The 130,109-nt window shown below is 38.4% G+C and overlaps 5 protein-coding genes across 7 annotated transcripts; 3 read left to right on the forward strand and 2 right to left on the reverse strand.

Annotated features, from left to right (window-relative positions):
• The first annotated feature begins 27,947 nt into the window (after positions 1-27,947).
• On the forward strand, positions 27,948-44,551 carry LOC118813431 (transmembrane protein 198-like). The gene is made up of 5 exons (XM_036578761.1): positions 27,948-28,213; positions 37,081-37,435; positions 40,160-40,738; positions 42,618-42,751; positions 43,808-44,551. The coding sequence occupies exons 2-5, from the start codon at positions 37,282-37,284 to the stop codon at positions 43,958-43,960; spliced, it is 1,020 nt and encodes a 339-aa protein (XP_036434654.1). The 5' UTR covers positions 27,948-28,213; positions 37,081-37,281; the 3' UTR covers positions 43,961-44,551.
• Positions 44,552-46,049: 1,498 nt separating this feature from the next.
• On the reverse strand, positions 46,050-54,181 carry LOC118813430 (matrix metalloproteinase-19-like). The gene is made up of 9 exons (XM_036578760.1): positions 53,855-54,181; positions 53,565-53,656; positions 52,548-52,678; positions 50,942-51,154; positions 50,317-50,562; positions 49,525-49,632; positions 48,815-48,979; positions 48,214-48,338; positions 46,050-46,289 (listed from the first exon to the last, which is right to left on the reverse strand). The coding sequence occupies exons 1-9, from the start codon at positions 53,933-53,935 to the stop codon at positions 46,050-46,052; spliced, it is 1,401 nt and encodes a 466-aa protein (XP_036434653.1). The 5' UTR covers positions 53,936-54,181.
• Positions 54,182-60,485: 6,304 nt separating this feature from the next.
• On the reverse strand, positions 60,486-66,779 carry pym1 (PYM homolog 1, exon junction complex associated factor). Its single transcript, XM_036578762.1, has 3 exons — positions 66,718-66,779; positions 64,985-65,078; positions 60,486-62,142 (listed from the first exon to the last, which is right to left on the reverse strand). Exons 1-3 carry the CDS (start codon positions 66,746-66,748, stop codon positions 61,629-61,631), a joined length of 639 nt encoding a protein of 212 aa, XP_036434655.1. The 5' UTR covers positions 66,749-66,779; the 3' UTR covers positions 60,486-61,628.
• Positions 66,780-69,222: 2,443 nt separating this feature from the next.
• On the forward strand, positions 69,223-97,514 carry spats2 (spermatogenesis associated serine rich 2). The gene is given in 14 exon segments (XM_036578763.1): positions 69,223-69,316; positions 75,280-75,359; positions 83,515-83,594; positions 84,522-84,630; positions 86,399-86,448; positions 87,038-87,275; positions 88,412-88,482; positions 88,484-88,622; positions 90,691-90,826; positions 92,738-92,796; positions 94,799-94,908; positions 96,185-96,287; positions 96,373-96,539; positions 96,649-97,514. Coding segments are annotated over 13 exon segments (1,560 nt in total). The 5' UTR covers positions 69,223-69,316; positions 75,280-75,334; the 3' UTR covers positions 96,922-97,514.
• Positions 97,515-105,613: 8,099 nt separating this feature from the next.
• On the forward strand, positions 105,614-121,398 carry zgc:136971 (S9 family peptidase). 3 transcript variants are annotated; one of them, XM_036578765.1, is made up of 22 exons: positions 105,614-106,003; positions 106,849-106,987; positions 107,588-107,714; positions 109,234-109,321; positions 109,603-109,678; positions 109,805-109,944; positions 110,994-111,128; positions 111,214-111,305; positions 111,386-111,423; positions 112,586-112,707; positions 112,915-112,975; positions 113,233-113,327; positions 114,385-114,454; positions 116,328-116,416; positions 117,546-117,675; positions 117,771-117,854; positions 118,004-118,084; positions 118,360-118,448; positions 119,012-119,205; positions 120,156-120,258; positions 120,367-120,473; positions 120,598-121,398. In XM_036578765.1, the coding sequence occupies exons 2-22, from the start codon at positions 106,855-106,857 to the stop codon at positions 120,704-120,706; spliced, it is 2,163 nt and encodes a 720-aa protein (XP_036434658.1). In that variant the 5' UTR covers positions 105,614-106,003; positions 106,849-106,854; the 3' UTR covers positions 120,707-121,398. The 3 variants fall into 3 exon arrangements, with proteins under 3 accessions (XP_036434658.1, XP_036434657.1, XP_036434659.1); XM_036578764.1 differs by having other exon boundaries at positions 105,614-105,940; XM_036578766.1 differs by lacking the exons at positions 105,614-106,003; positions 106,849-106,987 and having other exon boundaries at positions 107,595-107,714; positions 109,214-109,321.
• Positions 121,399-130,109: the final 8,711 nt, after the last annotated feature.

A 130,109-nucleotide genomic window follows, 5' to 3' on the forward strand; every position in this document is an offset into this window, starting at 1 on the left:
ACAGTCTGTGGCGGCACATAACAAAAACACTACTGGATGAGCGAGAAATCCGACCGGCTCCCTCTGCATTAAAAGCCAGGTTAGGTCAGGAGTAGAAGAGACATTTTGTCTTCTCAACAAAAATCAAACCACCTTGGCAGCCACAACATTTATGTCCAGTATGTGTCAGTATGTGCGAATGTCCTAGTATAAGTTAGGTTAAAAATATAAACGAAAACGCAGATTTATTTTGCTCTGCTTTAAGCTTTAGCTATAGCCGCTTTTCACCCATCTCTGCCAGAAAACTTTTCCTCAAAAGTAGATCAGTTTTTTGTAAAATGTCTCTCAGTGTTCGACTGTTTTACGAGGCTGAAGTTGCTTCTCATTCTCCAGCTTCTTGTTTGAATTTTCCGGTTCCACCTTAATTTCTGACTGAGGCGCCGAATATAAATGCGGCACCATTTAAGGTGGAACGGGAAAATTAGAAAGAGAAGCGACTTCATCTTCACAACTTCTTAGTGTTTGACAGTCTCTCATTGCCGATTTAACTTGCCAGGAAACCAACTGGGCTGCTTATGAATGCGAATAACGCATCGTTGCTATGTGACCTGCAGTCTACCAGTTCTCAGTCATTGAGAACCAGGGCTTTCTCGCTATGTTGCACACGTCCCATCTTGAAGATATTTCACTGACACAGCGATCCCACCCCCCTCTCTACCACGAGACCAAAACCGAAGTTATAAGATCGCTAAAGAAAACGGGTAGGATGGCTATAATCTGCTGCGTGGACATTCATTACCACTGGATCTTATTTCATCATAACTGCACATTTTATCGCAGATGAGTGGCAGCAGCGTCTCATGTGCTCCAAACAATAGCAGTGAATGAGAGTTGTCCAGTTCACTTGCCACATCACTTCCATTTGATTTATTAATAAAATTTATTGGAAGTAAATTCATTATAGATCATTACAAATACTTTGCTTTAAAAGTACCAAGTCCTCACACAGTGAGAAAATAGAAACCATCATCAAGATGCATCGATGATCGTTTTATAATCGCAGCCCTCTGAATCGTAATCGAATCGAATCGTGAGATGCCTAGAGACTCCCACCCCTAATAAACGTACTTCTTTTCAAGCAAAAATTGACCACTCCAGAATAACAGTCAACATGGCTTCTATGTATGTATATCTATGCTGTAAAGGGTTTATTGTTGAGATTGGGCATGTGAGTAAAACATGAATTTTGATTGGTTATCCCACATTCATCAGCTGCATTGATTGGCTGATGCAGATAAAACACCAACTTAGAATGCCATTTTTAAGAGAGAACCTTTTACGTTTTTTAAATGCAGACACCACAATGCTTGTTGTAAAAAATCACCACAGTAACAATAAACAGCACTAAAAATGCACAAAACATAATTTTGACAAAAATGTCAGATGGGACCTTATCATTTCAGATAGTACCTGCTTGAAGCTGACGAACCAGGACCGGTTAAAAACTCAAATATATAGTAAAGAACCATCATGCCAATTTGGCTAAGTAGTGGATTAATCTGTGTTATGTGCCACATTGTTTTTGAATGTCCTTGTGTAACCTTTAGATTTCACTGAAATTAAGTTGCATGCAACTTACAACTTGCAACTAGTTTCATTAAAGGATAACACTTTACTGCAGGGTGCTATTCATAAGGCTACATGACACCTATATAAGCTTGTCATAAGAAGTGGCATAACCCGACATAAATGTTCATAAATGTTTATTCCAATAGGTGTCATTCGCTACTAAGGTTACATCTGCCAATTTTGATCAAAGTTATCTAAAGTAGCCTTTATGACAAATGATGACTATTGGAATAATCAACTATAAACATTTATGTAGGGTTATGTCAGTTGTCATGACAAGCTTATTTAGGTGTCATGTAGCCTTACGAACAGTAGTCTTACAGTAAAGTGTTATTCATTCAGTCAGTCTCACCATGTAAAGCCAGCCTAAAGGCCACTACACACCAAACGCATGCAGCATACAAACATTCAAAACCAAAATTTAATAAAAGTCTAAACATTGGCTTTCAATGTTGATGTTCAGAAGCAGGCAGTGATTCCAAGGATGGTTCCATTTTGTCAAAGCCATATTAAAACCACAGAAAGCATATATACCTTGAAATTTACACAGAGAAAGGCAGTCTTTTAGATGAACAGACAAATGCTAATGGCATCTCAGCTAACGGTAGTCAATTTTTCACCTTGTATCTTTAAGCTCAAAACAGTAAGTTGTGTAGAGGTAGTAAACTGATGCTAAAAGTGGCAAATTATGTTGAAAGACACATTTCTTTAAATTTGTAGACTGTAAAAATGTGATGCTACACAGCATGCTATGTGATGCTATGTGATACTACAAGGTGTGGCTTAATGAACTTTATACCTGCTAAATGATGCTACTTGGCACAACTCAGTACACTTTGTACCTGCTAAGTGATGCTACTTGGCATGGCTCAGTGCACTTTTTATCTGCAATGTGATGCAGTGGAGTGTGGTTTAATGTGTCCAATGTGAGGCCTTAAGAGGACATTTAAATTTTATTCTTTTTACAAAGCAGCCACACTAGCTAGTTTTCTTCCTAAACATGAATATCACTCTGATTTCTTATTGTTTTGTCCTCCAACTGTAATGATATGAGTGCTGTATCCCTGTCCAATCAGAGCTATTTGCCCTGCATTGCCAGAACTTCCATATTTTTATTCCAATTTTACTAAGGACCTTTTCTAAAAGGCTTAGTGTCCACGGCATGTCCAGACAGCAAAATTATCTTTCATCTAGTACAGAAGGTTCTCATTCCTATTGATTGCAGCTGCTTGTAATGGCTGGATTATGTAGCTGATTTGATTATGATGAGCGATATTTTTCTCTGGCTTGATTGTGTTTAATTGACCCAAAAAGCCTATGTGTTCCAGAACTCACAGTAAAGCTGTTAGGTTAGAGAGCTGAAGCCCTGTTGTTTGTCTGCATGTAATGCATCTCTGGTTCTTCTGGTAAAATCTCATAGTATTTTGTATTTCTGTTTGATCCAGTAATACTAAACATATTCCCTTTGGTTACCAATACTTAACACTTCTAATATAATGCAGTTAGCCATAGATCATGTGTTTAATACTAATCCAAAAGCCTAATGGCTTTTCCTGTGGATAAAGCTGTCTCAGTATTTAAAATCAATCTGTTCTTTTTTATATTGTGTCAACATAGAATGATAAACTGACTAATGGGACCATAAATACGTATAATATGCTAATATCTTATTACATTACTATATGTTAAATGTTTAAAGGGCTTCTTATGTTTGCTCTTAAGCTACCATTTTAAAGATACAAGGGTTTGTTACAACAGTGACAAAATACATATAAACATTTGTAAGTTATCTTTCAGGCTCAGTTAGATAACACAGAATGTACAACTTTCTCAGATATTGCATGTCTTTTTTGGTTCATAGCTCTTTATTAACTTTTATTTTGGCAGCACTGTACTGAAATGGAATGAACTGAATAAAACTGAAATTGCAAAACTAATGCAGTGATTGACTGAGGTGGTTACCACTCTTGGGTTTTACTATTTTACCAATTTTCCCACTTAAACTTGTTATTCATCTGAACTTTGTGTTCCTTACTTACTAGCTGGTAAGTTCCTCAAGTATTTTTTTAGGATTTAAGAAAAACACAAAGTGTGCAAAGGTATCCACACACCCTGTTGGTGAATTCAGCTACTAGAAGGTGCAACTACTGCTGACACAAGCCTCTCATTTTAAACTCACAACTTTTATAATCTCTGTAGAAAAGCATTTCTAGTTGAATGGGACACTCAGGAGCAGCTGCACATGAGCCTAAAGTGGCCAATGCTAATTGTTGGCTAGAGGGAGATAAAGACCCCGAGCCCCATCAAATACCTTTGGGGTGAGTTGAAGTAGTGTTTGTGGTCCAGATCTAATCATCTAACATCAGTACCTGGGGCTGGTTGCACCAGCTGTGCACAAGTTCAAATGTAGGCTAATTATAATGTAAGCATTTACTAAGTTCAGGTTTATGCTTTGCTAAATCAAATCAAGCTGCACCACACAAACTAGTTTTTACACTGAAATTAGTATTGACTAAATATTTACACCCTATCTTAAAGCAAGTGTAAGTGCTGATGAAACCAACATGAATCACATAGATAGCACCCAAAAGACAAAAACATACTCAACTGGAAAGGGCTAATTGCTAGAGTCACTTTTGTGCCATGATAATGCAGTGTGCTGTGATTTTACGCTATGCTCTTTTTACTTCTAACATAACATTAGTTTAACTTTCAATTCCAAACATTAAACCATTATCCATAGCTCCAATTCAGGGAGACCAAAGTAATACCCAAAGCTCAATTTCAGTGAGACCATAGCCAATATTCAAAGCTTTAGTTCAGTGGGATCATAGCTAATATCCAAAGCTCCACTTCAGTGAGACCATAGTTAATACCCAAAGCTACAGTCCAGTGAGACCATACAGTTCAGTGAGACCATAGCTAATAACCAAGGCTCCACTTCAATGAGACCATAGCTAATATCCATAGCTCCAGTTCAATGAGACCATAGCTAACATCCATAGCTCCAGTTCAGTGAGATCTTAGCTAACATCCACAGCTCCAGTTCAGTGTGACCGTAGCTATTATTCAAAGCTCCAGTTTAGTGAGACCGTAGCTATTATCCAAAGCTCCAGTTTAGTGAGACCATAGTTAATATCCAAAGCTCCAGTTCAGTGAGACTATAGCTAATGTCAATAGCTCCACTTCAGTGAGACCATTGTTAACATCCAGAGCTCCACTTCAGTGAGACCATAGCTAACATCCATAGCTCCACTTCAGTGAGACCATAGTTAATATCCAAAGCTCCAGTTCAGTGAGACCATAGCTAATATCCAAAGCTCCAGTTCAGTGAGACCACAGCTATTATCCAAAGCTCCAGTTCAGTGAGACCATAGCTAACATCCGTAGCTCCAGTTCAGCAAGACCATAGCTAATATCCAAAGCTCCGCATCAGTGAGACCATAGCTAATTTTCATAGCTCCAGTTTTGTGAGACCATAGCTAATATCCAAAGCTCCACGTCAGTGAGACCATAGCTAATTTTCATAGCTCCAGTTCAGTGAGACCATAGCTAAGATCCATAGCTCCAGTTCAGTAAGACCATAGCTAACATCCATAGCTCCAGTTCAGTGAGACCGTAGTTAATATCCAAAGCTCCACTTCAGTGAGACCACAGCTAATATCTACAGCTCCAGTTCAGGAAGACTACAGCTATTATCCAAAGCTCCAATTCAGTGAGACCATAGCTAATATCCAAAGCTCCACTTCAGTGAAACCGTAGCTAATATCCATAATTCCAGTGCAGTGCAACCATAGCTAATATCTACAGCTCCAGTTCAGCAAGACCATAGCTAACATCCATAGCTCCACTTCAGTGAGACCATAGCTAATATCCAAAGCTCCAGCTCAGTGAGACCATAGTTAATATCCATAGCTCCAGTTCAGTGAGACCATAGCTAACATCCATAGCTCCACTTCAGTGAGACCATAGTCAATATCCATAGCTCCAGTTCAGTGAGACCATAGCTAATGTCCAAAGCTCCAATTCAGTGAGACCATAGTCAATATCCCTAGCTCCAGTTCAGTGAGACCATAGTTAATATCCATAGCTCCAGTTCAGTAAGACCACAGCTACTTCTAACTGGGTAGAAGCCAAAAAGTTTGATGCTGCCACTGTGTTAGGTCAACGTTTTTTTTTTTAAAGCTGCACTTTCAGATGTTATAAGGTGCTGTGAGGAAATAAAGAAATAAATAAACAAAACAAGGTATTCAGGTATATATAGGTATTTATTGATTGGTTCTGAACTTACAGATTGTTGGTGTAACAAACACTGATAAAAGTATAGTTTAAAATCACCTAGTGTTAACTAAGAAAGTGGTAAAGACTTTACACACAAACTTAGCACAGCCTGGTGCTACCGAGCTCCAGCCTCACTAATGTGTGAACAAACAGAAGAAATTGATTTTAGAAGAAACACTGGATGAGCAGCTGTCTAGAAACTTTTGGACATATAGTGTATCTTGGGTACCAAGGTTTTGGCTTTTACAGACCAGCTGACAATCTCTGAAATTTAATTATATGATGGCATTGCATATTTCAAGACTTACATTTAAGAAATACATTTGAAAGTAGATTCAAACCATAGGAAAATGATACAAAGGGAGAAAGAGATAAAAAAAAAAGATTTAACAACAAAGCAGTAAAAGCCACTACATCCAAACACATAGATACATCTGCCATTGTTCATGTTGATGGCCATATGAAGTTGAAGAAGAGTGATTCACCTTAGTGCTGTTGTCACTCCCTGTTAGCACTTAGATTGAGCTTGTTAGTGTTGTCATGCTGATGAGAGTGGAGTAGCTCAGAGGACCAATCACCTGTCTGAAAATGGACTGTGGGAGTCACATGATAAGAGCATAGCCCACAGAAAAGTGTGTATGTGTGTGCACAGATTAGCAGGGGAATAACATGAATGAATAGAGTTGGGGCACTCATGAATCTCAAATGCTTGCTCTTGAGGTAAAATCATGGCTAAGGTTATTACAGAGCCCATGTTACAGGAAATGACAAAAACACTATGAAACCATTAAGTATAGTACTATAAAGAACTTTTTTGTGATGCAGTCTTATCTGATATGTTATGTTATCACATTTGATTGGTTATGCTATTCTTATTACATACAGTGCCATTATTGTTTATATTTGTCACACCTGAGCAAACACAAAATATAGTTTTTAAACAATCATTTCATTTATTGAAAGAAAAAAGTTATCCAACACCAACTGACCCTGTGTGAGAAAGGACTTGCCACCTTAGTAATTCAATCAACCAATTAATTAAATTTCATTGATAACTGGGATCAAATCAAACTAGACACACCCAGGCTTGATTACTGCCAGCGCTGAATCTAAATATCACTTAAGTAGAACCTTCCCTGTGAAGTAAGCTAAAAGGTCTTGCTGCAATCAAAAGAAATTCTGAAAGAGATGAGACAGAAGGTTATTGAGATATATCACTCTGGAACGAGCTACAGAGTCATTTCTAAGTTTTGGGACTCCAGCAAACCACACTGAGAGCCATTATCTCCAAATAGAGAAAACTTGGAACAGTGTTGAATCTTCCCACCAGGTTCCTGGCATCGGCGGCATAGGCAAATGCCTTTGGTGGCAACTTGCCAGAGGCAGCACCAGCGCGCCAGAAATCATGTAGTGGGTCTGTGCGCCCACAGTCCTTATTCATTAAACTATGCTGCTCATTAGTTGCTACCTGCCAACGCAGCCCCAACACACTGCTGCTGACAACACACTGTGCAAGTGTAAGTCATTATCAAGTCTGAAAAACAGCATTACTTACTGACAATCACATGCCCCTAAATCTAGACAGCAGAGAACATTTCTGAGTAACCATAATCATGACATGTTCTTAGAATTGGTTGATATAGAAAAAAATATTGTGTTGTTTAAAATAATAATTGTATTTTTACCCAAACATACTGGCTGGATGGTGAATACCACACCAAGAAACATGGGACAATGGGACACGATGGGCTAATACCCAGGTTTTCGGCACTTTCTCTTTTGTGAAAAGGAAAGTTGGACTGGAATGTTGGTGAAGTACCTGGAATTTATTGCTGATAGTTCAAAATGAGAGTGCAAAGGACAAAAAGAAAAAAAGAGCATTTTGCATCGTGGCAGCATACAACAACATACATTCATGAAAGTACCCATAATGCAGTGCCCTCAAGCTCAAACCTGCACATGAACATAGTCACACACATAATATTGGAAACAAAAGGTTTTACTTCCCTACTATATTAAGATCTGTAGTCCTAATTCAATCAGTTTTGTTGATGCTTTATTTCTCCAGCTGAAATTTTGCTAGTCCTAAGTTTTGAGTCTGAGTCGAAACACAAGTCAGTCAAAATGTTACTGGAGTGCCAGTCTTTTCTGACCTGACATTTTTGTAGTTAATTCTGTAAGGTAGTAGTATAAAGGGTGTCCCAAAAAAATTGACATCATTTGAGATGTGAATATCTGAGTAACTGCATGTCCTATGCAAACGAAATTAAATAGGCTTGTTGAACAACACAAGATTTATTTATCAAAATTCGAACAAGAAATTCAAAGGCATGTAGATTTTATAACCGTTTTCACAAAGCTTCACAAATGTAATATCTTCCGATACTGGTGGTCATCCAGATCCCTTTGCCCTGCACAGACAGCCATCCTCTTTGAATTTTTTGTGCCATGTCCAAATCTGCTTTCCAGTTGGTGCATTTTTATTGAATTTTCTCGAAAATACACGTTGGACACTCTTGTTTGGCTGTTTTTGAGCATATTCTAACACACAAAATGCCTTTTGATTTGACTTTAAATGCAATGGTCACCCTGAGTGTTACAGGATACCTCTTAAATCCTAAGCTATATTTCTTGGTGTTCCAGTACTTTCTAACCTAGGGCCATATTTCCATGATCTCTGAGCAACAGTAACAATCAAAAGATTTGAAATGTAATGTAATTTTAGCAGTACATCATGCATGGCTGCTATAGAGTGTGGTTGTATTTCAAGCTGATGTATAAGACTTAAATTACTCATATGAAGAGTTTCAGAGTAAAATTGTTTTTCAAGCATCATTAGCATGCATAGTATGCAATATCAGAAAAGGGCATTTCAGGAGTGCGCTGCTATTTTGTCTGATGCTATGGGTACTTGCCTTTTCCCTTTCATTTTGAGCAATGCTCATCTGCTGCAGCTTTCTTCCTTATGCTGCAAAATAATAATTCTTGCTATTTTTATATATTAAAGCAAAGAAAAGAAGTGCTGACCACTTTAGAATATAAGAATCTCCAGTATACTGTGCCATTCATAAAAGATCCTCTTAAAGCATCAGAGAGTTTGCAGCAAAATCATCAGGTTGTGAACAAACACAACTTCAGATGATATTTTTTTTCAAAAGTCCACTAGTGGACAACTGTGGCCTCCCAAAAGCATCTTAGTATTATCTGAGTTTATCTTAACTGGCAGACAGATTGTTCAGTGTGATGCTTGTTCTACCATTTAAAACTCATTTTTGTGCCAAGATGTTTTTTGGAAGCCCCAAACACAATTTTCTAGCTACAGATTTTATCTAGTCCTGCTACAAAAGATTTTCAAAGGACAATATTTTAATAATGTAAATTGTTAAATTAAAAGGTTTATATAATCAGAAACCATATTTATTTCAAATAAAAGTTTGATCTAACTAATTTGTTTAATCTTAAATTAAAACCTTTTGGAGGTTAACAACGCTTATTATTCTAGGTTGTCACTTCACTTTTAATAAGAACCATCCAAAGTAAACCTTTTAATAAGAACCAGCCAAAGCAAATCTTAAATATTTTTACAACCCCATTTCCAAAAAAGTTGGGTGGCTGTGCAAAATGTAAATAAAAACAGAATGCATTGATATGCAAATCATTTAAACCCTACATTTAATTGAAAATAGTACAAAGACAACGTATCAAATGTTGAAACAGAGACATTGTATTGTTTTTTGAAAGGCAGCACATTTGAAAAAAAGTTGGGACTGGGCAACAAAAAAAAGTTGTGTAATGCGAATACACCTGGTTGAATATCTCACCACTATTTTAGGCTAATTAGCCACAGGTCAGTAGCATGATTGGAGTCTTTCAGAAGTAAAGATGTGGAGGGGTTCACTACTCTGTGAAAGACTGCGCAGCCAAACAATTATAACGTTTCTCAATGTAAAACAGCGAAGAACTTAGGGATTTCATAATCTTCCGTATATAATCATTAAAAGATTCAGAGAATATGGAGAATTCTCTGTATGCAAGGGACAAAGCCGAAAATCAGTATTGGCTGGCCATGATCTTCAGGCCCTCAGGCGGCACTGTATTAAAAAGACATTATTCTGTAGTGAAATCACTGCATGGGCTCAGAAACACTTCTGAAAACCATTGTTCGTGAACACAGTTCATTGCTGCATCCACAAATGCTTGTTAAAACTCTACCATGCAAAGAAGAAATCATATATAAACAGGATCCAGAAATGCTGCCACCTTTTCTGGGCCCGAGTTCATTTAAGATGGACTGAGGTGAAGTAGAAAAGTGTCCTGTGGTCCAACGAATTAAAATTTGAATTAAAATTTTTGGAAATCATGGACACTGTGTCCTCTAGACTAGAGGGAAGAGGGACTTGTTATAGCACACAGTTCAAAATCCAGAATCTGTGATGGTATGGGGGTGCATTAATGTACATGGCATGGGTGATTTGCACATCTGTGAAGGCACCATCAATGCTGAATGATATATACAGGTCTTGGAGTAATATATGCTGCTCTGTAGACAAAATCCTTTTCAGGAAAGGCCTTGTTTATTTCAGCAAGACAATGTCAAACCACATTTTGCACATATTACAACACCATTGCTCCGTAATAAAAGGGTTTGGGTGCTAAACTGGCCTGCTTGCAGTCCAGACCTGACACCCACTGAAAACTTTGGTTACATTATGAAATCAAAAATAGGACAAAGGAGACCATGAATTGTAACAGGAATGCGAAAACATTTCTCTTTCAAAATTGTAAACATGTAAACATGCCCCATCACAATTTTTTTAAATGTGTTGCTGGCATCAAATTCAAAATTAGCATATATTTTTCAAAAAACAAAGAAATTTCTTAGTTTCAACATTTGATATGTTGTTTTTGTACTATTTTCAGTTTAATATCGGGTTTAAATAATTTGCACATCATTGCATTCTGTTTTATTTACATTTTGCTAGCCTATATATATATACATATACAAGGCCATCTTCTTCTAAAGCAGTACTTATGAGAGAAATAGCAAAACTGGTCTCAGATCAGTGGCTCTTGGCCTACAGTGGTGATCCATCAGCTCAGTGACAGCACTGTTTGCTGATCTGAGGGAAAATCAGACAGGTAAAATATGGCCGCTCTATGTCATGGCTGGTGAGTAGGGAACTATTTTTTTCTTAGCCAGCAGGTTTGGAATCTGCTTTTGGATCAATCTTCATAGCGTCGATATTCGCCCTCCGTAGAGAATTTTCATTTCTCTCTTTGTTGCTGGTGAAGCCACTCATCGCTGTCCTGCCATGAGAGATATATCTCAGGCATAAATAACACCCTAGAGTGCTGCTTCCCTTTAACATCACCGTCTTATGGGACAGAAACCCACGGGCTAAAGACTGGGTTGCTCTTCACAGCAAAACAAGGCCAAGCAACACATGACATAGCAATCCAATCAGTGTGACAAAGACAATCAGAGCAGAAGTATCAAGTTCAGCAGAACCTTTTTCACACAGAACGTAGAATACAAATGGCGATTTACAATGCTGTTACAGATTGATCCATGTGAAAGTAGTATTGTAGGGATTTTCATATTCAACTTGTGATGGCCTATGCGGGGGATCAGCAACTCGAATGTTAAAAAGAGCCATTTTGTCCTTTCAACAAAAATCCTTGGGAGCCACAACATTTTATGCCCATTTTACCATCTTGGCTGTACATTTGTCTTAGTATGTGCTAATGTGCTAGTGTAGGCCCACAAAGCTTCTCATTCGCCAGCCTCTTGTTCGAATTTTCCTGTTTTACCTTAAATGGTGCCTGGGATGCCAGAATGTAACTGCACCATTTAAGGTGGAACGGGAAATTCAAATAAAAAAATGACTTCAGCTTTGCGACAGGGCTACAACAAATGCAAACCCATGGAAAACACATCAGCATGCAACAAACACAAGGATATTTCATGCAAAAGCTACTGGATACTTCAAAGTAAGCTCTTGTGTACTTTTTAAATGAACCTCACAAACCTTAAAGGTCTCTGGTAGACTTCAAGTCTTGGCCTTGACCTTGGTCTCACCTCTAAGGCTGACTTTACACAGCAAAACTTTCATGCATGTTATATGGCAACTTCATTTCCATGCAAGTTGACAGATACACAAAGCAACTGTAAAACAATCAAGGTTGCACACAATACATGCAGTTACTCCACTAGTAAGACATATTAGCAGCTTTTGATACACCATATGTTTCTCACTATAAGGTCATCCGAGTGGTGGTGTTTACATATGTGCAGGATTTTGATCATTTTTGTATTTTTTTCCAGGTGTCATTGCCTTTCTTTTTTCTGTATCTATCTAGGGTTCTGCACTATATATTTGAGTTTTTTCGTCTGTCATGTATGTTAAGCATTCAAAAAATTTATGTTTAAGGAGCCATTATGGTTACAACCTAATTGATGTCTCGCTTATTCTGGCCTAGAAGCACAGCAGATTCATAGAGGAAACTACATAATTTGTTGTGATAATATGATGTGTTTTTACAGTTTCAATTGTTTCATAAAACTTATTCCACAAAGTTGAGGCATTTGCAACAGTTGTAGCTGAATTTCAAGTGAGCTGCAGGACACTTTATTTTATGCAACTTAAGGGCAATTTAGTTTCATGTAGGTTTCAAGCAACTAAAAACTGAATGATTCACCATGAAAAACCACCCTAATAGTCTCAACTATAGCACTGAATTTAATGAGGCTATTGTTATAGTTACAGTCTTTCTGTAGAAACAAAACAAACACCCTTTTTGCCATGTGTTTATCATTGATTAACATATTCATTAACATCAAAACGAATAGAAAAAAAGTCAGAAATGCATACTTGAACATGTTTTATTGATACTGAATGCAAGCTGAATGTAAATGTGATTCTTTATGTAATTAATAATGTGATTGTGAAGTAATAATGTTATAGAAATAATATAGCCAAACCACCTCTAGACTTCTAATACTTCTAAAAACCTTGTTGAAGTATATGACCATGTTCATAAGGAGGGGAGACAGAGGAGTAGTTTATATTGGAGGATTCTACAGCACAGTATGTCTAGTTCCACTCAGTAGTTACTGAGAGAGAGAGAGAGAGAGAGAGAGACAGACCTATCATTACGGGGGGCAGCCACTGTGCAGACTTCATGCTCCATGACAGGTCGATTTGGACTCTGATTTGGAAGGCACTTTGGACAGGGATTTCTGAATTAGAGAAATACAGTGCAAGACTGCCATCCAGATTAGAAAGGCGTCCACTGTCACTAGCAATCTGCTCCTGTTCACTGACCTCTGTCATGTTAGACCCATCATTTAACCCCTAATCAACCTGCCAAGCAGATGAGGAAACATCTGACGTGAGACTTTTGGTTTGAGACGGCTTTCATTTATCAGATTTTTTCTCCATTCAATTTTTTTTTAATTACATGCTTTCTGTCTTCCAAACAGATGCTGGTGTGAGGTTCTACTAATTTAGCTTCATTTTTCTTTATTTTATGTATCTCATCTTTCCTGTCAAACCCAAATTTAGTGTTTCATCCTGCAGCTTGCATCCTGTCCCCTCAGGGTTTGGAAAAAGACAAGCTGCAATTACACGAGGACAAGTTTCCACATTTTTATTCTTATAGTTATTAGATATATAATATAACATAATATAATATAATATAATATAACATAATATTTTCACAGGCAACATTGGGCTATGAGAAATGTTAAACTGCTGGACTATTCACTCTCACAGTTTTAAACAACTGAGCCTTTAGTAAATGCTCCTTTTAAACCCAGTCGTGATAGAAACACCTGTTACCTATTCACCTGTTTACCTGTGGAAATTTCCAAAACAGTTTTTTTATTATTATTATTTCACAAACTTCCCCTTCTTACACTGCCTGCCCTAACATTTCCTTTTGGAATGTGTTGCAGGCATCAATTTGGAATTAGCATATATTTACAAAAATCAATAAAGTTTATAAGGTAAAATGTCTTCTTTGTGCTTTTTGCTGCTTTCTGTTTTTCCTGTTAGATTTTTTTTGGAACTGAGTATTACCTAATACCTATTAGAGCATGGATTTTGGATTCACCATATGCTGAATGCTATAAATATTGCACTCGCTTATCACTGATGCATATATACCTTGTTTAAAAGAGTGCAACAGTATCCAGAAATCCAGAAAGATTAAATGAAGTGTAAATGTGAAGATGTTTTGATGTACCCTCTACATCATTAGGGTATACATACAACAGTCTTGGGAACCATTGGCCTGCATTCTTCTTATTCATAATGCATCTCATCCAAGGTGACTGTTTTCAAATGGATGCCTAAAAACTGTAAAATTATATATATTTATTACACATAACTCTAAAACCTGATAATATCAAAATACCATTCAAACAATATAGAAAATATGCATTTCATTTTATTTATTCGTTAAAGGATTTTTTTATGTATTTATTTATTTTTACAGTGGGGCCCAGGTAATCCTAGTTGCCCTACCGGAATCAGTCATCAGGATATATACTTGGTAACGGCATTAGGGTTGAAATTCTACTATCAAAGCAACCCCATTTGGATGTGTCACTCTGAGGAGATTGAGGCTGTTTCCTCCTCGCTTCACCCCAGCACCATGCACCACCAGTTTCTGGAGGAAACTCATTTCAAAAAGGAAATTTGTTTTTTTTTACGTCTAATGAATCATATAACTACCAGTGGCGTATTTCAGACTATGATGGATGGACAATGATGGATGTCAGTCAGGTGTTTTCCATCTGTGTATGGTGCTTAATCAGATTCCACAGTGTGTCCAGAGCAACACAGACATTTGTGGTGTGATTCTGCTACTCCTGAAGGGGATGTTGGCACTTTATTTAGCCAGCATGAACCTCTAGTGAGGGGATTGAGAGATACAGCACAGGTGCCCTGAGTTACATACTTCCACAAAAAAATGCACAGATTAACTGCTTCGAACTCTGAATACACTGTTAAAAATAAAAGGGAATAAAATGGTATTTTGAAATGATGCCAAAGAAGAACTACTGTTGGTTCCCTAAAGAAACATTCAATGCATTGTTCTTTTATAGGGCTCATATCCAGTCAGTTTAAGATACTGTGTTGCCCTTGGACATTAGAACTATAGTGCCTTATTCCCACAAACTCAACTATAATAACCTAAGACTGTTTGCTGAAAAGGTCCTGATTTTCCTGAAGACTGAACTGAATTAATTCCTCAGCTAAGACCTTGAAGAGTCTTATACTGCATTAGGAATCAGCCTCTATTACAGAAACAGTTCACTATATAGTGTGTCAGCCATTTTGTAGTGTTGTTTGAGATCTCAGTTGCAAACTTCAGTCTGTATATAGTTCACCTTGGAATATCCATAATGTATCGCAAATTTTAGTGTACAGTTGTACGCTACAAATTCAATGTATACCATAATGCAGTGGTAGCTTAATAAAGTAGGAGAAGGAGCGGTAAGAGTTTGGAGTGAGACAGGTATTTTCAGAGCGGGAACACACACAGACAGCAGAGGGCGCAACACAGTAATTTTATCTACAAATTAAAGTCAATATTATTTTTACTAACAAAAATAATGATGCAGTTTTCAAAGGAAAATGCTTGTCTGTTGTATTTTCTTAGTTTTAGAAGAATAAAACATCTCGGACGCCCAATTTCTGAGTTATTTCTGAGTTAAACACTCATCAAGAAATAAGCATTTTAAGAAGTTCTGGAGATAAATGAACAAATGAAAAATCTCCTTCTGCACTGGTAGATACGGAAATATCTCTGAGATGTTGAAGAGAGCTATACAGATCTGGCCATATGATGGAAAAGTGAACTTTCCACATTTTTTAAAAATAAACTACATATATAGCAACTGTGTTGCAAAGCCAGCCTGTTTTAAATGTATTGTTTTTGCGATGTCACAAAAACCAAGACTTTGCATACTATTTGTCTGCTTATTCAGTCTATAGTAGTTTAGCCCCACCCATTCATGCTGAAATTATAAAGACCCAGTCACACTAGCACTTGCTAGTGAAATTTTCACAGACTTCCAAAATGAAAAAAAATTTACATGCGAAACTGAACTTTGACACACAAATTTGTGTTCTCGAACAAAAGCACTACTCCTTTGGCTGTATTGGGATACAGCAGCACTGAAGATCCAAAATGGAGGAAATGCTAATTTAAACAGCATCTAAGCACATCCCTTTTACATTTCTTCTCCACTGGCTGTAAATAAACACACAAAAGAAAGAGTGTATGATACACAGTCAGTCAGGAGACTCTATTATTATCTTATGTGATTTTACTGTTTGTGGTAGATGACTTTGCCAGCTTGCTAACTGCAATGTTAGCTCTTTGGCTAATCACGACGCTCACTCCACTGCCGCCAACCATGCCAGCTATCTGTGCTTTTTTGATACAAATCAGAAAATGTTCAAAGGTTTTAATTATGGTAGGCAAGTTAGTCAGCTTGCTAACTACTATGTTAGCATTTTGAATGACCACAGTGTAGGAAAGGTGCTATACAAATAAACTTGCCTGGCCTTGCCTTGCCTATGTTAGCTCCATGGCTAACCACAGCTGCACACAAGTCACTCCACTGCTACCAACCACGCCAGTTATCTACACTGTTTTGCTACAGAGAATAGCATAGTGTGCAGCACTATACTCTCGCGAGTACATAATCTCTAATTGTGTTCACTTTTGTGTTTTTACTGTTTATGGTTAACAAGTAAGCTAGTCTACTAAATAGTGGAACATAAGGCAGCCAATAAGAACAGAGATCATTCACATACAATTGCCTGTAAAAATGGACGTCCCTGGTCAAACTACATGTTGGTTTTCTAACAGAGAACATACTCCTGCACATTTTAATGCATATTTTACATTTATTTACTGAATTTAACATGTTAGCAGAAGAATAAAGCATAAAATTTGGCCTGTACAAAAGTTACAGCACGTTTTACATTTTATGTTTTTTTCAAATCTGTAAAAATCATCAAATAAATAGAAATTGTGCTCTACAATTTGCAGAAAAATTCCACATTTAAGGGTGTTCTCTGTAGAGGATATTATTAATTATTATTATTAATTGTTAACTTATTTTCACTCAGAAAATCAACGTTTCAAACCGTTGCATAGGACTGTAGATCAGCCTTAAAAGCACAGGCTGTTAAATTCTAAGTGATAAAGAGAGTTTGGAGAATGGTCACGTAAAAATTAATTACGAACATTTTTGATACATATGAGTGAACTTCAAAGAGAAACAATAAAATACAAGGAAATATCGAATGTGGCCCCTGTAAAGGACCACTTTTATAAGGTATTGGATCTATATCAAAAAATCTTTTAGAACTATACATCTAAGCCTTCATCTTTAAGAGTGTAATAGTAGTTGTAGTCATGGCAGAGTTAATAGTAGTAGCTGGAAAAATACCTAAAAATGTTATTCAAAGCACCGGCTCCCTCTCGGTTCTTGGGCGAACTGATCACTGCAAGCTCCAATTAACTTTATTATCACTGTATCTCTCAATATCTACCCAATTATCCATCAGGAATATTAAAAAAAGCAGCTATTATAATAAAAGGATGATAAGGTTTCATTGTATTTCATGTCTTCTACATTAGAGATCACAGAGAAAAGCTTTCTTACAACACAAAACAGCCTCTGTGGCACTGGCATTAGCCTTCATATCTTTCACAGAGAGAGAGAGAGATAGCGAGAACGAGAGACAGAGAGAGAGAGAGAGAGAGTGAATAGATCTTAATGGTTTTGCTTTGACATAGTAGTATCCCTGTCCTCGCATCGTCCATTATGCTTGTGTAACCTTTAGTCTGAAATGAAGACTAATTTGATCTCTTTGGTCGGTTCTAGACGGCATGGTTTACGCTGGCTGGACTATCGTGTGTTACAGGCTCTTGCATTACAGACTGCTGACAAAGCTTCAGAGCCTTCACGGCCATCACAGCCAAACCCAGCCTTTTAAAACTGCACTCCACTTTGCTTTCCTCTGATATGATGCCAGAGTGTTCTGCTCTTGGATTAAAAGCATTAAGGCGGCTCTATCTCTCTGTTTGGATTCATTTTCTGTTCTTCTTCTTTGTTCCTGTTTGTGTGAATTAGAACTAAAAGAGAACATCGAGGAAATTGTATTTCCTTGCAAACTCCACTTGTCTTCTTGCTGGGGATCTTGTAGAGATAGAAAAATGGTTCATTAATATTTGATCATGTAAATGTACCACTGAGATTTGAATTTCATGTTTAATCAGGTCCCTTGTGGAATAATTTTTTCCAGCGCTTCATTTTGTCTGCAGGCTATTTCTAACGAAAATGAGAGTGCAGGAAAAAAGATATATATTAAATATTTCTCTCTCTCTGTATTTCTCTGTCTCTCTCTCCCCCTGTTTTCTTTAATTGTCTCTCTCTTTCTCTAATTGTCTCTCACTTTTTGTTCCCCCCTTTCTCAGTTTCTTTCTCTCTCTCTCTCTCTCTCTCTCTCTCTCTCTTTCTCTTTTTCACTCTTTTCTCTTTCTTTTCTTCCCTTCTCCTGCTCAGTTTTCCCCCTCCCTCTTCCCCCTCTCGCTTCTCTCACTTTCCATCTCCCTCTTCTCTTTTTCTTAATCTCTCTCATCATATTTCTATTCTCTCACTCTTTTCTTTTTTCTTTCTTTTTCTCTGATTTCTCCCTTCTCGGTTCTTCTCTCTTTTCTTGTCTTTTCCGTCTCTTTCCCTTCCCCTCACCCTTCCTCTCTCTTTCTCTCTCTCTCTCCTTCTCTTTCTCATTCTTTTCTCTTCCCTTCTCTTGTTCAGGTTCTCCCCCTCCTTCTTCCCCCTCTCGCTTCTCTCTCTCATCATATTTCTCTTCTCTCACTCTTTTCTTTTTTCTTTCTATTTCTCTCATTCCTCCCTTCCAACTTCGTCTCTCTTTTCTGGTCTTTTCTGTCTCTTTTGCTTCCTTCACCCTCCCCCCTCTCTCTCCTGCTCTTTCTCACTCTTTTCTCTTTCCTTCTCTTGTTCAGTTTTTCGACCTCCCTCTTTCCCCTCTTGCTTCTCTCATCTCCCTCTTCTCTTTTTGTTCGTCTCTCTCATCATATTTCCCTTACTCTTTTCTTTTTCTTCTTTCGCTCTCCTCTCTTCTCTCTTCTCTCTTTTTCTCTCATTTCTCCCTTTACTGCAGAGGGCACATTCCCATTTGGACCAGAACAACACCATAGTGAGAATTACTTTCTTTGACTTCTCAAGTGCATTTAATACCATCCAACCTCTCACGATGGGGGAGAAGATGGAGAAAATGCAGGTGGACAAGTACATGATTGCATGGGTCTTGGACTACTTGTCTGGAAGACCCCAGTATATGCGGTTGGGAACCTGCCTGTCAGACCATCTGGTCAGCAGCATTGGAGCACCTCAGGAAACTGTGCTCTCCCCCTTTCTCTTCACCCTGTACACGACGGACTTCCAATACAGGTCGGGCCTCTGACACCTTCAGAAATTTTCTGATGACTCTGTGGTGGTTGGGTGCATTAGGGATGGGCAGGAAGGAGAGTATAGGAACCTTGTGGAAAGCTTTGTTGAATGGTGTATGAGGAACCACCTGATCCTCAATGTGACTAAGACCAAGGAAATGGTGGTGGATTTTAGGAGGAGGAGGACCACGATCAGTCCTGTTACCATCATGGGTCAGACTGTTGAGCTGGTAGACCCCTACAAATATCTGGGTGTCCTGCTTGACAACAAACTGGACTGGAGGGCCAACACAGAGGCTGTGTACACCAAGATGTTGGCGATCTTCTACCAGTCTGTTGTTGCAGGTGCTGTCTTTTTTGCAGCTGTCTGCTGGGGAGGCAGCATCAGAGGAGGAGATGCAAATAACCTCAACAAACTGATCAAGAAGGCTGGCTCTGTCTTGAGATGCTCACAGGATGGTTTTGAGGTGGTGGTTGAAAGGAGGTCACTCAATAAACTCACTGCTATCCTGAACAATACATCACACCCCCTCCTTGACCTACTGGTCAGACAGCGGAGCACCTTCAGCACAGACTCAACTGTACAACTCCTCGTCACTGTGCCAGGACATTACTGTATACTGACAGGACAGGCTCACTGGGCACTAACTGGACATTACTACGTCTCTCCACTCATATTACTATGCACTGCCACTTTGATTATACATTTAAACATATTCCATATTGCACTGCCACTTTGTTTATTTGTCCACAAATATTGCACATTGCACTGCCACTTTGTTTATGCATCTATAAATGTCATATTGTGCAACTGTTAACATTGGTTATCGTTTACAATACATAGTCACTTGTCATTCACTGGATGGGACATGCAACACTGCATTGTTAACCGTATAGTATTTATGCAATTTACTTCTTATTTCTGTACTGCACATTATTTATACTGTTTTTAGTATATTTTTAATACTGTAAAGAGTAAATACTGTAAGACAATACTTTGCTTTTGTTCATTTTGCTTTTGTTATGCTCTTTACTGTGCTTTGTACTGCTGCAATAGAAGAATTTCCCTCTGGGATTAATAAAGCCATCTATCTATCTATCTATCTATCTATCTATCTATCTATCTATCTATCTAATCTCTTAAACTCTCTTTTCTGTGTCTTTTCTCTGTATCTCTTTCCCTTCCTCTTTCTCTCTCTCTTTCTGTCTCTCTCTCTCTCTCTCTCTCTCTCTCTCTCTCTCTCTCTCTCTCTCTCTCTCTCTCTCTCTCTCTCTCTCTCCTTTTCCCCATTTCATTCATGTCTCCTGTGTTAAAAACTTATGCTGGTTGTACCAAGTAGTGATATAATTGCATTCTGCAGTCAGGAAGTTCATTATTTTAAGTTTGTGCTCAAAGACCTCACACCCAAACACATTCTCTCAGTGACACACAGCACATCTCTACAACACGTCAGATTAATAAACTTCAAACTATTAGGGCTGCAAACTGCTTATAATAGGCCCAAATCACTCAATACTGCCATGACTAATACCAATATAAAGGACCTGACTATTAACTAAGAGGTTTTGGGTTTGATCTAATCATGCACAGGCACAGTCTGTCCTGTATTCATAAGCTGAATGTTGTTGAATATGACTGACTACCCCTCATATCATCTTACCTTCATCAACACCAGCCAGCTACAGCCAGGTTTTTAAAGATGAAAGATCAAGTGTGTCTTCTTTGAAATAAAAGCACAGTATGGCAGTTACCTTTCGAATTATATTTAAGAAGTAGTAACTAGTGAATTGCAAACAGGACCTACAGGCATAAAGTATAGTATGTAGCATTATACTTTTGCATGTGTTGTTACAATTGTCTCTTTAATTATGTTCACTTTTTTACTGTTTATGGTTAGTGAGTAAGCTTGCTTAGTAACTAGTGAGACATAATGCAGCCAATCAGAACAGAGATCATTTGCATACAGTTGCCTGTAAAAATGGACACCCCTGTTCAAACTACATGATGATCTTCCAACAGATGTATATTTGAACAGATGCAGATACTTGAAACACAACATGTTCAAATTCCTTTTGCTGTCTGGTTTCCAGTAGTTTCTTTGGTGTCTGGTGTCTAATGGTATGCATGACCTGTACCTGCAGCTTGTGTAGAAATGTAGGGACACCTGGTGGTGATATTTGGTACTGCAGTTCAGTCATTCCAAGAAAAGTAAAGTCACAGCCGTTATGATCTGTTAAAATCACTATCAGAACCCATTGATTGCAAATGTGCTTGTGGCTTGAAGTCCCCTGCTGGTGCAGAATGGAGAAGTAGCTTAGCTTTAAAACAACATCCTAAACAAAAACATCCTAACAACAGGACTTTTGAGGAAAACACTTCAGTCTACACACACACACACACACACACACACATCATCTACACCGCTTATCCTTCTGGGTCGCGGTGAGGTGCTGGAGCCTATCCCAGCTGTCATTGGGCGGAAGGCAGGATACACCCTGGACAGGTCGCCAGTCCATCACAGGGCCACTTCAGTCTATTACATGTAAATTCTGTAACATTTTGGGTTATTGCTTTGTGCTCATTGTCTAACGTACATGTCAGCAGGCTCTAACTTCATAGCCCTCTTAATTTTTTATTGATGTTAAAAGGGAAATCCACCAAATTCTACATAATAAAAATATTAAGAAGTAAACAAAGTCATTCAGAGTGATGTGAAATGCTCAGTTCTGTTGAAACTTCCTGGGTCACAATTATTCACAGTAGTCATAGGAACCAGACGTTTGGGGTAGCTGATGCCTCTAACAGCTATCTTATCGAAGGGTAATACATGAAATGGCTATGAATACATTGCATTATGCCTGAGACACTGTTTTATTACAGTTTTGACATAAGGATTTGGACCAAAATGTATTTTTTGGTATAATCTATAATCTTCATAGTGGAGAGGTATATCACTGTTGTCGGAAGAAGCTCTTATCTCCAAAATAGTAACTTTACAGGAGAAGGAAAAAAGCTACTTTACTTTTAATGTAAGTCAATGGACCCAGAATTTTTTCCATGTAATTTTGGGCCATGAAATTTATACACAATGTAAAGAGCAACAGGCATTTTCAAATTAAGCCAAAAACTGAAAAACGACAAAAATGGAGATACAAGGTTTTCTTCGGAAAACAGCAATATGATACATATATATGTATATTATACACACACACACACACACACACACACACATATATATATATATATATATATATATATATATATATATATATATATATGTACAAATTGTTCTGCTGCACAAATCAGGGAATGGCTAATGACAAGAAAACAGCTAAACAGTTTAAAATGCCAATTTTCACAGTCAGGACAATGATTCAAAAGTTTAAAGCAGGATATGTGTCTACACTGACCCCCACGCATGGAGGATCTTTTAAGTGACCAAAGAATCTCCAAGCAGAATATCTCCCAGACGACAATAAGACACCACATACATAACCACAAATTGTTTGGGAGGATAACCAGGTGAAGGCCTCTGCTGTTCTACGGAAGAAACTTACATATGACACTTTTATTTATTTGCTAAATTTAACAGTTTTGGGGGAAAAAAATAATAAAACATACGGTATACAATGTGCCGTAACTTTTTTACAGGCCATGTTTTATGTTGTATTTTTTCCCAATATGTCAAATTCAGCAAATAAACAGTAACTGTGCATTACAATATGCAGACGTGTGTTCTCTCTAGAAGATGTGTACATATTTTTAACTTAGAAAATCAACAAAATGTAATTTGACCAGGGCTGTCAAAACTTTAGAATAATTCTTTGACCAACCAGGTGCCCCCAAACTTTGAATAACTCTAGACTCCTAAGATTTGCACTAATTTCAAATTCAAACATGAACATTTAGGCAGAATCTATTCTACAGGACATCAATATGATATGAGGTTGTGCAGTAGAACATTTATAGAAAAATAACTTATTAAATGATGGAAGCTTATGCCCATACTTCTTCTCCCTCTTAATGCTCTTTTCTGTTGCCTTCTGGTGCTTCTTTTTGACTTATTGGCCCAGCTGATCACACTCCTCCTCTTGCTCTTGAGTTCTGCCTGTTTCTCAGCTCCATTGTCATCAAGCCTGTTCCATTGCTTTATTGAAAGCCTCTCCTTCTGATTCTGGCTTAGTGAAGCCTTCAGGCTTTAGGACAGCTTCCTCCATGACAGTGCTTTCCTGCTTTATGCGAAGATCAGTGGCGGGGTCAGACTAGGAGGGCTCAGACTGATGTGTCTCCTCTGGGCTTGGGTTGCAGAGCTTAAACAATATGAACACTGGTTCTCCATCTGGAGAGACCAGCCAGCTAGATGCCTGAGGTATGTCTTCTTTTTGAAGCTTGGCCTGCTCCTCTTCATTGCTGAAGGACTTCTTTAAGTTCCTCCTTTTTCTACCAAAACGTCTGCACTGAGCCTCCTCTTTTAGCCTCAGTATGGTCTTTCCTGGAGAAAATAGCTTTCTTAGCAGCTCTTTCTTCCATTTCCTTTTTCTCTCTATGTGCTGCCATCTCACTCTCTCTCTTTTCTTTTTGATGTCCTAATTTTTTTTCCTCCCTTCAAAGCGTTTTGCGTTCTCCACTTCAATAAGAGTGAATCCGTCATAACTGTTCAGTGTGATTTTTGTTGACAGCGAACCTCCAACAGAGCGTTCGTTGTTGGTTCCACAACACTGGATGATCTCCAAAATCGCACAGAAAGTGGCGTGAGTACAGTGACACCCAACATCCCATGCATTGAGTATGGGATGAATTTGACTATGGCATTGATGTTGTCCGTACAGTTGGAGCAGGTTCATATTGAGCACAATATGCTCATTTAAACCATTTACAGTTTACTGCATTGTTCTGTAATGATTTACAAGTGAAATAAATCATTTTGAAATCAGATGAATCTTTTTGAATCACCCTGTATTTCTTTTTCTTCCCTCAACTTTCTTTCCATCTCTTTCAGTAGATTTCTACTTCCATCTGCCATTCCTCTTTCTCTCTCTTTCTCCTTCTGTCTCTCTTTCCATCTCTGTTCCTCTCAATTGCTCATGTGAGTCCTTTTGCATCCCTTTCTAGGTCTTTTTTAAATTCTCCTTCTTTTTCTTCTCCATTTCTTTCAGTACGCTAAAACCTTCAAACTCCTTCTCCTCTGTGCGTCTCTCCATGCAAGCTATTCTTTCTTTGATCTTCTCATTCTCCCTTTTCAGAGTCTCCTCCCTCTCTTTCCGTCTGAAATCTCTCTCCCTCTCTTTCTTTCTGCGGTCTTTCTCCCTTAGATTCCAGGTTATTCCTCTTGTTTTCTACCATTTTCTCTTTCATTTTCTCCACCTCTCTTTGTATTTTGTTCCCTCTCTCTGCATCTCAGATCTCCATCTCTTGCTCTCTCAGTATCTCTTAAAGTCCTCTGATTTGCTGAAAATCAGCACTACAAAGTATACAGAGAGATTTTTTAAATCACTGTAATTTTAAAGATTTTTACCATCGTTGAGAAAGAAAACATATTTTTACTGTTAATTAACAGGTTTTGTCTGGCACCCCTCTGCCTGACTTTTTACTGTTTTATAACAGATTTTTTGGTTTTCTACAGTCTGTCTATCTTGTCTCGTACATTTTATTGAGTAAGAGCTATCAAACCAATTAGAAAGTTCTATTTTTTTTGGAAAGTTTTATTTTATTTGGGCAACTTGCTCAGCAGTAGCCAATGCTATTGAAGCAATTTCCCTTAATGTCAGTTAAAATAGGATTCAAACGAGTGTGTTTAAACAAGTTTATTTTGTTCGTAGGCTTTGCTCAGACAGGTAGCTCAAATCACATTTTTTGGCATATCCTTTTTGTACAGAATAGATTTTTTTCAGTTTGAATGGCAAAAAGTTGCACATTTAAAAACAATAGTTCTTCAAGGCTTCTTTAGTAAAGATAATGGTTCTATATAGAACCATGAACATGCAAAGAAACCTTTGCATTATTAAAATTGATGGAGAATGTGCTCTAGATGGTTCTACATAGAACCTTTATGAAAATGGTTCTGTATTGCACCAAAAAGCGTTCTTCTACTGGTACAACTTTGACATTATAACAATTTTCTTTTGGTTGAAGATGGTTGAAGAACCTACTTTTTTAAGACTGTACAGGAAATTCAGCTTTTTCCAATCACATTCAAGCCAAATCTGATTTAAATTTCGCAAACTAATGCTAACACTAACTCTCCCTCCTGAGCTACAGGAAAAGGAATATTAATTTTAATAATTTTGTACCATAATAATGGTATCAGGTATCAATGACAACACACATTTTACTATAATTCATAGAAATGGTGCATTGTAAATGTCAGATTCATACATCTTTACTATCCAAAATGATAGTAAAGTCACACATGAGTTTTTCTATGTTGCTGATAGTAAAATAGTGGTATATTAGAAAAGAATATGTTTTCTGGGAATATTAATTAGTGTTACAATGTCCTGTATGTACTTCTACAGCATGACTGGATTTTAAAATCTCAAAACTATTGTAAAACAATGTCTCAGGCATCATATCAGCTTTCTGTGAGGAAGCATTTAGAGACATTAAACTCTTCAGACATCTGGTTCCTATCACCATCACTGTGAACAGTTTTGACTGTAAGTTTCTCTAGAATGCAGAATTTCATATCAAACCACTTTGAATGACTTTGTTTACATCTTAACCATTTAATTATGCAGAAATTTTGAAAAATCATTACAGTTCTCCTTAAAGGGCTTAACCGCCAATTCTGACTCAGAAACTTTCTCTACATTGCATCATTTCACATGAGACCACCCTGAGTGACTTCTATTTTAACAATTTAATCATACAGAAATTTCTGTGGTCTTTAAAATCATTGCATTTTGAGAAGAATTTCGCATGATCAGTGATCAACAACTTTGCATTCACACTCTTGTTGCAAATAAATTTAGAGATACAGGAAAAAGGTTTTTTTTTCTTAAGTAAACAAACAAATATTTACATAGCCATGGGATGCAGGGATGGTGGGGGGCTTCAGTGTTATCTGTCAGCCCAGGAAAACTGCATATAATACTTTGTTGACAACTGTAAACTTTATATGTAAAGATTTTCATCAAAATGCTTTATATTTATTTGTATCAAGGAGAGGTGTTAGGTCTTCTATATGTAAAGTCTACTTTCAACAGTGTACATCGTTAAAATAAAGAAAATTAATCAAAGTGGTGTTTATCTAAATATACAATATATACATGTATTGTATATTTATATTTTATACATGTATTATTTATTTTATCTCATTTAGTTGTCTCTGGTGACTAGGCAACATTGTATTTCAATTAACATCATATATTATCCATTAAGAGTGATCTCTTTATCAATCGACATTCTCTATCAGACTCTGGGCTTAAAGCAAGCGCTTGTTGAATAACACTGCACACATTGTGACCCCTGGTTACCATCACCACAACTCTAATCAGTACATTTCTCTGCAATAAGCAATTTTACATCAAACCGCTCTTTTTATTTTAATCTCAGTGATTAAATTATGCAGATTTTTTTTTAATTGGTAGAATCCTGCTTAAGGGTTTAAGCATCATTTTGGCTGAATTGCCATTTTCCTCACTATCCAACACCACCAGCAGGTCTACACGTCTTCTGAGTCTTTATACGTAATGTTGACAATAGTAAATATATGTAATGTGATGATGGGAAAATATTTGTAAATCTAGAAACAAGAAGTTTTATTGGGGACTACTTTGCCTTATTACACCCAACATGTATCTCTCCACCATTAATGGATTTTAAAAGTAGGCTACATTGCAGCCCAAAAGTTTATCTCAAAACTATGGGCATCAGGCAGTGTATTCATAACCATTTTCATGTAAAAAATTTTAAACCTTTCCAATTGGCTTATGGAGAAATTTAGAAAAAATCGGTGGAATTGCCCTTTGAGGAGAAGTTAATTGAGGATTCAAAATTAAACGAGTACGTTGCTAGGACAACGCACGGGACTCATATGGTGATTGGTGGAGCCTCTCCTAAATAACGCTTTTATAGGACTGTAACGGACTTGAGGTTGCCAAGACAGAAAAACTCCCTACAGCAGAGGTGACTACAGAAGCGTAAAGCTTTCTTGTGTAGAAATACTGCCGTTTCAATGAAACAAGGACTCAAGAAAAAGTAAAAGCAGCTAGTCTAATATCAGTCAGCTTGAGTAGGGTTGAAAAATCATAAAGCTCCTCAGTCTGCTCAGTTAAATACAGAACTACACTTATCTTGGTGGAAATTTAGCAGAAAGTTGAACTAGGAGCTCGTGTGTGCCTTAAGTGGAACGTAGATAAACACAGAAAAACGTGTAGACTAATATACTTGACACAGAAAATCTGTAATCGGTCCAGTCTTTAGTTTTCTTTAATTAGGCTTAGGTAACCGCTGCTGAAGAGTAGCTCGGAATCCAGTTTGCTCAGAACTTGGCAACCCTGCCTCGAGCGAGCGCGCGCGCCCGTGTTAACGCTCTAGCAGATGGCCACGCGATGATGTCAGTTGTCAGCTGGCCAGTGTTCAGGGAGACGCGGATTTGAGTCTGAAAGAGTGCGAAAGCTGCCGTCTGGGCCACTCTGACTGTTACACTCGCCAGCAGCAGCCCTTTCACATAATCCGAGAATGTTTTTGTAGTTTTCATAATCCCCGCGCGCTCGTGTTTGGCCTCGCGCTTTAAAGCGTTAAAGTTCAGATCGTAAACTGCTGTAACTGCCGTTAAACTCAGTGCCTTTCATGATGAGCAGCGTTTCCAGGTTCTAGGTAAGTGTTCTGTTTCTTTTTAACATAACTCTTTCATGTATTGTGTTATCGGATACGAATAAGATTGATTTAAATGCTCAAATCAATAGGATTCTTAAAATAATGGAATTTAAAGGGGGATTCCACCTATTTTTCAAAATTTCTGCATAGCTACGTCTTTGAGATGTAAACAAAGCCGTTCAAAGTGGCTTGATGTGAAACGCTGATTTGTTCACACTGCTGGTGATAGAAACCAGAGGAGTTTAATGCCTCTAAAAGTTACCTCACAGAAAGTTGTAACATGAAATGGTTACAAATGCACTGCTTGATTCCTGAGGCACTGTTTTATGATCGTTTTAAAACCTATTCATGGTGGAGAGATACATGCCCCCCCCCGCCTCCCCCCACATCACCACCGCTGTAAAGAAATTGTTGGCAAGTTTCTTTAGAATGCAGCATTTCACGTCAGACCACTCTGAATGACAGCTCAAAGATCAAATTATGCAGCAATTTTGAAAAAGTTGGTGGAATTCCCCTTAAACACAACTTTGAACTAAATAGGGCTGTTGCAATAACACAAAGTTGGGGAGTTTGTTTGCTTTGCTGATTCTCATGTAGGGGAAACGATTTCAGTAAGTCCTGCACTACTCTAAAGTAAAAACATTATAGGCTATAGCTTGTAAGATCCAGCCTGTAAGATCCCTGCTTTTCCATGAAGGACTTATTGCACTAATTACAGCAGTAGGAGCTGCTTTTTGCATTGTGGGAAAGTGTGTTGCCTTCTGTCTTTGCTGTAATCCTCCAGCAGCAGGCTGTATGTGAGCTACAGGGTCAGGGTAGCCTTCCTTAGCCCTCACTAATACTCTCGCTAAGTCCATTTGCTGAGCACACGTGGAGACACTTGGAAAGCCTATTAATTTGGAGGTGAAGTCTGCATGCAGGTTGCTGGGCAGCTGTGTGGATGATGAAGAGATAAACATTCAACACAGGAATGTCTTGTTGGCACCTTCGTTGGGTATCTGAGGTGCTGGATGTAGTTCTGAAGGTACAGTGCAGTAGTTTTGATGCTTTGGCTCTGTACTCAAGCACACTGGATTTCAAATAAAACAATACAGACTCTCAAGCTTCAGAAGGGTACACTCATTGAGTGAACTGTGAGGGAATTTGAGACACAGTCCTCCTTTTTGAGTGGACCAACAGTAATTGAACAATTGGCTGTTCCCTTATTTATTACTAAATGCACAAGAGACCTGCTGAAAGGTCTAGAGGTAATTCTAGATTTGGCATTTGCATCTGGAGACTGTGGCTGATGCCTATCAGGGATCCATATCAGGGACATGAGGACCCCTATCAGAGCGATGGAAAGAAGAAAGTGTGGAGAAAACACTTTTCATTGTATTGTCCTGCAACCTTCTGCACTTTCAGAAATACAGGTGACAGAAGGTGTTCCTTGGAGCAGTGCCATAGAAGAAGCACTTGGCTCCCTAAAAAAAAAAAACTTTCAATGGGTGATTCATTCAGGAACCATTTTTTGTTAACTGGATGTGACGTAAGGTACATAAAAGATTCTTTTCCATCATGCCCATATTAGAAACTCTGTCTAAGCTGGATCTCTCTGTGGCAAAAATGAATGAGATATTTGAAAGTCACTACTCTTATGCCCTGTGGTAAACAAAATCATTATAAACCCAATACATTTTGTTCTATCTACATGTCACTAGATCCTCTGATTTATGAGATTGTTATGGAGTCAAAATATGAACATTGCTACATCAGTGCTAAGACCCAGAGTTGCTAAGATGGGCATGATGCTGACTATGACAGACCAATTTTTTTAAGTCATATCATTGTTTGAGAATGTATGGCAGCAATACAGTGGTAGGATGAATTACCTTAAGAAGAAGCACCTTAACTGTGTGGACCCAAACAAATGGTGAAAAACTGATTTAGATGGTCATTCACTTCGCAGGAGGACAGTGGCCCAGAATATATTATACTACTAAAGCAACTTTTCAGGAACAAAAAGCAGAACTGAAATTTACTGCATGATAGACTGTGGGAGATTATCCAACATCTGGTGATATCTGTGTATTGGTCAATCAGAACAGAGCTCATTTACATGTATCAGTCATAAAATTCCAGTAACAAAAACAGCCTGTTAATCCTAAGGGTTAAAGAAGAGTTGGAAAATGGTCATATGAAATGAATTAGGCTTGTTTTGTGTTTTGGTAAACAAATCTACACATATGTTATAAGTAAACCTCAGGGGGAAAAAACTAAAATATATATATATATATATATGTGTGTATGTGTGTGTGTGTGTGTGTGTGTGTGTGTAGGATTTATCTAGTTATGTATAGTTAATTTATCTAGTTACGTATAGTTTGTTAAAATATAAAATAGTTATAATTCCTACATGCTTCATCATGCTCTTCTTGGTGAAAAAAACAAGCATTGAGCTTGATTTTAATAAAAACAATTGCATTTAAATCACTGATTGTGGCTTAGAAGATGGATGGATTGATGGATGGATGGATTCATTTAAATCACAATCACAATATTGGTAAGACAAATCACAATTAGAAATTTCCCCCAAATTGTTCAGCCCTGGGGTGGGTATTTAAGGGGGTTCCTCTTCCAAAGGGGATTCTTCAAAATTTCTGCATGAAATTAAATATCTAAGATGAAAACAAAATCATTCAGAGTGGTTTGATGTGAAATGCTCCATTCTAGAGAAACTAACCATATCAGAATTGTTTATAGTGGTGATAATAGGAACCAGACATCTGAAGAGTTTCCTTTAAAAGCTACCTCACTGAAATTATTACATGAAATGGTTATGAACACATTACCTGATGCCTGGCTTGTTTAGTGATAGTTTTGATAAAAGATTTTGGCCTAAAACATGTTTTTTTTTAAATACTAGTAATAAGGTATTTAATAATAGGGCATTATATGACAAAACAGTACCTGATGATAAAACTCAGAAGACATGTATAGGTTCACTGTATAGTAAATATGGCTATATATGGGTTGCAATCATTGTAACCCCTGGTTACTATCACCACCACTGTAAAGAAATCCAAATCAGTATGTTTCTCTACAATGAACCATTTCACACCAAACCACTCTGAATGACTTTGTTTACATTACAATGACCAAATAGTACAGATATTTTGAAAAATTGAAATTCCCCTTTAAAGTGAAGCCCTAAAGAGGGTCAGATCAGGTCAGAATCAAAGGTTCATACATCAAGATTGTATACTTACTACCACTGTCAAAATAAAATCTATCTTCAAAATAATATTAACTCAATAATAAGAAAGGGCAAAAAAAAAATGTTATGAGGATTTGTTACGAGAGACATAAGGAACAATTTAAGCCATATTGCATTCCTGACACTATGTTGTTGTAGTGACTCATGTATGATTATATGGTGCTGCCCTGCATGTGAAGTTCTCATGTGAAATTTTCTGTTTATATTGTTTCTGCCACTGAAGTGGAAGTATAGCGGAGCTGACCGTGGTTAGTTGAGGAATGTGACCTCATGAGATGCCCGTCATCATACTGCTGTCAATAGACCAGCTCACTTTGAAGCTACAGTTCAGTGAGCTTGACAGAAGGAGTCAGCCTTTATGTTCACTGTTTGTAGTTAATCAAGCATTCTGAAGCCCCCATATCTACTGATGTTGATCACTAATGAGCTTTAAAGAATGTCATTCAGGGACACTGACAGTATGCTGGAGTAAAGCAGTGAGCTGGATAGTTTCATCACTGAGAAGAGGATTGAGAAATTAGGCAACGTTTAATATGGGTGATGTCTTTGATGAATGGGGTCAAAAGAATCATGTTACATTTATATAGTTTGTTATATAGTCTATTTTAACGTGTTATAAGTATTTTTACAAATATTTAATCACAACACATTCCTTAGAAATTAAAGGCCATACAATTGTGAACAGGTCCAGTAAAAATACTTGAATTGGGCAGTGCATGTAGAAATAAGCAACACTGTTTACCACGTTAGACTTTTCCCTGTAGTGATGCACTGATCTTATGTACTGACCTTATGAAATGGACCGGATATTAGTCATATGTGACCGATCCATTTCAGTACTGTTTCTTAGTCTTTGGTCATTGTAATATTGCAACAGTGCATTTTTATAAACCTTTTAGAACAGTGGTTACCAGCCCTGGTCATGGACGTCTCCTTTCCTATGCAGTCTAGTTCCAAGCACAATCTGCCACACCTGCTTCAGCTAATTAACTTCCTCAGAAGTCCTTGATTGGCTGGATCAGGTGCATTAGCCTTAGGTAAAGAAGGGAGCAGAACATTAAAATGCTGGTTGGAGCTAAACTCTGCAGGAAAGTAGAGCTCCAGAAGGAGGGTTAGTGACCACTGTTCTAGAACAATATCATTTTGAAAAAATTCATAATCCTAAAAAGACTGTTGGTGTATGTCTTCCCAGCTAATGCTAAACAAGACCTTATTCAGGAGGCCATACTACAAAGCTGTGTTCATGTTTTGGTTGGCTGTTTTCAGTTCTGTTTCAGGCTTTGAGATGAACCCAAATGAACTTTGTTCAGCTACAGGCTCAAGACTAAACTAAGCTGAGCACAATGTTAGCTTACAAACCAAATCCAGTTTGTATTTAACATGTTAGACTGTAGGAATCTGTCAGCAGGTCTGCCTTTCAGTTCATCTCTCTCAGAAGTAAATAACTAAAATGTTAGTTTCATAGTACTTGCCAAATACTTCATAGTAGTTACTGGATAAGCTTAAAGTGAAACCTACTGACTGACTGATTTCGTTACAGTGGGGATGATAGGAACCAGGGATTGCAGTGTGTACAGTGCAAATGTAGTCATTTTATTTGCTATCCAAAACATCCAGTGAACCTGCATGTGTCTTCTGAGTTTTTATATGTCATGTTGATGATGCTAAAATAATGATTAATCTGAGAAAATTTGTTATCTTCGGGGACTATTTTGACTTACAACACCTTGCATGTACTTCTCTGTCAAGAATAGATTTTAACAAATAAATTTTAAAATCTTATCTTAAAGCTTTCGTAAACAACGTCAAGTGTCAGGCAACATATCGTCGCTGTCCAAAGAAAAACATGTATCTCCATTTTTGTTGATTTTTAGTTTTCTGCATTATTTGAACACAGTGGCTCTCCTTTACAGCAAAAATTTCATGATGAATGGATCAATAGAAATGCTCTAAAATGACTTGGAATGCAGTAACTTTACACTGACTTTCTTTAAAAGTAAAGACAATTTTGCCTTCTCCTGTAAGGTTACCATTTTGGAGATACTTGTTTTTTTCTTTGGACAGTGACGATATGCATAACAATTTCATGTTACAGCTTTCTGTGAGGGAGCTTTTAGAAGCATTAAAGGATTCAGATGTCTGGTTCCTATCACCACCACAATGAACAGTTTCGACTCTGTAAGTTTCTCTAGGATGTAGAATTTTAAACCAAACTACTTTGAAAGACTCTGTTTACATCTTAATGGTTTCATTCTGCGGAAATTTTCAAAAATCATTCTCCTTTAGGGGCTTAACCTCCTGGTTATGCAAACTTGATATATGTTGGCAGTGTAAATTCATGAAGGCGATCCCTCTGCATGTCTGTTTACCTAAAACAGTAGAAGCTACTGAAGTGCTGAAGTAGCTAGAAGCTACTTCATGTAATGAATTTAGGTATTGGGCAACATGATTTTCCAAATATTAACGGACTCAAGCCTAATGGTCACTGCTGGACCATGGCTGCGTGCCCAGTGGAGAGTGTGTGTGAGTTTTTAGGGGCTCTGATGGGAGAGAGGCATCAGCATGCACACACACATGCTTTGCTGGCCTCCTCTGCTTTTGTGGAGCTTCATCCCCAAACAAACCATTTCTCAAAGGAGTAGCCATGGTAGGGAATGCCTTGGCAACTGTGGGAAAAGTTTATGACATGCAGACTGGGGCCACTCGGAAAAATAGGCTTATCATAAAATGATTTTTATGCGATGTGTGCACTGTGATTAGGAAAATTGTGCTTGTGATCCTACACACATTAAACGGGATAGAGTTTCAAATGTATTTTGGGGTTTTCTAATGGCTTATTAGCTTGCTGTATAAGCCATGGTTCTCTGCCTAGTTGAGGCCACGAGCTTTTAATGGTAAGGGTGGATAAGGGTACCTATTTTATAGTACCACTGTGTGTGAAAGAATGGAGCATGCAAATGTAGTAGATTAGGGGGCATACATGTTCACTATACGGGATATTATTTTAACACGCTATTTTTATCCGCCAACCAAAGTAGAATTCCTGTCAGTGAAGTATTCCCAAAATACTCAAGAGAGGTTGGGCGTCTGACTCAACATTCTTGGACATACAGTACATTAAGTCTTGATTACACAAAGGAGAAGGATGTCTTCTGAAGGGGTCAGGAATATGCATAGAGCAACTTTTATTCCTGATCAGCCGTTAACCTCTTAAAAGGCCAAGGCCTGGCAGCAGGCCCAAGGTTTTATTATACACTTCTATAGCCTAAGAATAGCTCAACCTGTTTGCATTGGAGTCCCTGTCTTTACTGAATTATAAGCTTTAGTGTGTAATAAGTCTGGGATTTTAAGGGGTTAAAATCTTGAAGACAAGTGTGGGAAAATCATCTGTGATGTTACAATGAGAGACATCAAGATATTTAGAGTGTAGACAAATGTAATCATTAATTGTGGTTAATATATTTTTTTCTGAAATGTATTGTAATAAATCCATACATAGGCTTCAGCTTCACTAAAATATACGTAATTAATGATAGGCCTTTATATAAAAATGCCTTAAGCTTTTAACATTATGCAAAACAAACATTCACACATAACTGGTAATATACAAACATACAGTGCTGTGCCTGCCATTTATTTTTCAGCATCAGGAAAAAGGCAAGAAAACAATTTAACAGAAAATTGCAAAGAAGCTTTAGCAACTTAATATAATAACACAATTATTCTGTTTCTAGCATGTCCACTCTTTGCCTTTATTACAGATTCCATTTTTTTCGGGAGACTTGCTTTCAGTTTTTCTCCAAAGAAATCTCGAAAGGTCAGTCTTAGAAGTTGGTTGCATTCTAGACTATGGGGTGGTCAGTCCGTTGGTCTGGAAACACCCACAGCTTATTTGTTTGATTTGTAAAGTTTTCCTTTTCTCAGTAATGGTTTCTTGACAGCTACACATCCTTTCAGACTCATAGTGTTGTTGTCTTCTCACAGTGGAAGAATGAACAGAAATCTGTGGATTTTTCAGATCTGAAGCAAAAGTGAAGTTTGATTTTCTCCTGTGTTTCGAAGATCAAAGCTTTGAATGAAGTTTATCTGATGGTGACAGTTAATCAGATCAGACCAGGTCTTACATGGTTGTTAGGAGTCCCATTTTTTCTGCATCTTTTAATAATGTTTTGGAAACTCCTGTTTTTTCCACATATTGTCTACATTCTATGTACAAGTGGATTGTTTGAAATTCATTTCCTCTGAAATATCTCCTGAAAAATGAATAGCTTTTACTCAATAGCTGGGAATTAAATAAAGGACGGTCTTTGACTTTAGCACAGTAGTGCACATGACATGTGACTTAATGTAAAAACTTAGTGTGTCCAGTGTTCAAACAAAATAGGATTTTTATAAAGTTTGCGCTGTAGCATAGTGGGCTTGTCATGGAAGACTGTAAAAGAGAAGCAGTTTGCCATATGTGCAGAACAATGAGAGCAGACGAAACACATGGCAATCAAACAGACCTCGCTTCCTCAACCTGCATCCTGTGTTTGGGGGAAGACAAGGTAGTGAGTGGTGAGAGAGTGACTGAAGGGTTTGGGGGGCTGGAGGGGGAATCCAGCTTCCCTCAGTCCTGCCAGAAGGGAAGTTTTGGAGAAAGGGGAAGGGCTACAGGTGTTTCCAGTGCTCATAACTATCTGTTGTGGTACATTACATGTTGTAGTCTGACCATAAGAGAGATTTGAAGATTCCGTATCATACAGTTTTCTTGTATTTTTATATTTTTTTTCTCTGCAGTCCACATTCAGTTATCTGCAGTCCATATCCAGTCAAATTACATGTTTTGTTGCTTTGCTAAGTGAAAATAATGTATCCCATCCTCTACAGGGAACAAACTAAATATAAAGTTATTTATTTATTTATTTATTTGGTTATTGAACATTTTAGTGTCTAATTTTTATTTATTTGCTGAGTTTAACATATTTGGGACAAAATAGAAACATGAAGCGTTGAAAATGTGCCATGATTTCAGCAAGTCAACAAAATATGTCATTTGACCAGGAGTGCCCAAACTTTTGCGTACAACTGCATATGTAAATATGTTGTTTTTTATAACATCACTAAAACATTGAATTCAAAACAGATTTTGCAGCCTGGATTCCGCTTATGATGAGTGAAAGGTACACTGTTTTCCATACTAAAAAGTTAGGAAAGTTGGGTTTTCCATGATATGGCTCCTTTAAAAAATGTATTGGGGAAACGTCTGCTCTGAAGAATGGCTGAGAGAGGAAAGAATGGAAAAAAAGAGCGGAAGCTTTCCTTTTTAATACCAAGCTCTTTCAGCTTTTCTCAGTGCTGATAAAAAATGTAAGGATATGTACTTGGAGACACAAAACACCCATTCATGAAAAGCTCAGTGTTATAGCACAGCTGTGTTGAAACAGGAAACGCTTCTGCTCTTGATCATTATAGCTCTTCCCTTTTCCATTCATAGTTAAGCATGACTAAAATAATTTGTTTACCTCTCTGTAATTAAAAAACCTTGACAATAAGCATTTGTCATTAACTGGATGTACACATTAAGACCAGAGATATATTTGGAAAGTAACTTTCTCCTTCACTATTTCAGGTGATTCAGTCCTGCAGCTGTGCATCTGGCCTGAAAAGCAGTTGCTTAATTATCTGAAGAACTGAGGGGCTGTAATGGTTATCCAAATCAACCTCTGAATTTCTGTCAGGCTTTACTTCTTTGAACGATGTTCACGGGTGGCCTTAAGTTTCCAGTGAGAGGCTAACCCTCTGTTGTGTCAGACTGAACTCCGGAGCCGATATGGCAGATCCCTCTGTCTTCGTAACAGAGAGCGTGAGGCCCACCCTGGCAACGACAGACAGCTGTGTGCTGGAGGTCAGGAAGAATTATGAGGTCATCCCGTCAGTAGCCTGCTCCATGTGCTTCATACTGGGAGTTGTCTACTGCTTCTTTGGTGAGTCAGTAGTGATGATGGTCATCTGAGAAACCTCACCCCATAAACTCACACACCCACACTTATTTGCTGACCATGTGAAATTACAAATGCAGTTTAACCCTTCTGTTATGTTTGATTAATATGGCCATCCATGAGACAGTTAAAAGAACTAAAGTAGTGTAGATTTTGTTTTTTGTTATATTTTACAACAAAGTTACATACACTTTACTGCATCAAGATATTGTTTTTATGTTCATATTCCATAAAATATGATAATAATATCTACCTTCATCATTAAAGATAGCAGATTATGCATCAGAACCAAATGGCAGTGGCACAGCCTTGCGTTTTTTTTTTAATTCAGTTATTAACCACAAATGTGGTTTATACTGCAAATAATTGAGATAATGAATAGTTATATTAGCCATTTTAAAAATGTGTCATTCATAATTGTCCTGGTAAAGTCGATGGAATGAATGAATATAACCCATAAGCAGTACATTCATAGCTAAGTAGAGAACAGAACACAAGGGTTAAGTTGAGAATAAAGGGCCGAATATTAGGCAAACCTTCAATTCCCTGTTGACATTCAGCGATAAACATGTAATCCCTCTTTGAGTATGAATTAAGATTGGCATTACCTACCTAGTAACATGGGTGAAGAAGCCACCCAGGGTAAAAGACACTGGTCAAATGATGGGGGCAATTCTAATCTCAATACATTTACTGAATGGCTGTGGTCTAACTAATTCCATTCCCTCAGCAATTTTTAGGTCGGTTGATCTAATTTTATGTAATTGAAAGATAGTGATTTATGCATTTATTCTAACTTGTACCAGAAAATGGGTCAAATAAATGATTACATGGGGGTGCAGAGAACAAAGCATTTGGTTTTGAGCAGAAAAAAAGTTTTTGTTTCTTCAAATATGAAAATCAAACATTTTACTCTTTGAGTTAAAAGCCCCCCCATAGGACAAAGGCCCCTTAAGCATATTTCTCCAGAAATATTATTTACTTAGATTTTCATCATAAAGACACAGGGTTGTTCACTGGACTTTCACTGGCTAGCTTTCATTAGTGTTAGAGGCTGGCTGAAGTGATCATTAGCTAGAATAAGGCAACATTTTTAGCTGTCTTACTGCAGATCAGTTTGTGTGACTTTTGCTACTTGTTTTGCTAGTCACATCCACAGCTGATCTCTTCTGTCATGTCTTAATAATCATTTACACTTATGTTGAATGCAAAAAAAAATGTTTATGATAGTAAACATTACATTTTATACGAACAACAACAACAATAATAATAATAATAATAATAATAATAATAATGATAATAATACATTTCCATAATATAGTTATATATAAAATTGACATTTCAGATGTGTATATCTTTCTGGCATTTGTTTTCGTCATAACTTCACTCATTATGACATAAATTGATAGAGGCCTACATTTCATTACATTGCAAGTATGCTTTAAATGTTTTCCCTCACTGTGCACAGGTTTATGCATCATCATCCAGTAGTGTTCCTAAGGGGGCATTTTCCTTCATTTTCCTCAATACTTTTTTTTATTATATGATGTAATACACCTTCAGCGTTACAGTTATTTTCCTATATGGTCATTTTCATTAACAGTTAGGGGTAATAGAGGTTACATTGCTACGTGACCACTAAAACATGAGCTGATTTTATTTAATCTGCTAATTTTAGCTGAATTATAAACATCATGTTTGTCAGTAGGCCTACGCATAAACTCAGCAAGGATGTCCTCGGGTGGTGGTTCTTCCAAAAAAGTATTGAACTGAGAAACCCAGTTGGAAGCCATATTCTGTTTCCTTAAGCGGCCCATGCTGACTACCGCCCATTGTGGGCCTTGTCTTTTTTATAAACCGTACTTCCTGTTTTCTGGATTTCTGCTCAGGGGTTTTATACAGTAACTGAAGAAGGGGACACTGCAGCCCTCTCAGAGTAGTGGCCTTTTTACTCTCTCACTAAGCACCTTTATTCACTGACCACTCAAAACTCTTCACAGTCACAGACAGCACACCAACTCATTTAACCATGTTGCTTACTAGCAGGAGGGCTTTATAAATGATTAGACACTGTCTGATAAACCAGCCTCCTGGAGACGTACCTTCCTACAGAGTGGCAAAGGCCTTTTACCAGCTTGTTGAGATGTTGAGTGCAAAAGTGACACCCAGCAAAGTATATGCTAGAGCTTTTAAAGCAAGAAAAAGCTTTTTATCCTGTACATTATCCAAGGCCAGAAATGGAGAGGAGACACAAGACTAAATCTGTGTAAACTACGTTTTCAATTACTGTTACCCTAGTTGATATGCCTGTCAGCTTAGGTAATGTATAATTAACAAGGGCCAAGAATGGATCTTTATGGAACCCCCTTTTATAGTTTCAAAAATTTTAATGGAGACCATAGACACTAATTGATTTTCTTACAGGGTTAACTGTTAAAGCACCTATTTATTCAAAATATGCTGTTAACTGATACTAATATTTAAGTTATACAGTTATGAAAGTGAAGTTTCATCCACATATGGGACCTTGTAGGCATATTCTCCTGAAGCAAATTAAAATTATCTGCAGTTTTTGCTACACCCTGTGGCCATACCCAAATGTTATGGCTCCTTAGGTAGACCTTAGTCATGTCTCAAAGTCAAGGCTAAGCACTCAGCTCAAATTCTGAGACTTTTAGCATGAACTATATCCTGTTCCATTTTGTGCAGGGTACCGCTGCTTTAAGATGGTGATGTTCCTGTCAGGCCTGGCGTTCGGGACTGGTGTTGGTTACCTGCTGTGCCTTAGGGAGCAGTTGCTGGACTCGCCGCTGGACGCAGAGACGCGGGCAGGCATCTCTCTGGGCATTGGCTTGCTGGGTGGACTGGTGACTGTTTTGGTGCGCTGCGTGGGTCTCTTCCTCACCGGCCTCCAGCTGGGCCTCTTGCTCTCTGTCTCCACACTGGTGGCAACTGGACAGTACTACCCCATCTTCAATCCAGTGTGGGTTCCTGTGGGCTCAGTCCTGGGCACAAGCGTGTTCTTTGCTGTGCTAACACTGTGCTGGCAGAAAGCCATGACAATTGTTGCTACGGCGACACTGGGCGCCGCCATTATAACAGCATGTGTGGATTACTGCGTGGAGACGCCAATGGCAGTGTTGCGGGCATATGTGGGGCTGCGGACTGACCAGCAGGAAACAATGTGCTGGTATAGCTGGGCAATGGTGGGAGTGTGGCCTGCAGTAGCTGCTTTGGGGATACTAGTGCAGCGCAAATTCACAGCTAAAGGACTCTCGCACTCTGAGGGTAAGAGCAAGACAGAAATTATATGGTGAGAGAATCCTGAGAAAGCTGAGAATAATCATGTACTACTGTATTTCTTAATCCTGGTCTGTGAGTAACCCTAAACTGCACAATTTAGTGTTTACCCCATTGTACCACACTCATTTTAACCTTAATTATTGTTAATGGAATTCTCAATCAATCTTCTGCTCAGTTTTTTGCGGCACCTCTAACAAGTTGTTGATTATCATGGACAGTAATTTCCTTGTAATTAGAACACACTTCAGGACTTGCCCAAGGGCTTTTAAGCAGTTTTCAGTTCAGTGGGTTTTATGTTCTTTTACTGGGTACCTGGAAGCTCATTACATTTTTTTATTTCTAGTAATTGACTGTATGGAAGTAGACTCAGATTTTTTTTAAATTAATATAATAAAAAATGTTTTCCCTATATATATATATATATATATATAAGTTTACAACTGCCAAAATTAAAAATAGCATTTATACATAATAATTAAAAAAAAAGACATAATTGCTTTTCTACACTCTTAAAAAATATAGTTTTTCAAGGGTTCTTTAGTAAAGACAGTGGTTCTATGTAAAATTGTGTGCTTAAATGGCTCTTTGCACAGTGACAATGGTTCTATATAGCACCAAAAACGGTTCTTCTATTGTTACAAGCTTGACATAGTAACAATAGTCGAATGCTTTTTGGTGCTATATAGAACAATTTTCAAAAATGGTTGAGACTCTCTTAAGAATTCAGTAACAACAATGGAAGAAATCAGCAAATGCGATGAAGCTAATGTGTAGTAAATGTGGGCCTAAATATGGGTCTTAGGGGTTAAATTATTGAATGGCTTACTAAGTTTAATGACTAGTTAGGTGTTAGGTGTGTTACAGCAGGGAAACACTAAAATGTGCAGTTCTGGTGAAGTTGAGAAGCAGGATTATGAAATCTTGCAGTACAAAGTTCAGCACAGAGCGGCACTTTGTGGATAATTTACCTATTAAACTACAATTATGTGGTTATTGTGAAATCACTTGGGACAAGACAAGAAATCATAAGCAAACACATGATCTTTTAATGTCAAACACACATGAACACCTGTGGATCATCAGAGAGACTCATCAAGAGACTCATCAAAGAATCTAAGATGATTATTCAAATGTCTTACAGCACTCATTTGCTGATTGCACTGCTTGTAGCTAGGAATGCTTGATTCTGATGTAGTGGGTGTGCTCCTGAATGGAACACATTATATTATAATCATTTGTGATATTATGTGACATTTATATAATGGCTGTTATGCAAAATAATGTGCTGCCCTACTAAGGATCCTGCAGGTTCCTGTAGAGTGTATGAAAATGTATCCACAATGTTGCTGATGTGAAACCAACTGATCCCTGAGCTCTATATTTAATTCATTTCTAAATATTATTTCTTTGAAAAACAATCACAAATGATCATTGATACTCAGATATCTGCTCAAATATCTGCTCAAACACTTCTTGATAATGAGCTGATGAAAGAGTCAGGTGTTTTAGGGAGTAGGAAAGTCACAAAAATGTGCAGTGCAGGGGTACTTTAGGACCCCTTTAGTGGGAAAGACTAGCTTAAGCCAAAGCTTTAACATATCAGTTACAGGAAAAAACAAAAATGCTCAGGAAGAGCAGACCGAAGGAGTGAAGCTACATTAGCAGTGTTTAGAAAAACAAGATTGTTATCCAAGTACATTGTGTTGTGTTATAAATAATTTTTAGGGATTTGATCCACATTTTCCTAATGTTTCTCTTCCACCTCAGCAAATACAAGTGACTATAGAAACATTTACTGCCTACCTGATCAAGGTGTAACACTGGTCCGGCTCTCTCTCTCTCTCTGTCTCTCTCTCACTGACAGTGATTGTGAGTGGTAAACAGAAGCAGGTTCAGCTGATGAGGATCAGAGAGAAAGATGCCCATCGGCGACCAGAAGGAACATACCGCCGAAGACCCCCACCCCTCAAACGCTATGCAGGAGACGTGCTGGCCCCGGTAACCAATTCTTACTTTCTCACTGCAGTTTCAACATCACATTCAATGATTTGCTATCACAACAATTACTTTCATGAAATTGAATAACTCATCAGCAGAGCCATTATTTCTAGGTACTAAGTAAATATTTTAAGAATTTAGATGTTGTTTTGAGACATTAAGAAAATATTTTGAGAAAATAGGCTATGTCCGTATATGAAGTCAATATTTTAAGAAAAGAAGTCATTATTTTGAGATATTAAGTCAATATTTCAAGAAAATGTCATTATTTCAAAATACTAGGTCAATATTTTGACATACTGCTACCAGAAACAGAAGAAAAAAATCTACATACATACGTAAATACAGATTCAATTGCTGAACTCAGTTGAACTTGATTTAGTTACATGAATGGCATTATGCTGCCACATGGTGGCTGACTTATAAAACTGCACCCAGAATCTTCCCAGAATATATATATATATATATATATATAGTACCACTAGAGAAAATGCTTCTATTTTCCAGTCTTCTGTAATTTAATACATTTTTCACTACAAGTGAACAGTAGAATGTTTAAAATTTTAACATGAATTTTAGAATTTTTTAGTGTTTGTCCATTTGTACAAAGGCCTCAAAATGGTCAGTGTCTTGAAAGTGTTTAAATTTGAGTAGAAATATAAATTTCTTGACATTTCATGAATGTTTCTTCTTCCTTTCATTTGCCATAACTTTTCATAACTTAAAACCTTCTGTTGCAGGATTAAATAAAAACAATCCTAGATTTTCACTACCGTCTCAGACTTTTGAATGCCACTGTATACACACAAACACATATATATAATTGCATGATGTTATTGCCATATATACCACCCCTCCCCCCAATGAAGTACACAGATATCTGATTGTATAGGCTTTAATAATGCCTTCAAACCAGTTGTCTTTTTCTCTAATGACTGTTGCTCACAGCAAACAAAGCAACACTTTCAAAAAAAGGCAAATGACCAAACAGTGCAGAGTACAGTTTTTAAATGCTTTGTCTTATTTATCTCATTACTATCTCTGTCTTTTTGCCAGAGCTACCTGGCAAGCCTGCGCGAGCGGCAGATGAGCACAGGGTCGTCTATGAGCAGCCTGAGCACAGTCCACCACACCATGATCGACTTCGATTACGAGACTGGATCCATGGTGCCTCTGACAGCCTCGTCATCTGCAGTGCTCAGAGTGTGAACACACAGACAGATGCACACACATACAGGCCTCAGACCCAGGGACCTTTATTTTTATGCACTGTAGATTCTGGGGAAGATTCCCTAGAGCTAATTGCCAGCTGAGGTAAACAGACTGCAGGAGTGCTACAGAGACAATGTGTAGACCACAGGGACAAAAGAAGAGAGTCTGTGGAGTCTGCAGCGTCAGCTCAGCACTAAAAACAACACTGGATCTCCTCAGGACTGCATGCATTAATGGCAAAAAGCACAAATACTAACTTAAACCTCAAACACTAACCAATACTTCAAATCAAGAGCATTTAGGAATTAGTACTAGATGATGCTAACTTGTATTCAGATTCAAAAGTGCTGTCTAAGCTGATGAACTGGAAACTGTATTCTGTATTTCGACAGATATTCGGTTTCTAGCCATTATATCACCTTATATCTCTGACCTCAACTGTGAATAAGGTGCTTCATAACCACCTTTATTCGCTTTCTCTGGGGAACTGGTGAAATTTACACAGCTGTATCCCCTTGTGGCTGTATGAATATATTTACCCATCTAGAATGATTTATTTGACACAAAAATAAAACAGTGCTACTCATATATCAGTGTTCTTGAGTTTCATGACTTCCTGTAGGGTCAGCTTTACATGAACGTTCATAAGGAAACATCTAGAATTGCACATTTATGTATAAACACTGCTATTACTGTTATGTCCTAAAGCGCACCTAATCGAAACTTAGCATTACAGTGACAAAGCATAAACCATTAGCATAGCCTAGCTTCAGCCTTTTCTTGTAACAGTATCTAACTCATTTTTGTATGTTAGTGGTCCTGAGTGTACCAGAGGCCACTGAGATTGACTGTATCTTGCTGGGAGTGAAAACACTGGTAAACACTAAATACATAACAGGACACCCTGCATAAACAACCGTCCCTCCACTGTTTTAAAAAGAACAGTCTTTTCCACTTGACATTTCCAACATGGAAATCCTACAGATGCAATTGCATTTGAGTTAGTAAATGGAAGGATCTGGATTGATTACATATTTAGTAAATGGAAGGCTGTGTACAGAATACATTTTTAGGCTAGTTGAATAAAATCTAGATAATATTATTCTGGCAAAAGGCCAAGGCAGTTTTGACAGTCAAGACATAATGACAGTGTACAGTACTGGGCAAATGTCACAGATCATCTTTCATTTATTTTATTAAAAATGTGTGGTCAAAATGACCGTTAAGTACAAGCAATATTTCTGAGGAGATTACATATAAGACATTCCACTTGCATGAGGAAGGGGGAAGCTGAAGGAAAAGATATTGAGAAAAATTGGACAACCGTGCAAGACCTGGTCGACCACCAACACTGTCACCATTAGATAAACCTTTCTTAAAGCTTTCATCTTTGAGAGAGAGGAGAAAATCAAGCTCCACTCTTGCTTTAGATCTGAAAATATTCAAATGGTGCTTCTGTCCATTGTTCCACTGTGAGAAGACAATTCAAAGGGTCTGAAAGGATGTGTAGCTTTCAAAAAGCCCTTACTGAGAAAAGGAACCATAAAAATGAAGAAGAAATGCATTAGAACACCAAAATGGAAAATCTGAGATGTGGAACAAGGTTTTGTGGACTAATGAGTGTCATGATCTGACAAAAATGTAACCAACTTCTAAGACTAAACTTTTGGGTGGAAAAATATCCCGGCATGTTTCTTTAAAAGGCCGAAAACAAGTCTCCTGATCAGAAGGGAAGCTGTTAAAAAGGCAAGGGGTGGACACACTAAATATTGAACAAAATTATATTTCATTGTTGATGGTTCTGTGTAATTTTCTGTTAAATATGTTGTCTGCTTTTTTCCTGATGCCTAAAAATGAATAACCTGTACTTAATGGCCATTTTGACTGTAAATGAATGAAATGAACTGTGGTTTCTAACTTTTGCACAGTACTGTACATTCATAAAATGTAAAATAATACAAGGTCTACAATAAATCTGTGCTCAATTTTCTTAATAATGACTCAAATGTCTTATGAAGGCTAAGTATTAGATTTGTTTTTAATATATTTCTGACTATAGTAATATGCATTGCAGCCCTCTAGTGGGTTAATTCTCACACTGCATCCAGCGCTCTCTCTTGCTGAATGGGTAGCCCTTCTCTATGAAGCCCCTGGGGTTTATACGCCAGTACTGGTCTCCTTTAAACACGTAAGTGTAGCCATTAGTCCAGGTGAATGCTGCGTCTGGGCTGGACGGTAACCCAGTAACAAGATCTGAGAGACGTTTAGGATAGTGCTTGAGTTCATTGCTGGAGCTCAGTTCATCCCATTGCCAGTACACTGAACCCTGAGAGAAAGAGACGAAGAGAGAAAACAATAAATCAGCTGGTTTATGCTAGTCTAGTGCTGGTCTGGTGCTACTGTAGCTGGCCAACCAGCATCGTCATTAAATAAACTTAAAAAACTTACTAATATGTTTTCTGGCACTATATCATACACACACACACACACACACACACACACACACATGCACATATATATATATATATATATATATATATATATATATATATATATATATATATATATATATATATTACTGAATCGATTCACAAATGTCAAAAATCGATTTTCTAAATATTTGATCTATATCGTAATGTTGACGGAACGCAAAAGGCGGAACTTGGAAGTGGGTAAGTGCAGCGCCCGGACACTCTGTGGTGGCACATAACCAAAACACTACTGGATGAGTGAGAAATCCGACCGGCAACCTCTGCGTTAAAAGCCAGGTTAGGTCAGGAGTCACAGTACAAATGATAAGAAGAGCCATTTTGTCCTTTCAACAAAAATCAAACCACCTTGGGAGCCGCAACATTTAATGTACAGTGTGTGATAATGTCCTAGTATAGGCTAAACAATATAAACGAAAACGCTGACTTACTTTGCTCTGCTTCAAGCTTTAACTAGTTATAGCCGCTTTCCTCCCCTTTCCACCAGAGAACGTTTCCTTAAAAGTAGACCAGTTTCATGTAAAATGTCTCTCATCGTTCGACTGTTTTATGAGGCTGAAGTCGCTTCTCATTCTCCAGCTTCTTGTTTGAATTTTCCCGTTCCACCTTAAAGTCTGCCTGAGGTGCCGAATGTAATTGCGGCACCGTTTAAGGTGGACCGGGAAAATTCGAAAGAGAAGCGACTTCATCTTTGCGACTTTTAGTGTGTGACAGTCTCTCGTTGCAGAAGTCCATTCGTCTCCAAATGTTCGTCTTAAATCTGTGCCGTTCGCTACTAGCCAGGCGAGGCTTCGTTGCTAAGTGACCTGCAGTCTGCAGGCCAGTTCTCAGCGGTTGAGAACAAGGGCTTTCGCACTATGTTTCACACGTGCCGTCTCGAAGATATTTTACTGACACAGCGATCCCCCCGAACTCTCTACAACGAGACCAAAACCGAAGTTAGAAAATCACCAAAAAAACGAGTAGAATAGCTGTAATCTGCTGCATGGACATCCATTACCACGGGATCTTATTTCACCCTAACAGCGCATTTTATCACAGATAAGTGGCCGCAGCGTCTCATGTGCTCCAAACAGCAGTGAATGAGTGCCTTCAAGTTCACTTGCCACATCACTTCCATTTGATTTATTAATAAAAGATATTGGAAATAAATGCATTATGGATCATTACAAATACTTCGCTTTAAAACTACCAAGTCCTAACACAGTAGGAAAATAGAAATCCTGTATAGCAAAAAAAGATGCATCAAGATGCCTCGATGATCGTTTTTATAATCGCATCGCAGCCCTCTGAATCGTAATCGAATCGAATCGTGAGGTGCCTAAAGATTCCCACCCCTAATATATATATATATATATATATATATATATATATATATAAATGGGTAAAATGTTAAATATCTACATTGCAGCCACCTCTATTATTATAGATCACACACTGTCCGACACCACATAAGCAAGACTATTTCAGATTTTTTAACAATTCAACGCTGTCTGAGGCAAATGAGTGATGATGAGTTAGGCTAGCAGTTTGCACAGTGCTTGTTAGTAATGGAAGCATATATACTGTCCAGTGCAAAACTAAATGTGTAAATTTCATTTAATACCTAACAATCTGACAGCACACTTTACCATAATATTAACACTAGTTAAAACCTAGATCTCCATGAACATATTCCACATTTTAAGGATCTGTTGCTGTACAAAAGAATGAAAATGAACAGATGCGATCAGGGGCCGTCTGGTGTTTTGGGGGGTTTACCTTGATAAAAATGAGGTTTTTATTGCCATTGGCGTAAAAGGCTGAGTCAATGTTTGCAGGTATAATGAGCTGTTTTGGGAAGCCGTGGTCCAATTTAAAGCCAGAATACCTCCACAGTTTCTCACCTAAAAGGAAAGGCACTGTTAGAAGGTCAGCGAAATGTGGAACAAAGCAGTCCTGTTTAATTGAACTTAGCACAGCACAGTGTAATGTTGAATTAAAGTAACTGGATTCATAGTTTTTGATAGTATTTTTAAAATGTTGCACTACTTTGTCTGTCCTAACTTAGATGTCAGAAAAATAAATATATATAGACATTATGTGTCATGAAAAAACCTTGAAGTATCATGATTTTTCATTTTGCCATATCGCCCACCTCTACCTCTTGGTTTGTTTCAGGGTTGTTTCTTACTGTTTTAATTGGGACTCAATTCTGTCAGAGAGCTAAATCAGACAGCCTACTTCACTCATTTACAAATGTGACTGCTGAATACCTGAATTTGGATTTTCTGCCTGAGGACACGCATCTCCATTCAAATGGCACATTATGAAATGCAATCAAATGAATGTGTCATGCTGTAGGTGAAAGGTGACCGTCTACCCTTAAGGAAGTAGGATTTATTGGTCCTCTGGGAATGCACCGCAGCGTTTAAGTGACCGGGCAGTTCTTTCCAAAGGACGTTAATCCGTATGGGTGTGTTATAGCCGGCATCTGATATTGTCCAGACATAATCTCCACTGAATGCAAATGTCTTGTGGAGAGGCCCTGTGTGGGAAAAAACTTTGATCACTACATATATCATCTTGAAAAGCCATTCAATTCATAATTAATCAAATCATAAAGTCTTGAAGCTAAATTTTTGAAGGCTGTTCAGGTTTAATTTCATCACTGCCTTAGATTTGAATTACTATTATCTAATCATGTGTTGGCATACCGTGGTAATGTTTGGAGACAGTTTGAAGATATTAAAAAAAGCGGATACCACCAAACTCTACATTAAAGCTTAGCTTAGTTTGAATTCAGTCTGCTACAATTCTGCTGCTCTTTACCCTGTTAAAGTGCTAGTATGTGACCCACACTGCATAATATACATATTAGTTTATAGTACTCATTATAATAACTGAATAGCAAGCCTAGGGTTCAAGTATTTCATGATCAGAGCAGGAACATTTCTGTACATATTTCTGTTACCATGACCTCAATTCCACAGAAATGTCAGGGACAAGATGTCATATTCACATGTACAATGTACAGGGTGGTGGTTGGATATCTGGTAGACTACAATGTCTTAGACTAGCGCTTTTCTTTACCCAGCATTATAGCATCCAGCGACGCAGTGCATGGATCAGGAGCAGATGAGTCAGCTGCTGGCTTATATGGCACTGCAGGGGCCACTGAGGACTTTTCCACAGGTTTACCTGAACCCAAACAGAAAAGGAAAATAAAGACATGGTGAGTAAAACCTTTCTCTCAAGGTGACAGACTGGGGTTTGATTCCCTGCCCGGGCAAACCTGAGCAACTGCACAGCACTATACCAATAGAATGCCTTGGGCTAGAGTCTTTAACGGCACATTTGCCTACCTCTGTGGCATGATTAGCTTGTAAGATACTCTGAATAAGATCATCTGCCAAATGTATAAATGTAAATTGTGTAATACTATCTAATACTTTCAATTTTACTATGATTTATATTTATTAATGAATATAAAACTATAATATTTTAAATCATGATGAGTCATTTAAATAATATAACAGTTTGTGCTCTTGTATCATGGGTGTTTTCATGGAACATACACAAACTATACTACTAAGACACTGAAAAACAACAGTCATATTTCCACCTTCCATCTAAAGGCCACAAAACCCATTGAAAGCATGTTGTTTAGAAAGGCCAAAAGCTTTTTTTTTAAATACATTGAACTTGTCCTTGGAAATATGCCCGTTTAAACTAGTACCCGGAAACTGCATTTATAAGTTCATTAAGTGATTACTGTAAGGATTTCGGGATTATGGCTTATATAAGTGTGCAGAACAGAAGCACTGATCTGGAGATTCTGTAATGAATTCCAAGTGTGAGATTCAGTCCTGACCCCATTCTCACCATACAGTGCCTGAATACCGCGGATGTCGTCAGGGTGAAGTTTGAAGTTGTCACGGTAACCAGTGTACACAGGGCCCATAAGAGCGCTGCGGTACTGAGAGTGGCCCAAACCCAAGGCATGGCCAATCTCATGGGCCGCCACAATTCGAAGATTTGACCCAGACCTCTGCCCCTCAGTCCACCTTTCATCTGCATCGAAGTGCACATTGCCAGACTCCGGACTGTCAGCGTGAGCCAACACCTCACCTGCAGAAACACCACAGCAGCTCTGCATTACGCTGCACACTGTTTATGTGTCAATAGATCATTGAAATCAGTCAGTTCAGGTTTAGAATGCATTGCCAATATGTTATATAAATGCTGCCAATATGTTATATAAGTGCAACAGGCATTCCCATCTAAAGCCCTTGAAACCCCTTGAAAAAAATTGCTTTAGAAAAGGTTTTATAGGGAAATATGACCTTGAGTCACTTGAAATACTTCACGATTCTGCAGTGGGGACTAAAACAAAGCCTCTACTGCAGAAGGAATCAGTATGACAAGTATCTCTCCAGGAATCCAGTCTTTGCCATGAACATCAATTACAGTCGTCCAGGCTTTTTCTCAATCTTTCTTTCCCTCTCACCTGGTCCATCAAATGGTACGGGGCAGGATTTGTCCCTCCCGTGAAAGTAAATTTTGATGTCAGGGTATCCCTTGGTGATCTCATGGAAGCGAAGAGGCGAGACTTCACTCCAGTACTTGAATGCTGTCTGTATGGCTGCCCGTGTTTTAGCCATTCCCAGATTGGAAGCATGGTTATAGATACGGTAACTCAGTTTCTTCTTACGCCAGTGACCTACCAGGGTACAAATCAAATCAGTCGCTTGTATGTAAATAGCTGAGGGAATTTCACAAAGCACTGTTCAGTTAGCTAGCCAAACCCAAACTAAGCCCAAAGTAAGGACTGTCCAAAATAAGAGCAGCTAAAAGACATTCCTATAGGACTATCCTCACTTTTAGCCAAAAGCAATGGCTCGGCCAAAATAAAGTTTACACAGTTTTCTCCTTTTCCCATATGAGGTTGATCAGCCAAGACGCGTTTGGTGTCTGAAGTTTCTTTTTATAATTTTGCACTGAAGCTACAAAGCTAATGTTGCTAATGTTAAATAATGAAATATTTAGCCACCGGTATAGCATAATGCAAACGAAATGCCTGAACCACATCAAGTTGTTAACCTCAAATAGACTTGCTTATGTGGTTTCTGATACCTTATGATATAATCTATAAATTACAAAAGTATGGTGAAAATTAGTCGTTCAAGATGGCTGCTGTTTTTAGCTATGTGACATATTGTCCATGTTTATAGATATCAGTATGTCATACATTGTTAGAAACCTACGGAGCCCTGCCGCGTAACATCCCGTATAAATAAAAATAATGCGTAGCCGCACTGTATTAATGCATGGAAACGAGATCCTAATGCGTGGCCACGAGTTAGTGAGGTGTGGGAACAAGATAATTAAGTCATGGCCACAACAAAGTAAGGTGTGGGAACAAGATCATTCCTTATTAAGCTGTGGTAAAGTCTTAATCATCTCATTCCCATGCCTTACTAGGTCATGGTCATGCATTAGGATCTCGTCCCCGTGTCTTACTAAGTTGTGGCCATGACTTAATCATCTCGTTCCCACGCCTTACTAAGTCGTGGCCATGCGTTATTTATTTATACTGGATGTCACCAGCAGGGCTTCGTAGAAACCACATTAGCAAGTCTATTTGAGATTACTTAGCATAGTTTGGGCGAACTGAAAAGTATGTGATGATTTAAGCATGCAGTTTATACTGTGTTAAACTGGTGGCTATAAGTTTCCATTCCTTGTAAGCTACTTTAGCCTTGTACCTCCAGTGCAAAAATAAGGAGGCAAACATTGGATGCCACCCATGTCCTTGCTGATCAACTACATTTGGAGCAAAGAGGAAAACAGCACAAATACAATTTTGGCTTAACTATCGCTTTATCGTACTGATAAATTCTACTTTGTGAAACATGCCTCTACAAAAGAGCTCCTTTTAACTATAAACAGAGCAGTGAATTAAGCACCCTCAACAAATATGAATAGGGGACAGTTTGGTATCTTCATCATACATCCGACCAGTATGACCACTAAGAAACTCCAGTGTAATAGCAGCCACCAATAATAAAACCAAATCTGGTAACAGAAAATATAAGGCTATGTCAGGTTCTCACCCAGTATGCGGTATTTGAGGGTCTTTTTGTTGAAGGGGTCCTCAACACCACAGCGTGGCTGTTTCATCATGGTCAGCGTAGCATTATCCAGCCAGCCAGTGACTGGTAGGTCCATCACTTTCTGGAATATTCTAATAAAGGAAAAGAGTTCAGAGAAATTAAATCTCTGTGGTCGTGTCTGTTTGAGGTAAGAACATTAATCTAGATCCAGTCTGACCACGTTTCATGTTCTCTTCAAACAAAAAACAATGTTAGGTCATATTGCTCTTGTTAAGGTTTGATCTATGTGACTTGTAGATTCATTCAGAGGCACTAGATCCTTGAAAATAAAGGTTCTTCACTCTCAGGTTTCTGTATAGCACCAGCAAAAGGTTCTAAAACTTTTTTCTATAATCTTTTTAGTGCTAAAAATAGGGTGTTTGAAGAGCCATAAGCAACAGGTTTTCCATCATAGAGAGGGACCATTTAACCATACAAAGAAATAATCCATACGTTCACATAGTTCTTGGAGTGTTCACAGTCCTATAAAACCATTGCCTTTACTTAAGAACCTTTGAAGAACAATTTATTTAAGGGTGATGTACGGTTCTAAACCTTTAAGTGGAACCCTTACATTTTTGCATTTTTACATTTTTAACACTCAAACGTCTCATCTACAAAAAAAATCTTTAAAGAAACATCCTTCGACAGGTTCTGCACACTGTTAATGCACACTGAAATTTTCTCACAACTGGACTGAATCTGTGTGAGAGTGAGGCCAAGCCAAGTGCCTCCATGTTCTACCGTCTGTTAGAGTGCTAATGAACTCATTTACAGGAGTAGCTTGATTTTAAGAGAGTTTCTGAGTATGTTATTCCAATCTCATGCAGTCAAATGGGATCATCGTTGATGAGATTGAAGGCAGCTAAAACGTTCTTACAGAATCTTAATTCTGACTGAAGTGGACACTTACAACTTTGTGAAGCAAAGTGAGAGAAAGTGAAGAGAGTATGGAAAGAGGATGAGTGTGTGCATTACCTAAGTGCCTCGGTTAATTGCTCCATTTGGCCTTCTTGCTCTTTGGGATGAAGAAGTGATGTAGGTAGATATCCATATCGCTTCAGATAGGACTGAAAAGGGAAAGATTTGGAGGTAACCCTTTTTAGAGATAATTTAAGATCATTAAAAATGCGTCTAGTCCTCCAAAATGCACATTTACTTTAATATCAAACATCAAATTAAACAATTTCAGTCTCCAATCTATAACAGTTCACACTGTAGTGAATAGAAATGAGACAAGAATTAGAATTAAAAGATTCAGGTCTTACTGTGGCCTGCTTCAGTTCCTCTTTGTGCAGTGCAGCATACAGTGGCATCCAAATCAGCACCAGAAACAGCACACGGCCCATCTTCAGTGACTGACACTTCCAATTATCAGTGCAAAGCTTTCTCGGCTTTCACGAAATTCCAAAAGTCAAAGAATGCAAATGACCTCGAGGAAGGAGCCCGAAAACTTGCAAATCTAACTAATTTCCACAACCAGTTCCACTGAGCTGGATGAATGTTGAGCAGCCAGTCCTTGTTTGTGCACACAGATTTGTCTCTAAGGGCCCAAATCTGATGTTTGTGTTTGTCCTCCTTTTTGTTTTGCTCGTTCTCCGACTCTCTGGGGAGTGTATGTTTGTATTTATACCCTTTGACAGGAAAGGCGGTTAGTTTTTTTCCCGCTGTGTTCTCCATCAGCGAGGAATGCGACATGGGACGAGCCATCCTTCAGGAGGGCAGGTCCAGCACATTGACAAATTAAGAAGTCCTGCTGTAGCACTGTTAAAGGGCTCATATCACGGAAAACCCGTTTTTTTCTGTGTTTTACTATCAGTCTTAAAGGCATAGTAACAAAAATAGCCTGTTCTAAGGAATAAAGAGAGGTTGGAACGTGGTGATTCACTTTAAAATGTAATACTTTGTATATTTTTCTTGTAATTTTTGTACATATACATATATCTTTATATTTTTATTGTTTATTCTATTTTATATATTGTTTGTATATTTCCTGCTGCTCTGTCTTCTGTGCTGCTGTAACACCGCAAATTTCCCCGTTGTGGGATTAATAAAGGATTATCTTATCTTATCTTAAAATTTGTTTAACCCATGATCATGAAACATCTCCAAGTTCCAAACAAGCCCCAAAAAGATGGGCTACATTATAAGCCTTATATTATATCACTTTATTATTTTAAAAGACGGAATGAAGGGGACTCTCATTCCTTAATGAAAGTCTGGAAGACTGCCTGCTCTAAAAGTTGAAGTTGGTTGGCCTTCCCTTTTAGCACGTTTGTAGACAGATGGAAAATCGTTCAATAACTTCCCACACAGCTTACGCAATTTAGACAATAAAAAGTGTTACAATGAAAAATCCAAATTAAAGTATGGAATTCTACCCTTTTATGTCTCTATATAACAGTCTCTCAAGCTCCATAAACCACGCTAATATGTGGTCATTTGTATGGCTGCCGTTTTTGTCTCAATTATGCTGTTCTGTGGGATATTTTCTAAAGCAAGTTATGTACTACATAACATGCAAAATCTGAAATGCCAAAAAGTAACTGTTTCTCTTAGAAACTGTTTAAGGAAACCAATGACCACAAAAAGTATTATGTATTTACATATTTTGCTTTGGGGTGGATTTTGGAAAAATTCTGCAACATTGTTGTAAAGGTTCCGGTTATTTCTCCTTGTGTTTTAGTTGAATTTTGTTCAATATTAATGAGTCTATAACACAAACAGAAGCACATATACGGTACTTTATATACCTGGTCAAGTGGCACATGGTGTTTTTTTTTAAGTGAAAATAAGTATCATGTTCACCAAGTAAATAACACTATACAGAGAACATACTTCTGCACATTTTAATGCACGGTTAGTGTTTATTTGGCCTGTGCAAATGTATATTTATTTATTTATTTATTTTTTAATATATTATACTCAAATAAATAGAACTTTCTTTCACCCAAACAAAATCAACAAAACATGTCATTTGATCAGGGCTGTCCAAACTTTTGCATATTGCTGTATGTAAACAGTGAATCAATGTAATATTTTTAAATTGTGGTATTAATTTATATGCTACGAATGAAATGAAGACAACTGCAGAATACCAAGCAGTTTCATATATTCCCCACCCCAAAATGACTGCTCTGGATCTGGTGTGTTGGGTCAGAGAACATTGGAAGCTGTTTGAGGCAGGCGGCCTGCAGAACTGGATCAGAAGTAAAAGGGGTTGTTGGGTCAATAACGCTAAAAAGCAGTAAAAATTGATGCCCATGGTGGAATTTTTTGCAACACTCACAAAAAATACCTCAAATTTGAGTCTATTTGTCCTATATTGATTTGGTGTAACATGTTTATCTCCAAAAAACTTTTCATTCATTCATTGCTTGCTTGCTCCACAAAGCAATGTTGTTTAATTTTGGCACACTGCAATAATAATCATCCAGAAAATGACTTTTTTTCCACCACAAATGATGCCAAGATATAGTTTAGTGTGTGGACTGTTGGGATATGGTCTTAGTAACATTTAGTCACTAAAACAAAGTGCTTTCAATGCTGTAACAGAGGATCTCTGATGGTAAAGAAGGAGAACCAACAGCTATAATCATATCCAGTCAGGCAGGGTTTGTCCTATGCCATATATCTGCTGATGTCTCTCAAAATATCTTCCATGCCTCTCTGTCATATTTGTGTGTCACACATTACTATTTCCTTACATAATCATTATTTGTTAGGGAAATAAATTTGGTAACACTTAAATAATCCAAAGACTTTGCATTCACAGCTGACAAATAGGGTATACTGCTGTCAAACAGACACCACAACCATCATAACTCAAGTTTAACCATCAAAACACAATGATGAACAGCATCAACAAGCACATCTACTACGAAGGTTTTAGAATAAAGAGGGATATTTCTGAAAGACTGCGGTTGCATGGTCTTGCAGTCTGTATCTTCCCCCCATGTCTCAGTCTTCTCATCTTCTGTGACAGGATGTTTTTTTAATTGTTTATGTATAGCTCAGCCAGAAGAAAGTGCAGCGGTGGTCACAAATCACAGTACATGAGTCCTGTTCTTTAACAGAGGAAACTGTGAGGAATGGTGGGAGTTTTAGTGGATAGCTTTTTCCTGCCCCCCCGCACACAGACAGACAGGAAGTCCAGAATATGACATCATCCAGCAGGTTTATGGTAATCACTAGTTCATGTGTCAGCGCTTGGTTGTATAAGGTTAACCGTCCTTTAAAACCCACATCTTGAGTGGAAACAGGATGAATCATTCTAGAGGTACTGAGTTTATAGCAGTGTCAGCATGTTTGAAACCCACCTGCTTTCATAAAGCTGGGCTGTGGACCTGGCAACTGATTATTTTATGCAAGAGACAAAATATGATTCCGAATACCTACTAGTTACATTACTGTTCAAACCTGCCTTTCATTTACTTAATCTATGCTCAAAACAGCCATTAAGTACAAGGCATTCATTTTTCAGCATCAGGCAAAAGAGAAAATATATAATTTAACAAAAAAGAAAACACAGAAGCCTCAACTACTAAATATAATAGGATTTTTAGTTCAGTATTCAGTGTGTCCACTCTTTGCCTTTATTACAGCTTCCATTCTTTTCAAGAGACTTGCTTTTATTTTTCAAAGAAATCTGCAAGTATAATTTTTCACCCCTTTGAAAGACAAATTTAAGCGTACTTTCAAAAGTGTCTTTAATGTGAAAAGTGCACATTTTAATGTTTACATTTTAAACTGACTTTGTTAGTTACTACATGTATTATTTAGGAGCAACTTATGAAAGTATTTCAATTGTAATAAAGCATTGATTTAATATAAATTAATAATTAATGTAATATAATAGTATAGTATAATAGTATAGTATAATATAAATAGATTTAAGCATGTCATTTATATAAATGTCATTATAATTATGGATGTACTGAGACACTTCAGTGATAGTGACTTAATTATACTGCAACTAAAATGCACTTAAATGCATTTTAAATGACATTGCAATATCACTAAATAAATGTGGATATTTAACAAATGCATTTGGGCGTACTTTTATAAATCATAATCAAATATTCACTCAAATACATCAGTAGGAATAACTAGCCCTAATTTCCTTTAACTTAGAAACACATCTTTGATGCCTACAAGTGCTTTTCTATCCTAAAGTGAAACAACTTCTGTTGCAATTAAGTAAACTTGAAAAATTGTGAAGACAAATTCTACTACTATATTCTACTCTCTCTCTCTCTCTCACTCTCTCTCTCTCTCTCTCTATATATATATTTACATAAAATGCATGGAATAAAAATGTATTTTTAATATTCTCTATATACTTAAGTATGCTTCTTTTTCACAAGGGACACCACCAGTTCAGTCTTAGAAGTTGCATTTTTTCCCTCTCACAATCCAGATTACAAATTTAGACTCACCAGTCCATTAAACCTTAGTCCACATCTAGGTCTAGTTTTAATGTTCTAGTGCCACATTTCCATTTGTCAGTAGGGCTTCTTGACAGCTACACATCCTTTCAGACCCATAGTGTTGAGTTGTCTTCTCACAGTGGAAGGATAGACAGGAAGGATTTTTTCCAAAGATGAAAGTAAGTATTTGCGGTCTACCAGGCACAGTTTCACATATGTCTTCCTTATGCAAGTGGATTATTTTATATCTAATCTCCTTAGAAATATCCCTTTTAGCCATTTAGAAGAGAATGAAATCTGAGGGCAGGTAAGGTGTGTTTGAGTAGTTGCTTGTGTGAATGTGTCTCTGTGAAGGGGAACATAACATCCGCAAAACTTCTGGGAGATCTTTTTGTTTGGAGGATACAACTGTAACTTCCTGGTTTTAAGACTGGAAGGATGGAGGAGTTAAAATTCAGTAGGGTGAACTAATTAAATACTGATACTGATTTTATATTATACCCTGTTTTGAAGGCTTTGGTGTAACTTTGTTTCCTGCTTTTTCCTGACACTGAAAATTGAATATCTTTTACTTAATGGTTATTTTGACTGGAAATTAAATCTGTAATTTTTGCACAGTACTTCATGTTACACTTCCGACATTCTAAAATTTCACTTTAATTGAATAATACTGGTTTCATCTTTGACTACTCCATTGATCAGCCATTTGCTATGGCAGTGGTTCTCAAACCTGCACACAGCGACCCCCAGACGGTCCACATTTTGCAAGTTGGTTTGGAGAAAAATTATGGACCTTCAGGGATTCCTGAGAACCTGTATGAGAACCACTGTTGACTCACAATGGACAATGTTTCTCCACACTGACCACATGTGCATTTGATTTCTCCACTTCACTATCAGTCATGTTAAGCAGTGTGGGAGACATTCCAAACATCTGAGAGTTGCTAGCTTGCAGCAAGACATCAGAGGCCAAGACAACTGAGTGGTTAGATCATTCTGCTGTTTTCTTACATGATGCTCCTCCTGTAACTCACACAAATGTTCTCAATTCCCCTTTGCTTTCAGGACTCCAAAGAGCTCACAGTAACCCAGAAGTCAGCCAGTTACATATTGCATAAAACAGTTGCCAGTTTATTAGAAACACCTACCTTGTATCCACACTTACTGGTAATTTTAGTATGCATACACTATAGGTGCACTTTATTGGTTTACAGTTACTGACCACAGCCCATCTGTTGATGTACTCTTTACCCCATCTATCCATAGAAAAGGCCCACCATTGGACTACCACTGACCAGATATTATTTGTGGGGATGTATGATGATATCAGAATCATACAGGCTTGAGCATATAACTACTCATAAATATAAATGAACAGATTCTTAGATTTGGCCGAATATTTAAAATTCAAGATTTATTTATTGTACATCAGAAGAGCAGAATATTTAGGTGATACTGGACTACTGTGCCATATCTACCTTTTATTCATTTGCATACGTAACCCTCTACAAAAAATGTTATATTTCTCTGTAATGCTAATCCATGTAGATGTAGATCCAGTTTCTATATTTTATAAATGTTCATCTATCGGCATTGGTAGACATGTACATGAAAATTTTCAGATATATGCAGTTCCCATATTGGTGCAACCCTAATGGAAAGCCATTCTCAGCAGAGCAGTGACATTAGCCAGATTTCCACCCAGCTGTCGAATTAAATTCAAGCAAATAACTGAAAAGTCACAAGAAAATTATATGATTTAGGCTTTGAGTTTAGGCTTACAGTTTCTGTCAGCTCTGAATAAGACAAACTCTTGATGTCACGTCTGTAAAACTCTTCTGAGTTTGCAGAGAAAGTTTAAAGGTGCACTATTACTTTTTGTCAAAACAAAGAAGTAGCATTACTGAATCAGGAAAAAAATAGCTAAAATATGATGTGTGCGCTGCTGCAAAATGCCCTGAAAGGCTGAAATAATAATTTAAAAATTATGGCCATCAAGTCGGATTCCGTGGGAGTTTTTTGGACCACGTCACACATCTTTATGCATTAATGTCACACACAAAGGTTAAAAAGAAGGTCTGACTTCATGTTTAGACTTCAAATGGAAAATCAACATTACACTGATGAAAATATGATGACTACAGGAGATAATTCACATCCTCAGAACACATGGCCTTCAAGTTTTGACTGAGTTCTCTTTGAATACTCTTTCAATTTACTCGCGTCAGATTCATCCGCTCGAGGAAGGGGTCCGAAGCACAACCGTGGCTACACACTGAGAGAGAACATATTTACGTTCTTTTACTTTCTAACATGAAAGATAAAGGCATGCTGCAACTTCTGTGTCAGTTCATTGCTACCTTCTCCCTTCTGTAGTTCCTACAATCACCAAAAACAAACACCTTATCGGTTATATGACTTCTTTTTTGTTTGTTTTTGTTGTGTGCAAATTTTATGCAAAGTCTGCCGATTATATTTGAATTGGCCATTTCCACAAACTCTTTATTTGATATGCCAAAATACGTACAAAAATATGTTGATGGAAATATAACTATCTATATACATGGTAGTGGAATGTTAGTATTGAGCTGGTACAAGTAAATCAGGCGCAGCAGCTAATAAACTGGCAAGCGAGTATGTCAACCACATCCAATAGCTTATATGTTCAAACCACATTTGCCATTTTTCACAGCGCCACCAACATGCTCTGATGAGCCTTGCTCTGGAAAACTGATGGAGAGAAACACAGTTCTCTAAAACAGGGTGGATTTTTTGCCGCTTTAATGTAATAGAATACTACTGTTTAATATTCGACAATACTAAAGTTTAAAAAAAACAAAAAAACAAAAACACACACACAACACATACAATAAAAAGGACTCCCGAAAGCAAGAAAAAATGACCAGGCTGATGTGTTAAGTACTGTCTTTCTTGTTCAGGCCATAACTATATCTGTTCCATATTTGTTGTGCAAGTAACTTTGGACTCACAATATACTGTATCTTACTGAGATTGGTATGGAGGTCATACATTTTAAAACAAGAAGAGACCTTCTGAAGCTATCCAAGTCCTTGTGCTCCTCATAGAAATCGATCATCATTAGAGTGGTATTCTGTTCTTTCAGTCAGACATGATTATGAGGAAATGGTAGTGTGAGCTGCTTAACTGTACAATGTAACGGAGGGATCCCACTTTGACAAAGCCATTAATAGAAAAGAGACGGTGATCCAATTCCGACTGAGAAAAAGGTCTCAATCATCTTCCCCTATAGCCACTTTTCCCCTTTTGGAAAGGTCCAATTTGCAGGGATGCAGAACTGCACTTGAGCCACAGATCATGATTAGAACTGCTCTGGGGAAAAACAAGGTCAAGAGCAATAAGAGCACTATTATACTTATAAAAGACAATTGCTTATCCCTGCTTCATTGCTTGGCAGAGGAGAATGAACTCGGGGAAATGTGTAGAAGTATTACACCTGGAATCAGGCCAACTGGAACAAATGAAGGTCTATTCTAGATTCAAAAGTACAGTATATAGTGTCACAGCCTCCAAACAAAACAAAACAACAAAAAATACCCTCCCTGCTCCCCTCTCCTTTTATGGGCAGCCTGCTTCACAATTCCCCCTCCAGTTGCTTTATCTCAGCCCGTAGCGCCTGGGCCCGCCCCAGTTTGTCCAACTGATCCTTGGAGGGGTTCTGCAGCTCTCCTGAGTCCAGTTTCTGCTGCAGTTCCTCCACCTGCCGCAGCTTCTTCCGCAGGTTCTTGATCTTCTTGGCTTTCTCAGTGGCTGTGATGGTCGGGTCAGCTGGGGCAGCTGGGGCAGCCGTGTTGTTCTGCTCTTCAGACGCTACCACCACCTTCTCAAGCTCTTTCCCCAGTGTCTCCACCTCCTCTGATGACTCCTGCTGGCCTTGGGCCTGAGCCTGTTGCTGCTGTTTGCGTTTCTCTTTGCGCTTCATGTTGCGCTTAGCTGCTTTGGAGAGTCCGGCCGTCTCGCTCTCTTTGTCGCCTCCCTTAGCCGCCTGCTGCTGGTGCTGCTGCTTGGCCACCGCTGCATCCTCTGGATTCAAGCCAGGAGGGAGGTCAGGTTTACTCTTGAAAAACTTGACATATTTATTCTCGTAGCTGTTCAGAAGAAGGGAAAAAAAAAACAGTATGTGACAATTCAGAACTTCATATGAACATAAATTTATTCATAAGTAATATAAAGCTGAGATTCAAATCACGGATTCACATTCAAACTTTGCCAGTTACAGTAAAATCCCTACACCAACCGGCCACCTTATGAAATAGACCTCTTTATCTATATCTACACTCATTGTCCATTTTATCAGCTTCACATACCAAACAGGTGCACACTGTAGTTCTACAATTACAGACTCTAGTCCTGTTTCTCTGTGTACTTTGTTAACCCCCTTTCATCCTGTTCCTGGTCAGGACCCCCACAGGACCACCACAGAGCAGTTATTATTTTGGTGGTGATCCTTCTGGTCATTCTCAGCACTGCAGTGACACTGACGTGGTGGTGGTACATTAGTTTGTTGCGCTGGTATGGGTGGATCAGACACAGCAGTGCTGCTGGAGTGTTTAAACACTGTGTCCGTGTACTTTCCATTCTGTCAGACAAGCCTACCTTATTGGTGCAGCTTGTCAGAGACAATAGCTCATCTGTTGCTGCACAGTTTGTGTTGGTCATCCTCTGGTCCACATGTGTCAGGCTTCAGTCCTCACAGGGCAGAGCACTGCAGTTCAGCACACTGCCTCATTAAACCTATGTGCTTGTCATTTTTGACCAATTTTGATTGCCCTAGTCACAAGACAGTTGAGCAGTATGTGTCACATGAACAGTAGCTCAAACATGAGTGAGACATGTCAGCAGCGCTGTCATGATGTCAGCTGCATAGAGTTAGTAATGCAGCTTACTTAAGATCAGGTGTAATAGAGTTTCAGTTTTGAGTGTCTTAAAATGCCATGTGTACTGTACTGTGTTCCACTGTATGTTTTATACTGGATATGCAATTATTTTTATGTTAAGCTAGAAGTTATGGTCTACATTGTTGTTTTTTGCCATGTGATTGAGGTATAGGCTACACTGAGTGCTGGAACTTCTGCACAAAGTTGAAGTTTAAGTTTCATTTTGAATGTCTGAATTGTGCTGACCAACCAAAAACGCTGCTAAAAGTTGTGTGTCTGAAAATAGTTTAAATAAAAAAACAGCAATATTGCACAACTGAGTCATGCTGTGGGCTACGGCTTTCTTCCTTTAGGAGAGCAGAATATTTGTTTCACAGTTTGAGTACGATGTTATTTAGATGGCTAGGTAAAGCAAAGCATCCAGACAAATGTTCTATTAACATCTCAGTTGTTAAAGAGAGGGAAAAAGACGGTATCAGATTGGTATTGTTATCAACAGATACTCAAGGTTGTGATATCTATATTGGACATGAAAAGTGGTATAGAGTCACCTCTAGTATATGTCCCTATCCTAAAAGTGTTATAAAACACATGCTAATGTTTCTAATGCTGTGTTTTCACTGAGGTTCAGGAGGTGATGTACAAGAACTGGTTTGACTTCAAGTACGACCATTAAGTGCCTGTGTTTCCGAAAAAATCAATTTAGTTTATTCTACCTACGTAGTTGACAACAAAAGTTGGGAAAACCAACTTACTGCTGTGGTCAGTGCGATGTTGCTGCTGGCGATAGCATAATTTTCCATTGTTTCTCCATTAAAAGCAATGGAATATCCAGTTTGCAGTGGTCTGTCTGCGCCCCAACTTGTAAATGCAGCATTAGAGCTTAGAATTTCCCATAGAATAGACCAGCAGCTATTTAAACATAACACCTACATGCTGGAGGTAGACAGATAAATTTGCACTGGACACTCAGGCCACCAAGCCAATTGGTCTTGTGACCAAAATTAAGAATTTGAGACGAATTACAGAAACTTTTTTTTATAATATTATATGTATTATGTATGAACAAAACCTCATATCCCCAAAAAGATAACTTTACAGGACAAGGAAAAATGTTCTTAACTTTTAATGGAAGTAAATGGAGAAATTTTTTTTCCAAGTAATTCTGGGCAATTTCTATTGGTCAGTTCATCATAAAATTTTGACACAACACTAGTTTTTCAAACTAGGTCGAAAAATTAAAAATGACAAAAATAAAGTGGAGATACAAGGTTTTGTTCCGACAGAAGCAATATATGTGTATGCATGTATATATATATGTGTGTGTGTGCGTTGAAGGGCTGTGCTTTTGAATATTGTGCTTTATAAAAGAGCTACCACCAGTAAAGAATAAACTTGTGATGTCTGGTGTATGTGATGTTCTCAAGTATGTCATTTTTTTCCAAAGACACAAAATTGTCTTCCACTCTAACTGAATTCTTTAAATCTTTTTTTTAACATAATCACTGTTATCTAACTATTTCCTATTGTCATTACTGGCAATAAAACCATATTTTAATCACTCAGCCATGACGACAAGCTACAAAGAGTAGCTGTGCGTCTAGAAAGTTGTTGTTACTTGCCATCTTGTTAAAAATCGTGGAGGTAACTTTAATGTAACAGATAGCGAATCCTGACTGAATATGATTTGACACAACTTGTTCTATGTCTGACTAAACAGTCTCTGGATCTTGCATGGGAAGATGAAAAAGAGCGGTTTGGTTATCAATGGTGATATTTGTGAATGTGCAGAAATGCTGAATGGAAAAAATAATAATCATTCAAATAAATAAATTTTAAAGGCATGTGCCCACTTGGGCTACAGGCTCTTCATTTTTGGTGACGAAATGTGAAATGTTCTGGCCAGGGGCAGCAAGCAATAGACAGTGCTCGCCCCTGCATATGTAATGCCTCTGAAATGTCAAAGGAAACATACAACGATTTATAAAACTGCATTGTTGTTGAATACAGTTCTATATGTAATTATTTATATGAAACCATGCTTAAAACTTACACTGGCACTTCCTCCTGCGGTACGTATCCCTCCTTCACTCGCCGGGGTTTCCTCCATGTTCCATCTGGCCGCTGTGTAGCAGCAATGTACTTTCCTGTCAAAAAACACAAACAGTATATAAAAAGGAGATCTATAAGAATAGGCGGTATATTATGGTGGTATACACTGGACCAAGATATATATAAAAAACTATTTTTAATGAAGTAACACAAAGATCATGTCTGCCGACTATAGTTTAGTGAACACAAAAGCATTAGGACAAAAGTAGCGCCTCTGAAAAGAACGTAGGATAACATTTCTCGGCTTTATTCAAAGTATCCTTCTGATTAGAACATTTTACGATATCACAGTGGTCTAGAAAGTACAGCTTGAAATATTTGTCCAAATTTGATGGGACCCAACTGTTCAAACTGAGTACAGATGCCTTTGTGTCAGACTCAAGTCAAGTTTCAAGTCAGCTTTCAGGTTCAGGTTCTCACAGTCCACCCACCTGGAGGGACTCAATCATGTTACTGACAGAATTTACTGAGGCCCACAAGTCCCATAGTCATGAAAAAATTAATAATGGGGCAGAAATAAAACAGGAGACTTTTTTTTTAAAACATTGCAGCCAAAAGGACATTCAGTGTTGTGGCCAAAAGTTTTTTTTCATATGTTGAATACATTACATTTAACATTTATCAAATTTTACTTTACTTGCTATGTAACTGTTATTATTTTTGCAACGTAAATACTGTAATTTAACCATCGCCATCATTTGCAATATCAGGTTTTATTTGGCACTTTGAGTGATGATGTGCTGGTTTGGTCAGTTTTGGACAGTATTTTATTGGGCTCAGTTTTAGTTTTGGACTCCTTAGAAAGGCAGCTCATCTAGACTGCAGCAGGAACGGAAGTGTGGACACATCCATACTGATCCACCCACCTCTACTTGGCAAAGACAGAGAAAGTTGTGAGCCAAACATTAATCCTTCATACCTTCTCATTCTGAACACCTGCAACTTCTGTTTACTTGAGTTATACTTAATGATCAGAAACGTTTCTTATTAGTCATGTGCAGTAATTGTGATTTGAGGTTGAAGGATCAGACTGAGACTGTGATGCTGATTTGAAAAAGGAAAATCTAATAAAACTAAAACGAATAAACGTAAAACACAGTACAGCTGTATCCCACGATGTGCGATTTGTTTACAAACCTGAAAATCTGTATGTCTCTACATGCAGCTGCATGATACCAAGACTAACTTAAGCTAAATAACTATGCATACATGAACAAACAAGCGAAGAAAGAAGCTAGCTAGCTAGCTAATGTTAGCTAGCTAACTATTTAAGCGGGTTTTTTTTTAATCAACCCATTAGGGCTTGCTGCAGACCGTAAAGTTAGCCTGTTAGCTTAGCTAAACAAATCTCGAAAACGCTTGCTGCCATAGTTCACGTCCAACGTATTAATGTCCGTTAAAATGATAATAAAAGCTATATACTGTGTGCTATATTATCTATAGAGCAGTGCAGAGCAGCAGCGTTTGGAGGTTCATTCACACTGACAGGCTGCTAGACAGGCTGCTAAACACGCTGCTACAGCGATTCGCTTTGTGAAAGGAAACATGCGACACGAAGTCAAAGCGAATATACATTTAAGGCCTTTGCTACGCCAATAACTGAAATAAAATCAATACAAGTGTCACTTTATCGAAGACAGTAGAAATAACTGCTAGTAAAATCATTTAGCTCACCAGACTCATCCGTTACATAGGGAGTCGCCATCTTGCCAGATGCGGGGTTTCCGTTCACATGGCGGAAGACGGACCAGTGAGGAGTTTCAAAGAGCCGCTCATAGATTAAAAGAACTAGAAATCTCATATCCTCCCCATATTAAACAGTTTCCAAACACTATATGTGCACATGTTTTCCATGCACCGCGTTAAAGGAAAACAACTAAACAAACCATGTCTTTTTGCTGCTCACTGTTTCTGTAATTTTAAACCTACTAGTTTAGGGCACTGTTTCTCAGCCCTGGTCCTAGAGGCCCACGTTTTAGTGCTTTGCCTTCTTTAACAAAATAAAATAGGCTGTTAATGAACTCGGGTCAGTGAAAACACTAAAAAGTGCGTGAGCCTCCAGAACCAGGTCTGAAAAACAGGGAGTGTGGTTACATGCAATCCAATAACTGCAGAGAATCAGATTTTGTCAGTAATTTGTTCAGTGTGTTTACATGCACATGCACTTGGATATCAGATAATGTGGAAACTCTGGGTCTACATGAGTCAGGCAGTAATTGGATTTCTGCTTTGCAACCCGCCAGTGAACTCACAGAGGACATGACGTAAACATAACATAAAACTCAAATGTTGTGCTGTGGCTTTTTTTTTAAGCCATCAAGTCACTTTAGCAGAAGGTGTGAATATAAATCATCTAGAAGATGAAGAATATTTAAATCCTTAATTTTGTCAAGCATGTAGTTTGCTCCAGCATCACTCCAAAAGTGTTTGGTTGCCATCTCACTAGTGCTGTGTTAAACGTTGCATGCTATTACCGAGACAGCGGTCTCTTTTCGCACAAGTGCAGACTGGGAAAAACGAAAGAAATCAGAGTAAGGATACACATGCACTGAAAAACTCAATTACTGAGCTATCCACTCCTCCATATCAATAAATCTTAATCAGATGTTAGGCCTTAATCCAAGAATCTAAGAAATCAGAGTTCTCTGTTTATGTGAAAAATAAGAAATCCGATAATAAATGCATTATTAAGTGGATGTAAATGCTTTCACTGGTTTAGGGCACCTTACATGATACTGATACTGAGGTTGGGTGATGATACCACAGATTTTCTTTTTAATCTGATTTGGAGTAATATCAGCCCGGTGTACTGATACCAATACAACAGGGATAATAAAAGTATATTGTCCTGGGAATTCCACTGATTTTCAACATTTCTGTTTGATTCAGTCATTGAAAAAGTCATTCAGAGCTGTTTGACGTGAAATGGAGCACTGTAGACAGATTTACTGAGTCAGATTTCTTTACAGTGGTGATGATAGGAACCAAGGGTTGTGAGGTCTACAATGCAAATGTATCCATTTTATTTACTATCCAAAACGGCTAGTTAACCTGCATGTGTGGAGTTGTTATATGTAATGTTAATAACAAAGAAATATTGCTAAATGTGAAGAAATATGTTTTCACCCTCCATGTACCTTTACGCTGTGATTTAAAAAAGATACATTTTAGGCCAAAAGCTCATCTCAGTACTATTATAAAAGACTTTTAGAGACATGAAATGCTCTGGATTTTTGGTTCCTATCACCACCGCTGTGAACAATTCCTACTTTGTAAGTTTCTCTAAACTGGAGCATTTGACATCAAACCAATCTAATCGATTTTGTTTACATGTTAATGATTTAATTATACAGATTTTTTTTTTATTTTAATTTTCCATTTAATTGAAAGTGTATACAATCTCAAAATTCTACTTAGTTAAAAGTGGAAGTATAGAGCCAAAAATATACTAAAAGTACAAAAAAAGTACAAAAATATCAAAAGTATAAAAGTTTTCTTTATCTGTTATTCTGTTTCCTTGCTAAAAGACAGACAGCATAGCTGTGTGCTGTGGGCAGTTTCATTTCACATTCGTATGAATTTGGTTGAAAACGGCTGATAGGCCAGAGATAAATCTCTTTTGACAGGTAATTTGAATGTCTAAATGGAAAATGTTTTTTTTTTTTTGTTCTTGAAATGTGAGTAAAAGTACTCAAGCAAAGCACAAATCTTCCAAAATAAGACATAAATATAGCAATTAAGTATTTTCCTCCCCTGCAATACAGGTATGCACACTTTTAAAAAATAAAAGTGCATGTAAAATGTATAATTCTTTGGGACTTCTACAGCGAAGACTAGCTACACTGTACATTATATGTACAATATAACGAAGTATAAATTGTAATACAGTGTAGGCATAGTAATAAGATGAATTTCATTCCAGCATAGAACAAAGTTTGTTAGCTATTGGCTGACCGTGAATTATGAATAAGTGTAAAAGACATTCACTTTAGAAACATAACCAGCACTGCAGCTATCAGAACAGACCGGATTCAAGCTTTGTTTTATATTTGGTTGCTAGAAGGCCACTGCGACTGCTTTGTCAGGCCGAGATAAGAGGGCGATACATGAGGGCGATACATAAGGGGATGCCTAAAGTCCACTGCCTACAGGATCTTCGGAAGTGACGCGGCAAGCCGGCTGTAAGGGAGGTGTGAGGGAAAGCAAAGCTCGTACAGTCTACGATCGGACAGACGGCAGAGATTATTCTACAGGTTTCTTCAGAGACTTCCAGGTAGGCTGGCATTTTATTAGGACTGAAAAAATCAAACTAAACGTCCCTGATATTGGAATTTCAATCAAACAGGAATTAAAAGCAGCTACCTTGGATAAATGAATTGAGGATGATTCCTGCGCATAGCATAGTTCAGCAGAACAACCTGCAGCCTATGGGACAAAAAGATACCTTGCTAGCTATTTGATTCGCTCATTGTATGAAACGACTACAAAATCGCGAAAGCTATTCAGCTGTGTGTGTTCCAGCTCTACTTGCTTGCACTGTAGTTCACATCCTTGGAAATTCACGCAAAAGAGGTATCCATTTACCTCACTAGCAAGCTAGCGTTAACTTGTTAGCTAAATGAATAGCTAGCTAGCTGGCAGTTAGCAAATGCACACGACTAGCCAGCAGCAAACGCGTTGCTAAGATACTAACGGTACCGTGTAACTAGCCACCGAGCTGCGAGGGTGAGCTAGCTAGCCACGTAGCCAATTGTCTGTGGCTGTTAAGCTAACTGCTGGCTAAATAGCCATAGATAATGCAACGCAGTTTTGCTGTAATATGCGATATAAACAATTAGTACAGTCGGCCTATGAAATCCAGAATCTAGTTGGTGAGCGAACGTTAGCCACATTAACGGCACCTACGTATTGGTTATTGGTTATCTAACTGGGCAGCTAGCTAGCTAAGCTAGCGAGCCAACTCATACCACACAGGCTCAGAGGCTTAGTTACCACTTAGGTTAGCTAGTTTGCAAACTATCTACTTTTAATAAAAGGCTATAGAAATGTCCAACTGATTGTACTGATATGTAGCTACTGTAGCAAGATCATATAACCAAGGTAACGTTATTTTAGTCAGTTGCCTCCCGTTACGAGTTATGTCTCGTAGCTGTGCTATAAGCTGGACTTGATTTATTCTTGTTTCCATCGATAACATTGGCTGCTTTAGTCTGCGTGTATGTACAGCTCATTTATCTTAGAAAGTAAGCTTTTTCTTATGTGTTTATTATCAATGATGTGATTTCGGGTGCCATGTTCTGAATATTTGCGAGGAAGGGGTTGTCTGATAGCAGGCTGGCTAGCTTGGTTTGTAAGCGCCCCTGAGAACAGAGGAATCGTCTTGCAGTGTTTTGGCAGATATTAGTCTATCAGCCATTGCTCAGACAATCACGGTTTCTTCTGAAATCACTCTCAAATTACACGAAAACATCTTTTTATCTTTACTATGTTTAAACACTGGCTTGAACTAAATATCCACACTTACAGAAACGTGTGAAATGCATAACTTGTAAAATTAAATGACTAGCGTTTGTCGCTGTTGAGTTGGCTGTCTGAGTGCTGCAGCAGGCTTATCATGAGCAGCAGAGTTCATTCTAGAAATCTGTTCTAAAGCTGTCTTTTCCCGTAATGAGGAGTCATCAAAGTAGTATATTTTTGCAAGCTATTGTCTCTCTGCACAGTTTCTTTAGAAAGTGGCTCATAAAGCAGAAGCCATGGGAACTTTGGTCTGCCTTTAATAAAGAAGCCTGTGTGTTATGACATATTGGATATGATTGCAAGCTGAACACAGTGATCACATTCCTGCGTCGGGTATACAGTAACTAGTCTAAAGCTAACCTGAAACTAAATTAGCCTGAGCATATTGCAGTTTCAGTTGCAGAAGCTTTCAAAGCTGTTTTCTGTGCCAGGTTTAGTTTACACTCTTGAAAAAGAAGGTTCTTCAAGGGTTCTTTAGTGAAGGCAGTGGTTCTGTATAGAACCATGAACACCCAAAGAACCATTTGCATGCTTAATGTTCTTTAGGTTGTTGAAGAATGTGTTGTACCCTTTTTAAAAAGGGTTCTGTATTGAACCAAAAAGGGTTCTTCTGTTAGTGTAAAGCTAGTAACAGGTTTTGGTGCTATGTAGAACCCTTTTCAAAAATGTTTTGTATAGAGGCATATACAACACATTCTCCATTAATCTGTAGAACCATTTCCCCATGTGAAGAACCCTTTAAGCATGCACATGGTTCTTTGAGTGTTCATAGTTCTATATAGAACCATTGTCTTTAATAAAGAACCCTTGAAGAAGCATTTTTTTAAGAGTGTACCTTAACTTCATGTTTATGATAGTTGAAACTACAGTGTCAGGAAAATCTTAAATAAAGCTGCTTAAACATCCCATTGACAAAGCTTTCTTGAATTATGGTTGATTTAGTTTCCCAAGTCTTTGCACCGTCCTGTTGTCACATTGTGTGGATATGCTTGTTTTCCAGGCCTTATAGGGTGTCTGGTTACTGGCATATTTAGTTGTGGAACTGAATACAGTGCTTCCTATTGGTTATGATTGCACTCGTTTCTTGTTGTTCTACAAAAATCCCACTCAGACCTTCACACTCAGTCCCAGCAGTTATCTAAGCAGTTAGACATCCAACAAAAAGACATTTCCTAACAGCGATGGATATTGTGATGAATTTGAGCCTGTCTTTTCTAATTTATGTCAGATCCTTTTAATGGATCCCATAAGACTTTTTAACGCCTCTGTTTAGACTTGCTAATTTTCAAATGGCGCATGCTTGACATGTTTACCAGTAGGTTTTAGTAAACGCTCTGTCCATCAAGCCCGCACTGGGGTTGTGTTGTGACCAAATTGTTAGAATCATTTACCAATGATTTTACATTCTGTCCTCTTTGTCTGTGATTTATTAGTGGGGGGAAAAAAGAATGATTGATTGTTATGAGGGATGATTCCACAGCTGTGTGGATCCAGACAGTACTATATTGCCTTGAATTAAAAGCTACAAAACCATCGTATAGGACTGAATTAGATTGTTAAATAAGGGATTCTGCCTTGTTGAACTTTTGGACTTTTAGTCTAGACAGGTAGATCTAGATAGGTGCATCTGTCAATCAACCAGTCAGTCATTAGACTAAATCTGTGTCCAGAAAATGGCCCCTGTGCCTTAGATTAAAGAAACAACAATCAATTTCAAAGCCATATTATTAGACATGGACCGATTAGCGCATTGCAAAGCTGATACTGGTTGTCTTTTAGCACAGTCGGGTGATGCCGATTCCAGTCCTTAACTTCCCTGGCAAAAACCCATTGACCAACAAGGTTGATATTGGTTTAACAACAATAATATTGCAACAAAGTTGCATGTAAAAGAAACAGTCTTACAGCTTCTGGTAGTTATGTTTCCAGTTTATTTGTTTTCTTTGAATATTTCAGTGTGCATATTAGACGAGGAATACACTTGTCATCTACACATTTTGCCAGCCCACTGTCGATGTCGTGTTATCTGTCTTCACTAGTTGTGCTACCTTCTGATACTTGCTACAGTCGGTTGGATGATGTGCTCTAAAATGTCGCACGTGGTTATTGATGTTTAAAATGGTATTTACTTTGCTTCCCTTATGAGTCAAGTTAGTTTTTCAAACTTTGCAAACAATATTGGATTTGAGCCAGATGTTGTTTAAAAAAAAAAAGCACACGTAGTAAAATTTGGCTCACACATTTTGCATTATTGATCGGTCCTCACATAACTATGGTCCTGCTAGTGTGTATTTGCTTGTTTTCCAGACCTTTCAGCGCATGCAGTAAAATTTGGCTCACATGTTTTGCATCATTGATCAGTTCTCAATATTGGTCAGATTAAAGGAATGTCGGCAGATTACATATGTAGCCTAACATTGACTGATTTTTATCTATAGCTGGTCGATCTTTCCATCCCCACGTATCATGGTATATCGTAATTAAATCGCCACAGTATGCTTTTCAGTGTGTGGTGAGGCTATTGTAAGTACTTAAAGAACACATTAAAAAGAAATAACAGGGACATGTTTGTTTGTTTATTTGAACTCTGGCTGTTGTGTGTGTGTGGTTTTTTTTTTTCTTTTTCTTTTTTCCATTTGGGAGCTACTAAGTGTTGACAGCCAGGAAGCAAGACAGCTTGTCAGTCTATTTGGCCACTTTAGGCTTGTACTTTTAATAGATACATACAAGGATCAATAGCTATTTTAATCGTCAGTTGTTAATTCATAATTATTTATGTGCCATTTAATCATCAGCTAAAATTTCCGGATCGTGACTGACCTAGTTCTGTTTTTGCTCTGAAATGAAAACTGTGTGCAGTCCACATGCACATTCCATTTCTTCTTCACCAGGTGCTCACAGCTCTGCCACATCGCTCAGGCTAGACTGGCTTCTGTGTGTTCCTTCATGTGGCCTCTAGCAATGCGTTCTTTAAATCTACCACTCTTGCTTCAGGTTGCAGTGGCCCATTTTCAAACGGAAAGGAAGAATTTGCTCCCCCTCCCTTTTAGCCCCCTTCTCGCTTTTTTCATCTGGTTCATATTACCCACTATCTCAGCCTGTATCAGCTTTATCCGTGCAACCTACATATCAGGAGTTCAGCTCCCAGAGGGCTCTGATACAACGTGAATAGTAACATTTTATCTGGGTAGGTTTCTGCACCTGTAACTTGTCGTTAATTATGTTTGTTACGTAAAAGAAAGGTTTGATTAGGTGCGCTCCTCCTCTTTGTTAAACAGCCGGTTCATTTTCCTGTTGGTTTAAATATAGGCTCTGTGTCTGGCGTCACCTGTTCAAATGAGTGCAGGTGTGTGACGTGTGTACAGGTGTGGTGCTGTCTCTGTGCTGGTGGCATGCGGCACCACACACACTCTCGCACGCAGAGTTCAGACTCACGAAGGGCGTGTGTTGGCATAGTTTAAATTTCTCTTTCCAAGGCCGCTGCTGGAGAAATAGAAAGTTAAACTCAGTCTCGCTTGGCTCATAAAAGCTGTTGGTTCCTTGTCTCTGGTTGGGACTGGTTTGCTCTGGGAGTAGGTGACGTGGGAAAACACACACGCACACATACTCAGGAGAGTCACTGGCTTTAAGCATTGAGCAATTAAGCTAAAGGGAGAGTGAGTGCACTGTGCATTGTCAGTTTCAACTTGTTTGCGAGCTGATATGTAAAGCTCTGAATGGAAATAGCAGTATTGCAGTGATCCTCTTCGCTTGATGTAGTAAGGTATAGTAAGGCTCTGCTGACCTTGTCATTTATTGGTGCTGTGGAAATCAGATAACTTTGGTGACGGGTGATAATTATTTTTCCTTTTTCACTGTCTCTGTTTCAAATTCTGTTAATCTTTTTTCCCTTTTAAACTCTATTCGGTGAATTAGCATTTGCTTGCATGTCCAACCCAATGAAATTTGCCTAACGAAACCAATGGAGCTCATGAGTCAAAGAGTCTGAGCTGTGACTGTGAGCCAAGCTCAGAGTCAAAGCTCTCGCCAAGGACAATATTGAATGCAGATTGTGTGTATGTATGCCAGACAGACAGTAATTCAACCAAATCTGATTTTCATTATGGGCGTTCTGAGCAAAGGAAATGGGCTTTAAAGGGAAAGTGGATCTGCTTTACTGTGTCCTGCATGCACACACAGGACCACGGCTATGGGATATCTTTCTGACCCATACGACTCACATGGCTTTGCATCTGTTATCCAGATTGATGTGATTTTGATTGAGTTATAGCATTGAGGCTTAACAGGTTGCTTTTGTGTGCGACAGAAAGAAAATCCTCTGGAATAGTGAAAGAGGAGGAGGTGGACATTTGTTTTCCAGATTCTTCTCCTAGCGTTTTTGGAAGTTAAGGAGGGGGGGGGGAGGGAGTGAGTGTGAGCGTCAAGGAAATTACCATGTCCAAGTGTGGATGTGGAAGTTTGGCTTTGCTGTCCTTAGGTGACCCTATGCTGTCAGAGGCCTCGTTCTGACACGCAAGCATTTTGCAGAAAGGGAGAGGGAGAGGGAGAGAGAGGGAGAGAAAGGGAAGTCTGGGAAGAGCTTGGAGAGGGATTACAGAAGGCACCAGTAAAAGAGGGGGGACGTTCAGTAAATTGAGAAAGCAGCACTGCAGACGTTTTTCTATTTTGTGTGCTGAGTAATTTGCATTCAATAAGCTGACCTTTTTTTCTCTTTTGCAGAATAACTGACAAGTCTAAAGACTAAAGTCCACTTAAGGTCTTGTAGAAGTGGATTATGGCGAAGAGGAATAGCCACAAGGGTAAGTGATGTAACCAGTGTCATTTTGTGCTGTACATTTCTGCTTTGATTCTCCGATGACAGGGTTTTTTTTTGTTTTTTGTGTACCTTGTCCACAAAGTCTACATCCCTTTCCCAGCTGGTGCAGTCATTTCTTTTAAAGTGTCATATTTCTTCCAACCTTTCCTTTTCCTGTAGTACAGTGTGCAAGTACTGTGTCAGCCACTGGGCTAATAATAATCCTGGGGGGAAGTAAATGTGTGACTGCAATAAAACGGAGGCATGTTACTCTCTCCTCTTGCCCGTGGTGTACAAAGTTATTCACATTTCTCTCCGCACAAAAAGCTTTGCATTCCTTGTGTGACGTGTTGACTTTTTGACGTGTCAGTGCAACGCATTACCCTCATAAATAGGTACTCCTTTAGTCATCTCCACAAAAATAGCACCAGAACTTTTGTCTCTGACCCCAAGCTGATTCAATTCAGTCACGATTCTTCAAGGAACAATTCAGTTCTTCAAAATTATTTTTTTAAAGCACTGAATATACAGCTGTGACTTGAGGAATTATGTATACAGTAGTAGATTATAGGCATTTAAAACTATACAGTCGATTATAGTTGATTCCACCATTCATGTTGACTTATAACATATTACCACCATATAATCGCTAAACAAAACCTTGTATCTCCAAAATAGTAGCTAGCCGTTCAGGGAAGAAAATATTGACTTAACTTGTAATATAGATAAATCGTTTACCCAAGTAATTTTGTTGAATTTCTATCTAAATCTATTGGATCATTCATCATTAAATATTCACAAAATATAAAGGGCAGCTGGCATTTTCAAATGGTTTATGTTTGTGTGTGTGTGAAGGGAGAAGTGGGGTTCATAGGTGTGTTTTTACTACAGAAATGGTCCAGAATCATTTGGAAATAAATCTTTTTTTAACGTTTACTTTCAAGGAAGTTTTTTCCTTCTCTGGTAAAATTACTATTTTGGAGATTTGAAGTTCTGTTCTGACAGCAACTCACAGATGTGTATATATTTTCATTGTCTTCACAGAAACAAAGGGGTTCACTTCTGGCATTACTTTTATGGGTGGCTGTATTCCACTGATTATTCTGTTGTCTTTTGGCACCAAACTAGACTGAGCTGAATAAATTCTCTTAGGTTAGGATCAACCAACGTACAAGTTCAACCTGTTATCCGGATCATTAGCCCTTCCTTGGCTTACCTAAGCATTACTCCTCTGACTAAACAGTGCTTAAAGCGTAGTATTTAAAGTTAGCTTGAGTTCTGGTATCAGCTAAGCTTACAGTTCAAAGATAATCCAGGCTGAAAAAAATGCTGTTCAGTGTGAGAATGAACTCTGATTGGCTAGTGGAAGCTAAAGAGACTTAGCTTTATGGCATTGACTAAGCCTGTTAATGTTATGCATGTTGTTTAAGGAGTGATTTGCTCTGATACAGGTTAAGCATAGTGCTTAAAGGAAGCCCATGGGCCACAGTAGCAGGGTGGATAACCTGGAAATGCAGGAAGTAGCGACAGTAAAAGGTGATGCACGTAATGAAATGCTCATATGCACCGCAATCTGTACGCCCTCAGGGCGGCAATCCCTCTTTTATTGCGTTCTCCAGGATCTAAAGCCTTAGCTTTAGCTTCACATATTCAGCTGTGTACTTTCCTTTTCCTAGACACAGATCTCACCTCAGGCCAGGCCTGGCCAAGCCTCACCTCAGGCCAGGCCTGGCCAAGCCTCACCTCAGGCCAGGCTAACTGTAAAAGCAGGTGTATTTCGTCTCCTTAAGCAGGGTTGGGAAGGTTACATGCAAAAAGTATTTTGTTACAGATTACTGATTGAGTAGCCTTGATTTTTGGTCAACCGATAGTATCCCACAGGTCCTCTGGGCCAAACAAAATCTTCCCTTTCTGTGGAAGTGGAGCATTTATTCCACTGTCCACTGGCTTTCCTTAAGGCGATATGTTTTACCAAAATGTGAAGTCAGTGTATACTGTCATTTACGTGAGTGGGGGAATCAAAATGTGCTGTACAGTTTGATGTGACGGGCTGACCGAAGACTAAACTAAAAGCTTATAAAAGACCTGAGTTTCACTGTATTCCTGTGTAAGCTAACTGATAATGTTTAATTACTTTAGTGTTTAACAAGAGATACCACTGACATTCAATGTTTACAATGTAAAAGCTGTCAAAACAAATCATACTGATTGCCATGCTATGCGTACCGCTTATTCACCTAGTGTTAGCAAAGTAAGATAACACTGCCAAGTTTTTTTGCTTTTTTTTAATAGAAAATGTCACATTCTGTCCCTCTTAACGTGCTGCTTTTATGGATGTGTATTTAATACAGAAAAACATCTCTAAGTATTGCATTTATCTATTTAGCAGGCACTCTTCTCCAGAGCAATTTACACTGGTAGGCAAGTGTAGCATTAGTATACATGCCCAAGCGCTTTTACAGATATAGCAGTGGTGCTTCTGGATGGGGAAACGAACCCTAGCCTCCTGTGAGGCATGATGTCATTGTGCTTTCAGTGAATACAGGTGGACCAAAAAACAGTTATTTTTGTTCATTGAATCTACTGCTGTTTTTCAGAACTGACATTTGCTCTCTTTTAGTTCTCCAGCCTTGCTGTCCCATTGAGACCCACCTCACTGAAATGGACCAATTGCCAGCGTTACCTTGTTGAGTCATAAACTATTTTCACTATTTTTTCATAGTGGGTAATTTTAATGCTGATTTAATCTGGCCCTTGGTTTTCTGTTTGCATTTGTCATTTTCAACCACCCATGTAGATAGTCTGAGCATGCTAATTGGAAAAAGTGGGCCGGCGTTATGTCTGGTTACAAAACAAACAAAACAAAGAGAAAAGCTTGCAGGTTTCTGGAAAATTCTATAGACATTCCAGTGATGCGTGCTTTTCTGAACGCTAGGGTAAGATCTAGACATGGCACGGTACCACTTTCTTTTCCAATACCGGTAATACAACCTTCTGGCCTGTATTGATTCAATTTTTTTTTCTTTAAAACTACTAAGCTCTAAAATGAGCTATTTTTAATTGAAGTACTTGGTGGGCCTTTAAATAAAAACGTTTGAGAACTTGTGGGCTGTCACCACTTAACCATTCTACTACCCAACAGGAAGAAATACACAGCTAACATTATGACATCACACAATGTGAAAGTCCTATTTCAGGCTAGATTTGCATTTTTCCGTCCGATATCTGGACCACCACTTTTTGCCAATATCTGCCCAGTAGCAAAATCCATCGATACTAATATGCCATCTCTAGTAAGATCATAAATGATGGCTGCAAAATGTATTACACTTAATTTAGCTATTGTGGCTCAATTGACTGACCACCTCAGACGTTGCTGGTTTTGTTTGGCAAATGTTTGCATTTACATGCAGCCTGAAGGAGAAATTTGAGTGGTATCCATGACAAAGTCTTACAGTAATATATGTGTGTGTGTGTGTGTGTGGTGGTCAGAGGACTACAGACTGTACCCTCCCATATCTAATTCAGTTGCATGTTTCCTTTAAGCTGCAATGTGTTTGCAAATGGTCTTTGACCCACTGAGTGCTGACGTGCCTCATCATAACAGCCTGGCCAGTTTATAACTGTAACTGGGTGTGCATGTTCCCATATCATCTTATCACTCACTTTTTTAATACACTCAGCATCCTAAAAGAGAGATGTCTGTTCACCTTGACAATGTTTCAGGTTTGTCTTAGCAGACTGTAATTCAATTTATGTAGTTGTACAACTCCTTTTCGGGGCACTTATGGCCAAATTCTTTGCTAGGGCAGCATAATTGGTTTTGAGTACTGAAACATGTTTGTTTTGCCCTGATACGTTAAAGGGTTCTGCTGAAAGACGTCTCCTGTGAAAAGCCGATGTCTCTTTATGGCAGTTAAAATAGCACCAAAAACACTCTGGAAGCAAATACAGACATACATTTGAGCTGTGTCATTCCTAGACTTTGAAATGCAGGAGCAATACATATAAAACAAGCTTTTTATGCAAGTAATCTAGTCTGCACCAGAGGTTTTTGTGACCTTGTATCATTTCAGTTCAGTTCTGTTGGTTTCACATTGCAAAGGCAAAGAAAAATGTATGTATGTATGTATGTATGTATGTATGTATGTATGTATACTTAATGCTTAAGACTGTTTTAAAAGAACAGTAGAAAAATCATTAAAAAGTAAATAAATAGTAAATGATCCATTTGGACAAAAATATTGGGACACAATCACTGAATTCGGGTGTTTCATTCTGTCCCATTGCCACTGGTGTATAAAATGAAACACCTGGCCATGCAGTCTGCCTTTACAAACATTTGTGAAAGGATGGGTCGTTTTTAAGAGCTCTCTGAATTTGAGCATGGCACTGTAATATATGCCACCCTTGCAACAAGGCAGTTCGCAAAAAAAAAATTCTTCCCTCCTAGATATTCCACGATCGACTGTGAGTGGTATTATTGGAAAGTGGAAGTGTTTAGGAGCCACAACAACTCAGCCACGAAGTGTTAGACCATGTATAGTTACAGTTAATTGTCACCAAGTGCTGAGGCGTAAAAGTCACCAACACTCTGCTGATTCAGTAACTGCAAAGTTCCAGACCGCCTCTGGCTTTAAAATCAAGACAAAAGCCTTATGTCACCAAGCGCAATGCCAAACGTCAGATGGAGTGGTGTAAAGCACGCCACCACAGGACTTTGGAGCACTGGAAACATATTCTGTGGAGTGACTAATCGCCCTTCTCTGTCTGGCAGTCTGATGGACGAGTCTGGGTTTGGTGAATGCCAGGAGAACATTACCTGCCTGACTGCATTGTGCCAGCTGTAAAGTTTGGTGGAGGAGGGATAATGCTATGGGGCTGTTTTTCAGGGGTTGGATTTTCAGTGAAGGGAAATTTTAATTGTGGGAACAGTTTGGGCAAGGCCCTTTTCTGTTCCAGCATGACTGTGTCCCAGTGCACAAAGCAAGGTCCATAAAGGCATGGTTGGGTGAGTTTGCCTGCACAGAGCCCTGACCTCAACCCCATCAAAAACCTTTGGGCTAAACTAGAACAGAGATTGTGAGCCAGAACATCAGTTTCTGACCTCACAAATGCTCTTCTGGATAAATTGGCAGACACACTCCAAAATCTTGTAGAAAGCTTCCCAGAAGAGTGGAAGCTGTTATAGCTGCGAAGAGGAAACAAACTCCATATTAAGGCCTATGGATTTAGAATGGAATGTCATAAAAGCTCCTGTAGGTGTCCCAATACTTTTGTCCATATAGTGTACTTGGATACAGTGATACATTTGGAAAATATTGTATTTTTATTTTTAAATCAGTATTGTTCAGCATTAGCCTATCACAGTACAAAATCCAGATCTATCTCTCATATATATTCTTGATAATAAAGTGTATAATCTTCTAAATAGGACACATGAAGGTCGCTGTTGCCTGGCCTAGTCTATCAGAAATACAACCCATGGTCCATGTGACAAAATCAAATGCTTTGCTGTTATTTTATTGCTCATCTGTCTTTAACAACAGCTTGTGCTTCAAGGAGGAGATGAGTGTCTGTAAAAAGCCCAGATGTAAAATGTGCAGAACAGCGCTGATATGCTGTTAAAAGAAGAGAAAAACATGCTTTGATGTTGACTTCCCTTATTTGGGTCAGGCTAGGGCTGTCATGATCATGACATTTTAGCTGATGATTGTCATATAAATAATGTAATTGGCATTTAATTGTCTTTTCTTGTTCATGGTTTACAGTCATTAAGACACAAGCCTAAAGTGGCTAAATTAACTGATTTAGCTGACCTTACTTGCTAGCTAAATAAACACAGTAGCTAACACCGGTTGTACTGTCGAATCAACACTCACAAATGTCTACAGTTATACAGAATTATGTGTAGAGTTAAGCAAAGCTACATGTTCTTCACAAGAGTGAAAATATAAGGCCTTATTCTGCCAGCATACATGCTAAAAGGCGATTGTGTTATAATTGTGACCGGCCTAGTGTGGATCAGTAAAAATGTGTCCCCACCAGCAGCAAACTGAATCAAGGTTGACTTGTAAGTGGACCGAGATCAACAGTTTTTGGCAGAGCACTGTTCTGTTGTTTGGTGCGTACTCCAGTATGGGTGGAGTGTTCTCATCTGTCACAGTGGACTGAACTAAAGAAAAATAATTCACACCAAACAAGGAAGGTGTGAAAGCACCCTTAAAGAGCTTCATTCCATGCTTCTGTAATATTTCTTCAAACATTTTTATTTGGTCTTTCATTCTTTCGGCATTCCAGTAGTTTAATTAGTTAGATATGTGCAGTAAATACAGCTTTCGTTCAGATATCAATCCGTAACCAAAATGGAAATCTGTTGGTAGTAACACCTTCATTGTTTATATAAAACAGGGGAACATAGTCTACCTCTTCATTTAAGATGAGTTTAACATAGACTTTCAACTAATGTCAAATCTCTAGTGGAAAAAAGCGAGCCATGCATGTGGATATTGTGCTGTCTACTATTGGAGTTGTGGCCTGCACAACAAATCGCAAGTGACATAAGATATGAATACAGCAATGATACATCAGACATTCTTGAAATCTTAGCTGAAATATTGCGAGCAGAGCTTAATTTAAGACTAGTCCTTTTACATCTTGTTGTAGGAAATATTTTCAAGGATCTACCTATTATTGGTGCATTTTATAGGCATTGCGAATACCAAAGTCTGTCAGTATTAAGTTAAATTGACTTGTTTTAGTAATATATATCACACACATTTGCCTGTCTATGCATCAACTTGTTTAGTTACAGACGACTCTCAGCAAAATTTTGTAGCTGTCTAAACAACACACATTTGGCAAGACAGAACAATGAGTTTGCATGCATGCTGTTTTGGTGACCCTGTTGTTAGAACAACCTTTCTGCCATATGATGTGTGAGCCAGACCAAATAGCAGCCAGCGCAGAAAAGGTTGTAAGTGTCTGCAGTTATTCATGACTCCTTAAGTGCAGGCTGAATATCCATCTAGTAGCTATGTCTTCATTTCTGTAGCCTACAGTTGTTTGGATTTCAAGAAGAAGCATGTTTTAAATTCTGTATTTGAAAACTTTGTCTTCTTTTAAACTGTCAATTCCTAATCCTCCTGTTTGTTGTCATGCATTCTTAAAGAAATATTTCTATCTTTGAATGAAAGTTTGGCGCTCTTAGCTAAAATGGATCACAAAATCAGAAATATTTAGTACCTTTACAGTGAATGCTGGCATAGTAAAGTATCATGGCTGTTCTGGTGGGGGGTAAAATGCTCTGTATAGACCTGCAGAATATTTCTCACAGGCTTGGTATAAATGAAACTGTGTTACTATAAGATCACTTCATTAATAGTAACAGTCTCATTTTGATGTTTTCATTTACTTTCAAGTCATATAATGGTGTGGTATCCAGGTTTTACCCTTATGGACTTATAATGTCATGTATTTACAATTTTTCCACCCTTGTGAGGACTTTAATACAGCCCTAGCCTTGTGTGTGTGAATGAGAGAGACTGGGAGAGAGAGCAAGAGGGAGGTAGAAAGGGAGAGACAGGGGAGGAGGGAGAGAGGGGGCGGCAGGAGGTTTAGGCTGGGATGGAACTGAGTCTGCATTTTGTTGCAGAAGTTGTCTCAGAATGACTGTGGGTAAGTATAGACTGTGCATGGCTATCGTAACTTTTTTTTTTTTCTAAGTTCCTGTCTTTTTTTTCGAAAGAGTGATGAATTGTAGTGCTATATAAACTGGCCACATTTTGTATCACAGATGGAACCTGGTGTGGAATATCTGCTGTTAACAGGGCATTATTTACTGTTTTTACATTCCTTTTTGCAAGTATAGAAAGTTTGCGTAAAAGATTAAAGTTAATTATTTGTGCTAAGTAACTAACTGTAATCTTTAGATTGGTTTCTGATGGGAATTTATGTTCCTTCCCTCCCTTCTCTCCCTCTCTCCCTCTCTCCCTCTCTCTCCTTCTCTGGGCTGTTCTCTTGACCTACATATTTTGAGGGAAGTCCCCCCGCCCCCTCTACCAAGTCTTGCAGGACTGTCAGGCTCCAAACGGTACAGTTCCAACAGAACTGTTAACTTGATTTTTGTTTTTCCTCTTTTATTTCTTTTTTTTTTTTAGACACATCGGGAGTGGTGTTCGACACTCACTCTAAAATGGTGATGTCCCAAGGAGGAACGTTTGAGAGGATGAAAGAAAAGGTAATCATTTTTTTTTCTTCTCATCTTTTCTCTTTCCTCCCTTCCCCTTTCTCCTTTTTCTTTCTCTCTTCTCTGCTCTGCTGTTGGAATGTGGTAGAGCCAAAGAGATCAGTGGCGTTCTCGAAGCCCATAATCAGCACAAGTCATTGACTTTTTGAGTGTTCTTCGCTCTCTGTAATTGAGCTGCTGTGTTGTAGTCTCTCTGCTGTTTTTCTCCATGCGCCACTCTTTTTCAGGTCAGTGACTCCATTCTCTTGGCACTGGCCTTCTGAGCATGATAGCGCATAGAAAAACAACCTAAAGGAATGCAGGGTCAGCCCAAACATCAAACAAAGGCTGATTGGCATTATCAAATATTTACTTTGGATGCAAGTTTGGTTATTCAATAAACACCACCTTTTGTTACCGAAAGAGATGCATGCCATTGTGCTGAACATGTTTTATAGGTTTTTTTATAGTATTTTGTTGGCTTATATTCTATTTTAGAGGCTTGACTGAAACGTCAAGCCTCTAAAATAGAATACAAGGCATTGCTAAGGTCTGCTGTGTCATGATTATAGGGGTCAAATGGCTCAGAAATGGGATTGAGATTTTCTTGTAAATGAAACTGTTGCTATTTAAAAGCATCAAAATATTATTCCGTTTAATGAATATAAATGTATTGCTGTTTAGACGCTTGTTACAGTAGGACCTGAAGAAGGCTTGAAATAGCTGCTAAAACATATTTCTAATTTTATTAGTTTTGAGTAACCCTGACAACCTTCATACACCCACATGCACCCACACCCACACCCAACTTTTTGATGTGTCATTTCCTCCCAGCTGTGGTTCTGCATCTGGACTGCTGCCCTCCACTAACCCTACATGTACACATGCACACTGTCCTCTTTGTCTCTGTTTCTTACACGTCTCTGTCCTGCTCTCTAGATTAACGCAGTGAGAGCTGTGGTTCCCAACAAGAGCAATAATGAGATCGCTCTGGTTCTGCAACACTTTGAGAACTCAGTGGATCGGGCTGTGCAGGCTTTTGTGGAAGGTACGGTTAATTTCACAGCACTGCATTCATATGCATCTACTGTCTGAGTCAGTGTGCTGATCTTGGATCAGTGTCATCTGTTGTGAATCCAAGCATTGAGTGAATGACTTATCTGTAGATTTTTTTTTATTTTTTTTTTTGATTGGCATTAGTCTCTTTGCTTGAGTGCCTGCACATGACTGCATACGTGTGCAGTGTGTCTACTGTACCTGAGTGAGCACACCCGCATACAGGTATGGTGGAATGCAACTCAGGTGTCTTAGATGAAAGGAGTATTTATGGAAGAGAAAAGCTGGCTCAGCTTCTTAAATAGATTCTTTCCTTTTACTATGTGACACTGAACACTAATCAGTCACTTTAGCTGTGCCAGGTTTCATCAGTTAATGGCTAGCTTACTACAAAGTATTAGTTTTTCAGTTTAATGATTTAGTCAGATTTGTAGAGATACAGTATGAAATTCGGCCCTAGATATCAACTTATAAACCATGTTTGTATTTTGCGGAGCACGATTATATACTGAAGTCATGTATTTGAGGTTGGATAGGCTGTATAAAATTAACCCTATAGGGGTGTAACGATACACAGGTTTCTAGAGATATATCCCTCCCCTCCCCCAATACAGATATTGAAACCCTGGATAGTGGCTGATGCCAATCCAGTATTTCTTCTTTAAAGTGTCATTATGTATTGTTATATTTGAAAATAGTATTCTTGAGTAAGGAGGAAAAAACGTGCTGTTGTGAATGTAAAGCCTAAAATAGTCATTTAAGTTATAAATGTTGGTTCAGATTTCGCAGGAGTTCTTGGAATCACGTCATATGTTATCACCTATAGACATCACATGCAAGGGCTCAAAAATAAGGTCAGACTCAATGTTTAGATCTCAGAATTTAAAATCAACATATTACTGATAAAGATATGATGGCAGTAGTAGATATTGACCTACATTTTTGGAAGAACTGTCCTTCAAGTTTTGTCAGAGTTCTCTTGAATGCTCTTTCAATATGTTCACAATCATCAGATTCATCTGCACGGTGCATGAAATTACTCGGTGCCCATTAAAAACTTAGCTTAGCTTTAAAATGAATTGAAGTACTTCACTTAAGATGAGCATCTGAAAGTAGGCCATCATGCTCCAACTTCTCACACCCTGCTACCCCACAGGAAGAAATGCACAGCTAACATCACCATCAGACAATGGTAGCAAGAGCTGTTTCACAAAGGGAGCAAGAGCTAAGCTAGAGCTTAAAGCTTTCGACTTGGAGAGAGGAGAACATTAATTTGAAAAATCCACAGGTGTTTCTGTCCGTCCTTCCGCTGTGAGAAGACAACTCAACACTATGACTCTGAAAGGATGTAAGGCTGTCAAGAAGTTGTTTCTGAAAAAAGGAAATAGACAGGAAATAACAAATCAAATAGTTCTCAGTACATTTTTTGCACAGCACTGTATGTCATTATGTTTGTCACACTTTTATAAAATCTCTGCTCGATTCCCAGCGAATATCTCACAATTGAACAAAAAGAATATTAATGTGTGTATTGTAACACCCTTAGAACCTTATGTGTTTAATGACTTGAACTAATTTTATATAATGAGAGCTGCTGTTTATTCAGACCCAGTATTTCATATCATGTTCATAAACCATTACAGCGTACCAAGAACTATAATTTTTCACTGTACTTGGCATGTTCTGTTTTGATCACCAGTGACCTCAACTATGAGTGACATTTTTAAACTATTTCCGTTTCTTTCTTTTTCTACCCTCAGGCAGTGCAGTAGAGATCCTGAAGGAATGGAATGTTACCGGTAAAAAGAAGGTGTGTCCCAGCAGAATGACGCATTGAGAGCATGACAGTGGAGGACTGCGTCACAGCATGAATCTGTAGACGCTGTTAGCCTAAATTTAGTGTTAAAAGAATTTGGCTTCTTTTTTCTCTGTTAGTTAACAGCTTTATTTTTTGTTTCTTTTCAAAATGCACAGGTCTTATTATGATGTCTTGCCCTCCTCAATCAAACTTGTTTCCTACCAGATACTAAAGTTGCCTGTTTGTCTGTTTATCTGGCAGGTTTTACAAATAACCAAGTAACTACCTATATGAGATCATTAAACGGTTGGAACACGCAAACTGGTAGAATGATGAATCTGATTTTTGTATGAATGGGACTACTGTACCATGACTTAAAGTAGCCTAGTTGTGATGTTGGCAGACTGTGGAACACTTCAGTTAGAGGAGCACACAAGCGCATTATAAGTCGTTGGAATGCTAGATGGAAATGTTTCCAACTGTCTGGTCTCAGACTTGCAAATGCAGGGAACAGTATTGTTTTCTGTTCAGAACTTAAGTTAGTGTTTCTTGGCTTTTACTTTAAGAAAAGTTGAACATTTATCTTTTTGCTAATTGACAGCCCAAGAAGAAAAAGAAGCCTAAACCCCAGCCTGAAGCTCCAGTAGTCCCCGCCCCCTCTGAATCAGTTCCACCTCCAGAGGCGGAGTGTGCGGCTGCTGTGAACGGTTACCATGCCAATGGTTCTGCTGGTGCTGATGGGGAGTCGCTGGACTCCTTGAGTGAACAGCTAGACTCTGCCTCTTTGGATGCAGCTGAACTTGAATCGGAACCTGCTACGCCTGAGCTCTCCATCACAGGTAGTCATGGTGTTTATCACCGTAAATTGTGTTCTGAGGTGCTTGCTTTCTTTACATTTGCATTGTATGCATTTGCATACATCACTGTTGAATAATGGCAGTATTATTTTTTTCTATTTGAAAGTTGAGGACTACACCAGTGCTTTGTTTTAGCCCAGCATATTTTGTTTTTTCAGTTGTCAGTAGTAATTGGGTGCATATCATTAGTTACATACGTTGCCTAAGTTGCAAGGTCAGAGTGTTGAATTTCAAGAACAGCAGCACCCTGGTGAGAACATGATGCACCCTCCATACCGCCAGCTATCCTTGTTCTCTGCTTGAAGTTTGTACAGGATAGTTCAAGCTGTACTTTAAAGCAGTCATTACCTGTCCAAGATGTTTCTGCCATACAGTAATGAAAAAGAATGTCTCTCTATTAGACTGGAAAAGTTTATGTGGATGACTGGATAAATCAAGGCAGTCACATAATACAACGAAGAAATAATTTTGGACAAGATAATGCAGACTACCTTTGTGAAAGAAAACATACTTTTCAAAAGTGTATTTAATATGAAAGTTTGTATTTTTAATGTTACCACTTTAAACATACTTAAATAAGAACAAAAAAGTTATCATTTTAGAGATACAAGGTTTTGTTCCAACAGCAGCGATATTTAAGCTGTGTTTAGTTATTTCAAAATAAGATATTTAAAATGTATTTAAAATGTATACTTAATTATATATATATAATTATTGTCTTATAATGATATATGTCCTAAAAATAATACACTCAAGTTGATATAGATTAAATATTATTTATATAGATATTGTTTAAATATGCTTCAGTATATTAAGAAATATTTTATTCAAGTGTATTTACTTATGTAGCTAAAGTATAATTTAAAATGTGCTTCAATAAAAATATACTTTTCACAAATTTAATTAAAAGTATATTTTAAGTGTATATGTATTAAGTGCTTCTTTTTTGCAAGGGTAGTCTTTGACAATGTTACTTCAGTGGTTTTCTAGTGTCTTTTTAATATGATGTAAGGTATATGACAATCTCCATACGTGGCAGTATAATCACAATGTTATTATATGGTAGTCTACACTGTTTCTAACTTGAATTTACTCTTCGTTCATTTGTCTTTTCACAGGAGGAGAGGCGGAGTCTCAAAAAAGCTTAACCCCAACTGCAAGTCCAGCCCCGCAACAAGGCACCAATAATGGGAGCTCGACAAAATCACCACAATTCCCGTGGCGGCAAGTCCCGGCCCAGACCTTCTACTAGCTCCCAAAATGCCACTGTGGCCCCTTCCTTTCCCTCTGATGACAGTCAACAAGGTTCATCAGCAGGCAGAAAAATTGGTAAGAGTGCTGCCATAACAAGCATTACATTTGAAAGCCCTTTGAAGATACTGTTGTGTGTCTTTTGTGCTATTATGGAGAACAAATGCTTATTTTTGCAAATTATAAGTCATATTAAAGTCCTTCTTTATGTATAGAAACCTACCTGGTGTGAAGTCTAAGACTGAGAACAATTTTTTGGGCATGCATGTGTACTAGAAATTTAGAAAGTGACAATCTTCTTTTTAATGACCTCTGTCTAATTAACTGTCAGCAATGTAGTGCTAAATATGCTGTGATATTCCTCACAGATTTTTGAGTCTCTCTTTCCATCTTCCCTGTCTTTCAGTCAGCCATCCTATTCCAAGATTTAGATCAGAAAACTGGTATTTTTCACACACTCGCTCAGGCACACAAACCACCATTCTAAATTTAACCAGCCTGAAATACCCAGTGTGTAGCTGATTGAAGTTCACAGGCAATGTTGAAGAACTGCGAGGTTTGGGTGGTTCCAGTATTGTAGTAAAGGCCCTCTATATAGGAGGGACCATGAGAAAAGAAATGATTCAAGGCACCAGTTTCTGTTCCTCAAGAAGCTTCTGGTTACTGTAGTTTACTGAGCTAGAAGGCACAGCACACCCCTGTATGACTAGCTAAAGTCTTCTAGTTCTTTCTGTTCCTGTTTTTAGTCTGAAAGCCATGTTTAATTCCAAGTCTTGTCCTAGACTCTGCGGAGATCTCCTCATAGACATACACATACAGAGTTTGTAAACCTGCCTTGTTCTTATACTCAATGGTCGTTTAATCATGTATACCTTTTTAGGGGTGTATCGTACTCCCTTGATGTTTTGAACAAAATTTGACTGAAAAAAAATGATGACTATAAAGTTGTTGCACAATTTCCTAATGACACCAGAGCTGAGAGGCACAAGGAATGCTGGAATGACTTGTTATTGGTGCTGCTCTTTTGCAGACTTCGGTGTTCAAACAATGCAATTGCTTTGGATGGCATAATTCATAGAGTGTCCAATCTCCACGATGCATTGTCCCAATTTTGCTTTGCAGTATGCCACGATGCATTGTTACACCCCTAATACTTACCACATGGGCATATAAAGGTGCACTTTTTGAATACATAATTCCTGACTGTAGCTCGTCTTTTGCTGCACAGTTTATTGGCCTTAAGATAGGGGGAAATGCATGGTACAATCTGTTAAAAGTGGGAGGTGGTCTGTGAGAACCCAAATGTTAAATTTGAACCTGACCCGTGTCTGACATCTTCCTGATGCAAAAATTAACCGAGTTACATTTCAAGTGTCAAAGTTAGGTTACGTGAGGTGTACTGATTCGTAGCAGGCATTCAGTTAAAGGTTTCTGTGGTTCTATTATCCACCACACAACTCAGCCAAGAGACTCTTAAGATCTCACGGGTATCAGAGAGAGCTTCTCTATATACTCCCATAAGCCTCACAGTGGTGAAGCAAAAGAGCATGAGAGACAGAGGAAGGCATGGGCTATACCCACAGACTCACTGGCACATTGCACAAGGGAGCTGTGTGTCACAACAGGGACTTGAATATCTCTGGCTGTCATCCAACTCCTTTGTTGACCATCTGTGTGTAATACTGTATTCTTTGACTTTTGTGTGCTTTTGCATGTGGCTAATTGAGTCACTGCTTGGCGTAGTAGATAGACCTGACTTCCATCCGGCCCCTGGCATCCTTGTGGATCCATTGTGGATGCTGTGGGCTCATATTAAAATTTCAGTTTGTTTTATTCCTGTCTTTCTCTTTTTTTTGTTAATCCATACACCCCTGTCTTTTTCTCTCTCTTTTTTTTATTTTTATTAATCCATATATTATTATAATGGGTTGGTTTTGAAAGTCCCCCTATTGCTGAACTATATAGGTATTATTCAGCAGAAAAGTTATGTGAATGAATTGAACAGTCAGCTCCAGCAGTATCATTAAAACCTGTTGTGTGTATCTCTCTCTCTCTCTCTCTCTCTCTCTCTCTCTCTCTCTCTCTCTCTCTCTCTCTCTCTCTCTCTCTCTCTCTCTCTCTCTCTCTCTCTCTCTCTCTCTCTCAGCACCAAACATTGATCGCTCCGTGAAAGATCTACAGCGGTGTACAGCATCTCTGACGCGGTATAGAGTGGTGGTGAAGGACGAGATGGATTCTTCCATCAAGAGGATGAAACAGACCTTTGCTGAACTACAAAGCTGGTAATTCAGCCTGTCACCTTACTTATTTTCTGCACGTCAGTTGGTCCTCTGAACTGAGTGGTTTTGGGGGAAAACTGAAAAATCAAGTTGTCAGCTTGTTAATTAATTAATTAATTTTCAGCTTGTTAGTTAATTAATTAATTAATTAATTACATAATTATTTGTTTTTTCTTTTTAATTTTTTGGGTAGGGGTTTGGGGTGTGTGAAATGTATGCTTTTAGAGTACAAATACAGTGCAAATACCTTTGAAACGTTCCAAAGGTCATAGAAATGCATAGAGTCTTGTGTTTAAAATTATCTTGGACAACTGCAAACATAAAAACAGGCTCTTGTGTGAAAAACGAATGTGTATTTTACCTTTCACAAAGATTTTTTTTAAGCATAAAATAATTCACCTACTAGCTTGACAGCTATAGGGTCCCAAGTGAAGTGTAAGATTATAGATGTTCCGTTATTCAAGTCTTACTGCATTAGTGGGATACTATTTGCTAAAACTGAGGTGTGAAGTAATTTCACTGCATCCTTATAATCTTTGGGAAATTGAAAAATGAATTTAGCAGTCTGTGTGTTGCTGAAGCATTAACTTTGACTGTCCTACATATTGGAAGAAAATTGTCTGTTGACCCCAGTACATTTCCCCTCACCATGTATGTTTGTTTAAAAAAATAAATAAAAAATAAAAAAAATAATAATAATTCCCCCCATCCGACACACAATGCATCTGTTTGTAGGGCATGTCAAGTTAACCATTTGTAAATAAGAACATTAATAGCTACCTAACCAATAGAGACATTGGTGTACAGAGGAATAATATGTATTCTGGGCTTAGATGCAAGTAAATGGAAAGTGTCATTGATATCCATTAGAATGAATACTTGTCAGTATATACAGTCTGACAGCTCTGACTGTTGCTGTTAGGAAAATTAGTGAATTTAGTGAAATACTGTGGGATGCGGTGTTGTGACTGCTCTGACTGCTGCTGCATAGAAAGCTTAGAGCTGTAATAATACAGTAGTTTACACATTGTTGACCTACTGAATGCATAACCTTTGATGTAAGCTGCATAAAGCTTAAACCACTCATATTCTGTTTGTGATATGTTCATATCCACTCTAATTTTTGTGGCAATACACTCATCTCACTGTGCCTTACACTGCCACCATTCATATGACATCATAGCCACTACCATGTACAAAGAATATTTACTCATGACACAAACTAAGGAGATCAGCTTTGCTGTTCTGCCAAACAGGATGCTAATTATTAAAAGGCAAGATCATTCTAGGCAGTTTTTCTTTATTAACAATCTAGTTGATTATGCAGTATTTGTGGCTACTGTCAAATCCAGACTACCAAAGCAGTTAAAGTATTTTACAGTGTTTACATCTTTGAGGATTTTTATTTGGCAAGGAATGAAAGAAGATGACTCACTTGTATGTGGAACATGGCTTTCCCAAATGAGAGGCCGGAGTCCATTTTAGTGGCTACCTGTCCAGCTGATTGGGGTTGTGAAACAGTGGCTAGCTTCTCCTTCTGATATACAAATAGATCCTAGGTTACTGTGCATCATTGCTGTTCCTAATCTGTTTATTACCTTATCTCATACTTACTCTCAGAACCTTTGGTCTGATTGACCTATTGCTGCTTTTCCCTCTCTCTCATCACTGTAATGTACACACAGATGACATCATGCTGACTGGTAGAAGATTTAGATAGTGGGGTCTGTTTTAAAGTGATAGTTTAGCTGAAAAAAATTACAGTAACTGGAGTTATGTGTCTTGGCTGATTTGGCTATATTTGTGATAAGGGGACAAATTGTATTAATCTTAACACCTTTCTTAGTCTTTCCTTTGTGGATAATGGTGAAAAAATACAGTATACTTAGTTTCCTCTGTCTCTTTGTCTCTAAGTCTCATGGACCGGGAGGTGGCTCTTTTGGCTGAGATGGATAAAGTCAAAGCAGAAGCAAGTGAGTATACATATTTGTTTTTTGTTATTTCTCTCTTTTATCTCTCTCTTTGTCTCTTGCTTGCTTGCTTGCTCTGCATTAGTGTTGGGCGGTATAATGGTAATAAGGTTTCTGTTCTACGTCTATGTTGTAAACAGCCAAATAAACTTGTTTTACCCATTCCCATTTTAGTAGGAGGAGGGGGGGGGGCTTTACAAGATTTGCCTGAAAACAGGCATATACAGAGATGGAAGCACGTCCAACAAGCTTTCCTTTTTAAAAATTAATACCTAAGAAAATGTAAGTGGAACAGTGGCTTGGCAAAGGCTAACAGTGACACACACCACAGAACACGCTACCCACACCATTGTCACTTCAACACCAGTGACTTCACTTTGCACTCTCAGATATGAGTCCTTAATTCCTAAACGTGTAATTTGAACGTAAGTTAGTTGGAACTGAGCCTGAACTGTGGTGCGTGGCACTTTTAGCCTGCCACCTAATCTATCATTAGCTTAACGTTACCTGAACCACAGTACAAGTTTGACTTGGGCTTTCTTTTACTCCAACACCAGTCACTTGGCTCTCTCAGACATCGTCTATCTTCTGCACTTGTCATTTAGACAGAATCAAACATGTACTGTGGTATGTGGGACTGATTGGGACTGTATCCTGCTTGCTAAGCTAATGTTGGCTAGTAGGCTACTGATCCAAATTCTACTGAACAGGAAAATGAACACTGCCCAACCCCACTCTCCATGCTTCTCACTGTATAACTGAGGCAGAACCAGGCGCATCCAGGTGCTTTCTCACCATCGGTCTTGCATCATGGATGGTATCGTAAACCATAAAGAAAAAGATGGTAGCAGTGCTGTTTAAAATTGAGAGATTAATTTAAAAATTATATTCCTTCAAGGGCATAAAATTGCAGTTTATATGCCGTGTGTGTGTGTGTGTGTGTGTGTGTGTGTGTGTGTGTGTGTGTGTGTGTGTGTATGTATGTCTGTGGGGGGGGAGGGGGCTTGTGTTACCATTTAGGAATGCATACCTCACAAGGAGGCCATTCTCCTAGACTTTGCCCTAGGAAGCACTATCAGGTGTCAGGTCTCCCTCAATGGCCCTTTTGTGTTTGTGTTCAATTAGGAAATAGCAACCTACAGTAATCCTGCTTTCAGGTTCTACACTCCACTCTCTCTTTTCCTTTTCCTTGCTCTTTTGTCAGCCCTTTCCTTTTGAAAAGGGAAAGACAGTCCCTCTTGGCCTAAAAGAGATGGCTTCTGTTTTGTATGGTCATCCTACCTACTAGTTACATGTTTCTGTCTGTGTAATGCCTGCTGGAGTGCTTTCCGTACCACTACATGGACTCTTGCATTCAGACGCTCTCTTGAGCGCTGAGAGTTCAGTCAGACTCCAGCAATGCGTGTGCATTGTGTTTAGTACCACAGGCGACATCAGGCTTCTTAACACGTTACTGTTTGTCTTGCTCTAACCTTGGCCTGACTAGCTCTATGTTTTTGCAAAGTGGGCAGCTTTATTGTAAGATAGTAGTGCAAAGCATGAAGGGCTGTATTCAAGAGGATCCAACATCAATACAAAAGCCTAACACAACAGCTCAACCTACCAGCCACATAAAATGGAAGCTGGATTGGTTTGAAATAGAAGAGGGTGCTGATAAAATACTTTTGCATTTATTGTGGGCCTTTATGAGCTTTCTCTCACAGTTGAGGGAGACTGAATAGGGAGGGGTTTTTTGTGCAGAGCAGTAAAAACATTAAAACAAAGTTTGGCACCCACTTCTATTTCAAGTCAATCTTCCATACGGACTAAGCACAATGTCTTTGTATATTATTTTGCTGCTTTTTGTTATCGCAGAGATTAAACAAGTCACCTATTCACTATACTATGAAGTGCTATAAAGTACAATCTGATAGTAAAAGATCCTACTTACACCAATATAATAAATTACCTTACACTAGTGATGTTTTTGTGTTGTGATGTCAATTGCTTTTTGTGTCTGGTTTAGTGGCCATCTTGGACAAGCGGCAGAAGCGAGCTGAGGAGCTGAAGAGGCTCACTGACAAGTCTGCTTCCATGTCCGAAGAGCAGCTATCAGAACTACGCGCAGACATCAAGGTATGTGTATCTACCGCAGTATAGGAATGGAGTGGTGGCACTTCCTGCTCAAACTGTGCTGTAATCATGTCTCTCCTGCTCTGCTGCAGGTTTTGTATTTTCTGCTCCTCACTTGCTCACACAGTAGAAAACCTGCTCTGTTTTATTCATTCTCGTTACATTTTTATTTTATATATTTTAAATTTCTGGACACAGGGACAAGGGACATTCTGCGCCTTGCTCCAAGAAAAAACCAGGCAGAATTACATAATTTGTGACTGTTATTAAATGATAAACTAGTTGAACATTCCATGCTATACAGGAATTTTATCGTAGGTCTGTGAGTCACTGTTTCAAGCCTAATCACAAGCCAGAGAACTTCAGAGAAAGTGCTTCAAAGGAAGTGCATGTGCCTTTAGCATGATGTACTTTACTATTTGTGCAGCAAGATGAATGGCACGAGACTAATGCCATGTTCACATGGGCATATGTTTGTTTAGAAAAAAAAAATGAGAGTGAGAGAGAGAATGGTGCTTTGACAGACAGGAGACTCTTAACGCATGATAGTGTGTGAAAATTACTGTCAGTTTAAAAGGTTCACCAGAGTTTAACTCGGACATGTCTATTTTGTCAGCCAGTAGGATAGAGTCTGGGGCAGTGCTTCAGTCAGTTGATTTTGAACAAAATGGAAGAGAATCTAATTGATGCTGTCAACTCGTATTCAGAGCTGCACAATCCAGATGTAGTAGGACAGGGACTGATTTGATTAAAAACTGCACACATTCATTATGAAAATGAGAAGTAACTGCCAGCAGTTTTCACTTTCAGCAAGCAATTCTCGCTTTTTCATGTTTGAATGATTTTCACACTCAATCTCCACTCACAAACAAGCAACCAACGAAGCATCAACATGTATGCTTTTTTTTGATGGATATAAAAAAATATTTAATAAACACTGCCTAATTGTGTAATTGTCTGTAGAACTTACAGTTGCAAGCATTATTCCAAAATACCTTTTTGCAAACTCTGTATGAATTGCTGTTGTGTGTGAGCTGTAGCACGCAGAGCTAGTCTGCATGGGAGAATATCTGTACACTTGTGGGATGAAGCGGTATCGGAATGATATTGAATATTATGAGGGCACCATTGCGCTGACTTTCTAAAATGTCGCTCCTCGCTCCAGGCAAAATCACACAACTTTGCTCCATGCTCCACTCTCACGCTGCACTGCTCACATATGCATGCATGTGCATACCAGAATATATACTATGACACTTTTTTCCTCTTTTTCCTCCAGCACTTTGTAAGTGAGAGGAAGTATGATGAGGATCTGGGAAAAGCTGTTAAATTCACTTATGAACTGGATCCTCTCAAAGCCAGCGTCATGGCATTTGGATCAGGTAGGATGCTTGCATACATGTGCATGTGCGAATTTCCACTTGTTTGTTGGCTTTGTTAACTCTTTTTTCCTCTCTCCCTTTGTAGTGTACCACCCTCAGACAGGATACTCACATCGTTCTCGCTGTAGCTCCACTTCTTCTTCTGTCACTGGCTCTGCCCCTGTGGAAGCCCCGCCTCCTCCACAGGCTCAGGCTCAGCCTCAGCCTCAGGCCTCTGGTTACACAGGCCGCCCCAACGTCCCTCACAAACAGGTAAGACCCTTGTTGCTCAAATGAACATCCCTCACACGCATCAGGATGCAAAGGCTATCCTGGATTATATTCATCTATTTACCTCCCTCTCTCTTTCTGTTTGATTCAGGTGTTTCAGGGTAACAGGCGTATATTTCAGGGTTACCAAGGCGGTCAGCGCCATAACGGTGGTTCATACTACGACCGCAACCCCAACCAGACCAACTACCGCTACCACGGAGACCAGCGTCATCAGAGTGACCGTGCCCACGGCGATGGCCCCAACTCGCAGTTCTCCAATAGCACAAGAGGCCCCTCCCACCCTTCCGCGTCAGCCTATCGGCAGGATCGACCCGCCCACAACGGGCTGCCGCAGAGGCAACCTAGGACCAACTGCCCCTGACACCTTCGGAATGCTTCCCGCTCACCTCCGTTATGTCTCTGTGATCCCTGCGCTTTCCTTCCAGTCCCTACACAAACACCTTCCCCTCCCACCCTGCCATACACCATCCCCCCATTTTTCCCAAAACCCTGCCCCTGTGATCACACAGATATTCCATATGGATGAAGAATAGAACTAAAAGTTTACATCTCCTTTTTCCTCTCTTTGGTCAAACTGAGCTGTAGTGCCACCTCCCCCATCCCGCATCCATCTCCCATGTTAACTCATTCATTCCATGTCCTCTCCCCTTATTGCACGTTCCAATTATTATTATTATTTTTTTTTTTTGTTTGTTTTTTTGGACAAAGCTCTCCTGTTGTCATTCTCCTCCCTCTAACCCATTCCATCAGTTGTTGTGCAATGATTTTTGTTTAATTTTTTTGTTTGGGAGAGGCTTATACTTATTTCTGCTCAGTGGCTAAGAACTTCATTAAGTGGAAAAAAAAAATCGTTTTAGTCTTAATTTGTAAAATGTTTAGTGCACTATTCATGTTTCTTTCTTTAAGCTTTACTTCTGTATTATCCATTTTCATTTTGCAATCTTCTTTTATTTCTTTTTCCATGGCTTTTTTTTTTTAAATATATAAATAGTGCGCTACCAGTATTTCTTTCTTCAAGCTTTAATTTCATATTATCTTTTAAACGCCATTGTCTCATTCTGTCTTTTTTTCACCTTTCCTTTTTTTAAATTTGGAGATTGATGTTTAGCTGTTGGGCGTTAACTTTGAGATCATTTAAGATCATCGCTAGATTGCAGTGTTGAATGGTACATACAATAGTAAGAAGCGCTTGTTTTTCTTCGCAGACAATAAATGCAGAAAAGCCCACTGTTAGATTCTGTAGGACCTTAAAGAAGTGCTGCTGACTGAATATATGCTCAGACAGTCCTTTGTCTGATACATCTGAGCATGATTGGCCCGCGTTATGTTGCCTTATGGCCATGATGGTTTCTTTATATTTGTTACTAAGACAATTGACATTAATTACTTTGCGTTTGGCTCAGCTTTATTTTGCTGAGCAGAGGCTGGGCTTTGGTTGGTTCTCTCAGATGTGCAGTGGTGCAATTTCACTGTATGCTCATCCTTGAGCTCAGTTCTGACAACCTCGCTCGGCTTTCACCTAAGCAGGAAGGCCGTATTGGAGTCATAAAGGCTGTAGTGGAGATGGAGGCTAGGTCTGTGTGAGTGCGCTCTAAGTACTCTCCAGCAGTATGCATGCAGCGCATTCATTATACTTGCCTTTGATCACAGTGCAACCTCACTCTGGTCTTTCTTTTTCTTTTTTTAATGAAGTGGCTGTGTGTGCGTGTGAAATGTACTGCAAATGAAGCAGAAAAGTTCCTAGATCTTTCACAATCATATATACTGCATTACTATCACTTTACTGCTTCTTGACCTGTACCAAGTCAAGGAATATTCAGCAGAATTTTTTTTGTATATCATTTAAAGTTTGTTGAGTGCATGTCACGTCCCTCTGTCTGAAGGTGCTAAAGTGAAATGTAGGATTTTCTCTTTCTCCTTCCTCTCTCCTTTGTGTTTCCACAATGACTGAACAAAACAGAATCCAGTGATATACCTCATACCATACCGCTATGACTCTGATAGTCCATGCCGAGAACAGGGCCCTGCTTGCTTTAGCTGGATTTCTGAGACCTAGCTCTTTTAAATAAGCTGTTTAACCTCAGTGTCCTCGTAGCACGTCTCATTCCAGCTCTATCTCCATCCTCTTTTCTAATGGATGTGTAGGATTGCTTCTTCTCCACAATATTTCAGTCTGTTAGAGTTCACAAGAGGTTAAAACTTGGCTGCGTCTTTGTGGTTTTCACACATGGTCCCTGAATCGGTCACTTGGTACTGTCACTTGCTGCATGCCTGTTGTCAGCGCAACAGTAAAGTGTTTTTTTGCGTCTGGTTGTGCATTTGTCACTTGGTGGATGACAAAACGGCACCTCTTACATTCTTCTGTAGCTTTCTGCTGCCCCTGCCCTTTCAACAGCCAGTGAAGCCTCAAAGAACTTTGACATGTGGCCACTTTGTCATTTCTAGCGTAGAGGTTCATTCACACAAAATTCATATGTTTCTCTTGTTCTGCTGGAGTGTTTGACCTGGGCCACATCACCAAGGAGGATGTCTGGAACACTTTGTACACCGTTAACTATTAAAAAAAGACAAACAAAATGAAACAATTGCCATTTTCTGTTTTCATGTAAATTTATCACCAAAGAGACGCTTTGTCTTCTTGTTCAAGTTACTGCCTTCATGAATTCCACTGTTCTTATTTCTACTTTGCCATTTCCTAATGCGCGACTCCGAATGATGATTTCTATGACAGTTTATATATACCCATTCTTCTCTTCCTTCCTCAGCCCTATCTGTACATATGTATCTATATATTTGTTTTGGAGTCCTTGCCCAGGGCCATATGTATGTAGTTGTATCACTAGGCCTATGGCTTACCTCCGGTTGTAAAGAGAACCTAGTTTAGTCCAATTCTTCCCAATGTATAGAAAACTGTCTTTTTTTTTTTGTTTTGTTTTTTTTTGTTTTTTTTTGTTTGTTTTTTGTTTCCAAGTATGAGACAACTGTAAACTCAAGTGCCTTCTGTCGTTCTGCCCCTCCCCACACTGTCATTCCTCGTCCTACCATCTCCAAGTGTGGACCAAAGACATGTTCCAGCCCCTTCCAGACTGCCTCCACTCTACATGATCCCTCCCCTGTCTGGCTACAGTACACGCAGCACTTGGACCCTCCCCCATCTCACTGATTGGCACACTTCTCATTTACTATGAATAAAAAAAGAATTGTTAGCAATTGCAAAATGCTGTTTCCAGACCTTGTATTTTCTGTTCGAAGCGTGAATGGCCTGCAATAGTTTGTCAAAACGAAATCAATACATTTTTTCCCCAAATGTAGTCAATCAGCCAAAACATGTTTGACATGCAGACTTCTTAATTTAACACTGGAGCTACAAGGCTAATCTAGTTTACAACTTTTCTCACAAATTGGCGTTGTGTGAAGTGCATGCCTAAATAATCACACATCTATAAAAATGGACTGAAGTTAAACAAAAACTTGAAGCAATTTGAAGCATGTGATTTAGATGTGATTTAGTTTTGCGCATTGCTAATTGGCAGGATATATGCTTCTGTTATGAGCTAGAAGCCTCGTAGCCCCAGTGCAAACCTAAATAAGCAATCTTTAGGCGCTAAACATGGCTGATCAACTACATTTTTCCAAGAGCTGACAAGGAAGTGATTGTTTTTGACGCTACCTGTATTCCTTACTAGAAGGAAGTAAGAGTTTAATGTCTTAGTGGACCTTGCAGTGCTAGGTGAAACGCAAGATATGTGAATAACATGCTTTGATGGCAGTAATGGCAGTAACTTACTAGAAGAGGGGTGTAAAACCACCAACATAACACACACACGGCAACTAATGTATTACAGGACTGACAGCAAATGTGAAAAACTAAAGTGAGCTAAATCTACACTGCTATTTTAGAACAGACACCCAGGTGTATTTAAATATTTTGGAAGATGTTCCTTGGCTGAGGTGAATGTATGTGGGTCAGATCAATAGTGAGCAAGAGCTGGTTATAGAAGACGTATTCAGGGGGAAAAAAATTAACTGCGAAAAGGGCATTTTTAATGAAGTGTAAAGGTGCTGCACAAGAATCAGTTTTTACTTCCTTTTATATCTTGATGTAGCACATAATTCTGGAGCTGCAGCGGAAAGCTCAGTGCTTTGGCCTAAGAAAATATAGTTCAGTGTATTTGTAATCAGACTGGTAGCTGTGATGTATACAAGATGTTGGAGATCAAGACAGATAAGAAGTTTGGTGCAATACTTTAGAAGATCAGTAGGCTAAGTAGTGATAGAGTCCAGCTTGACAAAGGGACAAAACACATTCTTGGGTATATTTGGAGCACCCTGCATTTAACAAAAAGTACAGAGAATGCAGACAGAAACAAAAGTGGGGAGTTTTCCTGCATTAAAAGGATACTCTTACCATCCCATTGCATATAAAGACTCAAATGACATGGGTAGGTTGACTGTTCATTGTAGGATGCGCATAACATGTAGAGATCATGACCTCTTAAGACCACCACTCTAAAGTAATCCAGGTCAGTTTCTCAACAGTGCACCGTTTTACATCAAACCACTCTGGTTTTGTTTGCGTCCCTAGCATTGAATTATGCAGAAATTTTGAAACATTGATAGAATTTTAAGTTGATACTGAGATGAAGAAAAGAGCTGGCAAGAATTCTTGCTGACCATCGATGATGCACATGGAGACGCTCATCAGCTCTCGCCATCTGTCTTTAGCTCTTTTGTTTGTTGCCCAAGAGTGTGCATGCCTCTGTAGACCAGACTGAAGGCCTCAGTTGCTATAAAGATCACTCTACTGTTCATCAGGTTGTTGGTCCCCACGTACTCCGAGCTCACAAGAGAACTGACAAACCCTACAGGAATACACATCCATCCATGTAGAAAGATACATCCAGTACATGCTAATAACCAGTGTTCATGTTTGTTGGGTCTCTGTAAGTAGGCTTTCGGGGAATTTGCCTCAAGAGGATTTTGTATTTCCTTGTAGCCACATTTTTTAAGCTCCATGTTCCTTGTAATCTGGGGCAAATGTGAAAAAATTAGACTAGTTTCACGTTAACAAACTCTGTATTTGCCACGCTGATTAGCATTGTTGAAAAAGGCACACTGAATCTGGAAGTTAAACTAACCACACTATTTAGTTGGCTATTTACAGAAACCTGGCTAAAACAGGCTAGCACGTGTGAGTGAGTGAAAGTGCAGTCTTTTTTGTGTTAGTATGTGAGCGTTTAAGTAGAGGAGGAAGTCTGTTCTCTGTCTATGTGGAAGGAGATAAACACTGTAATGTAGCATGAAGCCCAGAGCTCCTGTCTCCTAGTGATGTGGCAGGAAACATTCTCAGGAGAGCCATGATGTGTCTTCTGTGTCAGTCCCTCAACAACATACCCAAAACCACACTCACTCTTTTCCATGGTCTTTTCTAAATATGGAACAATTCAATAGATTATGTTAACAGAGTCTGTGCTCGTGTGGCAGCACCTCTTAGAGTGTATTAAACCACATATGTTAATCTTGCGGGTACTTCCATTCCAAAAGTCCAAACAGCTCACAAGTATAGAGAGTTAATAGTAAGTGAACCACGATCTGGTTAAACCTTTCACAAATGTAGTTCATTGTACGGAGAGCTCCGTACTAAGATTGCTTTTATATATACATTTATATATATCAAATTGGACATTGGCAAAACATATGGATCATACCTAAATGTCTGACAGGTGGATGAACACATCTCATTCATTATAATTGTTGCTATTTTATCTGTTAGTCAAATATTAAATTATTTAAATGTGTCAGGGAACAGTATTTTCATTTTTCATGTTTTAATTATTTAATTGTATAGCTTACAATGTGCATATGTTTAGAGTTTAGCTATGCAGCTATAATACTAATTTTCACTTCATTATGAAGTATGTGGAAGAAATGAAGATGCTTAAAAATATATAACATGAAGCTAGCATATATGAGTAACATATGCCTCCTATATATTAATAATGTTTTCTATCATACATTGTTAAATATGTGTTAGAGAAAAACGGGTGTGTTTGGAAAACAGGGAGGTATTACTGACCGGGCCAGTGTACAGGGGCTTCTTACCTGCAGGGGACCCCAGACCACAAGGCCAGAGGAGGCTTAAAATCTGCTGCAGATATGAGCATGAGATGGACAAATAACTATTGAATATATATAAATGTGTAACGAAATGAAATAAAACAAGAAATATTATGTGTTCTCAGGACCCTCAGGTTTTATACCATCACTGCTGCCATTCAAATTTGGTGTTTTACTCTTCGATGTATGTAGGAATACATCTGTTTCTGCATTAAGACTCGGTTTGGCTTAAAGGAAAAAGGAAATACCAAACTTTCTACAGTCATAGAACCTATAGAATAGATCTGTATTTGTGCTTTTTTAACTGATCCAACATACTATTTTTCAGATAATGTTCATTCAAACCGTTTTTTTTTCCTATTAAATGAATGGTGTATCGTTCAACCTATTGAAACTGTATCATGGTCCTTAAGTAATATATGGACACTTCTTACATCTCTATCTTTTATTCCTCCACAGTCACAGTATACGTAGAGTAGCTAAAAGTTTTTGGACACTCTACATGTCACATCATACACCAAACACGCACACCACTCACAATACACACTCTAAACACCACACACATTGTACACACCACATATTCTACACACATCTCACACTCCACAGACACACACACATGCCTCCCTAGCAACCACCTGGAATAATATAGCAATGGCCTAGCCACACCTAAGCAACCACATGTAATACCATAGCAACTGAGTAGCAACACTTTAGCAATCATCTGGGATATCACAGCAACCAGCTGGGATACCATAGCAAATGCCTAGTAACACCTTCACGAACTTTCCCTTCCTAGTTTATTTAGTGCTATTCTTACAGGGGGCCTCCTAACATGCTGGTCCCTAGGGGCCTTGCGAGACCATGACCCGTCCCTGTGGAAACCACACAGGTTTACCACACAGACAAATCCAAAGTTTACATTTTTTAAAATGTTTTTTAAAAGTCACTCAGGCCCATCTCTTAAACAAAATATAGATGTAACGCAGTAAAGCGGCTAACAGTGGTTGCTAAGGAAAATGGGGCGGATCTTGAGATGGTTCTGATTGGTTCAGTCCCTGATTTTGGCAGTCTAGTTGAGCCCCTTCCTTGTATTATGGCACACAGCTTGTGTTGCATACTGGACACTGTACAGTGTACTACTATGAAGAGTGGCATACAGTATACAGTGTACACTACACAGTATTCTATTTCTAACACGGCCACTGAATCTAGGGCTGGAAGCCAATCACAAAAGAATCGATTCTCTGATTCCAGATGTTTGTGAATGGAGTGTCAACTCGAGTGGTTTGGACTGAGAGATGTTAAAGCCCCAGGAAACACAGAACAATACATTGAAAATGTTTGTATGATACTAAACATGTTGTGTTAAACAGCCAGCAAAGCTTGAATGAAAAATCTAAGATATAAATATGAAAAAACACGGCTTAAAAACCGCTGATCAGACCTATCAGGGAACTGTGTGGGCGTGGCTTGTTAGCAGCTTGATTGGCAGCTCTCTGTCCAGAAACTCCTAGCCTGTTTCGCCATTCTTACACAACTAAATCCTTATGCAGCGTTTATGTGATTGAAAAGAAAGTTTATGTGACGAAAAAAGTCACGGACGAACAGATGAGCAGATGGACGAAGCAACGCGTGGAACAGGACCGAACAATGTTTATGTATAAACAAATGAACGAACAGAGGACAGGCAGCTACAGACCGGTGTTTATGTTAGATTAGCTTTAGCTCGTTGAGTTTTTCTGACTCTGAAACCGTTTTGTGTGGGCGGGGCAAGAGACGTCAGCCGTGATTGGCCGTTAACGGAAGTGTTAGCCAAGATTAGGACTGTCCAGTTGACAGTGAGAGGAGATAAATATGGGGAAATATAGTAGCCCTTTATTAATCATTAGAACATTATTCAAAGGGTATACTTGTGTACTATTTGCCTGCAAGAAGAAGATTAAACACAGGTTTAGGTTCCCTAGGTCTTTAAGGCAAAGGTTTGTCGGCACTGCGCGCGCACACACAGTGAGATAATCTGCCGTTACTCTCTAGACAGCCTGTCTTAAGTGAAATAGAAAAAATAGACTGTGTTTTACCATGGACAAAACCGAGAACAGAGTAAAATGTACGGTCAGTAACAAAAGGCGTTTTAGCTACAGTTAACCTAATTAGACACGTGCTGAAATATCTGCCCACCCGAATCAAGTGAACTAGCCCTTTAGTCAGTTAAGTTCGTTTTGCTGTTAAGTCTCCAAATGTCAAATGTCCTTGCTAAGGTCAGCTATAATTAATATTGTACTCGTTATTGTTGCCAGGTGTCCTCCTCTATGTCTTGGTTTTTGGACTTATTTATTGTGCTTAATCGACTCCATCTGTTATTGTCACTCGGAATCGGAGACGGAGCTTCAAAATTACTGAAATCGAACAGCCCAAACTGAACAGAACTACAGCTGCTCCCCCTGCTGGCCAAAATAAAACTACAGCTGTGGAAGGTGAGTAATTTCACTGATTTGGCTTAATTATTACGTGGCACTTCATCATAGTTGGAATCTTTGAACGCTGGAATATAGCAGTACTACTACTTCTCATAATGATACTGCTACTACTACTACTACTACTAATAATAATAATTATTATAATGTCTTCTTTTTTAAAACCACGCCCCCCTAAGGGCACATGTCATAACCGCAGGAAAAAATAAATTCACGAAAAAATAGGATATGGGCCCTTTAAGTTTCTTTTAAATCTAAAGTATTTAATACTACATTTTATTAAATGTGCAATAAATAAATGTCTTGTTTGAATACATAGTTTATCCAATTATGGCATGTTTCGAGTAAGAGGGCAAAAAAGGTTCTTAAAATGATTTAATTTTTCGCTCTTTTCTAAGCTAAATGGAACATTCCGCTCCACCCCCCTCTGGTCACAGGAGTGGTATGGTCCGTGGCGGAAGCGCCGAGGTGCAGTGTAAACACAGCGCTGAGGAGAACCGGCAACTCTGACTGAGACTCATTTTAGTGTTTTAATTCACATTCAGTCGTCAGTCATTTAACTTAGTCTGTGCAAACATCCTCTACGTTTCTTAGCGGTTAATATAATCGGTATCTCAGAGTTGCGATTGCCTTTCAGCTAATTTAGCTCTGAGATCTGATAGCTACAAATGTGCAGGTGTAGGTGTAGATTACATCTTTCTGTCGTCTTTTGTCTGTTTTTGCGACCTTTTCAAAGAGGAGCATCGTCCCAAAAGGACTAGAGAGCTTGATCCGTCCAGTTCTTACACTGTATGTACAGAGCTACACAGAATAAATGTGAAGAGGAGTTAAGCTGTTACGTGAATTAGATGTGTATGTGAAACTTTAATATTGTTTTAGATTCGGGAAGAAAAAATGAACTGTGCACGAAAGGTCACTTAATGGCAAATTCCACCGACTTTTCGATATTCCTACATAATTCAGTTGTTGAGAGGTAAACAAAATCATTCAGAGAATACTGACTGATTTCTTTACAGTGGTGATGATAGGAACCAGGGGCTGCGACGTCTACAACGCAAATATATCCATTTTGTTTACTATCCAAAGCAATGAACTTACACATGTATTCTGAGTTTTTATATATAATGTTGAAAATGACAAAATGGTGGTAAATCTGGCAAAAAAATCTGTGGAATCTTTTTTCCTTTCCAATTCCCCTGAATGTCTGCCATGAATGACTTTTTCTTTCTTCAGTAAAAAAAAAAGTTTTCAGGCCATAACCACTTTGTAATAATGTTCAGTGGGGGAGCTTTTAGACGCATTAAACCTGTGGCCATCTGGTTCCTATCACCACCACTGTGAACAGTTCTGACTCAGTATGTTTCTCCAGAACAGAGCATTTAACATTAAACCACTATGAATGACTTTGTTTACAACTGTATAAACGGGTAATTTCATGGGCCAAGGACCACCCGAGTTGAGAAGTAAATTCACTTTTAATAAACTTTCTTCTGGAAATGACTTAATCTCTGTGCAGGAAATCAGCATGGTGTGGGAGAGATGCAGTTCTTGTTAAATGTCGAATGTGTATGTAGTGAGCATGCTTAACCTTGAACCCCAGTTTATAAACCTCAGCATGTTTTTGGGATGTCGCAATGATGTGATCATTTTCCAAAGCTGTTTTAGATTATACTCACCTCTTGATGTGTTTCCTATAGGTGGTGATGATCATGATGGAGGGGGTGATTGGAGATGTGTTCAGGAAGTTCAACAGCTATCCTGTGCCCCTTTCTGCGTGTGTCATTGCTGAGCAGAGCAGATTTGGCACTAATGCCCAAAACCTTACCATAATGACCGGTAAGCTTTAATGAAGTTTACTCTTAAAAGTAAAGGTGCCATAAATGGTTCTATATGTGATGCTATAGAAGAAAAAATGTCTGAATTTTTGTAAATGAGATGGTTTTAAAGAGGGGTCTTAAATGAATAAAGAACCACTGTATTATCTGAAAGTTCTTTAAACCTTTAAAAGGTGTTTCACACTTGCAAATCTCTTGTTCTTCAATGGCATCACTTGAAAAAGATTAGATTTGGATATTTTACGTTTACATATATGTTTAACATTTCTACAAAGCTCTCATTATGTACTACACAGATCAGTAAAGGTTCTCAGATAGATCCAAGTAGAACCACAAATCATAAATCAAAAAATAAGTCTTGCATGCAGAACATAAGCCTTTCCCCCTCCACGTCCACTTTACTCTGATCATTTGGGTGCATATTATTATATTTTAGTTATTGTTTCCACAAAGACAGCACATATTCTATCCTCATAGAGGACCAGAGGCAAATCTGCAGTATAGTTTTAAATTTCACACTATTGTGCATGTATATTTTCTTATATTCTCCCTCTCTCTCTCTCTCTCTCTCTCTCTCTCTCTCTCTCTCTCTCTCCTGCAGAGTGGAGTCAGTGTGAGATGAACAGAGGAGTGAGATTGCGCTACTGTCAGCAGTGGTCTCTGCAATGTAATCAAAGGCCCCTTGAAAACGCACTGCCTCTAGGACCATGCATAAACACACATGGAGAGTAAGACACTTGCACGCGTACACACACATACACACAGCTCTATTCATACCTGGTATTAATATCCACCTCAAATTATCTAATTATAAATGGACAGCGAGACATATAGCCATTTACGCCTGGTGTTTCCTTGTGTCTCAGATGCATTTTTGTTGAGCACTTGTGATTCAGCTTCGTGCTGCATTTGTTATCAGACAGAAATGTGTCACGAGTCCTTGTTCAAGCTGTTACAAACATTTAGAATCAGATTCATACATACATACATACATACATACATCATCTAAACCGCTTATCCTTCTGGGTCACGGTGGGGTGCTGGAGCCTATCCCAGCTGTCATTGGGCGGAAGGCAGGATACACCCTGGACAGGTCGCCAGTCCATCGCAGGGCAGACAGACAGACATACACCTTCACACACTCACTCACACCTAGGGGCAATTTAGCACGTCCAATTGGCCTGACTGCATGTTTTTGGACTGTGGGAGGAAACCGGAGTACCCGGAGGAAACCCACGCAGACACGGGGAGAACAGGCAAACTCCAGAATCAGATTCAGAATCACTTTATTTCATTATTATGTTACACATACAAGGAATTTGTCTTGGAGAGTGCACACATGTATGGCATGTAACATACTAAACAGACCAGAGAAGCAAACAGATGGTTAACAAGTGTTTAATTCAGGGAAAAGTAAGTAAAAATGCAATAAATTGATTAAAGAATAAAGAATACTAAAACCATGTAAAGGAGCTAAAGAGATGTGTGAGTATCTGTACAAATGCAGATAAGAATCTATACGTATGCAGGTCTGAGCAGACATATACTATAATAAACTATTATATACAGAATGATATATTAATATTTGCAAAATTTAACAGTTGTGCAAATAAGCATTATGTTACAAAGGAGTTACTCTAATACAGTAAGTTACTGTAATACAGTTTGTTAGGTTCAATTTAAGTTTAAAGTGCAAGAACCCAGGATCTTAGTCAAAGACAGATGCTTTCAAGGTGAGCCGCAAGTTGACCATGTGTAATGCTTATGAAACTTATGAACAAACAAGGCGTCGAAGACAGAAGCTACACAGTGTGATGACCAGTTGATTAGGCTGTTTGGCTGGGCCTTGGGATGCTTTTGTGTTATGTGGTCATGTATGTCCCTGGCCACTTCCAAAGGTGGTTTGAGTGTTCAGATCACAGTGTGTCTCCCAAGAGCATTGGACTCCATTCACATCTGTACTTAATGCTGTGCACATGCCGGGTCTAAACGGGCCCACAGACATTAAAAGAGACACATTTACTAAGACATGCACACCCAGCATGTCTACGACAGATCATACCAATCTCATAACAATAGAAAGGGTGAGCAGACTGTTCAATAAGCACACTGCAGCATAGAGTCTTATAAACAGGCACACAAATCCAAATACATGGAGGTCATTAAAATAACCTTAGCAATGAAAATAGAGTGATCATAATCTGTACATATTAATGACTCTGCATAGTCTCTCTCTCTCGTCTTCAGGTTGCTCAGTAGTCACTCCCCTTCCGGAGCGCACAGGGTGGTAATCCGGGAGGCCAACACTCATGGTGTGGGACATCAGTACCTTGAGGTAATTCTGACTTTCCAATCCTTGACCGTCAATCAGTTACAGAGTGACAGGCTTTCCTGCATTCCTGCATCTTTCTTGTTTTTTTATTTTTCCCTGAAGTTCACTTATAACATTTGTGTAGGATTATGTACTAAAACGGTTATAACTGTTGTTGACTTTTTTTTTTTCATCTTTTGTTTGTTCCTTAGAATTGAACAAGCTGTTTCTGTGCCTCTTCGACTAGTGGTTAAAGACTTATGTTCTGATTGGCTTAAATGTTCTAATCAAGTGTTACTGCTCAGGTGTGGGGCTGCAATGGACTAGAGAAAAGCTTAGACCTCACGGCCCTCAATAAACATGGAAAAGTCTATGACGATGGTAGGAACGTCTTTTATTGCACACTCTTTCCAGCTTAATTCTGTTTTTTGCTTGTTTGTTTTGTTGTTTTTTGGTCATCACTTGATCACATGATGCACATTTAATTGTATGTGCTTGTGTGTGTAGCGCAGTTTGCATGTCTGGCTTGGTCACCATGTGAGGACAAATTGCTGTATGTGGCAGAGAAGAAGAGGGTGGGCCCTTTGGCACAAGCATCATTCTCATCAGCCAATGAGAGCAGAGGTTTGGTGGTGCTTGAGGAAGAGGTAAAACATACTTTTTACTTCTGCATTAAGGAATTTTAACTAAAAGTCAACAATATATTGTTTTGTGTAGCCATTAATTATAAATCTGTGACAGGCTGTGTTAGATATTTGTATTAGTTTAATACAGCTTTGATTGAGGTTAATTAGGGAAGGCTATTCATCATATATATTGTATAAATTGTATATCATTGCTGTGAGACCAAAATTTGTAACTTTTTTTTCTTTATTTAGAAAAAAAGTAAAAAATAAGCTTCTATTTAAAAAACAGAAGCTGTGAGAACATTTCATGAATGCCTCAATACAACTGGTCCAAAATTTTTGGTACATCACAATTTTGCCGCCAAAAAATTCTGGTCAAACAAATTGAATGAAAAAAGGCAGAAAATATTGCCTAAAAAAGCAAAAGATTAAATAGGTGTACAATTAACAAATAATTTCAATGGCAATGGAAAAACGTGAGAAAAAGTGATTCAGAACACTGTTTGTTTTCTTTGCTCTTCTGGTCAGCACAGATGTTGTTTAATCAGAATCACATAAATGATATTGAGTAACTCAGCATCTTTTCACTTGTTCTGAATTTGTTACTGCAAACATGTGCGTTCATTAAGTCCTGCTTAGGTTGGTGGCTGTTTCTTTTCTAAATGAGACACTAAAGTGACCTGTGTGCTAATAGCGCCCCCTGTTGGAGAAACTTCAGACTACTAAACAGGAGATCCAAAGCCACGTCCATGCGCTTTACACAGTAAAGAATGAAATGTTTTCCATCGTTACTACAGAAATGCTCAAATTCAACTTTAAAAAGACTTTTGGGAAACCACGAAGTTTTATGTTTTGCAACTTTTAGTAGTTCGTATTATTTAGTAAGCTGTTTACATTAAATTAGTCTTTTAGATCTGTCCCAACATGGCGATAACCACATTCATAGCATCACCAGCATTATTACCTTAATTCAGAAGCACAAATGAAATGGCAAAATATGTATGAAAAAACACTTTCTTTGCTTGCTTGTTTTGGCAGCAATTATATGCTTGTGTTTGTGTTTATTTCAGGACAAGAATGTGTATGTGGAAGACTGGGGGGAGGGTCTGGCTGGTAAAAGTGCTCCAGTGCTGTGTGTGGCTGACCTGTCTAAAGGAGAGGTGACTATGTGCACTGGAGTCCCACCTCACGTATCACCTGGACAGGTGAGCCTCTACTGCTGATTACTCTAATTATCCAGATAATTCAGTTATGTCACTTTATAGCTCACCTGTAACTGCTCTCCGTTAGGCCTTGTGGGCAGGGGATGGCAACGGTCTGATCTTCGTGGGTTGGTGGCATGAGCCTTTCAGATTAGGCCTGAAGTTCTGCTCTAATCGGAGGTGAGGGGAGAGATTAATGGTCATCACAGCTTGATGATTTTTGCATATTAGGAATATTAATTAAATTTCTTTTGTTTCAGATCAGCTCTCTTCTATATTGACTTGAAGGGAAACTGTGGTAAGAAGTGTGAGTGACTGTGTGTTGTGGATATACTGAATGCACTAGATCTAGGTAATTTAAAACAGATACTTGCAGTGCCAATTTTTTTTTGTCAGTTTGAAACTGCCAGTTTTTTTGTTTCTTGTAAAGTTTATTCAGGGTTTTAGGACCATGATAATATGTGGGAGAGCAGGGCACAAACGTAACACAGGGTAAAATGCACCATGGACTTTTTATGTGGTAAAACAGCTTTAGTGTTCTCATATTCCCATAGCAAAATTTAGTTGCAATGCCTTGTTACAACTAGGCCTCGTAAAACAATGAGAGAAGTCTGTACCCCCATATAAATTCAAAAAACTTAGTAGTAAACAGTTTTGGAAGGTTTTATACATAGATTCAACAAAAACATACCATAAAAGTCTTTTAAATGAAGTATGTTTAAATGTTATTGTTATGATATTAGTTCTTCCACTTTGTGATTAAAAATAAATTTGCCACAATTGTCAGTCTATTTTCACTATTCACGTATATATTTTTATGCACATATTTTTGATGCATTTAAGTTGAAAAGCCTTATCTGATTTAAACAAAATCAGATTAAAAAAAAAAAAACATATAACTAAATTAAATTAATTGTTTTTTACATTAGTTAACCAGACTTTTATTGATTGTTGCAAGTAGTTTGAAAAAATAAACTTTTAGGCTCATAATTTTTCTGTTGTTGTGTTAATATTTGGTGGTGTTTGTCATTTTATGTTGCCAACTTTTTTCTTTAATTGTAATTGACTATCATCACATTGGGTTTTGTTTCGTGCTGTTTTCATTGTTAATTTATTCTTCTGTTGTGTTTTTTTTCTCCCTCAAGTGGCTTCTGCTACTTGTCAGGACACCATTATAAATAAGAATGTGTTCATAATGACTTACCTGTTTACATTGAAGATTAAGTAAAAAAAAAGCCCCTCATTTTGTTCCAATTAACCGTTAACCTTTATGGCAGCGTAATGTTATAACATTTGCGCTTCCGGCACTCTTATTTGAATCTAAAATCTGAATGTTTGGCTGTGCCCCGCACTCCCCTACTGTGTGCACTAAATCATGATTATTCAAACTGAATATATTGCATGCTCTAGATGCACCATGAGACTTTTTATATCTCTCTTTGACCTTTGATCTGTGTTAGAGCTGCTGTCATCTGATTCGGGGTCAGTATTGAGTCCTCGCCTGAGTCCAGACCACCTCTGGCTTGTCTATCTACAGGGACGAGTGTTTGGCCCGCACCATCAATGTCTCAGCATGATGCTGGTAAATGCATACTCTCTCTCCCACCTACGTACACAAGGGCAGAACTCTTCAGAACTTATTGTCAGCGGCTTATTGTCACTCTCATGGTTGTTCACAGATGCATTCAGAAGCAACAAAGAAAAGAATCTGATGCTGATGGCTTTTCTAAAGAGTCTCTGTCTCTATTTTTTCTCTGTATTTCTCCATCTCTCTTTATCTTGCTCTCAGTACGACCTGCAGAAAAGGACAGGCTCAGTGTTGGTGGATGTTGTACGAAGAGCAGAGAAAGGTACACACAATAAATCTCTCTCTTGCACTCTTTCTCATCATTCATATTGATTTGTGGCCTTGACTATAACTGAATAGTACTGAGCATGCTGAATGTCATATTCACAAATGGAGGAGCTACTGAGGTTTACTCAGAAACAAAGGCGCACCACACTGTCAGGTCAGACAGTAAGACAGTATATCATAAAGTAAAACATTTATTTTTTATATAAAAAATGAATCACATTGAAAAGGATGTGTGTGTATGTGTGTCTACAGGTCAGTTTGCGGGTGTGTATGACTCACTGCCTCTCCATTGCTGGTCATCAGACAGTGAAGAAATCTTCTTCAGCAGTGCCTGTGAAAACAGTAAGGTATAGACAAGTAAATATTCACCACAGCCAAATGATAAACTCATAAACACATACACTAAACAAACCAAACACAGAATTAACTGTCATCTCTCTTCTATGCATACTTTCTTTGATACCTGTAGTATTCAATATTCTGCTGCTATTTTGACACAGATTTTTTTTTCATGACCTCTTAATTGGTCATCATATAACAGTTTCAGTTTTAAAATGTATCTGAGGCACATTACACCAATACAATGCAAAGGCTTGGGCTCCCCTAGTCAAATTTTGTTTATTTTTGGAAAGTGAAAATAAGTTAACACATCCTCTACACACTTTTTAATGCACAACTGTTTATATGCTGCATTTTATATATTGGAGGGGGACAAAACATAAAATGTGGTCTGTTCAAAAGGAATGGTACATTTTATGTTTTGTAAAAATATGTTTTATTTTTTTTCCCACAAAATATTGAATTAGCAAATAAATAGAACTTGTGCAGTAAAATGTAATATTAAAAAATGACTTATTACTGAAAAAATATAATATATAATATAAAATATAATATTTATGTGTGTTCTCTGTAGAGGATTTGTTACTTTATTTTCACTTAGAAATCAACAAAATACATAAGTGTGTTCGAATGTGTTCAGTCTTTTGCATATGACTGTATGACTGCATACTAGTTATATTATGTATAAATGTGGCAAGTTTTTGTTGTTTGTGCCATTCATAGCTTTGTACTACAGAGCTTTTACCCTGCTTAGCGATATGGGAAAACCATGGTAATGCATGGCTTCTTGTGGCTTATTGCTTTAGAGTGACATAGATAAAAAAATAACCCACAAGCTGAGTTAGACCACCGTACTGTATGGTTATGAAAGTTATTATCCTGGTTATTGTTGCCAAATGTACTTAATAAAATCTTCCTGATCAGATCACCACAAAGTGAACCACAAAGATTCAGACTGGTCAGGATGTCAGAAATAGGAATTCTTATGTTGTGTGTATTCTCAGGTTGTGTTCTGAAATTCAAGTGATGTGATCTAAAATTAACCCACAATGTCTGGTCTTGTAGTCAGTGTTCTCAGTGGAGAGACGAACTGGAAGAATAACGCCTGTGTATGACTGTAATACAGTATCACCAGGTAGAGTTTTATGTGTATTTGTATGTATGTTTGTTACTGCTTGTGTCCTGGGGCCTGTCTAGAAACGCAAGATTTATTGTTAAACAGCTTTCTGTTGACTTTAAATCACATTTTTAACCAGATTATTTCAACATGGCAACTTATGCTGCATGCCTGGCCTTCTCCAGGGCAGGTAAAGTTCAGGATTATGGATGGTAAATAACTCTTGGAGTCTAAGGCATACTTATGCCCAGTCTAAGGTATACTTCTGGTTATAGAGGACCACCACTAGTCCTTTTTAGGTCCCATTCCTTTCAATTTGCTACAACGACTTAGCTACTCATTAGTGAGATGTGTGACGAACAGTCAATTGCACGAAAACAGTGGCTTTTCAGCTGATCAGCATGATGTTGTACTACATAAAAATGAAGAAAAAAAACAATTATAGTGGTAAAACAACACTGTTAACACAGTAACTACATACCATTAACTTTTTAAGCAAATTGCAAGTAATAAAATGAAAAAAAAAATGTTTTGCAGTTTTTATTTTTTATTGCTAACATCAAACTGGCTTCAAGCTATAACAGTGCTTCCTGTAATTTGGCTTACCTGAGTCCCCCATAACCTTTTGATTAGAACATTTTGTTGGTTTTATTTTTTATTTTATTGCAATTTTTTGCCTTTAGAACCGTTAGGTAAGAGATCACGTTTCTCTGCCATACAGAGCTGTTTGAGCACTTTCCATTTAGAATGGCTGTAGCCTTTTCAGAAAATATCCCTCCCCCCTGTAAGTGCTGAAAAGGGTAGCATTCCTTTCAGAATCACTCTCGTCTCCTCCTCACTCTAGCTACACCTCTCGGCTGCTTGCTTGGTTGTTCTAAGAGACATGTAAGGGAAATCTGTTATACGAAAATGTGTTGTTTTCTGGGGAAAAAAGCAAAATAATTCCAATTCTAATTTAGCCACATTTCAGGTATTGACAACAATTTGAAACATTATGCACAATTACTGTTTCCAAAGTCATGCACAGACAGTGCTTTAATCAAAATTATTTGGATGGAGATGTGGCTAATAGCAGTAGCTGTATGTTGGCTGTAATTACTTTACTTCCTTCAGTTTAAACATATTCCTCCACTGACGCTTGACACCTCTCCATGTTTGGCTGTTCATCATATATGTCATACTTCCATGTGCGCACACACAGGGATTAATCAAGGATCAAATCTATACACAATTTGACAGTGAAAGTTGTTAATCCTGATTAATTTGACCATGTGGACAGGCCCCAGTGTTCATTTTGTGTGTGTTTCTGTATGTGTCCTCAGACCAAGAGTTTGCAAGGTCATGCTGTTGACAGTAGTGAGAGACCTGGACCATAGGCCCTATTGTATGTTGCATGATACCTCTCTACATTTAGAGTCTCTGGCACTTAGTCTAAATGGATGCTGTTTTCTTAAAGGTCTCTATGACTGCATTGTTGATTTGGCTGTCACATATGTGCAAGAGATACATTTACTACCATTTGATTGTCAAATAGTGTCATCAAAACTTCCATATATATATATATATATATATATATATATATATATATATATATATATATATATATACACACTCAATACAAAAGACGTTTATGCTGTAAGCATAGAAACGACTTTGTAATTTTAATTCTGATTGGTATATGGGTCAGTCGATGCTTCTGAAATACTCAAATACCAGCTGCTGATGAAATAGAATAGCAGTTCTGGACTAAAACTGTTGGACTCGTCTTATAAATATTTGGATCTCTTTGATTAAATTATCTCTTATTTAACACCGAACAAACTGGTTCAGAAGTGTTGCTTTTGTTGTGTTAGTATGTTAATTTTGTGTATGTTTCTGTGTATGTTCTCAGAGCAGGAGTTTGGGAATGCCAAGCTGTTGACGGTAATGAAAGACCTGATGGTGATGTCCTGCTCGTCTCCTAACCGCCCTCCCAGCCTGGTACACACACATACAAGTTAACTGTAACCCTCAATCTAGCCTGTCACAATTATGACATAATCGGCTGATCACAGTTATTTGAGCTGATCACAATTGTTTAAGCTGGCCACATTTCTTTTCCACAGTTGGTAGCTTTCACAATCATGTTTAAATTGTCACAAACACAAGCAGAATGTCAGTTGGGTGCATTTCTTGGAAAAACTTCTGACTAATGCCCTTATACCTTTAGAGGGCAGCAGTGAGTAATGTGTGATTATTTGAGCTCAAGCTGTCTCTGTCATCAGTCAGGGGCTACTAAGGCCCAATCCCATTTCTTATTTTTACCCCTACCCATTGTTTTCGAGTGTCACCTTTTCCCAGAGTTACAAGGGGTAGTGGTTGAAGTCTCTGCTGTGAAATGGGACCCTCAAATAAGAAAGAACATTACTTCATTAACAGGCTACTAGCGGAGCTCTGTAGGCACCCCTGCCAGTCTGCAGTGATAGCAGAAAAGGGTAAAGTTCAGCAATCTCGCTACAATTATTTATTATTGCCCACCACTAATTCTTCAGTGATATGAAGCTGAAGTCAGCTATTCGCTAGTTTCTTGTTTGAATTCTCCCGTTCCACTTTAAATCGTGCAGCAGCTCTTGACACCTGCGGTGCCAGAATGTGACTGCTGCACCGTTTAAGGTGGAAAAGGAAATTTAGCTGGTTAGCAATAGAGACATCGACATACTACTATTGATTTTTATGCTTGTTCTAAAGAAAAGGACCTTTGAAACATACTTTGAAACGACATTAAACTAAGATAATACAACGGCTAACATAATTTTTTAACAGAGAAAGTACTTTGTTTCTTTAGTCGCTTGTATAGCCATCTTGCCGTTTTTTTCTTTTTTCTCATAACACTCCGTTTGCCATATAGCCCTTTTTACTATATCTGTTGTGCATTGTAGCCTTCCCTGTGCCAGTTGTCCATTAACTAGGTAATCACACAGTTCAAAATTTCCCTTCTTAACATTACTCACCACTTAAATATGCACTTCTGCCTCTGTGTTATGCCTAATGCACATGCTGCACATTGTGATACAGTTTAGATTTAATATTTAAAACTTGTTTAAACCACTGGTTATGTTTCTGTGTGTAGATGGTGAGGTTTGCATCTAATGCAGGGAGTAAAGAGTGGATTCACCTGGGTGAAACTGGTATATGTGAGAGATTTGATTGGCAGTCCATGATAATCACACCCCCACCTGAAGAAGAAAACCACCAGTTCTGTGAGTACCATCTGTGTGTGTAATAGTGTGCTGCCAAATATGAAACATTTAATTCAACCCTCCCATCCCCCACCACTCTTTCTCTCTCTTTATAGCTGGACTTAATTTCGGGGCAGTGCTACTGAAACCTGAAAGCACTTCCAAGCGTGTGAAGTTTCCTCTGGTGGTCTTCATACATGGTGCCTACACACACACACAGACACACACACACTTTGGCATTTTATTTTATGGCTACTAAACACTTTTTTAATGTGGTATTTTTTAATATGATGACTTTTCTGTGTGATATCTCTTAGTGATAATTGTATGTGTTCGTGTTTGTTTGCAGGAGGGCCGCATTCTCATTTTGCTGCTGAATGGAACGTTAATGCTGCAGCTTTGACAAAACTGGGATTCGCTGTGCTAATGGGTGAGTGCACACACCCTTTTTGTATTTTGCATTGAATGTTCTGAACAGTAGACAGACTTCATTTTTTCACACTAGTCTAGAAATGGCACTGTTGAACGTTTACACCAGAGGTGTCCAGTCTGTTTTGTTGGAATGAAAGCCTGCAGCCACACTGGCTCTTTGTGTATAAGATTGAACACCCCTGGTTTGCATTCTCCGCAATAGATTCAAATATGTTGCTAACAAAACATTCTGTCTATCCTTGAATGAATGAATGAATGAATGTGTGTGGGTAGTTAACTATAGAGGTTCCACTGGTTTTGGTCAAGACAGCATCGATTCTCTTCTTGGAAACATTGGCAGTCAAGACGTCAGAGATGTGCAGGTGTGTACATACACTCATCCTAACTCACTCTGTACTCACTCACCCATACTCACATTTGCATTGTTGCTGGCGGCTAAAAGGTAGAGTAGATGAGTGCTATGCAAATAGGTTTCTTTTGTTTATGTAGTTACTTATTTTTAGATCTATATTTTATCTCTTGTGTCTAATACTAAGTATTATTATTCTTTTTTGTTCATTAATGAACATAAAAGAATAAATACAAAGAAACAGTACATTGTGAGTGTGTTAGCTTAACCATTTGCAAAGCTCTTCATGAGGAGGCCCAGTATTTACAGTTACCATCCAGTACCATCTTCAGCTATTCAGTCTTTCATTGAATGTAATTAATGCTGGTGAAGAATATAACAGTTCCAAGCAGTGACTGTATTTATCTGTCATGTCTAGTAATATTTGTTTGTTTGTTTATTTGATTATTTTTAACCTAAGCCATTTTTAGCTGTGCTATACAAGAAAATGTCAACAGGTAGTACATTGCAATTAATTTGCATGTAAAACATTTTCTTGTTGTTACTTCTTTCCCCTTCCATGTTCCTTTTACCCAGAGGGCTGTGCTGCACGTCCTACAGAGCAACCCGATTCTTGATGCTGATAGAGTGGCCGTGATGGGTGGGTCTCATGGCGGATTCCTGGCCTGTCACCTGATTGGTCAGTATCCAGAGTTCTACAGAGCGTGTGCAGCTCGGAACCCCGTCATCAATGCAGCCACACTGCTGGGAACCAGTGACATCATAGACTGGTAAACATTTATAGCTGACTTCTTAAAATAACCCACTGTAAGAATTTACTTTGGAAAATCTTTCACTCTGTCATTAATGAGCTGGGCTTAAATAAATGTGAAAATTAGACCCCAGCAGGTCCAGGGCAGGACTGTTAGAGAGAGGAAATAATGAAAGCTACAGGCGCAATTACCTGTCACTAATTACTTAAACCAGGCGTTGATGACTGTGACCAATTCAGTGTAGGTCATTTAATTTCCTACGTGTCCTTTACACAAACAATTATATATAGATACATTATCATACTACAGAAGATCCACATAATGTAAGTCTACAATCTCTTTGAAACTCCACCTTTCATCTTTAATACTATATTAGTTTATGTATTTATCCTTTATTCATCTTTAGTTATTTAATTAGTCGTATGAAACTTTCTATGATACATCTGTATTTAAGTCTACATGTTAAATTGATACATGCCTACAACTGACAATAAATAAAAGGGGTGTGACATTGTGATATTGTGATGTGAAAATGTGTATTGTGGAAATGTGACAGTGGGGAGAATAGACATTAATTAGTAATTATGCAATCTAATGTAACTATGTTGTTGAATCACAAAAGTTTTCAAAAAACCAGGACCAATCAGCAGCTTATTCTAGTGCAGGGATTCCTTCTGCCTATTGCACTAATCTCATTAGCTGTGCACAACATGGATGATACAACATAAAGCAAAAATTATGATACAGTCATAATTTTTGCTTTATTCAAACGTTGCTCAAGAATATCATGGGAATATTAAAAGATGGAGCCATTTTCTTGAACTGAAATGAATCGTGTGCTGAGCATGTCATTACACCTATAATGAACAAGATATATTATATTATATTATATTATATTGTAGTTTTGATATAAATAGGTTAAGCAGTAGTTAGTATGAGTGATGCTTTGGTTCTGCTGTGTTCTACAGGAGATATTTCTCTATTGGTCTGCACTACTCATTTGACCAGCTACCTACTCCACAAGCTCTGACCACCATGCTAGAGAAATCACCTATAGCACATGCTGCTCAGGTACACATTGTTTTACTGTCAATGAGTCTGATATTACGTACACATTGTGTACATATACCATTTGTTTTTCTGTCTGTTTGTTTGTCTGTATGTATGTGTTTGGTGTAGATTCGCACTCCAGTGTTGCTCATGTTAGGTGGGAAGGATAAGAGGGTCTCTCCTTACCAAGGCCTGGAGCTTTACAAAGCCCTCAAGAGCAGAAACTCACCTGTCAGGTACACACACACACACACACACACACACACACACACACACTTTGAGACAGATTTTTATTCTTTCATTGACTAAGTCTCTTCTCTTCTCTTCTCTTCTCTTCTCTTCTCTTCTCTTCTCTTTCAGGTTGTTGTGGTATGATGGTGATGGCCATTCTCTATCCAAAGTTGAAACTCAGTCTGACTGTTTCCTCAATGTGGCACTGTGGTTCAAACAACATTTAAACATGCACTGAACCCAGCTGAGCACACTTTGTTATAAAATGGAAACGTCAGTTGAACAGAAACCCCTACAGCATGTTCAGTTACATTGAAAGGTCATTCAGAAACCTGATTGTACGGTTACACCAGCCTAAACATGTTTAATATTTTAGATAGTCTTCAAACTTCAGACTTTCCTCTTGTAAGTACAGTAACCACTAGGTGGCAGGCTTAACATGTCATTTCTTGTTAGACAGTTTACAATACATATGTCATTTGCAAAATTCTGCAAAAACATTGCCTTTTCAGTTAGTCTCAGACACTTTGGGATATTTGTCTTGTAATACTATGCTGTGAATTACAAAGACACTGACAGTTTCTCTTTTTAGTTTAAAAGGCATAAAACTATTACATTTTAAAATGATTTTTTATTTAGTCAAGTACAGATCTTTTAGCATCATGTTAGCCATTGTATTTGGTTGTTTTCATTAATAAAACTTGTGCCAAACAGCACTGTTGATGGCGCAATGGTGCAAGATTGATTGACAGGTGGTAGTTTGTACAGAATGGGACACTGCCCAGAGTTCTGAAACTTTGTGTTCTGGTGCTTAGGCTAGTAGAAAAGTTAATATAAAAGAGAATACAAAAGGCAAACATTTAACCAGTGATCACCCAAGGACTAGTCAATATTATAGCACTTGATTAAAATAGTGACCTCTATAGATATTAGGACTGTATGTTTTATTATTATCATTATTAAATAATTCTTGGCTTGGACATTCAGATCTAAGAAAAGCCTGTTATTGGTTTATAAATTTTACCTTATGTAAAGGTTCTTTACTTGCACACATCATTTTTGCGAAAGTGTTTCTTTAAAGAACGAGGAATTGATTTTTTTTTCTTAGAGAACCAAAATGGGACTTCTATGACTTCTATATACATGTACATGGATTGCAGTTTTACTGTTTTCTGGACGATGTGAGATCTATATATATACTAAACCATCTCACAGTTTACCACCCTCGGTGCTGATTAATTGTTTAGCTGATGTTAGGACATGGATGACTGAGAACTTCCTGAGTCTGGATAGTAATAAGTCGGAGGCCATATTAATTGCCTCTCCAGCTACAGCTGGTTATATTGTCTCTTCTTCGACCCAGATTAGAAATTTGGGAGTCTTTTGAACCCCATATCAAGAACACTTGAAAGGCAGCTTTTTTCCATCTGAAGAGCATTGCTAGGATCCGCCCTTTTCTCTCTTTTTCTGCTGCTGAGACTGTTATCCATGCTTTTGTGACATCTAGAATTGACTACTGCAATGCTGTGCTATATGGACTCCCTGCTCGGGTTCTGAATAGGCTGCAGTTAGGACTGGGCGATAAAACGATAACGATAAGTATCGCGATATAACTTTTCCTCGATAGAGCGATAAGACAGGTTCGATAAATGTTCGATATAATACACCACTCTCACACTTCCACGTTTTAGCGAAAGCCCTGGTGGCGCTATCTACTGCAAGGAAAGCGACACTACTCTGCTGTCGCCAGGAGAGGGCGCACTTCCGAATTTTTCGACTTGATTAGAGAGGGAGGGGGCCACGAGTAAAAAAAAAAAGGTCGCCAAATATACTTTAGCAACGGCTGAAACGCGGAGTTATACATTCCCTGTCTGAGTGGATGTTATCGGCGATCTGTTCTCCTGTGACCGAGTGTGAGTGACGAGGTCAGTGGTGTAACTGTACTGTCCTACGGCGAACTCACCTCTTTCCATGCAACTTTAGCGGTGTTAAATCACGTCTGCAGCGCCGTGTTACAGCGCCAAACCGTCATATTTTAGTATTAGTGCATTCTCGAGCAACGAAAGTGAAAGAAAGAAGTGGGTTCATGTTCGAAAGTAAACTGAGGAAGCTGTGAGGCATTGGAGAGCGGGAGGGCGCTGTCTTTCCAGGCTAGCTGTTTTTAGCTGCTGGCTAACTTGACTCAAACAAGACCGAATCACCGCTTTCAGTTTAAACATACCTAAAAGGAGGACTCTGTTTGTCTGGTGTGAGAGATTCACACTGCAGATAATGCTTTTACACAACGACCGTCAGATATACTGCGGTTCACGCCTTAAACTACTGCGATAGCATAGAGAAACCCAGTCGTCTAGCTGGTGTCTGAATACTGTGATCTGCTCTGACATGGATGTGGTAGGAGTGACAGCAGTGACCTACCGAACCGAGTTGACGTCGTTGAGAAACTAAAGAGTTTAGCACTGTTGTTGGCCACTTGTTTAGCATTTGTAACGGGGTAGCCAAGTGCTCGTCACCAGACAGCTAATAATAATTCTTTCTTAAATCATGACTATTACAAAAATTGCAGCTGTGCATTTCAAGCTGATAAAAACAGTTCAGAAACTTTCTCCCACTCTTCCATGACAGATTAGTGAAATGTTCCACTGTTTGCCGACTGTTTGCCGAGTGTTTGTCATGATCGGACCATAAGTGATAGTTTAAAACCACAGTTAACCACCCAGGAGCAAAATCAGCCTTCAAACGTGAAAGAAATCATGATTTGACATTTATCGCGATATGTATCGATATCGAACGATATGAATTTTGTTTATCGTGATAACGTTTTTTGGCCATATCGCCCAGCTCTAGCTGCAGTATGTGCAAAATTCTGCTGCTAGGGTTTTAACCCACACAAGATCCTGGAAGCACATCAGTCCAACTCTGAAACAGCTTCATTGGCTCCCAGTATGGTATCACATTCGATACAAATTGCTTGTGCTGGTTTTTAAATCTTTGAATGGCCTTGCCCCCTCCTACCTTGGTAGTCTGCTTCAGTTATGCTCTCCAGCTCGCACTCTTCGCTCCTCTGATTCACATTTGCTCAAAGTTCCTCCCTCTAAGCTGCGTACTGTACTGTTGGTGACAGGGCATTCAGCGTTGCTGGCCCCAAGCTGTGGAACAGTCTCCCCTGTGAGTTGCGTGCTTGTTCGACCCTGGCTATGTTCAAAGCTAGTCTTAAAACCCACCTTTTCCAGATGGCTTTTTAAATTTATTTTTATTATTATTATTTTTAGTGGTTTTATCATTTTTTATCTTTATTTTATTGTACAGTGTCCTTGGGTGTCTTGAAAGGCGCTTATCAAATAAAATTTTTATTATTATTATGTAGTGTAGTGTGAAATTGAGTGGTGAATTTTTCCTTGCATAATTACCATACTGCTACTACATACTACATCACCGTGTTATCATTGTTTTCCTTTGAAATTTCAGCCATTTCTAGTTTTATCTTGTGTTAAGGGATTTCAGGCTGTAGTCCTTTTGTCAGTGTGAATTTGCAAAGATAGTCTTTTTAGGGCCAACAACACATTGTTAAATATTGTAAATTGTATTGTAAAAACTGTTAATCGGCAAACAAAATGTTTCTGCATTACATTAAACAGTAGAGTCACTGCTAACACCATCTTTGTTTGCACTGTCAATAAAAATGAGTGAGCGAGTTCCATAGGCTGCCACACATGCCTGAGCTTTGACAGTAAATCCAGCGTGTTTCGCAGATGAGGTAATACAGTGTGAAATTCTATGCTTTCTCCACACTTCTCCTAACCTTCTCAGGACATAAGTAGAGGTTTATCTCGGTCTCATCTTGTTCCAGATCCCTGTATTCCCATCTTTGTACTTTTTGACGTATTGTAATCTGGCCGTTCTGACTGTGTTTGCATCCTATATTTTAGCCTTTAGAAATCTGCTGTTGAAGTTTTCCATGAACAACAGATTTAGCTTTAAAGGTGTTGGTGATGTCAGTGGCAGTTGTTTTTTGGTTTCTCTGGATTCTTCTTTCCTCAACCGTTATTTTTCAAGAACAACATTCTTCGGCCGCATCCTCATTTGCAAAACAGTGTTGTTTTCTATTGTAATGTGCCCAGGTGCTGTACTGTGGTTCAGATTGAGTCTTTTTTCATCCACTGTTGCCTGATTTTCAGACAACAAGTTTAAGCTTGAGGCCAAAACACTGTAGACTTAATCGAGTAATTCTGTGTAGGATATACACTGACCGGCCACTTCACTATGTACATCTCCTTGTTTCTACACTCTTTATCCATTTTATCAGCTCCACTTACCATATAGGTGCATTTTGTAGTTCTACAATTACAGACTTCAGTCCATCTGTTTCTCCGCATACTTTGTTAGCCCCCTTTCACGATGTTCTTCAGAGTTAAGGACCCTCACAGGACCACCACAGATCAGGTATTATTTGGGTGGTGGATCATTCTCAGCACTGCAGTAACACTGACGTGGTGTTGATGTGTTAGTGTGTGTTGTGCTGGTATGAGTGGATCAGACACAGCAGTGATGCTGGAGTTTTTAAACACTGTGTCCGCTCTCTGCCCACTCTATTAGACACTCCTACCTTATTGGTTCCCCTTGCAGATGTAAAGTTAGAGACGGTAGTTCATCTGTTGCTGCACAGTTTGTGTTGGTCATCCTCTGGTCCTTCATCAGTGGTCAAAGGACACTGCCCACAGGATGCTGTTGGCTGTATATTTTTGGTTGGTGGACTATTCTCAGTCCAGCAGTGACACTGAGGTGTTTAAAAGCTCCGGCAGCACTGCTGTGTCTGATCCACTCGTACCAGTGCAACACACACTAACACACCACCACCACGTCAGTGTCACTGCAGTGCTGAGAATGATCCACCACCCAAATAATACCAGCTCTGTGGTGGTCCTGTGGGGGTCCTGACCACTGAAAAACAGGGTGAAAGGGGACTAATAAAGTATGCACAGGAACAGATGGACTACAGTAATTGTAGAACCGCAAAGTGCACCTATATGGCACAGTAGATAAAATGGACATTGAGTGTAGAAACAAGGAGGTGTAATTAATGAAGTAGCCAGTCAGTCTATCCAGGCAAATGATCTCTTCAACTGCAACACTGTTAAAGACAACTTAAATATCTTATTTCATGTTCATATTTATCATAGCATTCTATTTAAAAGACCAAGTTTTTGTTTTTGTATTGTCTTGCCTCTTAAACATCTTGAGTTTTGATTGTCATCATGTACCAGCGGTCATGAAAAACAATATTAACCAATAAAATCATGTTTCATTTTTCCCTCCCACCACCACCCGTCACTGACTGAGAACACTCAGCTGACTCAGAGTTGCTATGAAAAGAAAATGTGTTATGATTTCCAGTTCATGACTTTAATGAACCTAAATTTGTATCAATTTGTATACGACTGAAAAGCGAGAAACCAAACACAGTATTGTTGTTATTCCAAATGCACAAACATCCACAACTAAAAGGTGAGATTCTGCTCTTTACCCAGTGTTTACTGCTTTACTTTGTTGCCTGAAAATAATAAATGGATAATTATTTTTACTTCACATTCCTAATGCATATTTTATTGAGTCCACTTTACTTATTGCCTATTTTAGTAGACACAGTTTTGTAGTGTTCTTGTTTGTTTCCATGGCATCTGTCAAACACGGGTGTGTCTTTTTCTTTTTTCAGCAGCTCCTGAGTGACTTTTACCTCGTTATTGTTGGTTTTGTGAGTCCATTATATTTGAAATGAGTCATTATATTTGATAATAAAATAGTTTGATTCCAGCTTTGCTTGTACATTTCAAATAAATGAGAACTACTTTCTTTATCAGTGCCTATTTATTATAATTTACTGTAAAATACTGCAAAATAGGTCAAATTGACTTAAATTATGCACTGTCGAGAGAAAGAGGAATAGTGAGTGCTCACACTCACTGCATACAATACAAATGTAACTAATAGCCCCTATTAATAACTACAATTTGCTGAAATATCATGGTTTATTATAATGGTTAGGCTTATTTATGCATGATAAATACTGTATTATTTATAATTTATGAAAAAAGCCCAGCAGTCTAAATCCTTTCAGTGCCTGTCTTCCAAGTTCCTGACATATCAGAATGTGAATTCTGTCTGAAATGCCATTATAAATGGTTTTATGATAAGCTTAATTTATGCTAAGGTGAACTGGACCCAGCGTTGCGTTGGTCAGATCTGTAGAGCGCTGCAGCATGTGGTTCTGATTAGTTAAATGAAGGGATTTGGCGTTTGTGGATTTGTTCTATTGTGCAGTGACAGTTGTGGCCAACAGAGGGCAGTGCTGGACCTCGACTTGAAAGTATCATTGTTTGTACCAGAGCACAGAGATAGTGCTATCTAGATGCTATGTGCATGCTTACACTTGTGCACATTAAATTGATTGGCAACCACAGTATTGTATAGATATAGTAGTGTATAGATATTATATCTACATTGTATATTGTATAGAAGTACAGTTAAGTAGAAGACTTATTTTCAGATATCTTAGTGATGACAATTAAATGAGAACATATGCATAAGCAGATCATTAAGATGCGAATAAAGTTATGCAGAGTGGTTTAATGTGAAATGCCCAACTCTAGAGAAATTTGCAGACTCAGAATTGTTCACAGTGGTGGTGGTATGGTATCTCTAAACGCTCCCTCACAGGTAGTTCTTACATGAAACGGTTACGAATGCGCTCCCTGATGCATAACAGTTGTTTCACGATAGTTTTGTGATGAGGTTTTAGGCTTAAACACATTTTTTCAAATCAGTTCATGCCAGAAAGGTTCATGCAGGGTGTTGCGATGCTATTTTACCAGCAACATTACATGTAAAAACAGACAAAGCACATGTAGGTTCACTGGTAATTTTGCATAGTAAATAAAAGGGCTGCATTTGTGTTGTAGATATTGTGACCCCTGGTTCCATCACCACCATTGTAAAGAATTCATGAGTTGGTGTGTTTCTCTGCAATGCAGTATTTCATATCAAACCACATTGAATGACATTGTTTACATCTCAACGATTGAATGGTGCTGAAATTGAATGGTGCTGAAAAATTGGTGGATTTCCAATTTAAATATCTGTGAGTCTCAGCTGGCTGGTACCCATTTTTGCTTGTATTTGAATTTGGACAACTTGATGACCTTTTAATTCAGAAGATCTTGTGACATTCGGGGAGGAGGGGGGAGAGTGTACACAAGACAAAATGTGTTGACTTTGGAATATTTTTGTTTACCACAGCATACAAAAGCAGCTGTTCTCAAAAATGCAATTAATTTTTCCCATAGGCAAAACTGGCTTAGACACAGAGTTCCTTATTTGGGCATGTTGCTGACTACAGTGATGCACAACCTCATCAGTATGTTATGTTGGGAATATAGATCAACTCCCTTAGAGTGTGAACATAACACACAGGGTAATTGTTTATAATGAGGTAGAATGATAAAGCACTATCAGTGTATTATTAGCTTTCAGTTTCAGACGTGAACGTACGTTAAAAGGAGAGATGAATACTACGTCTTCTGTCTGTACTGGCAGTGCTGTGGACACAGATGTAAAAGAATGCTGGTGGGGAAGATTTATTCGGGCAGAGTTTTGAATGCGTCTTTTCTGGCAGTGAGGTCATACGTGTCAGATCTTTCAGTGTAAGAATTCTGATCTCTGTGTCTGGAATGTATGAGATGGAGATGAATAACTCATATTGCTGGGGGAGCTGATCATAGATCAGCATTCTTACACAGAGCCTTGGTACAAAAGGACCCAAATCTCAGATGAAGTCTCTGTGCTGTATGAGTAGGAGGAAAACCAGAGCACAGCAGAACTCCCGAGGCTTCTACTCCTACTGCCGCTCTGTGTGTGGATTATGTGTTCTGCGTGTTTATTGTGTTGTGTTTACTCATTTCTGCCTCAAATTCTGGGTTTGTGCTTGATGTTTGCTTGAGTCCCACTTGTTCGTAATCATGAGTGTGTGGGTGTGTTTGTGTACGAGAAAGAATGAGAATAATTTTGTCTTTAGTTTATCTTTAGAGTATAGATCTGTTTGACATAAATCTGCCTCACCTGCAAGAACATCTCAGCTCTTCCCCATAGATATCTCCTGTCACTTTAACCTTCTCTCTCTCTCTCTCTCTCTCTCTCTCTCTCTCTCTCTCTCTCTCTCTCTCTCTCACTCTCTCTCTTGCTCCCTCTCTTTCTAAAGCTCTCTCTCTAAACTTAAAACATTGTGTTTGTGGAAAGAGTGATGGAGCACATTGTTGAGAAATGGAGAGAGAAGCAGAAAGTTGGAGAAAAGGAGAAGGTGAGAGAGAAATGAGACATAAGAAATGACAAACAAGTAAGGGAGAGAGGTGAGGAGTAACAGCCAGAGAGCAGAAAAGGTGAAGACAATGCAAAGTGTTTTATTGAAGCCAGTCTGCAGGGCTGTGTGTGTTTTGGAAGGTTTAGATTGATAGAATGTTGAGAGAATGAAAACACAGCTAATGGGGCATTTCTTCATGTAAGTGTGTGTGGATGGTGTGAATCAAGTGTGTGTTTCTTCCAGGTTAAGGAGGTGTGTTAAATACATGAATTATCTACTGGGTGCTCTTGCTTTGACCTGAATGCATTTGTCATTCTCCCCTGTGGTGCAGAGAGAGAGGGAGAGAGAGGGAGTGTGTGTGTGTGTGTGTGTGTGTGTGTGTGTGTGTGTGTGTGTGTGTGTGTGTGTAAAAGAGAAAAAAGAAATTACAATATTAGAACCAACAAAATACTTATTTATTTATTTTATAACTGGAAGATCAAAATCATTTCTTTTTTGCTACTGAAGTTAAGGTTATGTTTAGGGTTAGGTTATATTTTATGTTATTACAATACATATGGGACTTCATCACATATAGGTAATTACAAACACATAATATGCATGGGCCTGTTATATACATGTGCTTGCATTAATTTAATATATATGGGACATATTACATATAGGCACTTTTATACATATCTTTATTTGGAACATATCACATACAGGCACTTTAATACATGTATAATTTAAACATTTAGGTGCTTGCATACATGCAGTGCCCTCCACAAATATTGGCACCCCTGCTAAACATGAGCAAAACAGGCTGTATAAAACAATCTTTACTGATTATTCTTTTGAACATTCATTTGAAATATTAATATAAATAGTGGATCAGACACAGCAGTGCGCTGGCGCTGTTGGCTGGATATTTTTGGTTGGTGGACTATTCTCAGTCCAGCAGTGACACTGAGGGTGTTTAAAAACTCCAACAGCACTGGTGTGTCTGATCCACTCGTACCAGTGCAACACACACTAAATACAACCACCACGTCAGTGTTACTGCAGTGCTGAGAATGATCCACCACCCAAATAGTACCTGCTCTGTGAGGGTCTGTAGGGGTCCTGACCACTGAAGAACAGGGTAAAAGGGGGCTAACAAAGTATGCAGAGAAACAGATGGACTACAGTCTGTAATTGTAGAACTACAAAGTGCACCTATATAGTAAGTGGAGCTGATAAATTGGACAATGAGCGTAGAAATATAATAAACATTTTTCTCTACATAAGCTTGTTGAACATCCCTTCCCAAAAG

Source organism: Colossoma macropomum, unplaced genomic scaffold (genome assembly GCF_904425465.1).
Source record: "Colossoma macropomum unplaced genomic scaffold, Colossoma_macropomum, whole genome shotgun sequence".
Classification (NCBI taxonomy): domain Eukaryota; kingdom Metazoa; phylum Chordata; class Actinopteri; order Characiformes; family Serrasalmidae; genus Colossoma; species Colossoma macropomum.

Excerpts from the sequence above, each read along its gene's own strand:
- LOC118813431 (XM_036578761.1), top strand. The coding sequence starts at position 37,282 with ATGGCAGATCCCTCTGTCTTCGTAACAGAGAGCGTGAGGCCCACCCTG. Across the intron at positions 40,739-42,617 it reads AGGACTCTCGCACTCTGAGG|TGATTGTGAGTGGTAAACAG; the intron begins GTAAGAGCAAGA and ends TCTCACTGACAG. Across the intron at positions 42,752-43,807 it reads CAGGAGACGTGCTGGCCCCG|AGCTACCTGGCAAGCCTGCG; the intron begins GTAACCAATTCT and ends TCTTTTTGCCAG.
- pym1 (XM_036578762.1), bottom strand. The coding sequence starts at position 66,748 with ATGGCGACTCCCTATGTAACGGATGAGTCTG. Across the intron at positions 65,079-66,717 it reads CTATGTAACGGATGAGTCTG|GAAAGTACATTGCTGCTACA; the intron begins GTGAGCTAAATG and ends GTTTTTTGACAG. Across the intron at positions 62,143-64,984 it reads CCGCAGGAGGAAGTGCCAGT|CTACGAGAATAAATATGTCA; the intron begins GTAAGTTTTAAG and ends TCTTCTGAACAG.
- LOC118813430 (XM_036578760.1), bottom strand. The coding sequence starts at position 53,935 with ATGGGCCGTGTGCTGTTTCTGGTGCTGATTTGGATGCCACTGTATGCT. Across the intron at positions 53,657-53,854 it reads AGGAACTGAAGCAGGCCACA|TCCTATCTGAAGCGATATGG; the intron begins GTAAGACCTGAA and ends TTCCCTTTTCAG. Across the intron at positions 48,980-49,524 it reads GCTGGATGCTATAATGCTGG|GGCCTCTCCACAAGACATTT; the intron begins GTAAAGAAAAGC and ends TTTCCCACACAG.
- zgc:136971 (XM_036578765.1), top strand. The coding sequence starts at position 106,855 with ATGATCATGATGGAGGGGGTGATTGGAGATGTGTTCAGGAAGTTCAAC. Across the intron at positions 111,424-112,585 it reads TGACTTGAAGGGAAACTGTG|AGCTGCTGTCATCTGATTCG; the intron begins GTAAGAAGTGTG and ends GATCTGTGTTAG. Across the intron at positions 117,855-118,003 it reads TCTGGTGGTCTTCATACATG|GAGGGCCGCATTCTCATTTT; the intron begins GTGCCTACACAC and ends GTTTGTTTGCAG.